Consider the following 103830-nt stretch of genomic DNA (forward strand, 5'->3'; position numbering starts at 1 on the left):
TATGCTATTAAGTGCTTCAGCGTGCCCTGGTTGGACTCCATGGTGGGTGGCCGTCCTTGCTGCCGAAAAAAAAGTACACTACTATGGGAACACCTGCAATTCCCCGTCTCCTAGATCGTCTTTTACTTAAGAGGGGACGCACCAATGAAATATCAATTTTTAGCCAACCCAGACAATGCTTTCCAAAATTCCATGTTGTGCACAGCGAAAATCCAACAAAACAAGCCAGAGCCATTACTCCATATCTTGTTGCGAAATCGCTGACTGAGGTCTTTGGCCCAGGATACAAGGTTACAAAGATGGTTAGCGGAGACCTTCTCCTTGAGCTTCCTAAAAAACATCACTATGAAAAACTTATCGCAGTCTCGTAGCCTTTGGTAATATCCCAGTATCTGTTTCGCCTCATAGATCAATGAACACCACACGTGGAGTTGTTTCAGAAACAGACGTTCTTGAATTGTCTGAACAGGAACTTCTTGAAGGGTGGAAGGAGCAAAATGTCACGGATGTGAAATGAATCGTCATCAGACGCGACAACAAAGAAATACCTACCAAACATTTAATGCTCACTTTTGCATCTGGCACACTGCCTTCATCTATAGACACAGGCTACATCAAACTCTCCGTCCATCCCTACATTCTCAATCCAAGAAGGTGTTATAAATATTAACAGTTCGGTGATGGCTCGCAGAACTGCCGGGGTCAGGAAACTTGTGCAAGATGTGGTAGGCACGGCCACCCATCTGATAACTGTGTTATTACGCCTCACTGCGTGAATTGTGACGAGAAACACGCTGCATATTCACGTTCGTGCCCTAACTGGAAGAAAGAAAAAGAAATAATCACTCTTAAAGGCAAAGAAAATATCACATTTAAAGAAGCAAGACGAAGAATGTCGCCATTTTACGGTACAACATATGCTGATGCGGTGCGTCAGGGGGCAACGCCGCACCAGCCGTCGCCACCCCTTCGGTTAGCGCAGAGCGAGCCATCGGCTGTGGCGCCTGCCCCCAAGGCGGCAGTAGTTCAGTCTACTCCACCTCCAAGCGAATTGAGGCCGGAGACTCCAGGGTCCTCTGGTCTTAAGGCCTCACCTCACCAGGCGAGGCCTGAAATCCAAACCACCAGCTCGCATGTGCGGGCTGGTGCCTCCGAGAAGGCAATAGATATAACGGTACCCTTGGTACCGAAAAAGCGGCGTGCCTCCTTCGAGTGCGCCAAGAAAAATAAAAAAACCAATGACGGGGCCGGACGACCGTCCTGCCACCTGAATTAACAAGCTCACTCTAACACAGGATACTCTGTACACACAGCAGCATCTCTTCTTTTAATATGCGGACAAAATATTACAGTGGAACATCCGAGGCCTTCTTCGAAACCTCGATGACTTACAAGAACTCCTCCATGAACACAGTCCTAGAGTGCTTTGTGTACAAGAGACACACTTAAAACGAACACAAACTTTTTACGTAACTAGGTAATCTTCCGAAAGGATAGAGATGATGCCATGTCACCATCCGGTGGTGTAGTGGTTATAGTTAGTCAAGGTACAGCATGCACACAATTACCCCTTCAAACTTCCCTCGAGGCAGTGGCTGTCCGAGCAGTCATTCTAAACAAACTTGCCACTGTCTGCTCTTTGTACATACCTCCTCACCACCGTCTTGAAAACTTCAATTCCAGTCTTTAATAGACCAACTACCTGAACCTTATCTGGTCCTTGGGGACCTGAACGCACATGATGGTCGGTGGGGTGACTCTTGCTGTGATGCACGAGGTCGTCTCATTGAACAATTCTTCATTTCATCAGGTGCTTGTCTGTTGAATAGGAAAGAGGCAACATACTGTAACCTTGCCAACAAAACTTACTCTTCCATAGACCTCAGTATCGCATCTCCTTCACTTGTACCATTACTTCAGTGGAAAGTCATGAATAATCCACACGGAAGTGACCATTTTCCTGTAGTTTTGAGTACACCAATAATATACGAATGTCCTCCACATGCTTTCAAATGGCTGGTAAACAAAGCCGACTGAGAACTATTTCAAAAGATTACTCACTTAAGTTGGACTGACATATGCGAATTAGGCATCGATGAAGCTGTGCAGTACTTCACGGCTTTGCCTACTGACGCAGCAGCCAAGTGCATTCCCCAAACATCTGGACTGGCCGGCAAACGACACGTTCCGTGGTGGAACACTGAGTGTCAGAATGCGCGAAAGGAACAGAACAGGGCATGGAGGTTGCTGCGGAATTCGCCGACAGCGGGAAACCTTGAGAGCTTTAAGAAAATAAAATCTCGAAGCAGGAGAATGCGTTGGCAGGCCAGAAAGGAAGGCTGGCACAAGTTTTTATCAGAGATAAATTCATATACACAAGAGGCTAAAGTCTAGAACATGGTTCGTAGAGTAGCAGGAAGACAAGTACACTCACTCCCACTCGTAAACGCACAGGGTGACAGCCTGCAAGATCAGGCGAACTTCCTCGGTGGACACTACGAGCAGGTGTCTAGCTCGTCACACTACCCTGAAGCTTTCCAAAGATACAAAGCAAAGATAGAAAAGCAGAACTAGAATTCAAGTGCACAAATTACGAGGCATACAACCAACCTTTCAACTTAGCTGAGCTACAAATATCATTAAACTCTTGCAGTAATTCCGCCCCAGACTACGACCATGTCATATATGAAATGTTGAAAAACCTGCTACTCAAAAGGCGAAAAACTGTACTCTCCCTATACAATGCTATCTGGCTTACAGGCAACATCTCTGCTTCTTGGAAAGAGGCTATTTTTATCCCTATTTTGAAACAAGGTAAAGACCTTCCCTCAGCTTCAAGTTACAGGCCCATTGCACTAACCAGCGGCCTTTGCAAACTTTTTGAAAAAAAGTTAAACCACCGACTTTTACATTTCCTTGAAACACAAAATCTGCTCGACCAATTTCAGTGTGGGTTTCAAGATGGTAGATCCACTACCGACCATCTGGTGCGTATCGAGGCACAGATCAGAGACACTTTCATCCACAAACAATACTTCCTGTCTGTGTTTCTCGATATCGAGAAGACTTACGACACAACATGTCGTTTTGGCATATTAAAAGACTTGTCTCACCTGAGTGTGCGCGGTAGAATGCTTTCCATAATCGAGAGTTACTTGTCCAATCGGAAATTCCGTGTGTGTGTGGGCAGTATTCTCTCCCAAACATTTGTGCAAGAAACGGGAGTACCGTTAGGTGGTGTACTTAGTTGTACACTTCTTATTATCAAAATGAATTCCTTGCACCTGTCCATCCCCCGCAACATGTTTTATCCCACATATGTCGATGACGTCCAGCTTGGCTTTAAGTCATGCAACCTAGCAATGCGTGAGTGACAGGTTCAGTTAGGTTTAAACAAGGTCTCCAAATGGGCAGAGGAAAACGTATTCCGGCTGAACCCAGAAAAAAAAAACACCTGTGTCTTGTTCTCCCGAAAGAGAGGAGTGCACTCAGAACCTGACAATGAACTGAACGGTCAACGTCTGTCTGTCAATGCGGAGCATAAATTCTTAGGCTTAACCTTGGACAACAAGTTGACCTTCGTACCGCATATCAAGTATTTAAAAACAAAATGTTTAAAAGCCATGAATGCTATAAAAGTGTTGTCACGTACTACGTGAGGTAGTGACAGGCAACGTCTCATAAACCTGTATAGAAGCCTCATTCGCACCCGCTTAGATTATGGGGCCGTTGTTTATCAGTCTGCCACTCAAAGTGCTTTGAAGATGCTTGACCATATGCACCATTTTTGCATCCGCCTTTCTACGGGTGCTTTTCGCACCAGCCCCGTAAAAAGCCTTTACGTTGAGTCAAATGAGTGGTCGCTTCATCTGCAGAAAACTTACATGTCCTTTGTTTATTTTCTTAGAGTGAAAGCAGACAAGAAGCACCCCTCATACTCTACTATTATTGATTTGTCGAGCTCCATTCTGTTTCAAAACAGGCCTTCGATGAGGCAGCCCTTCTCAGTTCACCTGAGGGGTCTAGCTGAGGACACTGGAGTGTCACTTGAACGCAGTTTAATGGCTCCTAAAGCATACCCACCACAGTGGCAGTGGCAGACTATAGATTGCGATGTGTGTTTCCTAGAAGTTACTAAACATGCGCCTATTGCCAATATCCGAACATACTTCCTGGAACTTCAACACAAATACACATTCCTGAGTTCTTTACAGATGCCTGTAAGATCAACTCCTCTGTTTCCTACGCTGCTGTTCGCCCTTCCTTTTCGGATGCTGGCCCTGTACATCCATGCTGGCCCTGTACATCCATGCACAAGTATTTTCACAGCGGAAGCTTACGCGATATTTGTGGCAGCTAAACACATCAAACAATTACAAATACAAAAAGCAGTAATTTATACAGACTCCCTCACTGTGGTAACGGCTCTGCACAGTCTTAAAAAACAAAAAGCCCTGTCCTCGTCTCACTTTACTCCATTTTGTGCACACTCTACACACTAAACCAACATGTTGTAGTGTGCTGGGTGCCAGGGCACCGTGAGATTCAAGGCAACGTGATGACGGATCAGCTTGCTACATCCGTCCACAAAAGCACCGCCACTAGACCCATATCAAAAGCACCGCCACTACACCCATATCAATTCCGGCCCTTCATGTTAAGCCGTCTCTCAAACGAAAGTTCAGGGACTACTGGCAGAGCAAGTGGGATAGACACATACAAAACAAACTACACGTTATCAAGCCACAGCTTGGCCATTGGCCACCAGTATCAAGATCACGTCATACAGAGGTAACATTAACGAGGCTCAGGATAGGACACACAGTAACGACACACTCATATCTTTTGTCCAGTGGTGATCCACCATTGTGTGACAGATGTGGTGAAGCACTAACAGTTCTTCACATTTTAATTCAGTGCTAGCAATTGGACACTCTAAAAAAACAACATTTTCCATTACCCTACCGACAACATATACCTTTAAACCCTGCAATGTTCGTTGGTAGGGAACCGCTTTTTAGTCATAAATTAATGTTAGCGTTTTTAATAGAAAATTATAGTTTTCATATCATATACCCGGGCATTCCGCAGCACAACCTCTCCAGAGAGGTTTTCGCTGCGGTGGCTACACAACAAAGCACTTGCCTCACGGCCCTTGGACGCAAGGGTATGAACGAGTGAGGCACTTGTGCTAATTCCATACATATCCACCATCGTTTTTATTATCACCAAATTTTTTCATCTATTTGCACCACACACACCTTTCATGGCATGGTCATGATTTTATTACTTGTATGTTTTTATCCGCCTTACCACGATCAATTTTCTGGCCCTTATACAGCCGCTAATCACAATCATTGTCCACATTCCTTGTCGCATTAACTGGCGCTCTTTGGCCATCAAATGGCCGTTGCGCCAAAAAACACCATATCATCATCATCATCTTCTGGGAATTTTGATTTTGATGGGCATTTATTGATGCATGATCGGGCCTTGTCAGCAGTATTGCAAATAGACCGATAAGAGCGGGACTTCTAAGGCACACAGCCGTAATGATGTAACCATATTACTTTCACAGTCTAGGAGCATATTCATAGTAAAATTCAAAGCAAGACTTCGTAAGTTCAAACCGTGGATAACTGGAGGTAGAAACTGTGCTGCTGCAATTATCCTAATGAAGGTATACGTGTGAACTTATATATACATCAGTAATCCCCATGGCACACAGTCGTGAGAATATTGCTTCAGAAAGGGCACCCGCTATGAAACACACGGCGAACTTGTTTTGCCTGCATACGACCGCAGAACGGGAGCCATGTAAAGCAGACCATGTGTTATGCTGATGTTGTTAGAATGATTGTTAGAATGTTGTTAGAATAGAAAAGAGCAGCAGCTGTCGAGGCAACGTGTGTTTTTTCAACGTTTTTGGTATTTGTTTTATACTGCATGCAACATGATGAATTAACAAAGTAAGAACACAAGCAAATGCCGAAGTTACGCAGAGCATGTGGTGTAACCTGTGCAGTAGCGCTGGAAAAATACTGAAAAAACTCAGCACACTTCATGCCATCGAAATTGCAATGGGAAACCAAAAATAACAAAGATGGGCAGATATGACATTAAAGTAGGATATTAGAGCATATAGCAATCAGTTACTTGTGATCTTCGGTCAATAAATATAATTGTCATCGCTGTCACTCAGTTGACAAAATAAAAGGGATTTTTCTTGCGGCCAAAATTGAGACACTGAAGAATATATTTCCAAAAGTGGTCATACCCCCATTACAACGAAAGTAATGGAACGCTAATTAACTCTTCCAATGTTGTCTATAGCTTCAGTAGATATTTGTTGCACTTCATGACAGTGAACTAGTAATAAAACCGAAACCATAGCCAGTACAGGCTCTCATGGCCCTGTGGCGAGATATTAGTGTGAACGTTAATGAGTTTTATTTGTCCACAATATAGTATTTGAACTTTATAGCCACTTAGCAGGCATGACTGGAGAATATTTTAGCGTCCAGCATGGATGTACGTAAAATTCCTTGTCATGTAGGCTTGTCCCTGGTGTAACAACACATTGTTATGCGCAATTATTAGAAAGCTAATTGGCGTTCTCAATGCGAATGCAAATATTAAGATATTCAACCAGGCTATTCTGAATATCCAGTATCGCTGCAGTTGAAGTATCTTATATAAAGTCCACTTATGACATGTGAGAAGATAGAAACCAAGCTCTGTTGGCCGCGTCACTGCGTGGGGTTGCTTGGAGGATGAGTTCTTCAGTGGACATTTTCGGGCGTTCCTTGCTGAGACTATGAGTTGACCAGTGGGCTAGATCAGGCGCACGGTCGAGCACTGTCATGAAGCAACTTTGGATGTGCGTAACAGAACAGCCAGTAGAGCTTTAAAAATTTAGGAGTAAAGTAGCCTAAATGACAAAGTACTTCATGGAGAGAATTGAGCATGCTGTAAAGAACGCAAGAAGCCAAAATCTGTGAAAGCGATACTGTGCACAGGTAAAACGAGAAGTATGCAATAAGGCACAAAAAAGGCAAGGTCACAACCAATTCGCATAGGATAGTGCAGGTAGTGCATGGGATTTATAAATATCTGCACAGCATCCGACACAGCCAGGATGACATCATTAAAAGCAGAACACTCTTAAGGCAAAATTACCCGAAGAAAGAGTTACGGAGCTCAATAAGCGCGCGCGATGAACGGGTAGACCGTTGAGGAGCAAGCACAGAGAGAAACGTGCCGCATTCAAACCGCTTGGTCTCCGAACACGGTGCAAAGGGATGAACCACCCGGGCATTGCAGGCAGTATGACGAGCTTTGCCAAGGTCACTAGCCGTCCTCCTCCATTCTTGGCTCAGTCTTTCCCCGCATTTTGCTGGCGACGGTTCGCGTTTCGTCACGCTCGGAGTGCTCGATCGCGGCCGCCTGGATTCGACGATCTAGGAATTACGACGTGGTACTTGTGTGTGCGCTTGGGTGAGCGTGTGCTGCTGCTTTTACGGGTCATCGCACCCATGAAGTCTAGAGCCACCACGCGGGGCTGTATATCTCTGGCTTGAATATAGTCACGACCAACACACGACAGCAACAGTTGGGAAGGCCAACATGGTAGCCGAGAAGACTGCAGGCCTATCGCATACAAGTAAGGGCAATATTGAGCGCTGGATTCTTTCGCAAACAGGTAATCATTTTTTATTCTACTATGCTTGTCGCGTGTGCGATACGGATTGTGCTTGCCGGCAACAGGCTAGGTCGTGTTGTGTATCGCACGCACGAAATGCACCACGAAGGTCAGCTTCAGCGCCTGCAGTTCGCCTGGGCTTTGCGACCACCTGGAAATTGGCCGTCATTGCCGTCGGCCTCCCAGTACGCTCGCTCAACAAGGGCTCCCCTGTCTTCGCCTCCACGATGAGCTCTGAGCTGGCGATATTGGGCTGAGATCTCGTAGCTGTGTTGGGAATTGTCAAAAACTTGTTACGGGTTCTCAAAACGAGCTTGGTTGTATGTCGCGCGTGGTAAGTTCACCAGCACAAGCTGGCGGGACTTTATCTAGCGTCGGAACTATGTGAAAAATTGGTTGCCATTACAGTTGTCTTCCCCGTCAGTCGGTCGCAAGCAGCTCGGCGCCGTCCGTTGTTCGTGGCGGCGGGCTCGCGTTTGCGCGCTGCACTCACTCGAGTTTGTGGAAAAGGGCTGCCTTACCATCGATTTTCGGCGCTAGCTCCAAACCAGCTCGGCGCTGTTCGTGGCGGTCGCCAAGCGTACGCTCGCTTAGAGTTACTGTATATGTTACCTAAAGATAGCATATACAGTAACTCTACGCTCGCTCTCCTGTAAGAAGTTCGCTGTTGGCAGACACTCCGCGTGCCGCACCGTGTTTGGTCTCGCGTTCACTTGCTTGAGCTGAACGACGTCGCTCGCTTAGAACGCGCTGACTTGTTGGCGGCATGGTGGTTCGCGGAGTTGTGGCTGCGGCCCCCGCTCCTAAGCTGGTGCACTACGGGGATCGAAATGAGTCTTTGACGATGTGCGACATCACGTTAAAATTGTTAGCATGTCATATATTACAAGTGTTTTTATTTCACCTTACTAGTATTTCTCATGTGCATTAGTATTCATTCTCTCTAACGTGTGACTCTCTATTTTGCATACTTATTGTGCAGCCGTGGGCCCACGCCGTGCTGAAGGCTGGATGCGCTTACGTCTACGATGCCTGTCATCCATCTCTTCAGTCAGAGTAGCTTCAGAAGGAATGTATGAGATTTGAAGGTAAAGTTATTTGTGCGTCATATTTTACACGCATGTTTTTTTATTAACTTGTATGTACTTGTCCTATGCGTGTATCTTCATCTTCTGTCACGTGTGTCTATCTATTTTTCCAATCTTATTGTACGTAGAGCCGTGGGAACACAACAGGCAGAAGGCTGCGTGCGCTGGCGTCTGCAACGGCTGTGATCAATCGCTTTCTTCTGAGGAGCTCCACAAGGAGTGAACAAGAATGAGACTGGACTTGTACACGTCACCATGAATTCACCTAAAAGAATCGAAAAGCTTCATCTGTATGTAGAAAAATAAAATATTTTGATATCTCACTTTTGTTTTTTGTTGTTGCCGTGACTGCGAAAGCAGTTACACCTGGGTGGCTAACTACTTTTTTGTGTAATTTTCTGTGCTACTTGTTGTTCACTGTGCAGAAAAACAGGCGAAAAAAGTATTAGGCCTGGCGGAAAATAAATTTAAAAGATGTTTCAACTGGAGATAAAAAGATCTTTATTGGAGTATTTGAGTGGACCAACCGATCGTCTTGCGAGGTGCAACTGTAAGAACTAGCGGTAGCCTGGTAAGGTGTAAATGTGAGGATTAACGGTCGCCCTATAAGGTGCAAATGTCAAAAATAATGCTAGTCCTTCGAGGTGAATTGTGGAACTAACGGTTACTCACTAAGGTGTAAATGTGAGGAATAATTATTAGTCTCTTGAGCTCGTCTATGGGAACTAACTGTTAGACATGGTGCCGTTAGTCCTGAAAGAAAATAATGGTTGTGGCAGCCCCATTAGTGCGCAAAAAGACGAACCACACACCCTTTCGGCTTAGAGTGTATTAGTGTGGAGGAATTTCACATCACACGAGTATTGTCTGAGAAAAAAAGGCCCAGGGGCAATGCAGAGGCAAAGCCACCGGTGAGAAAAAAGTAACATCAGGCTGGTTGAAAGATGGTAGAGAGAAAGGATTTGAAAAACTGGCCACCCTCTACAAGAAATGTCTCATGACGAGGAGGGTACCAGAATTTAGGAAGAATGCGAATATTATCTCAGCCCATCTGCAAAGGAACGTCAAAAACTTGAAAAGGTAGAAGCAGATTAGCTCTCAATTCATTATCTATATGACATCTAGAAAAAAATAGCTAATAGAAATAAGACGACATATCAGGTAAAACAAGGAAAGAACGAAGAACGCTTTTGTACAGGCTAGTCAGCAATATACCATAATCATATTGTATTGTTATACAACAATATGCGCCTTACAATCAACCACTATAAATAGCTGTCAAAGCTTACGGGAAGGCATTTCATTCGGTCACGAAATAAGCAATGTTGCATACGTTGGGGTATCTGGGTGTTGATGAAGCACACGTATAAGCATATTGTGAGAAATCTACAGCAGATCCGCAGGCACCATAGTCCTTCATAAGGAAGGCCGTGGAATTGTAATAAGAAAGGGTGTGACGCAGAAAGACACGATCTCTCCGATGCAATTCACCACGTGTTTGCACTAGGTTTTCGAGGCCTATAATAGGAAAGAGCGAGAATTAGGAGATAATAGTGAATATCTTAGTGACCTGTGATTTTTTGATGAAGTTGCAGTTTTTCAGGGAAGATATGATTGCAGTATAAAAGGAAAGCAGATGGAATGGTCTGAGCATTAATATGCCTAAAACTGAACTAATGTGCAGCAATCTGGGCTGCAAAAGCCCTTTGCATTGAGTGGCCAAACACTCGACGTTGCGAGAAATTATGTGTATTTCGATGGGTAGCAAGCTTGGAGCCAACCCTCAATGTTTAGTATATAGAAGATTAGCAATTGGTTGGAGCACATTTGGCAAGCATTCTCAAATCATGAATGGTAATCTACTATTATCCCTCAAGAGAAAGGTATTGAACCGCTGCATCATACCGGTGCTTACCTGTGGAGTCAAAACCTCGAAGCTTACGAATCGGGTTAAACTAAAATTTAGGACGACGCAGTTAACAAAGAAAGAGAAAGCGATTGGTGTCACTTTAAGGAACAGGAAGAGAACAGATCGCGTTAGAGAAGAAACAGTGACCCAGGATATTATAGTTTAAATCAAGAAGAAAAAATTAACTTGGGTCGGGCACGTACGCGTACGCTGGATAAGCGCTGGTCAATAAAGGTAACTGTCTGAATTCCATACGCGTGAAACGAAAAGAACGAAAATTGGCAGATGCCGCGTACAGTGGGAATTGATGGTATGTGAAGCACGAATGAGAAATGCTCATATGTCACTTTAAAATCAGCACAACACTATGAGGTCGAGGTAAATGATGTCGTACATAACTTCCGTGTCATTATTAGACAGTTATAGTATACCGGGCTTACCGGGATACCGGGTGTACCGTGAAACCGGAATCAAAGTGTGCATGGGCAGATACGTACGATCTGTACCACTTACCTTATGCGCGGTATTTTTCATATTTAGGGTTACCACAGTAGCGTAAGTGTACGTAGGGTACGTAACATGGCGGAGCTCTCAGACGCCCACCTCGAAGTGATTTTGGCGTAGTTATTGAAATATTCACATTGTTCGCAGCAAACGACTGTTTAAAACAACTTCGCTTGCCTTCAGTTAGATTCGATGACCGAGTATACCGGATAATGTGGCGTGGATACTGAGATAGCTTCCCATTTCGAACGCAACTAGGCTTAACTACAAGATCGATGGAAACAAATCGGCAACATAAATGTTTTCCCGTTTGGTGCGTAGTTCATAATTAGTTCATATTATTTACGTTCACTATTAGTTAAATAAAGTTCTAAGACTGCTTCGCGCAGTGGCATAAGCAAACATTCTTGTTTTCTTTTCCTTTTCACTGTTTTCTAACCTATTAACCATACGATAGGTGGCGCCACCGCCCCGGCTGGGGCACGTAAACCACGTAAACGTTATCTTGCTAAATTATAAGACACTGTCCACAACGAATGTTTGCTGCACGGTTACGCCGTTCCCTTAATCTCCACTATCACGCTAATGGTAAACTATAACTGTCTATTATGATGTTGGAATGTGACGTTCACGTTCGTTATCGATTCACGTCACGCGATACCGAATGTAGTAGGTGTGAAGCTATAGCGAAACGGCCGTGAGCACGCTATGAGCATGGTACGTTTTCATGTTTTTACATGACACGCGTGTCAGGATTATCATGTTTGCACTTGTCATATATTTTGTTATTCATTTACGTCACGAAACACTACAACTGGTCTATTTGGGGCTAGCAAAATGGCCGCGAGCACACCATGAAGATCCCAATATACTCTGATGTAGCGTTCACGCGCGCGTACGCTAGGCACAGCGACACTACGTTAACAAAGCACGAGCACTCTATAGTGTGACGCCAGGCGTGACCAGCGTCCATCGGCGCGGCCCGAGGGCAACCGGCGTGAAATGCGAGATGCCACATTTCACACCAATGCGTTACACAGACAACACTGCTTCTCCATTTTGTCGTGACGCAAGGACGCTAGACGCACTGAAACGCGCATGCGCCAAAGCAATGCAGCGCGGCGCACGCCTGCGAGTACGTGGCAGGACCGGTGCCTGGCGTGGCAACGCTGGCAGGACGCAACGGAATGAACGCCGGCGAGCACGCACGCCGAGTCACGTAGAAATGCATTAGCGCCTTGACTCTGGCACGTAGTCATGTTGTTACATGACACACATAATGTTTATCATGTTTGCACCAGTATCATACCTTTGTCATCCATTTACGCCCCGTAATACCAAATTTGGTATATGTGAAGCTAGCGGAACGGACGTGAGCGCATCCTTAGTGTGACATGTATTAATGTTAATACATGACAGGAATGTCGTGATTATCATGTTTGGATGTGTCATTTACCTATGTCATCAGTTCGCGTCATGTATTACCGAGTTTGGTAGATGTGAAGCTAGTCAAACGGCCGTGAGCGCATCATGAGCATGGCATGTAGTGATGTCGTTACATGACACGCATCTCATGATTATCATGTTTGCACCAGTCACATACCTTCGTCTTCCATTCACGTACTGTAATACCAAATTTGGTATATTTGACGCTAGCGAAACGGCCGCAAGCACATCATGAGTGTGGCATACTTTGTTATACATGACACGCATGTCATGACTTTCATGTTAAGGTCTGTCGCTTGTGTTCGCCATGCAATCATGTCATAACATACCAGTTTTGCAACATGCCATGTGAAGGAAACCACCGCAAGAGCTGCAGGACCATAAAATGTAAGTCATGACATTCATAACATACATGTCATGATTTTTATGTTCTGACTAGCCGACTATGTTGTTCATACAGCCATGATATGTCATACCGAGTTTGGTATCGATATCATTATCGAAACGGCAAGGAGGGCTGAAAGTCGTAGGCAGCTAGGTAGATAGATGGATAGATAGATAGATAGATAGATATATAGGTAGATAGATAGATAGACAGATAGATAGATAGATAGATAGATAGATAGATAGATAGATAGATAGATAGATAGATAGATACGCTCAATGTCACCGAAGTTCGCTAAGAAATGCTGCGCATTTAATATCGGTGGTCAGATGAGCTGAAAAGGTTTGCTCGTATAACGTAGCAGCAGAAAGATCAGGACTGGATTGATTGGCGGAACACGAAAGAGACATTTGCCCTGCAGTGGGTGTAGTCATGCTGATGACGGTGATCGCGAATATAACAAAATTTGAGGAACTGAGAATGCTGAGGCATGTTTGAAAAGCCCAACATGCAGCTTGAGGACTGTGAAGTATGTAGTATGTTTCCTCAGAGTAAATCGAGGTGCGTTTATTGGTCAAGCCAACTGCCAAGATCTCGGCCGAGTCGGTAGCAGAATGTAAGGGGAGTTCGAGGGAGCACTTACAGTCGCATGAGTGCCGCTAACTGAGAAAAAAGCGCACAATTGAAATACTCCGTATACTCAGAAGCTTTGTTCACGAGGCCGTCGTCATTCGAAAAAGAGATTCAGCATCTTTGTTTACGATTCTCGCAAGAGCTTTCTCTTTCTTGACTACTTCCTACGAAAAAGGAATACATGGCGGCGTTTATGCCAGTGTGTGCAAGAGAGTGTTTCTAAGTGCAGGGGCGTACATTGGAACACCACCACTACAAAATATTTTCATGATTTACAGGTTCATTTGGTTCTAGCGTCTAGTTTGCAAAAAAGTGCAGTGAATGCTACCCATCACAACGCTTAGTAGATGTTGCCTAACTTGACAGACAAAGGCTTAGGAGAAAGAATTATAGGTTGGTCATTTCAATATTTTTATCACGTTGAAGAAAATGATTAGAAGTCTGATATATATAAGTGACATTTGCTTTGATTGCCTGCCATGAAGCCTTCTGTATCGGCTATTGTTATCGTGTGTTCTCGTAAACAAATGTAAACATATGAAATCTGATGAATTATTGTGTTAGTTTTTAGAGCTACCAGAAAAGGTAATAATGTATAGCCTCAGTGACTTTTGAATTTGGTTTTGCCCTTTTGTAATGCAGTGACCATATGGTACAACATAGAAACGCAGGGCTTGACCGAGTCGAAACGGCGTCATATTGCCGAAGCAGCTGCTATATCGACATCGGAAAAGTAATAATATAATATTCATGTTTATAATAAACGTTTTATCCTAAGTGCTTTTAGCAAACAAAATGCTACACCACGTTAGAGTAGCAATCTCTGCCCTTCAGAGGACAAAACGTTTTTGTTCATGATGTTTTATACTAAATACTTGTGTTATAAAATGGAATACGTTCTTACGTTCAGTGCAATGCCAGTTACCAGAAAAAATTACGCACTTGTATTGACTAGTCCCTGCCTTACAGCTGTTCTTGCGGAAAGTGGTACTTCAGATGCCAATGCTTGGTAATTATCTTGAAATGAGAAGAGGACTCTATTACTGAATATTAGTAAGTATGTTTAAAGACGCCTAACAAGGCAACTATGAACGACACCTCAACAAGAAAGACTGCAGCATTGGATGTTTCAGTGCGTCGTTCCCCGGAGTATTTTTTTTATTTAGCTGAATAATAAACATATTCCATTTGGTATTTGAAATATGTTTCATTTGAGTCACTGTTAAAATGTTTCAAATACTCGTAAAAACTTTGTATAACAGAAAAATTTCGAATTGGTATATCCCACACTTCTAGAAGCACTGTAGAACTTTTCAGTTGCAAAATCCTCTCCTATTAGCTGCTAAGTTTCATAGTAATTTAGCCTGAGCTACTGAAATTGAGTAAAACTAGGCAGTGTGTCCAACTGTATGGTTTAGTCAAAAAAGTGATTTTATTGATTGCGAATATAGCGCATCAAAATAACTTTAAACCGTAGCACAAGTTGGCTTGTGCACCCTCAATATCGAGCGCTCAATTTTATTCTGAAGACTGATAAATAAAAACATTGCAAAAATATGACTGCCTCTAATGTCAGGTTTTGTAGACAAGAGAAATACTTTAGTCTGCTTTATCAATTGCGCAGGTAGCATAAATAGCCAACAACATTCTCGGCTAATGACGAAGGCAGTGGTCTCGCACAATGGCGAATTGTAGTCACAGTACCCCGCATAACCACTTTCTATGATCTTACTTCAAATTGTGCAAGTATCATATCGAAAGACCACGAAGTGTGGCCCTGTACTTAAGCAGTTATGTTTCCTGTATATGAGACTCTATTGATCAATTTGGAGGCCACATGGTATTAGAGCGTTCGATACTGAATAGGGTAAATTTATCGGCACCAAAAGACGAAGTGCTTAAGAAGAAAGACACACACACACACATACACATGCACACGTACACACAGTTCTCTAAAACTGCAGCAGCCAATATGCTCAGCGCTATACCTTCGTATACCAAAGTCGGCTTTAGCCCTCCCATGCTTTCTCTCACCCGCACAATATGTCATCACTAGTGTTCCTCATCTATTGCCTACGTAATAAAAGCTAATCCTAAAGAAACAGCCAAACTGCCTGCTTTGAGGGAACGTGGCATCAAGGTTTTGCAACAAATTCTTGCTTGTTGCTTGATATGCAATGACAAAACCTTCTTAATATATAAGTGTGTACCTTACGTATGTATGGAAAATATTCAAAAAGGATCTGTGTCCTTACTCTGTATGTTGTTTTTAAATTTCATTCGCTTAATTACTAGTTGTACGATGGCCTTAATAATTTACTGCATGATTACTATTTTGACTAAGCAATTCACGCTGCTTATAAAGTGTAGAGAGAGACCTTTTTGTTCACTTTCTTGTCTGTTCCGCAATGTGATGTTTCTCCCAAGCTTTCTTCTTTTGCTTTGATTTCATTTCTTTACGTGAGGTGCTGTATGTGTACAAGTTTTTTTTAACTGTTTTCACTGCCGTCTTGTACATAGTGCTTTGGCTTGGTCAAATAGGAGAGCTTTTACTGCAGCTTCCCTGTCGCTGCATTCGTTCATTTTGGGAGAAATGAAGAGTATTTTTCATTTCTTACGAAGTCGTCTAGTGCCCTCGGTAAAAAAATAGTTGGTGGCAAGCTTGTCCAGAATAATTTTTATATGGTCTAAGTATAAAGAAATTACGAACGTCTCTTTAATGAAGACGTACGTGTATTAACCGTTGAGATTCTCACACTTTCCTTCACTACTCTTTTGCTTTCTCTTCTTTCACAACTCACAGAAACGTTACCTGTTTATGCTGTCTACCAAGACGTATTCCCATTCCTTCATGTATGACCAATTACTCCTTCATGCACAGTACACATCCCGCAGGATCTATCATCATCAGACAGTTCGTATTGCCACTTGTAAAAAAGTACTTTCTTAAATTCATTATTACCTTGTACATCAATAGCGCGCAACAGATTTTCATGCGACATTGGTAATTAGAATCATAACAACATAGTCTGTGATATACAAGTGGGAGTTCTGCAGCAAAGTTTTTCTAATGATTACCTGAGATCGTATAGTTACCTATTTTGACGCACTGAATGTTTTAGTTCAATAGTAGTTTTTTACTGTTACATTGCTCCTCCATTTCTATTAATATTCAGCTCTGATTGTAAATACCTTATAACAACTAAAAATATTATCGTAGCAAAGCCCAAGTCATGAATATTTTTTGTTTTTATAGATAAGCTAAAAAAACAAAACATTTGAGGTCCTTTCTGTGTTCCTTTCGCTTTTTTGATCCTATGTCTAATCCATACAAATATCAAGAATACAGCATAATTTTTTATTTGCAGAGTATAAGCAACGCTATGAATCCTTGTTTCACATTACATAATTTGACAGTTTTCTTTCGCATGTGTTGCAGTAATCACACAAGGATATTCTTCTGCGTAGCATCACCATTTGCAGGCCTTATGAAGATGTGTTCCATGTACGCATTCCCAATTTCAGGGCTTCTGTTGGGTGAGCTACCACGCACACAACAATTTCATAATATCTCTATCACAGTGCCCCTCAATGCCTGTTTGGCATGTAATTTCTAAAGTAACCATCACATTCCCAAATACTTTCATTGCGAAATGTACGGAACTAGTCGTCGCCCGTGTTACGCTTCGACTATACGGTCATGCAGCTGTTACACAAAGTATAACCATGTAGCTTCAGACTTTCCTTGAATATTCATTGGTGATTCTTTTCTTCAAGCAAATTGCAGCGAAGTACAAGAAAAGAAGATGCCTGACACGAATCTTTGTGTACCTGTCGGCACGGCGATCGTAGCTAATTGCTGTGATCCTTAACGTTTTGCTTACAAACGTTAATGTTACGGGGTCATGGAGGGGGGGGGGACAAAGACAGCGGTCAGCGTCTTCAAGATGAAACTCGTTATTTGGCTGAACTTTTTCCGTGAAGCGAAAGTGGAATTACAGCAAGCAATACACGCTGTACACTGACATCTGCTGAACAGAGCATCGACCATCCATAAATGAAAGAGCATTGAAGCGCATCGGCATTTATACAAGTGTGGCCTGAAATTCCAATATTATCGCTAGAGGCCGCGTAAGTTCCAGACAAATGTGGACTGTTTACGTTTCGCGCGCAATCTCATCGGAAGGTCGAAAAATTTGTGAAACCAAAACTGACCTTTTTTGGTAGATGTTCCTGAACTAAAATTGACAACGCAAACACTGAACAAGCCCAACGTGTGCCTAGACTGCTTCTAGCCCAAAAAATTTATGCCTGATTTTTTGGGAACAAGTTTCAAGAATTACTGTGGCGAAACATCTGTTCTTTACACAGACGGTCTTGGTTTGATCCTCACTCCTCTTCAGAAGTAATTTGGTATTTTTTATTTGCAGTTGTCTCGATGTTCTGTTCACGGAAAAAGTCACCATTTTTCGCTCACAAACAATGACGCTTTTACAGCCCCTGACACCTACACCAATTCTATATATATTGCAAAACAAGCCCTAGTATTATGGGGTCAGAACGCGTACCTTTATACAGCGCTGTTGCCGAAATTGCCAGCCGGTGAGCCCCTCACCAAACGCTTTGCTCGCGTTGCAGCGTTAGGGAGCACATCAATCATGGCGCACATAGTCAGGCAAGATTTCATGTAAAGTGGCATTCTTTTATTTAATTTCGTACCAAGCATAAAAATGCTCATACCAATTTGAGTGATAAACCTTCCGTGGTTTTTTTTATATTTAAGTGGCCATATTTGCGGGAGAAGAAGAGGTCTGCTCTTTTGCCCAAGAACTCGTAAACCAAGCCTGTAATTTGATTGGGTGGGAAGGAGAAGCTGGCCTTACAGAAGAGAATTCACGAAAACCTTGGCAGTGGCAGTTTTCTGCAAGACTTTTGGCGAAATTTTCATAAAACAAAGGAGGTTTTAATTATTCTACACCCTGGTGCTCGCTTTATTAAACTGTAGGGATACGGCAGGACTTCTGGTGGTAGCCCACACTATTTCCAACCACTACAATTGAATAGAATGGTGGCACCAGTGAACATGGACACTTAATGCCGGTCAGTTCAATGGCTTCTCAATGCAAAGTGCACACAAAAGCGAGCGAATATTGTTTCAGAAAAGTATGAGATAGGTACCGTGCAACGCTTTCCGGTGTGACTGCAGCGCCATCATGCATAGCCTAGCGGACAGAATAAAGGAATACCGAGACAAAGTCGGCGAAAATAGATGATGATGATGATGCAAGCATCTCCACCCTCTTCCCCGGCATGAGTAGGCGGATCGTGGCCAGCCTGAAAAAGGGGACGGTGGACGGGCCCTTCCTTGCTTCTAGTGAGCAATGACAGCGACGCGATGGTTTACTACGAAGAACCAGTGACGAATTGTCCAGGGGTCAAAGAGTTCAACTGAACCGAGCCCTCCAGTCAGTCACGCCCTCCCAAGGACATAAATATGGCTGACGTTATTGTTTTGTTCGAAAAAATTTCAGCCCTCCTGCAGGATTTCCCTGATAAAAACGAATTATCTATTGCAATAATCAAAATATACATGCTTCTAAGAGGTTGTTTGTTCCATAACATGCATAATCTTGAAGTCCACTCACAGTTCTGCAGTCTGTAGAAAAAACCGTCTACTCGCCCAAGACCATGCATCGTGTAGAGGGAAGAAGCTGATTCATTGCATGGACACATAGAGCAGCCTTACGAGAATATCCGCAGCTACGGTCCAACACGCTATGCGAAGGCACATAGAGAGCGGTTTCTGTTTGAAACATTGTTCAATTATCTGAATGGAAAAACCTATGGACCATCTAGCCGGAGGAAACCCTACGAGGTGGGAAGCAGTGGTGGTGCGCAGGGAGTTGACCCGGTTTCAACGGGCGTCGACGCGGGTGCTGCAAAAATGGTTGGAAGCGAAACTCAGTGTAGCGTTTATTCGAATAAATATTTGCTTGAAATGCACCAAAGACACGAAAGGCGGGACGCTTGCGCTCAGCTTCCGTGATTCGCGTCTCATTGGTGTTACCCGCGCGCCGTCGGTATTCTCAAACGCGATCGGTGTTCTTGACTCACACCTCGTCGGTGTCGCTGGTCTTTCACTGCCGACGCTTTTTGTTCAGTTTTCTTGGCTCGTCTCTTGTCGCCGTTGACGTCGCCATTCGCGAACGTGTTCAGCTTCACTAACCCCTGACGCCACAGACAGACGGAAAAGGTGCGCCCACACTAGCGGGAAAAATGCCGCGGCGGCGTCCCGTCCGTCAGCGCGATCGCGCGGCAAGCAGTGGTGCCCTATCCACATAGTCGGCGCCACGAGATTCTCGAGGCGCGCGCACCCGCCGGCTCACGGCTTCTCCTCGCCGACACATGGAGAGAGGTGTCACTGGTAGAGCGGGTGAGATGATGCTCACATAAGGCGCGAGCATTGCGAGCTGTGAAGAGGGTGAAGCGAGAAACAGATGACACGTGGTGAGCGCGCAGGGGGGGGGGGGGGGGAGGAAGAGTAGTGCTAACAGAGAAACGGCGTTACACACTATAATCGAAAAGCTGCTTTGTATCTAATAACCGGCATGAGGCTGACGCATAGGTATGTTATAGTCTGCCGTCATTATAGTGTAAACAAAAAGACCCATCTGTCAACTTCGGCAGTGCTTGCACTCAGGCAACCAAAGCGTGTGCTACCGAAAGAGTGAAGCTGGAGAAGACAGAGAAAGCTTTTTTTTTTCCACAAAAGCACGCCTTGGTTTGCGATAGAAGATATCATCTCTTGAAATAAGGGTAAAAAATGATTTAGGTTATTAAGACGGATGGAAAAAAACACACACGGTGCTCGGGCTGCGCTTCTAAGTGGGAGTACGAAATCCTTCTTTTCGTCTCAACTTCTCACACAGTTTAGTCTTCTTTCAGCATAATCTAATCAACCACACAAATCTTAGTGTGTTACACGTGTTTTCGTCTCATGATATCGCTAATTATTGCGATGGAAATTGGTATATGAGCTCCGCAAGAAAGAAAACGACCAGGTGATATGAAAGATTCCGGAGAAGCTCAGAATAAATACGGCTGGTATTGTTTGCAGCTAAATTTGATCTTGAAGAAATATTACTTGTAGTATAAGTAATTTGTTTTATGAGTGTAGTAAGAGAACACACTAAAAGCATTGTGCTGACACTCATGCTACCCCCCCCCCTAGGTTTCTTTATCGCAACTAGGTTCACTTTCGTACTAGTCATTCATATGGTTTGTGGTCGGCAAGCACATAGACGGGCAAGGCAGTGTGGCATGTTTTTCTCGTGCGTGTTTTTCCCAAAATTGCCTTTCTACTTATTCCTCATAGAGTTTAGTGATTGCTGATCTTTCGAGAGCACTACCTTGTTGCGGATTTTGCTGCTGGGTGGAACAAACGCGCCGTAAGCACGTCTTCTGCTGTCTGCAAGCCAGTTGCCTTGTCGGAAAAAGAATGCGCATGCATCAGCTTGCAGATGAGTGGTGACTAACTGCGTCAAATTTCTAACTGCATTTAATGCTGATGCAACGCGTAGGTAAACACTGTCCAACTTTGCTGGTGGCGTTTTCAACTCCCAAGTTTGTCATTGTTCACGGCGTGCGCAATGTGTTCAGTTCTGGAGCAGCTGGCTGATTGTTTTATTCTCAAAACGCATTGTTGGTTGTTATTTGCGCTATAAAAGTGGCATGTTGTTGCTTATATACTGTATTCTTTTCAAATGTACGAAACTAAATCTCCGCTATTCTTAACACCTGCATCCCCTCTTGCTGCTTTTGTCTCCACTGCAGTGCCATTGTACTTTTGTTGGTAAATTCTCGTTTCCAGTACAATACCTATTTCGCAAATATAGCATTGGTCGGGTTTGTTCCAGCACTGATACTGGCACTTGTTCCTTAGTGGCCCCATGTACGTTAACGGCTGGATGTGTAAACATCAAGAGAAGAGCCTCCAATACGTTTACATATATATGGCTTGCCAAATAACGCATGAAAAAGCCCACAATTTAATTTCGCATTTTATTTTACAGTAGAATTCGTAAAACGTAAACACTGCTTCGGTGTTTGCGTGTGTGGGTGATTCATTTTTATGTATTGATTCTCGAATATAAAACCTCACACATTTATTTCTTCTTGCAGCATTGAGATACCTCACACATACTTGCGGCGGCATCCCACTGGGCTAGCGCTGAATAAAAACAACAGTCCTGCGCAAGTCGAGTCCTTCACAACTGGAGAAGATGACCTTGTTTTTGTAATGATAACATGAACGGCCGTGTGCTGGGAATTCTACATTGTTTTTCCACGCAAGACGCAAACTTTTTTTTGATGTATTATGCCGGTGAGTTAGTGTTGGCAGTGGTGTGGATGTCTACTGCGTGTGCTCGCACGTCACCTCTAGAATAAAAACCGAAAAGAAAGTAGTAAAGCAATAATTTTTGTTTGAAGTTTGTCCACTTTTTTTTTACAAGGTCACAGGAAGTTTACTGCCAAGGAGCTCTGGCGTTGTGTTCAGCGTCTGACAAAACGAAATATGCATTCCCACTAGGCGCAACTGGAAACATAAGTAGTTGCTCTTTATAGAGTAAACACGAAGAAAACACGAGAGTAATATTCAAGGCTTACCGTTGGTCTTCCGGGAGCAATGGTTAGGAGTAAACGGTTGGTTCTAGGGAACACGGGAAGGGAGTAACTGTTCATTCCCCGAAAGAGAAACTGAAAGGAGAACAACGATTCGTCCCCCTGCAGTTACTACTTCTAGGAGAGTATTAGGTGTGGCAATGCAATTGCTCCCTAAAAAGAGAAACCCCCGTTGCTGCCTATATTACTTAGAGTGTAGACCCATCGTGCTGGCGGCATAGTGTACGTGTTACGGGCTCTTCTTGCTTTGATTGCATACATTTTTAATGTGTAAAAACGACTGAAACGTATAGTCCAGACATCAATCAACCTAAATACACTGTTTTTCCTCGCGTGTGGTGCCCGAACAAGAAGCGATGACGGTGAATGCGTCGGGCTTTCAGCAACGCAGGCTGTCACCGAAGGCTGCCGGGCACAGTAGCCGGCACTTCAGTGACTCGTATGTTAAAAACGCAGTTTCAGTCGGTAATATTGTACGCCTTAGTGAACTAACACACTGGCATACTCTTTCAACATATGACATAAGAATTTTCTTGGGTGGTATTTTAGTTCTGGGCATCGATATAATGGCTAATCTGTACACTGGTACGACCGGTGTGTTGCCAGCGGAGACCAGAAAAACACCTGTCGTTCGATACCGCCACCCCGGAATTGTATGTCTGGCAATGCTTGTCCTTTTACTTACTTCAGGTACAGTTTAGGTAACATTTAGAAATTCTCGGAAGCTCAAATGCAGAAGCTTCAAGCATCGCAACTCAGCTGTATTGAGACCGTTCTTACTAGCTCGCCGCCTCAACGAGCCTTAGGCCTATCGTGTCGAAATCAAAAGTGTACGATTACCAGTGCTTCTTGCTTTAGGTACACACTATTTTTATAATGATACATATATAGTTGCACAAGGATGGGGCGTCAGGCATCTTATTTATTTTGAACACCTTCTTCCTCTTCATCTGCCTCCAACCCTGCCAAATGTCCACGTACAATGCCCCTCTTTGAAGACTCATCTATCCTGGGTTGATACATGAAGACGTCTCCAAGGGTCGCAAATTTCAGCAGTCGCTAATCGTTGGTGTAACCGGCCCTTTCGAGAACGCCATGTTGCACTGCAATCTGCAACACGCGATAATGTCCCATGTACACCTGGTTTGTACGGAGAATGCATTTTCTAACGAGCACAAGATTGTTCGTTTGTATCTGAGGTATCTAAGGCGATAACTTGGTCGTGTCCCCGATGGCGTTGGGCTAGGACGGCTTTATTCCCGTGACCACTCGCATCGGTTCAGACTTCTGTCTGAGCGGATGGATCAAAGTGGGCCAGTGTAGGTGGAGTGTGATGAGGCGAGAAAAAGCGGCAGCTTGAGCGGTACCCCAAATAAAACTCACGTCTTTCTTCAGAAGGTTGGTGAGTGGTCCAGCGATCGTTGCAAAATCTTTCACGAACCTTTTAAAATAGGAATAAAGTTTCGCAAAGCTCTGGACGTCCTTGACAGACTGGAGTACAGGAACGCTTGTGACGGCACGAATTTTTTCCGGGTCAGGCTGCACACCTGATTTGTCGACAAGGTGGCCAAACACCGTAATCTGCTGGCGGCTGAAGTGACATTTTGACGAGTTTAGTTGAAGGCCAGCAGTGCGGAAGATGTCGAGAATCGCTGACAAATGCTGGAGGTGTGTCCCAAATGTAGGCGAATGTACAAGGACATCATCCAGGTAGCACAGGCATGTTGACCACTTGTATCTGTAATAGCGAGTCCGTCATACGCTCAAACATGGCTGGGGCGTTGCATAGCCGAAACGGCATCACCTTGAATATGTATAGTCCGTCGGCAGTTACAAACGCAGTCTTTTCTTGGTCTTTTTCGTCCACCGCAATCTGCCAATAGCCATAACGTAGGTCAATCGAAGAAAAATATCTCGCGCCATGAAGACAATCGAAGGCGTCATCAATCTGGGGTAAAAGATAAATGCGCTTTTTGTGATTGAATTGAGATGGCGGTAATCGATGCGGAGTCGCCACTTGTCATCTTTCTTTTTAACGACCATAACAATAGATGCCCAAGGGCTCTAGGAGGGTTGAATAATTCCTTTGTCTAGCATCTTGTTCACTTCTTTTAATATTACTTTACGCTCTGCAGCAGACACCGAGTATGGTCGGCGGTAAATGGGAGGAGAATCAGCAGTAATAATATGGTGCTTCACAAGAAAAGTCTGACCGAGTGGACTGCTGTTGGTGTCAAATATGTCGCAGTAGGAAGCAAGAAGACCGAATAGGGCGTCGGGTTGCTTAGGTTTGAGTTTTATGTCGATCATGTGGCGCCTGGCCACATCGAGAGATGTGGCATTTTGCTGGTTACATGGAAGATTGGAGCATTCGTTTGCCGTAAAAGCGGTGACGTGGGCGTCCTAATATTAAGGGTTGAAGCGTGGCGCCTTAAATTTCGTGTGGTAGTACTTTCTGCGTGAAACCAAAATTGATAATGGGCAGACATGTTCACTTAGAGGACATTGTTACGACAGAGTGTGGCATAGTGATGTCGCGTGCCAAATTCATTAAGATGACGAGTCTAGCGTAGTTCGGTGGGATCATATAAGGGGAAAGAAACACACGGACCTATACAGCTACCGCCTCCGGCTGAAAATTGAATACGCATGTATTCAATTCTGAAGCCAACCAATAATGCTTTAAAGTGTATTCATTTGATTTCGCTAGGCACAGCTATAATAAACTCCTAAAGCATAGTCTTGAAGACTAGACAGCGCCTAAAGCTTACTCAAAGCCGGAAGAACAAAAGAAATACGTTATTTTACATGAGAAAATATATGACATCCTTGCTATGACATCTATTGCAAGCCAACGCTGTTTGACTACATGACCACTATAATGAAGAACATTTTTTTTCTTACGGCAATAACTAGATAACTAACGAATTCCTGAACTTGTAGAAAAATAATGTATGTAGCAAATTATATCTCCTAAAACCCAATTAAAATGAAGAATCTAAGAGGTTTCCTTTTCAATGGCAACAAGGTAAATTTATTCTAATTTGTGGATATTCCTTCTCACCGAAGAAGCCTGCTCTAAATACATCTGCTGTTCTTTAACGTGTTTGGTTTTTTAAATATTTCATCTACGTCACATTTTTCAGGTCTGCACACGGAAGAGTAAACGAATGTCCATTCTAATGCTCCTTTTTTATTGTTGTGACTGGCCGAGCTTGAAATAAAAGATACCTTGTGAAAGATGTGGAACAGCTGGCGCTAAACGTAGGCCGCTAATGCTCCTTCAGTATACTTATTTGAAATTGTGCCTCATTCCATTCTGGACTGATCGTCCCATTGCGTATGGTTTCAATAGACGGCACAGTAAATCTACGTAAAAAGCTTACCTTAATCTTGTGTGATCAGAAACAATCGTGATTGTTTTTCGCTAGAAGCGCAAACCACGAGGCTCACACATCTTCAAGATAAAACGACAATGACTGCGTCAAAAGATCGCAGGTGGACAGCTTCTTACGCATTGCACAACTGTTTCTGTGTAATAAATGGGTCTTTTGTGGCAGCCCAAAATTTAAAAGATGCACTTTTGTTCGAAAACAGCTCGTTTGGAGCAAGCAGAGAGCACTAGGTTAAAACTGCTTGATAGATTGCGACAGAGAAGGTATGTATATTCGTTCTGTTATCCCGTATAAACTGGAGAGCAGTCTCCTAGACGGTATGGTAAACATTGCAGATCAATAAAAACAGTGTATAAATGAGATATTATAGTGCAAGCAGATAGAAATAAAAAAATAGGAACCACTCATCTGTCTCACACTCTTATCATACTTTTTTTTCATTTTATAGATACTCATCGCTTAGCAGGAACTGGAAATTAGAGCGAATATCTGCGTGAACTGAGAATTTACTAACAAGGTAATCTACTAAAGTCGGCCGTGGAAAGTTGGTAAGACGTTTGGCTTCCTTTGAGACAATACAGATACATAAAACAAAGCAAAGAAGCAATGCACTGCAAGAAAGCCGCGTATTTTCGACCAGAAAAGCAGACATCAAAAAACACACTCCACCCCTTCGCAAACAGCAAGGATACAGCATACGTTTAAGAATCTCAGACTTCAACCCTTCTCGAATATAATAGGTACAGTCACGTTTATCAATGATGTTTCGCTGGATAGTGCAAAAACCAAGTGTCTCTTTCGTTAAAAAAGTTAGGCAAATGTAATCAATTGCTCGGCAGATAACCTCTAGAAATTTATACTAATATGGCCGTCACATACCATCACCGCATTCATCGCCACGACGTGTTCTGCACGGCTCTTGTTCTACGGAACTATATTTGTTCCCAAACGGTGCTTTAGGCGGGAAACGCGGAAAGAGAAACCATTCAACCGTGGCGAGCGCAACGCCATTGTCACTCATCCATCGGCAGTCACATGGAGGCACGCATGGAGGGGCAGTCACTACTCTAGTCACTAACCCGACTACCCTCCTCAACGACTAGGACACCCACAAGGAACGGGACACGGCTGGCGCTGCCTTTTTTATCCGATCTGCATCTTGGAGGTGAGTGCCTAACTTCACATTTATTGGCCGTTTGCCTTACAACTCGTGCCACTAATGATCTGTGTCGTGTAGTACCTACGCAATATCTCACATTTGGCCGCTTCGGGTAAAGTCGAAGCCATTAATGCAGTGTTTCTTTGTCGATGTCGGTATCGCGCTGCTTGTATCATGCAGGCTTTTTCTGAAACGGAGTGCGTACTGAGAGCCAGGCCGCTGTGATAGCTCAGTGGTTAGAGCATCGAACGCGTTATTCGAAGGCGTACTGAGAGCAGATAATACAACATTCACGGAAATCGCTGATTGTGTTGGTCGTGTTTACATTTCGAGCATTACATTTTCATTGCACTCTGATTACTTGTCCACAGCTGTTGCATCACTCTATGCAAACAGTGTTCGGGCTTGTCAACGGAGTAGTGGCCGTAGTGCAGCTGTTTAATGTGCGCTTCTCCCTTCTTGCTGGCGGCGTTCGGTCTACGTTGCCGGTACACCGCTGCGCAAAAAAAAAAAAAAAAATGAGGTCGTATCCACCGTGAAATCTTGGCGTGCTGCAGCCTAAACGCGTGTTCTCCCCGTCGGACCGAAGTTCATCTCCTCTATGTTGCCTAATCAAATGTGGCTGAAGGCGGCTCAAGGCAAATAGCACCGAGGTGCGAGCAGCCAGAGAGAACTGTAACTCAAGAAATGCACAGCGGCATGTGAATTCTTTTAGAAAGCTAGAAACCACTACCTCGTAAAACGCATTTTAAAAATTTGCCCCGGATCTGCATGCTACACTGCAAATGTCGTCGAAAAACGACAGTGTTGGGTCCGGAGAGAGTTAACAAAACATTTATTTGATGTTCTGCGCAAGAAAGTCGGTGAATGGTATTGTGGAGGCGCTCCGTTGAAGTGTCTCTAGCGTGCAGCGGAGGCGAACGAGCGCATAGAGGCACGCTAGACACGAGCGCCATCTGGCAGTTATCTTCGAAAACGAAGGAAGCCGTGCGCGTCTGCGGAGGAAGATGCACGCCATTCTCGGATGCGATAAGGTGTAGATCGCAAAGTGACGGACAGGTGCCACCACCATGTTATTTTATCAAAGCGTTGGTAACACTTGCCTTTTTGAGCATCGCGTTGCACTGTCAGCGCAGCTTGTTTGACGCTATGGTCCTTAGAATCCCTTGTGTGTGCCTTCATTAGCGCAAAGGCACACATAAAAAAACATCGACGGGTTTTATGGTACCTCAGATATGCGCATTGATTGCTTTTTATTTGACAATCGCACAAGTATGAATGCTGAACCTTGAGCATTACTGGTGGACGCTGCGGATTGGGTCGGCCGTTTGAGGTATCGCTAACAGCGGACAAAGAGACAAATGTACAGACAGACAGACAGCCAGCCAGACAGACAGACAGACAGACAGACAGACAGACAGACAGACAGACAGACCAACATTTTTTCTTTGAAGGTGCCCAAGAAAGACTACCTTTAAGATAATAAAAGAATCTGTAAGTCGTTTGCCGCAGCGGTATTGTAGGTATTGTGGTTGCCTGCTGACCGCGCGATCAATTCCGGCCGTGGTATATAGTCACGTTCTGATGGAGAGGAAATGGTAAAGGCCCGTGTATTGTGCATTGTCAGTGCACAATAAAGATGACGTAATGGTGAAAATTTCCGGAGGCCTCCACTATGGCGTCCTTCATAATTATCTTGTGGTTTGGGAACGTCAAACCACAGGAATTTCACTTGAACATTTGTTAATCCCGAATTCAGTTAGGAAGAAATTTTCTGTGTGAAACAATGGTAGGTCTTTGGTATATGAAGAATATGGTCCATATTGTGGATTGTTTTTTCATTTCATAGAGAGATAACATTTAGTGAAATGTGAATGCTTGTATTAGCTGATTATCAGGGTACTTTTTCTGTAGTGAAAAATTATTTTATATGTGTACAGTGCGAAACAATATTCACAGCTGGTGAAAAGTAGCAAAAACTTTGGTTTTTGTAAATTTTTGGTTGTAAATTTAGCATTGAAATGATCCTAGTAAAAAAAATATGGTCAATATCAAATTTATTAGTACCTTTTATTGGTTACTTTCAAAGAAAGTCATCAAATCACTCTTTATTTCAAGAGATTAAAACGTTTTTGGTGTGGTTGCTGGACTGTTTGCTTGCCCATGTGTATACCTTGAAGCATTGCGTCTTAGTAGTGAGTACTAGCTGCGCAGGCATGAGGAACATTTAGACAACATATCAGTTTCATCCGTGCTTACTTTAATAATTTACTATCTAGTATTAGCCTGCATCAGTAAACGAGAGATCCAAACCATACTAGGGTGCATTTACCCAATGCAGCTATCTTCTGATACTTCTAATAGTGTGCTTATGCAGCACTTGTAATTGACAACAATGTATGCTGTAACCCATTACCTGTACGATAAGATTTGGAAGTGGCAAGAGCACCAAAATTAGAAGGAGGATCAATTGAAGATTGAAAAAAAAGGAAATGTTTAATCATGAACCAATACAGCTGAATTGACAATACATGTCAGCAAAGTTTAGATGCACGGATGAAAAAAAGGAAATGTGAAGACACTGCTAGCTACTGGCATTTATAATGCCTCTGCACATTATATGGCTGCTTTTATCTGCAGTTAAAAACTGCTTGTCAAAGATTGGAAAAGTAAAAAAATTTTTTTAACCATATTGGTGCCCTTATCATGAAGGTTGTTGATTCTTTTAGGGTGAAGCTTGATTCAGAAGTTGTGTTCTTTTCTTCAGTTTTGTTTGACGTTATCAGGATGAGAGCTATTTATTTTCTGTGATGTCACTTCCACTTCAAAAGAGACAGAGGTGATACCTAATGGTGGTAAGGAAATAGAATCAATTCCTTTTTTCACTTGGAAACCAAGTTGGTACTTCATATTGTCAATAACATAGAATGATATTTTTTTCAATTGAAAACAAATGTCACAATTCATTTCAGCAGAAGCTTTTACATTCACAAAAGGGCTGCCTTTTTTGCACATTCTCAAGTCTATGTGCTTTGGTCATTACTAGCTTTTAAATGTAAATTGATTTACACGATGGGTTGCAAAGAGCCAACATTTGTATACTAAATTGAAAAGCTCTCATTCTTCTCAGAGAGAACTCGTACACTGCAGCGCAAGTAAGTGGCTCAGGTTAATTAGTGTCGAGATGTTTTTGAAGCCCATATATGCTTACTTCCATGCTTTGTTGCATACATTTGATTCGACGCACCTATTTTAAACATGCTGTTTTCATCTTAATTCTGCTGGTGTTATACCTGGGATATAATTACTATTTGCAGTGCAGCAGAAGACACGAAAATAACTTCAAAAAGTGTCGTTCCTACACATTCTCATGAAATAAATTCAAATACTATACAGTGAATCTCGTGATTTGTGGAGATCACCTTCACGTGAAAGAGTCAATGAGAACCTGTCTTGGCTGCAATTTTTTTGCTCATTCAGTCAATCTTTACTAAGTTGATAGATACATCCTTGTAATATTAGTAGCTGTCAGCATATCAAGGGATTAGCATGCATGTCGATCACACTGATGACTAAGGAGTAGGTGATGGTGTAATATTATGCTTGCAGTCACATTTGTGCTTTTAAGAGCACAATCTTCAGGTTTATCAAAATCAGGTGCATGCCACCGTGTGATTATGTGCATATCGTAATTTCTTCCAGGTAAAACAGCGCTTCTTTGTAGCTTGTTGAGGCATATGTAAGTACATATCTATTGTTTACAATCGTTTTAAACGAGAGTAGCAAACATTGGAAACACTCGACATTGCTCCTACACGAAGCCTGAATAATCTTTTCTGGAGGATCTACAAACCAATAGTGTGGCTATGTACAACACCTGGAATTTCAAGGTTCAAATGCAGCCACAAATATGATATCTACAGTATTTTTTCATTGAAAATTTTCACTTGTTGTGAAGCTGCTCCTATTGGCAAGAGATGATCTCTTGTACTGTCTCCTTGATGCTTACTCAGAGATTTCAAACGTGGAAGTTTGTTATTTCTGAGTTAACATAGGCAGTGAATCACATGTGAGTCATACCCACATCCGACAAGCAGTAGTGTGCAGGGATGCACACAGGTCACTGATGAAAAGCTTTGACATTGTGTTGGGCAAGCATGTCACATTATGTCATGAGGCCATAACCCAACACTTACAATGTCAGACTCACTATTTATTTTCTTCCAGGCGCTGCTTCTATTGTTCTTGGGCAGTTGTCGCCTCTCATGTCAGCGCCACTATGACTCTTTATGGCACAAGCATCTTGGTGTCCTGATGTTGCAGCAATTTGTGTCACCGCATCACCAGCAAAGTATCCAAGTGCTGCATTGTTGCTGCATCCTCCACTGCCAATTCTGGAAAGTTCAGCGTTCTCAGTCCAGTAGGCATGGAACAGTAACAAGTGATCAAGCAGCTCATAAGCACACTAATATCTTCGTTGCATGAGGCTATAGTACTACAGTCAAGATTCTATACTCATTGTTATTGTTCTTCCACGTTAGTGAGTCTGAAACAAACCTGTATCAAGTAGATGCAGTGAAGTTTGTTGTCGTTATCCAGTTTGAAATTTGCTTGGGACATCGCACATCGAAATCGCAGCCTTCGAAATGTGACCTTCGAGACCCTCATTTGTAATTTGTGTGTTAAATTTGACGCTTGTAACCCCGAGCCATAGTGAGTGCAAAGAATAAGTGCTGGCAACCTGGCAAGGGTATTGTAAACATCGCTCATCTTGTTACTGTGTATGACAGCATAATAAGTTAGTCATCTGGAGCACGAAAATTCAAAACAGCACCCACCGAGGCATCCAAGTTTTCTTTCATAGTTTTAACTTACTTCAGCGGGATAAGTGGTGGAGTTTGTATAAAAGGTCAGCAACTGTACCTTCAATTTTGAGAGCGCATGTTTAGGTTACTTTTCAATTTGTGAGATCAGACTCATTAATGCCAACTTGTAAAACAATTACAAAGTTTAATCTTTTTGAGTACCAGCTTTCCTGTGGCAGGGCAAGGCCTCTAGCTGGAAGTTCGTAACAAAATTTACAGTTATCAGTGTGGCTTTCATAAGTTTTATCATGTGACACTAGACTTGCTGGTATTTATGACTGTATACAATAGTTACTTGACATGGGCTCTCAGGTTGACGCATTGTTTCCATACTTTTCCAAAGTTTTTGATAGGGTTTCTCACTACATATTTTGTCAATACAGCAAAACATTCCTCTTCATATGCTCATTTAGATTAAAAACTTCTTTTTTGTGAAGACCTGCATTTACATCTGTTGAAAACGACCAATTTTCTCTGCTTATGTGACATCTGGAGTATTCAAAGAAGTGTGTGATTAGTAGAGACATGTAACCAGAGGGGTGCCCCAGTGGTCTGCCCCCACCGGAACTTGCATGTTGTGGGTTGTCCTACTGAGCATGACTAACAAAGAAAGTCACTTTACATGGCCATCAACAAGCCCCCCCCCCCCACCCCCGAAAAACTTCCTGACTATGGGGATGTCTCTTTTTGTTTATGAGTTCGTTATTTCTTTTGGCTTGCTCCTGGTACACTTCTTTTTTATCTCGCATTGTCTGCATGTGTACTAAATACAGGATGGTTCAAGAAATGTGTCCAATATCCTTTACGAATTAGAGAAGGGAGGTACTTGCGTGCTAGTTGCGGCGTGGTTATTCCTGTGACAGATGGAATCTTCAGATGCGTACAAACAGTAATTATGGCAGTAAATATAGCAGTTAAGACAATCACCTTTTTTACCGTTGGTAGAAGCTGGTCGTATGAAATGGGCAAATTCAAGTCCTTCCTACGAAAAGTCCTTAGCCACTTTTCAATTTTGGAGAAGCAGCCACTCGTAATCACCGTGGAGCGATGCAATGTGGCTAATTTAGCTGGCGAAAGAAAAACAGATGCACGAGACCGCACATCTACCATTCATTTCGATAACGCCCTCAATGAGGACATTGTTTCTCTCGCCGTTATCAACAGTCAATTTACACACTTCCCTTCGTGCCCGCTTATCGACGCTCGCTTATTCTTCTCCCCTAACGCAAAAAAATCAGTGTGGTCGTTAACGGCATTGTTGAAGTGAATGGTAGATGCACTGTTTGGTGTGTCAAATCAGGTTTTGCCAGCTAAAGTGGGCAAAATGCATTGCTCTGCGGTGATTACCAGAGGCTGCTTTTGCCAAACTTTAAACTAGCTATCAACTATTTGTAGGAAGGGGTTTAATTTGCCCATTCAACCTTACCAGCTTAAATATTTAAATATTTAAAAGTTAAATAGTTTGCTGTTTCAATTTCTATATTTACTGCCATAATTAAGGTGTGTGCCTATCTGAAAAAGTATTTTGCCCCAAGAAGGCAACGCGGCATGTAGCATGCAAATACCTCTTTTCTCCAATTTAAAGAAAGTATTTGACACATTCCTTAAAACACCCTAATTATCTGTTGATGTTATCTCTAATGAGTCATTTTATGTCAAATCATCCAGTGTTTTTTCCAACACCACGAATATGTCTGATAAAACTCCCACATGTTGTTCGAAGTGCAAAACTCGTCCTAGTCATTTATTTTCGTTGCCGAAACTTTTCCTACCTATTTATGAAAGTCTGTAGTTTGGCGTCAAGTGAGGTAAAATGCATCAAAGAACAATTTTTTGCAAAAGCGGTTTTTTGAATGCACTCGATAAAAGACACTTTTGGCAAGGTAATGAACTTAGCTAACTTTAATATATTGAGTTACTTATCCGTATCAATTCTTAGAGGGATTTGCTGACAGGCAATATTGAATAAATTTGTTAAATTTGGCTTTTTTTCCGGGAGCATGGCGAGTTCCGAGGACATAAATAAAATATGTGCTGGTGTCTTCTCAACATGGTACAAATTAAAAATAATTTAGGCACTTACGATATAGCAGATTGTCTAAAAAAATTGTGAATGTCATTTGTTTGGGAAAAGCTCTGCATTCAGCATCAAGAGCTTGCTTTGGTATTTAAACCTCTAAGTACAAGCTATTTATAGGTGAAGTTACTAGAAAATATTATTTTCTAATTTGGAAAAATATTTTTAATAATGTATCTGCGCCAGCCTTTCGCCTACGTAGGTCAAGCGACATGACACACTTGCAAGGGCAATCTCTAGCAGAATCCCACTGACCTGAGATAGAGAGATCAAATTTGGTGCTCTATAAGCTTATAGCATGCTAGTAACACTGATGCAATACACTGATAAACGCTATCGTAAAAGAAACGTTTCTTATTTTTCCGGCTTTCAGGAGAGCACCCTGCTTCCCGAGGCCCAAGCCTATCATAGGAATACAGAAGTTAAAAAACTTTAAGTCAAGAACTTGTAGCGAAACCGATAGTCTCGTTAATGTTCTGCGTAAGGGATTATTGTGTACTTTATACTGTTTAACGGTTTGATGACTCATCTGGGAATCATCAACAGTGATTTAGCCAGGAATGCAGGAGGAGCTGCTTGACTCCCCCCTCCCTCAGCGCCATCCAGTTTTTTTTCTTAAAGCCATGTACGTGTCCCTTTACTGTGACCGGTTAGTGACCACCTATTTTATGGATGACTCAGTAGAAGGGGCTAGTGTGAGTGACAGACAGACGGATTCCCGGTTCACCGATAAAAACCTCTGAAGCTTCGCCCTACACATAATCATTCGCTTCGTGGGTATGCTGTGATTTTCTTAGTTTTTTATGTGCATACCCACGTGCACACACACAACCACCCACGAATGTGTATAAAGTATGATCGAAGTCGCCTTCCCCTCACACACCACTCCCACGCGAAAAATATTTTTTGTGCTGCGCAACTGGTCTCCACACTCAGGCCACATTCATTGTCATTGTAGCACACCTTTGTTGGCAATCGAATGCAGATGATAGCCTCATTCAATTTCAGTTGCTCCACATCAAGCTTGCTGTCTGTACCTCTGGTCTGTGGAATTCTGCTGAAAATTGCCCTTGCGAGTGCTTCATGCCGCTGGAGTTAATTAGGCGTAAAGCTGGTGAAGATATGCAATTTCAAAAAAAAATATACGTCTTGAGGTTAAAAAAATATTACTCTTTAGCAAATTCACCTCTAAATAGCTAGCACAGAAAGCTTTACAAGGAAATGTTCTGCGTATTTTTGTCCGACTACCAAGACAAGCTTTTTGCTGCTAAATACAGAGGTTTTTTTTTAAGTGAAATTCAAAATTTTTGCAGACTATCTGCTAAACTTCAGTGCATATTTTTTTTAATTTGTAGCAAGTCAAACTGGTCGCCAGTAGATAATCTATTTGTGTCCTTAGAGTTTGCCATGTTCCAAGAAAAAATTCCAAACTTGGCAACATCATTCGATATTGCTTGTGGGAACAGCTCTCGAAAAACTTATATGCATAATAAGTCAATATTTTTAGCTAGATCACTTTATTACCTTGCCGAAAATGCCATTCATTGCGTGCATTACAAACCGTTTTTTGAAGAAATTGTTTTTTGACGAGTTTTACCTTACTTGGTGTCATACTACAGCCTCTCATTATTAGGGAGAAAAATTTTTGGCAGCGGAATCAAATGACCAATACGAGTTTTGAACTTGGATAAACATGTGAATATTTTTATTGCCATATCCGTGATGGTCGAAAAAATGCTAGGTGATTCGGCATGGCATGACCCTATTCATTGTACTGTGTAATACGTTGAATTACTGCTGCGTTTCTATTGACTGTACTAATACTGTTAGCCAATATTTTGGTGTGTTCATGAAGTTGTGTGGGCTTTCGGCCTTTTCATTCTATATGATAAGAAATATTATTTATAATATATGCGATCACTTATTTTTGTGCTGCAACTCGGTGCCAGTACTGGCACCGAGTTGCAGCACAAAAGCCAACGCCTGTTAAAAGTCTTGAAATAATAGTTTAACAATATTTGAATAATAATTGAGTCTTGAAATAATTAAATAATAGTGCTCGCACAAATTGTTTTTCTACTCATCTGTTGTGGTAGTGCTGAAAAACGTTTTTCCTCTTTTTCAGAAAAGAAGTCTGCACAAAGCTGTTACAATGGGAAAACGACAGAGGTGCTATGGGTATCTGGAAGTTATGATAATCCTTCTTTGTAATATACATTCTAGATACAAAGATGGCAAAATAAAATCAATTTTTGACAATTTTTGTTTACACAATTATCAGAATGTCTGTGTTGTATTATGTTTGATGATGATAGGAAAACAAAATTCTATTTCATTGAAGGGGAAAATTATTCTTGTTAGTTTTTTAAACATTGGAACTCTTTCGCAAGTTTTTTTAGCACGTGCAGGTGCAGTCAAATGTTCCCAGGTGACGCTGCTACAGGATTAGTTGGAATAGTGGGCTGGGAAATTCTGAATGACCTCGTACTTGCAGAAGATAAATCTGCTCAATATATATGCCTCATGTTCCAATATAATGAAAACACGTTTGTTATTTACGAACACATAGCAATAGTATTATGAATAATGTGTGAGAAATGGTCCTACGGAGCAGCTGTCATTCTATAGCAGCCATTACTTTATGTCTTTATAACGAAGCTCTCCATGAGACTTGAACAAATTGTACGTTTAATGTGCTCTACGTGGTCTTTGGTCTAATATTTTCTTTTTAGGGAAGTGGTTGGCAGCATGTTACATACGCCTTTTTAAGTAATCAAGAAAAATACTTTTTTTGCAATGTGCAGTGTTATTCTCACTTTGCAAAGCGCCATGAAAACACTGTGAAAAAGTACTCTGATCTCTTAGATATTCCAGAGGATCTTTAATTAAGCATTGCTGTAAACTCAAACCTAATACGAAAATATAAAATCTTCCTGATCGAGCATCTCAATAGGGTGCTTCAGTGGAGTTAAAGAACTACCTTGTCGTTCCATGCACTTCCGAGAACTCAGAACAGCTTTACAGCATTTATAAGCCATAAACTGGTGATTTCACTCACAGCAGCTTCATAATTCAGGAGTTGTTTTACAATAAGTTCATACAAATACAGGCAAAACCAACGTTATCACGTATTGTGAGCATGAGAATTACTTGCTCGTAGGTGCCACTGAAACTGGGCAATCACTGCTACTTATCACTGCTCCGCTCAAAATCAAATATGTGCAGGGGTAAAAAACTTTTCTGCCGCTGAAAATGGGCACGTCCCACAATAAACACTGGTCGATTAAAAAAGAATAAGTGAACATACGGAGGACAAGCACTATTGATATTTTTTGTAGAGGGAGAGAAAAAGCGTTGAATGGGTGACCAATGAGTCAATATGGGAATGTCCCTTATTCCAGGAATCCTGTGGCCTGGACCACGTGCCGCGCCTGCAAGACGAGTTCGCATTTGTTGAGCAGGTCTGGCTTGAAGATCGCAGCCTTCCACGATTCACTGAGGAGGTTTTGGTCTGCATTGAATGCTCCTGTTTGTGTGGTTAAGTTGCTGCCTTTGCACTGCAGTAGCAAGTGGCTAGGGTGTCGCCACATTGCCGTGTGGGCAGATGTAGTCGTATGATGTTGGTTTGAGGTGAGGCATTCAAATTCCATGCATGAATGTAATGCTTTGAAGGGGCCTGTAGTTCGTGCCATCGTTTCTTGAAATTTTGGGATGCGGAGAATGTTATAACCTGCCTTGTAGCCGACAGTGCTGCAACAGTTCGTGGTAGTGTAAAGGGACCGATTTGATTTATTCTGTTGATGTTCTTGTGTTGGGGGTGTCTCAAATTTCGTGTGGGAAAGTCCCGTTGATGCATTTGTGGACTGTGGCGTGTGTGGCTTCATTCCCCTCGCGGCCCCCATGATCCGGAACCAAAATAATGCAGATGGACGTGGGAGGAGCATCGATGCGTTCAAGAATTATTATTGCTCTCATAGACTTGCTTTCTTTCAGATAGTTGCGTGCCGCTGTTTGGGAGTCGGTAAAGACCACTATAGTATCCTTGCTCTTTTGGGTGGCCAGACCTATAGCGGCCTCTTCAGCTGTCCCTGTGCATTCAGCCAGAATATTTGTCGTTGATAAGACCGTCCCTTTGTCATTTTTCACGCAAATTGAGAATACGTCGCGAATATTTTGCAGCGTCACATTTTGTGCCTGCGGCTCATTGCAGTGGTTGTTACGGACGTTGTTCATTCTGACAAGTCACCTGCCTCGATGATGTTAAAGGGACGTGCTCAATGTCTACGCCGTTGTATATATTGCACTTCTGATAATCGTTGGATTCTAGGATGATTGCGTATTCTGTGCGTCAGAAGATTGCTCGGTCAGTGGCTGAGAGCCTGAGTTTCTCGGCCTGGCTGATGAGATTTGCTTTAGTGAGTTGTTCCAATGTGTTGTGAACACCCATGCGAATCAATCAGTTCGTTGAAGCATTTGGCGGCAGTCCTAGGGCAACCTTCGTGGCTTTTCGTATTAGTAAGCTCAGTTTTTGTGTTTCCGCTGTATTTTGATTCTGATAAGGAGTTACCAGACCGCAGGCATTACCCTTTGAGTATTACAGACACACACGTACCAGAACCTTGCCACGCTTCACGTTTATTATCCTCATGCATACCTTAGTGACACATGCCTATCATGTGGACACACAGCGACACTCGCACACATGCTCTGGGAGTGTAAAACAACTCCTCTCGACTCTTCGTCAAGCAAGGGGGAGAGGTCCCTCAGTAGCTCACTTCTCGCCGACCAGCAATGAGCCGTCCAGCAGGCCCACGAAGCTGCCGCCAGGTACTTCCTGTCGGTCCCTATGTGGGAGATGTCTGCTACGCGCTAAGCACGTCTTGCACGACTGAAATAAAGTTTTTTCATTCCATTCCATAAGGAGTTCCGTATGTTATGTGGCTGTGTCAAAGCGCTCATACCATTTCTAATGTGTCATGTTCCTTAAAAACACTGAGCTGGTTGGCCACCCATAGGATGAGGCGAATAAGGTGTGCAATTGGGGTCTCAAGTAATTATTATTTTAAGTGCTTGAAATAACCGCTTGTATTAGCCCTGTGGCAAACACATCTGCCACCTGTATCTTCTCTCTCTCTCTCTCTCTCTCTCTCTCTCTCTCTATATATATATATATATATATATATATATATATATATATATATATATATATATATATATATATATATATATATATATAAATATATATATACGTTCACTCTGTTACTGTTTACTCTACGTTTCGGCCGTGGCACGGCCGAAACGTAGATTACACAACTATCAAATTTTCGTTAGTGTGCTCCTTTATTTCTTATTTCTATATATATATATATATATATATATATATATATATATATATATATATATATATATATATATATATATATATATATATATATATATTTATATATATATAGTGGGAGTAATAATTCAATGGGCCAGTTAGTCTTCGTGAAGGTATGGGATATGGCACAACGGGAGCGTTGTCAACAAGGATAAATATATTTATTTCCCAACAGTTTCGGGAGGGGACCTCCCTTCATCAGGGGATGAGTTATACTCATCCCCTGATGAAGGGAGGTCCCCTCCCGAAACTGTTGGGAAATAAATATATTTATCCTTGTTGACAACGCTCCCGTTGTGCCATATCCCATATATATATATATATATATATATATATATATATATATATATATATATATATATATATATATATATATATATATATATATATATATATATACACGTCTGTCGAGTGAATGAAGAGTGGTTTCTGGATGAAGGTAATTCAGATGAGCTTTAGGACAATCAAGGTGGTGGTAGTTGCTATGGCAATAAATTGGCAAAGGTGCAGTGACGAGCTGTCGGTATTGGTTGCAAACTAAATCCAATGTTGCCGCTTTCCAGAGGGCAGTGTCTTGTCATCTGCAGTGATATCGTATTTGTATGGAATAAGAAAACTTTTTTCGGAATATCCTCAGCACTGGAGGCTCAGTGTTCTATCGAGCTTGAGAATTCTGGTTGTTCTTGGTGTTGTAGTTATCCGCGCCAAATTTTGCGTACTCAAGAGCTATATATTTTGTTTGAAAAGTTACACAGCCATGGAATTCGTGCTCATACACTAGACGTACTAAAAGTTACCTTAAGTCTCGCAAATGGGTTAATGATTCAGATATAAAATTCACAGACCTGAAGTCTATTGCTTGAATTGTGCCACATGGAAGCACCCTTGGAACCCTGTTTGTTATAGCCTTCATAATTGATTCAAGTTCCCTTTATCCAGATGCTAAAGACTTCCATTATGCCGATGATGTCAGCGTGTTTGTTTCAGCTGAAAACAGTATTACACTTGAGGACAAAAAATGAACCTTATCTCTTCTGAAACTAAAGCTCTGGTCATGCTGCAATAACTTAAACATAAAAACATGAAACAAAGGTGGCATAATTTAAAGCAACAAAATAAGTCTGTCAACGAAAGCCTGCATCGTAAGTATGGGGATACTCGTATTGAGTTATTCAACCGAATAAATTCTAGGAGTTACTGTTTCTCGCAATAGGCTTTGGAACGAACACAATGATGGTATGCTGGGTCAGTTATCGCGTGTGGTGGGTATGGTGTAACGTTGCAAAATGATGCTACCATACAGGGTAAAGCTCTTACTTTATAAACAACTTCCTATTTGCATCTTACCTAGTAGATTTTGGTATGGGGGACTACAAGTAACAAAAACATACAGAAGTATATTAGAATCATTTTAAACTTACCGTATGATGCTCACACAAACAAATGGTTTCAACAGGCATACTTACTACTCGTCCATCACCTCAACGAGTTCAAGTTAGCTTTCGCGATCAAGCGTGAAGCGAAAGAAAGTCGACAGCTTTTGCATCAGTTTTGTAAACTACAGCTAAATAATACTTTGATACAGGAAATAAAGAAACATTGCAAAACTAAACCATAAAAACAAAATACTATTAAGACAACTTATTGTACAGAGTTCCTACGTTAGTTACTAATTATGCAAAAGCTGGCATATATTTCCTACACTGTACACAGACCTAATTGCGCGAAATACACATGTTCTGTTTATGATCATTCTCTACAGTGGTTGCATCGTTGTTAGTGTTGCTAATTTGCTTTATGTGAATTTTAGATTTTTTTGTTTTGTTGCGTGTTATTGAGTTTACACTGCTCACTTTACTACTGCTATCTTGTCCAAAGTTTGCTGTGGGCCTTGTCAAGCTGCCCCTTTCTGAAAGCCGCCTTTACCTGCACCTGTGCTTCATCGAATGTATTGATGAGAAATGAAATTACTTCTTTCTTAACTTCACGAAATAATCATTGGAATCAAAGTGATGTTTGCAAAGCCACCATCACACAAGCGCACCTTCATCACTATCACACCAGCGCGCCTTCATCAGTCATTAGTTCGGATTGTGTGATCTATTATGCACACTCTATAGCGGAGGTTCAACTTTTATTACGAAACGAGTAAAAACACAGCTGTAGGTCTAGATATGCAACACAGAGATAGTTGTAATGTAGTTGAAGCCAACCCTTTTCTAAAAGCAATTTATTCGCAAGAAATAAAATGAATGTCTCGTCTAATCTATTTACTAATTTGTACGAGTTCTGCAGTAACTGGAAATAGATGTTCACCAACGTTACAGCAAGGCTGTCACCCTATATCTAACATATTGAATGCACACGTTAGTTACATCACGCGTAACTTAGAGCGTTGAAGTAAAACTGAAGGTTACTTTTTAAGCGCAGTCTTTGTAGTGTACTTTAAGGACATTCATACTATAATAGGTGTAGTGGTAACATGTTTTTTTTTCCTTGAAGGCGACGTGTGTAAGACGAACAAATGAACCTTCAATATACTCACCTGTATATATTATGCATATGGACTCTCACAAATGTGGGCTGCCACGCGAAAAGTAAGTGATTTTCTGTGCAGCTTTTGAAGTTAAGTACATAGCTGAAGTCGTTTAGAAGGCATGCCATATGATGCGGTCTGATTTCATACTTATACAGAGCACGAAAGTGAAGGAAATGTGCATTTTATATCCTTTTATTCAGCGTTTGTGTTACGGTTGATATAAATTCAATATCGGTGTCAATTGAGAACACAGACTGGTCGGTAATTAATTATCATCAGAAATTTCAAGTGCGAATTCTGACAAGCACTAGAGTGAGAGGAAGACACCAGCGCCGCTATAAACTTATAGTGCTATCTAGAAATACTATATATATATATATATATATATATATATATATATATATATATATATATATATATATATATATATATATATATATTTATATATATATATATATATATATATATATATATATATATCGCCAAACAGTGAAGGCTCAAAAGGTCTTGAGCCCCACTTATGCTGACCCTGTCTTGTCTACAACGCAGCCCCATTCCGAAAGCATGGGGTGCCACAGAGGAAGCTGAATGCTTCTCCCTAACTCGCATAGGCCTAAAGTGCGCAGATACGTGTGGATCTGCGTGTATCAGTGTTCTGTTTCTCACTACAGAGCTCCAGCAAAAAGCTCCCGCCCGTGTTCAGCGGGTTATCAAAGTTACTTCAGTTAAGAAAGTATTACGGTTTTCGTGACAGCTATGAATATTTTAGCTGCTTAGAATGACATAGTTAGGTAATGCGGTAAATACCAGCAGGCAGAAATTTCTATTTACGAAATGTATTACCAAATGACATCGAGCACCGAATGTCATGCACCCTGATATGTATTTGTCTAGTCGGATTGGTCTGATATTTCTGAATGACGTAACCTTTTTGTTGAAACATTCTATAGCAGCTTCTTCTACGGATGGTTCCTCTTGGATGCTATACACTTTCGCTATTCGCTGTGATTTGGAGTGTTCTTAATACGGTATAAGTTGGAGTCGACGACTGTACCGATAGGATATGTGGCAAGAATTGTTTTTGAAGATCAATATTTTTGGTGAAGCTTTGTGCTCTTCTTGCATAGCAGATTTTCTCATTTTTTTTTTCAGAAAATGACAATCTTGTGAAACGTAACGAGACAAAAAAAGAGAAGGATGTAAAAATGGTAAGTAAACGGGCCAGGGCTGTCCTGTTTTTTTTTTTTGATGTCGGCTCTACCACTCACAAAACTATAAGAATTCAGTGCCCGTACATATATTGCTTACTGTAAACGTGCTCACTAGGTAGCGAATGGTGGAGTGCTTTAGGCACTCGGGCGCTGACACGAAAGTAACTCGTTCGATGGCGGCAATTGTTCAAGCATTCTGATAGAAGCCAAACGCTATAGGCCAGTGTAGTGTGTGATGACAGGGCACAATAAAGGAACCCACACTAGTAAAAATTTTCAGGGCCAACCTAATGGGGCGTTCCTCAAACTGGTATCCTGGTTTTGAGACGTTAGTTTACAGATAATAATTTTCCGAATACTACGCCGAGAAAAATTGGTATCGAGAAAGATATAGGGCAACATCGATAAATAATGACGTTACTGGAATAATTTATTCGATTTCATTCCAAGCTAAAGAGCTACGGTAAAAAGGTATGATAAATTTATAACAATGTTCTAACATGAGAAGCGAAGCGCAGTATGTATCGCAGGGTGGATACCAAAATATACAAATGTACAGTGACAAAAATTTAGTGAAAGCGATAAGCATTCGAGTTATTACTTTAATACACCATCAGGTTGCAGAAGAATAAGCATGCGGGCATTTAGGAATCAGTTTGTTCTATTTTCGCTCGTGTCTTCGTTTCCGCTTTGAGCATTTCTGCGACGCTTACTTGTTGCCTCTCCGCAGCCGATGTTTGAGTTTTGGGGCGTAATGATTTTTAGATCATTTACAATTTTTTTCCAATATTCCTGACTTGATCTGCTAACTCAAGTTCAAAGTTCGCTGTGGGCACTTGTTCACCTTTGTTCAGTTATTGTTCTGTACAGCACATTATATGGCTTTGGATTTCCGACTGTTTTCTTCAAAACGCACATTATAAGCCCTTCTAAAATCTAAGCCCGTATAATACTCGGGGTTTTAATGATAATTTTGTAAGAGCTGGGATTCGCGCTGGAGCAGAGAGAAGCGGTTATTTGAAAATAAAAAAATTCTGAAACACTGCACTACAACAGTGAACAAGACATTTCCGCCAAAAATGCGCCAAAATGTAGCACATGCAGGCAGGCGGTGGCATTCGAATAATTTAGGAGACAAAAATTAAGTCCAATTTCTGTATTTACGACGGAATTTAACTGTTTTTATTGTAACAATGATTATGGGGCCAATAAAGGCGCAATTGTGTTCTCGCGGCGAGGTTCCTCATAAAATCCAAGAGAGATAAAATGCCACACTCGGCCCATGTTCTTTGTACGAGAGAATATTTGCTAGGGCAGCCGAAAATGGCGGCTCAAGCACAGAGAACACGCAAAGGCCGACTTCCATGGCGCGAAGTGCCAACAGAGAATACCTAATGGAGTGGAAGGAGGAAAAATGGAGGTCAGGTGGCACCATGTACTTTACGTACTAGGTGGGTCACCCAATTCGTTACAACACAGGAATAAACCGACACTACATGACTTTTTAGATGCAGGCATAATGTAAGTGGAACTTGCGCTAAAGGGATGGAGAGGGCAAATTACATGAAAAAAGCTGCGTGTGGCTTAGCCGATAATACACAATTATGTAAAGCTCGTAGGTTGCTTTATTCGCACCGTTGACTTTGTTTTCTAAGGTGAGTGTTTTGATGGTTTACGCAAAGTTCATCTTATTGCAGCATTAATTTCCCCATGCGATGAAATAGCGACCCTTTTTTTTTCTGCAGAGCTTTCTTGTGCTCCGGGTGGTTGCGTGTACAGGGAAGTCGTCACCACAGGTTCTTGCTCTAAACACGGGGTCCCTTCTCGAGTCTTATTTCCGAAATTGAAGGACGAAGTTCGTCACCAACAGGCGTCATGACATCGTATGCTGCACAATTGCTTACCCGATGCTATAGCATTAGTTGCGAACAGTTCCGAGGCTGTAATTGAACTTGAAGAGAGCCTAATTAAGGTGCAATTCAAATAAACTAAATATATGGAGGGAACAAAAAAGAGAGCACAAAATGTAGACAGTCCACTTATTTGGCAATTGCAAAGCAAATAAAACCCAAATTAGGCCGTGAAAGAAGAGACCAGCGCTATTTATTTGACATTGTAATTTCATCGTATTAAACTACTAACATGGTGAAGCTTCAAGAATTTATTTCCAAAGCAAATAGAGAACCGTAAATAATGCATAGTAAACAGAAAATCTTTGGTTTTTCGTTCAAATCGTTTCAATACAGTACCATTCGTCAGGAGTGCATGCGATTAGCCGATATATGTTATTTTCACCGAGCGAGTATATACAACAAATAAACGCGTCCTAATTTTTTTTTTCAAAAACAGACTGCTACAGGTGATCATTTTTGACACAAAAACTTAGACCAGTGAATTTAGATAAGCGTTTGAATGGAGACTAATAAAAACAATCGTGTTTTAAGTTTCGCAAAATTAGAATATTATCGTGCTGGATGCCGTAGTGGCAGGCTTTGGAAGATTCGAGCATCTGGGTTACCTTAAGGTGCACCTGCAGTAGACGGCTCTCGAGCACTTTTGCCTTCACTGAAATTGTTCCCATCGTCTGAATAGTCGAGCACTATCGCAACCACACCACCATGGCGGGTTTGCGAACATTAATATTACGGCGAGCATTCTAATTTCATGTTTGCAGCTAAAATACATACTTTTGAACCTCGAATTAACAGAGCACTGCAAGCGCTGCAATTGTTTTGTTGAATTGTGAATTTGAGGTCAACGTAGAATTTTTTCTCTCCTTCTAGAACACAATCTAGTCTCCAAGCAATTAGGAATGCTTATACAGAATTGCTTGATACGAAACATCCTGTTTTACAGCTTCTTTCAAACGCCAATCGCTATGTGACTAAAGTCTGCAATAGACATTCAGTACAACTGCATTTCGCTGCGGTACGTGATACGGATGCTTGCATTACTTGAAAATGCAAGTTTTTGTGGCCGCTTACAGTTCAGCTTTTTCATTTCACAAATTGTCACGAGTGCCACATAGTGTGTTGAACACAATGACTACCTAAATATAAACTCTCTCTAAACAATCACTAGGTGGAATGATCTGCAGCATGTATATGTTTAGTAAGACTTTGCAGATCATAACTCTTCATAATTGCTTTTCGCAGTATATGTTAATGTGCTAGCGTTAGACAGCTGGTTTGGCCGATATATAGTGACATACTGATGTCCTTCGCTGTGAGCGAAAAATTAGCTTTTTGTGTGAGAAAAAAATGAGATAGAACATAATCAAAAAGAAACGAAAATGGTAGTTATAATCACCATAACCTTCAGCAACATCGGCAAAGTGCGGAGCAGCGAAGAAGATCGATTTTACTCACTGAAGCGTGGTGATTACCTCAAAAGGAAGAAGGTCTGGGTGTGTCGGTTATTCATCGTTCTTCACAAGACTGAGCGCTGGTCATTGTTAGACGTGTGACGTGAAGCCACAGTTTGCTCCATTGCTTAATCAGACAGTTGTATTCTTTCGGCAGTGCAAAAAAAAAAAACCGACTAGGGAAATCATAGAAATGCTTGGAATCGCGAGGGTAGGTAACACATATGTCAGTATTCTGTTCATCCTATTATTTATTAAAGAGCATGCACTCTTGGCATGAAAACGTGTTCTTTTCGTTCAGTTTTTTTTAGTTTTTTTAGTTTTATTGCAGCTTCAATGGGCGCTCATCAACGCTCTAATTCTGCATCAATCAATCAAAATCTTTATTTCAGTTTGCACATACAAACATACAAACTAGGGATGGCGAGAAAAAAGCAGCGAATTTTACGCCGCTTGACGAGCCTGGCCATCCCCACATGTCAGCAGTAGGGCACTAAGCAGAAACAACCACTGTTCCAGGTCTTGTAAGTAAAACAACCAGGTCTTGTAGGTAGCGGAAAGACCTATGTATCATAATTGACAACAGTAATTTCACTATAAAGCAATAACATAGAATTGGTACAACATATGAAGACATGAGTACATTTGATATTACAATGATACATATTGCCGAATAATGCTCTTGCGAATGGCAGAAAGAGACATAGTATTCAGGCAGTCATAAAATGATGTGTTCAAGAAATTTGGCACAATATAACTCAACATAGAAAAACCATAATTTGTTCTACACTTTGGTAATACATAACTACTTTGGGCTCTAGTATATATGATGAGTGGCGAAACGTAAGTGGAGCAATTTTAGAAAAAAAGGGGTCATTTTTCCTTATTATTCTTTTATAAAAACATGCAAATCTGTAGTCGAATAATTTGTTGACTGGTACAATATTATATTGTAGGAAGATATGTTTAGTGGGCGAATCGTAGGAGCCATTCACAATTGCGCGGAGCATTTTCTTTTGTAGGGCTTGTAGTTTTATTATATTTGACACCGTTGTACTGCCCCAGACTAGTAGGCAATAGCTTATATGGGAATAGAAAAATGCATAGTACAAAGTAAGTTTTGTTTTGGTTGGAAAAATATATCTGTTACGAGAAGTGATTCCAATTATTCTAGAGAGTGTTGAGGAAAGATTATTAACATGTGCATCCCATGACATTGTATTGCTGAATGTTATTCCTAATGATTTAAAGGTGTCCACGCACTCGATCACAGTATCACCTAGGTATAAGCAGGGAGGTAGAAACACTTGTTTTCTTTTAGGTAGGAAAAGTACTGCTTTCGTTTTCTGTTTGTTTATTTTCAAAGAGTTAACTGAAGACCACATAGCAAGTGATGAGAGCGCATCGTTTGCAATTTTTTCTAAGTGTCCTATGTCATTAGAGGAAAAAAATAGGCTGGTGTCATCTGCATATATAATGTATTTCGCATGAGTGCTGATATTAGGAATATCATTTATATATACATTAAATAGCAGCGGCCCCAAAATGCTACCCTGAGGGACGCCATTTGAAATACTTAGAGTCTGTGAAGCGCAATTGTTAATGACTACGTATTGAGACCGTGAGCCCAGGTATGACTTCAATAGGTTAAGGGCGTGTCCACGTACACCGTAGTGCTCTAATTTTGCAAAAAGAATATCATGATTTAAGCAGTCGAAGGCTTTGCTGAAATCAACAAAAATACCAAGAGTTAAGAGCTGTGTCTCAAAATTTTTTAATATATATTCTTTTTGAACAAGTAGCGCATGTTCCGTAGATCTGTTTTGCGTAAAGCCATATTGACAGTCAGTTATTACGGAATGTTTAAGAAGAAAGCCGTTGAGTCGAACGCGGATTAGTTGTTCTAACCCCTTAGAGAAATACGGAAGAATAGACACTGGCCTGTAGTTTCCCAAAACGTTGGCGTCTCCTTTCTTATAAATCACGGTCACCCTGGCTAGTTGCATATTAGCAGGAAAATGAGCTGTTGTAAGCGCGGTGTTATAAATGTGTGTTAGACAAGGCGTAATTATATCAAGAACATACTTCACTGGCCGACTTTGAATATTGTGCGTATCAAGACTAGAGGTATCTTTTAACTTTCTGCATATAGAAAAAACTTCCGTTTCATCTGTTGGTGCAAAAAATAAGGATGGTCCTAGTTTGCCGCCTAGAAAACTAGAGATTCCAGCATTGAAATCACTGTGACCTACCTCAGAGAAAAATTTATTAAAAGTGTTAGCGAGATGCGAGCCGGACGTTTCGTTGCCTTCTATTACTAAACTTGTTATATTTCTGCCGATCGTGTTTCTATTTAAAAGCATGTTTAAGCATCTCCATTTTTCTTTTGGCTTTTTAGAAAGATTTTTGTCGAATAAGTTATTGTAATAAGCAGTTCTCGCTACTCTAATTTCTCTATTCAAGCGGTTGCGCAGTGATTTGTACTGTGCTAGTACGTCGGTGTCTCTCGTTTTAATGAACACCGCAAACATCTTGTGTTTCTTTTTAACTTGTCGTGTAAGCTGACTGGTCATCCAGGGTTTACGGGCATTCTTAGATGCATTTATAGTAACAATGGGAAAACACGCGTTGTATAACAAAAGAAACATTTCTAGGAATTTGCTGTAAGCACCGTCAGCTGTATTTTCTTTGTATACTGGAGCCCAATCCACTAAAGCAATGCGGCTCCTGAATTGTTCGAGCCTCTCTTGAGACAAAAGTTGCCGCTGAGTTTTTGTATTTGCTTTTGAATCGATTTGTTTTTGCAGAAACAAGAAAATAGGCAAGTGGTCACTTATATCGACTGCTATGCGGCCGGAAAGGAACGCACTACTGCTATTAGTAATTATAAGGTCCAGCAGTGAAGAGCAAGTAGCAGTGATTCGTGTAGGACTACTAATTACACTGTGAAAACCGGCAGCCTGGATGATTGATGACAACTGTTGCTGCGCGGGGCTGGGAGTGCTCATATCTATGTTGAAGTCTCCAGCTATACAAGAAGAGAATTTTTCTGAATTGAAAAAGAATATCTCGCGTTCAAAGTAATAAAAAAATGTGGATAAATTTCCCTGAGGGCGGCGATAAAGGACTGAGAATGTTTGACAGGCCGACTTCACAGTTAGCATTTCTATGTCCTCGTTACAAAAGCAGTGTTCAGATAGCAGTTCACAGACATAGGTGTTTTTCACTAGTAGCGCAACACCTCCCCCACGCTTCGCTGTACGGTTAACATAAAAAGAATTATAGCCAGGCATGCGCAAAACATCCGTTTCATGACGGTACCACGTTTCAGTTAAACAGATGACGTCAAACGAGTTTGTTAAGCCTGCCAAAAAATGGGTCAGTTGATCAGCTTTGTTCACAGCAGATTGCATGTTGAAATGTATTATTTTCAACTTGTTTTTGTCTGTGGCAGCATGTGTATAAAGCTGTGAAGGCGTGAAAAGAGGTGTGGTACCCGGGCAATTTTCCAGAGGCGAGAAAAGAGCAAACAGGTCATGTATGAGTAGTTATGGCATCGAACTAAGTCATTCTCGACAAATCAGCTTGGCAGTTGATCCGAATGACATCGGAGGTCTCCGTTTTGCGTGCTAGTATGCTGCCGTTCTTTGTCCACACGTATTTCCAAAACGTTTCCCTTTTCTTCGCGATAGCTGCGCCAAGAAGGCGTTTGTTGTGTGGTGTCAAATGTTCATTGACGTAGATCCGCTGTTTGGGCCCCGTGAAGTCAATATCAGAAGTTGACAGGTTTGCTTTCTTTGCTGCCTCAAGAAAATGGTTTCGTTTGGTTCGGGTCGTGAATCTGATAATAAGATTAGCATCGTTACTATTTTTGGTCTTGACGCTATGGGCAATGTCAATGTCTGCTAGGTCGAGAGGAATCTTGATAGTTTGCGCAATCTTCAAGGCCATCTCCGCGGCTCTGTCTTTAACCGTGAGTGGCAAGCCTTTTATTTCTACATTATTGAGCCTGCTGTATTGCTCTAGTTCTAGGATTTTGCTTTCAGCTTTATCTAGCCTTTCGGTTAGGTCCTTGTTTTCTTGCCTTAAAATGGCACAATCCTCTCTTGTCCTCTTGACCTCAGCAGTCAGAGTTTTCAGTTCCGCTAGAGCACTTTTGAAATCATCAGCTGTGCTAGAACAAAATGTTATGCTCTGATTCATCGTTCGGATTTCAGCGCGCATTTCGCGCTTGAAGTCTTCAATAGCCTTTACAACATCAATCGCGGGAGGCATGGTGAAACTAAATTGCAATACAAACACTCAGTCGGCAGTGGCAAAAAAAAAAAAAAAAAAAAAAAAAAAAAAAAAAGGTGGTGTACACCTATGTACTGGTGCACTCACCTATGCAGCACAAATCAATAGCATGGAACAGTTAGTCGCTTGCTCAGCGTGCCACCGCCGACTGGACGGCCGATCCGATGAAGGGGTCTTTTTGTAGTTTCGGTAGCAGGTGACGTCACGATGCTGCTGGTGCTGACCTCTCTCGTAGGCGTAGATGACACAGTGTGCTTGCGCACGCGTCCACGGCCACAGCTTCCTGGTGTGATGTCAGCAGCCCTATGCAGCACAAATCAATAGCATGGAACAGTTAGTCGCTTGCTCAGCGTGCCACCGCCGACTGGACGGCCGATCCGATGAAGGGGTCTTTTTGTAGTTTCGGTAGCAGGTGACGTCACGATGCTGCTGGTGCTGACCTCTCTCGTAGGCGTAGATGACACAGTGTGCTTGCGCACGCGTCCACGGCCACAGCTTCCTGGTGTGATGTCAGCAGCCCTATGCAGCACAAATCAATAGCATGGAACAGTTAGTCGCTTGCTCAGCGTGCCACCGCCGACTGGATTTAAACAGTTAGGAGCAAGTGCTAGTCCATCTCTTTTTCTGCCCCGCGTTCGTATGTATTACGTGTTCTTTTGTACCCTCTGTTCTTGAATGATTGCTGGTTACCTCGCCGTTTCACTAAAACAAGCATTATGTCACCGTAGTCACACCATAACTAAAGTTGCCGTAAGTATTTCATTACCTTCTAGGCCAAGATTAGCCGAACAGTCGTTCCTCTGCTTGCTTTCCTTGTAGCTTGGTTGAGGTGCCCACCTAAAAGCAATCCTTGACTCGTGATTAAGAAGGCGATACAATGGGGGCATTTTAACACTGTCACGTTGCGTTCTTGAAGGGGAAGCTAAAGTTTAATTCAAGTGTTTTGTCTGCTTATGGCGCCAAGGTGTCGTGATGGTACTTAGAATTATGGTTAGCTGAGCTAGTTGGTACGTATTCGTCTAAGAAGACAGGACATGCAAACACAGGCACAATAGGGTCAGGACACCACATACGTCAAGACACCTTCTTTAGTTGTTAGCAGGCATTTGTATTGTCCTGACGTCCTTCCCGTGGCCTTGTTTTCACGCCCTCCCTTTTTAGAATGAAGATGCCATATTGCCATATGGAAACATCGGTATCGCTTCCCCATTTGTTTAAGGTTAGATAGGACCACTAAAACAGTCGTTGAAGTTCTATCAGATGGAAATATACACTCTTTTCACCTGGTCAATGAGCTGATAACGCAAGAATAACTTCTCTTAAAACATCTTTTATCATTACAACTTGCCTCCTACTCGATTGCAACCTGGCATGTGCAGACATTGCGATATTCGTGGATAATATCATTGTGCTGTTAACAATTATATGAAATTATCCGTACATCCACCACTGTATACTTAGCCATCGTGTTTCCTAATTAGACATTTTTTTTTCCTGTGGCTAAGCTCCCTGTCCTTCCTCCTTTTGTTCCTCCTCCTTTTTCCTGTGGAAAATCGCTGTGATTAAAATACATGCTACTTTTTTGTTACCGGTATTTTCCTCATTACTTCTACTATTACTGCTTGTCCTCATATTATGACCAATGGTGTCAGAATTGCTTCTGTTTCTGCAGTTGCTGCTTAACCCACAACACCTCATTATCAGCCGGGCAATATATACCAATCATGATTATCCACTCTGCGTTCGATCCCGTCTTAAGAAATTTGTGGAAGTTGGATATAACCACAACGTAAGCTATTTTGAAAGAGGCTATCAGGTAAGAAGTACGTCTTCAAGACACAACAAGCGAGCTTCGTTTTATTTTTATTGTTTGCTCTCCGCATAGATTGCTTGCCTGGGTTCCCCATACAGCAAGGGTATTTCATCGTGGGCTGTGCATACAATCGCAAATAATTCGTTTGAATCACGCATCATTCACTTTAGAATGCTCCGTGACAAATTTATCCATAATTGCAGCCAAAGAATGTTGCATATCAAGAAATTGCAATAAAAAATTTCGCCATTCGAAAGTTCTCAGACAAAATTTTGATATTTGATGTCGCAGTGCGAAAGGTAAAAACATTTAGATCTCCAGGGCGTTTTTACGGAGAAGCTGTGGGCACTCGGAGGTTCTTGGACTGTGGTTTAGGAGAGGAAGGGGGGGGGGGGGGGGACTCTGTTTACGGTTTTCCTTTACACACCCGTAGTGCGGGCTCGGTCAATCAGACTTTGCTGATATTACAGGTTCTCAGTGGCCAGAAGCTCTTTGAATCCCTCCACTGGGGGATTATCTACTGATGCTCAGGCTCGTATCGGCTGAGATTCCCATGTGACGTGGTGTAGCGTTGCCTTTGTAGAGCACCATAGCAGTGAAGAGCGTACGGCAGGGTCAGAATTTTTTTGAGGGTTTAGCAAATCGTTCCTTCTCCGACAAGCCCCCCCCCCCCCCTGCTTACAAACACACAAGAAAAGAAACTTAATTGAGTACGCGCTACAGGAAATCGTAAGCTTTTCTACCAAGTGAAAACTAAGCCAAATTTGTTCACGAGAAAAAACTCCTTCAGTCATGTAGAGAAAAAAACGACATCATTGGCGTGGTACCTTCACCGGTAAGCACTATGTGTGTTTTCTTCTGATAGGCTCTTACAACCAGTATGCCAATTTGACCGGTGCGGGACGCAATCACTCGGATCAGCAAGAGAATGAATAAATAGACACAAAAATAGGAAAAATTGCAAAAAATAGTAGTAAATATTAGTCGATATAAATAAAAATAACAAAGAAGTGAGGTTATAAAAAGACACAGCAAGAAATAAGCAGACAAAAGCATATAAAATTAGAGAAAGAAAAATAAATAAATAAATATAGAGCAAGGAAGACCACTCAGCCATGCTCTAAGACGATTCACCGTTGTAGTGCAAGGCTGCCGTAGTTTCAATTGTACATTTGACATGAAAACTTTCATGAATATAAAGATCATTGTCAAGCACAAATGATAAAGACAAATGCCTTTACCGGCAAACTGGCGCTTGGTTTTCGCGATTCCGCCAACTACTAATCTCCTAAATGAATCGACGCTCTTTCGATGACAAACTGCTGTTTTGTAACGAAACAAAAGAGAAACAACTTACGACTTGTCAGCAATGCGCATCTCGCACTTTTAAAGGAGATGCTAATTGCATTAAAGAAAAAAAAAACATGCGCATGTGTACAACGTAGGGACAACATCCAATCAAACACAAATGTAGGTTTCTGTTTAGAGAAATACGTAAAATAAAGAAAAAACCGTCACATTATTAGAAGAAATTAAGATATTTTTATTTCATTTTTTCTATTTAGGGCGTTACCCTTCTCTGTATCACTACATCCTTTGACTTAACTCCTGACCTCACATAATGCATTTGTAGGGTTTTTTTTTTTTGCGACAAAGTTTCTCACGTCATAATCTGATCACTTATCGAGGGTACCAGAGATTTCACGCCGCCACTTTTCATCGTTAACCTGAAATGTACTAATGACCGTCATAGTTTCCCTTAGCCAGCGATCTTTTGTGCAGCTAAGCACAAAGACGATTATTAGATTACTTGCCCAGGTGTAATGAAAAAGTCAAAAGGAAGCATTACGCTGTACGGCAGAAACAAATAACGATTGAATGATTGATATGTGGGGTTTAACATCCCAAAACAGCAATATGATTATGAAAGACGCCGTAGTAGAGGGCTCCAGAAAGTTCGAATCCCTGGATTTCTTTAACGGGCACCCAAATCTCAGAACATGGGCCTACAGCATTTCTCCCTCCAATGGAGATGCAGCCGCTGCAGCCGGGATTCAATCCCGCGACCTGAGGGTCAGCAGCTGAGTACCTTAGCCACTATACTACCGTGGCGGGGCAACGAATAGCGAGGTAAAAACTGTCCCATTTCCCCAAGACGGCTAGGGATTCTGAAATGTTCATTATTGTGCCTCTATTACACGCATGTATAGGAGAGTCAGAACACTAATTGATGCGTGAATGAAAACGCTCATCGTAAAAGTTTTACGCAGAAGGGGGCTCGCAAAAGAAAAGGCTATCATCAGTCTGCTTGTAGCACGACGTTACAATAAAACAAACATGCGCATTTCTGCTAGAACAACAATGTCTACTACGTTGCCCAAAAAGTCCCTGAACCAAAATTTTTATTTTGTATATGCAGCAGTACGCACACACACACACGCACACACACACACACACACACACACACACACACACACACACACACACACACACACACACACACATATATATATATATATATATATATATATATATATATATATAGGTATGGGATATGGCACAACGGGAGCGTTGTCAACAAGGATAAATATATTTATTTCCCAACAGTTTCGGGAGGGGACCTCCCTTCATCAGGGGATGAGTTATACTGACATGAACTTCCTTGCTGCCGCGTATATATATATATATATATATATATATATATATATATATATATATATATATATATATATATATATATATATATATATATATATATATATATATATATATATATATATATATATATATAAGAAACCTTACTATATTAGTATTGAAAATCAGTGAAACGTTCTCGCATTTATATATGTGTTATAGCACCGCTCTTAGGCCCCTGTGATTTTAAGATTTTAATAGGCGGTGTCCCATTGGCCATCACATTTACCATTTGAGTCTCGACCGTGTGAACCAGAGCTTGCCGAAGGAATTGGGTAAGCCCAACTACCATGTACAGCAGGTGTGAGTGTCAAACGAAAATTAAGAATGTTGCCGCATGAGTTGGGCAAGCAAAGAACACCTAAGTACGTAGGCACTGACTTGCGTTAGACATCAACATAATATGTCTCGCCAGTGTAGATTAACACTTCACAGTCTACCACTAGAAGTCCAATACGGACAGTATGCCAGCCGCTGAGTTTCGTTTTTTGTTCCCTTATAAACTGGAATTTGTCGCTGCTAAGTGGTACACTATGACAGAGAAGCCACACTTCTTATCAGTCTCGAGCTGAAGGACCTAAATGAAGGTCCGATTTCGCGGCGCGCCTTGGTACTTTGCCTTACTGAAACATGAGTCCCAAACACCAGCTCGAAGTCGTGCCCTACCACTGCTGTTGCAATAACAGAGATCACAACAGAGTGGCCTAGGCGGCTGTCTGCTTGCGCACAAGTATGTCTGCAGAACTTATAAAAATTTTCTACTTCAGATGAAGTTGAAATGAACCGCAAAGTTGGACGATGGCTTGCTCGTAGCGAGTGCGCACTTTTGTGCCACCACGCTTAACAAACACGTCGCGCAGTTTTTGCGCCTCGAAATAACTGCACATTCATCCACATAAATGTTACTTCTGAGTGACTTTATTATTCATAAAAATACAAACACATTTTACAACTTACGAGCAAGTAATATCCTGTTCCTCTTCATTGTACCTTTTTCTACTGATAAGATTGCCTCACAGAACACTTGTATAGACATCGTCTTCAAGAATCGGCCTTTCTCACGCAAATCGAACATATTTACTTTCACTATATTGTGACCACGAAGTTTATTTTATTAGAATAAAGACTGGCAGTCTGGTGTTTCCTAAAAAAGAGCCGTGGAAAATGAATGTGGTATGCCGCTCACTATACACTTTCATTTCTTTCTCAAGCTGTTTGTCTCAACCTACAGAAAACTAAAACACCTCAACAACTACCCCCAAAGTTGCATTAGGGGGTGTCGTAATCATCGGTAGTTTCTTTTTGTATATTGCAGAACGAAACACATGGAAGGCGATATTACCGGTGAGTACATAAATGGTTGATGTAAAAAGAGTTATGATTATAAGTTATTTGTTTTTGCCGTTGGCGTTACCTGATGGAATAGGATTAGTAGTTCAGATGTTCTTCAGAAGTTTTGCCACAATTTTTTCATAATATTCAAAGTAGCGCAAACTAGAGGACAACAAGTAGCCAAAACGGTTACTCGCCGCTGAAAAGTATATTAAAAATAAGAAAAGAAAAAGATCATTCACTTATTGTTCTCTAGTTTGTGTTACTTTAATTAATGTACAAGCATGCCTACGGGCCCTGTTGTCGACCTTGCTGCATTTTGTTTTCATAACATGCTACAGTATTATTATGAGTGAAGACATAAACCGTCAATTATCATAAATATTGCGTGAATTGAACTAGCATTTGTGTTGTGGATGCGCCCTACACAGGAGAATGGCTTGCCCATGGTCCCTAAAGCAACAGCAGCGTCTTCGCTGATGTAACACTCGTGATTACAGCCATACTGATAGTCTTCGATTGGGTAGGGTACCTAATGCAACAATGAAGTGAACGTATACAAATCTTCTAAATTTAGGAGTGCGTAGATGAGCGGAATGATGAAGAACACTGGTAGCTATGTTTCTGGCAGCTATGTTTCAGGCTGCTATGACGTTACGAGAAAATAGTGGGACCATTCGCATGAAAATTTGAATGGAATATCATGCGACTGACCTTATGGCCTTATATTCATGAATGAGCATAAGGGGAGATGCGCGTCGAAAAATCGCGTTTTTCGCGGAATTTTTCAGTTTTGAGATTTTACCTGTAAAATTATCTTTGTTTATTCAGCTACAACTCCGCAAAAGATCAAGGCAAAATTCGAACGAGAAGTTAGTAAAAATTCTATTTTATTCAGCCACGGTGGCTCGAGAAAGTGCTAGTTTCGTCGCAAATCAGCAACTTTCGATCGTCTCCATCTCGAGAATGCGGCGTCTCCCGCCATTGCTGTTTGCTTGGAGAGGTTGAGTAAGCCTTCGTTTAGCCTACAGCACCTCCCTCAGTTTCGCATTTTGGCCCAAAATAATAAAAAAAGGCACGTTTCGGCGCCTGTTCAAGCGTTTCTACTGGACATTTAAATCACGTGGTGCTCTAGCGAGGCCGCCATTGGCCTACACGGAGACGTTGCTGCGGCGAAGCACCGAAGCCTGCATCCGTCCTCGACTGTGTACGGCGACTCGATCGAACTCTGTGGCCCTTTTCTTGCGTTTTTTCAGTTATTTCGTAATGAACGAACCGAAAAAGCGCGATTTCCGAGCTCGGAAGGCTCGGGCGAAGATCCCGCACCGAGTGCGGCGTCGCAAACCTCTACGGAAAGTGACAGCGGGAAGCAGCCGCCCGACGCCTCCGGCTAGCCCTAACCAGCACATCGGCCACTCGGACGAAATCGACGCCGCGCTGAACTTTGTGAGCGCTTCGGAGGTGAAGATTGGACTCTTCGAGAACGATAGAGCAGCAAGCGATCGGAACTCTGCGAGTGCTGTGATATGCGATATCAGTGCGCTTACGGTGCTGATAAGTGGATCTGCTTGCCCTGCGTGCCACACCTGTACCCTCGCGGTACGTGAACCGGTCGAAAAACGGAAGGGTCTCTCGGCGTTTCTCGAGTTGCATTGTGCGAACAGTGAGTGCCCTGAATCAGTACTTTCTTCTGTGCACACCTCGAGCCGTGTTGTGCCTGGTGAGCTTGCGAACGGTGCTAGCGGAAGCCGGGAATATCGGAGTGGGAGCTCCCGCGACAGCTTCGCCGTGAACGTCAAGGCAGTGGTAGCTGCGCGCGCGATTGGCATCGGGCACAAAAACTTATTTTGAAATTTACACTTTTCTTTTCGAGGTAGGCAAAGGTAGACTATGCCATTCCCAATGAACAGCTAATGCATCTTGAACCACATGCAGTGCGCTGTTCGTTGTCCGTCGCTAAGCTAACTGTAGGACCGCGGTAACAATTGGTATCACGGCAATTTTTGTGTGCTTTTATTTGCTTTGCGGCGTAAGCTTGGGAAGGCATGTCAGCCGCGGGCAGCCAGCGTTGCTTGAGTGACAAGCGGTTCAAGCGCGACCGACCAGTTTTGCCGCGAGCGCAGACACACGGCGCGAGCATATTACCCCGCTTTGTTCGACGCCAGAGACGGTCGAGCGTTTCGAGTTACTATTAACTCAAGGAAAAGGGAACCATCCGGGGCAACAAAAGGGGTGAGATTATAAAACGTCGTTATGACGGTCCCCTAATTGCCTCTCGGCACTGGCAGTCGGCGCATCAACCGGCCTCTTCCGAGATCCTGCGCCCCGCGGTGACTCCTCGCATCGGCTCGGCGTATGGCCCGGCTACGTACTGTTTGCGCGCCTGCAGAATCGGTGGCGCGCGTTCCGAAAACTCAGAAGGCGCCGAGGACTTTTTCTGCCAGCCCGGCTTTGGTCTAGTAACTCTCAGAAGCGGGCTCGCGACACGGGAAATGGGGACGGCCACCCGTTCGACGCCTGGGTTGCCTATTGTTGAATCGGGCATGTCTTCGACTGCGTCCCCGTTTATCCGGATAAATGAGCTCGTAAGGAGAAACATGCACGGTCAGCGAGCGGTTCCTCGTACGGCGCACAGAGGCAAGAGGATTATAGCCCCGTCGCCAAGAAATTGACGTGGTAGAGGGAAGTCGGCCTACGACCGCAATACCGAGTACGGCTAGCTCTGTCTAGATAATTGTGCGCCGCGAAGCTGGCCTTGGCCTCTATGCTTTTTCTAGTTTTGTTTTATTTACGTTTTGGTTGTTGTGTTGTTTGGGGAAAGTGCATGAGTCCCACGTGCACGAAGGCGGCATCCTCGTGGCGGGTTTTTGTGATCTACTTAAGGTACTGTCCAATCAAAGGACAAGCAGGTGATTATTTGCCGAGAGTGTTGTAAGGGCGGAGCGCCAGCAAGGGATAAGAAGAGGCCCCGGGGCTCCGCCAAGTGTTCTGAACCGAGCTTGCAGTGTTAGGCACCATCGGCTCCGCCGAACCCCGTAGGGTCGCCCTACAGAAGTCGGTTCATTTCCAAGTTGTTTTTATTTTATTTTTTTTGTAACATTGATGTCCCTTGTTTTGTGAAATCTGTAAATACAAGTTTTTCTCAGCCATCTAGAACTTCTTCAGAGTTGCTTCTGCTTCATCGTCAAGCGACCAGCAGGCCAATAGCCGCTGTTGGATTAGTGGCGTACGTTTATTCTCCCACTTTGCTACACCACCGCGGGTGGTGCGCCTCGGGCACCGAGTGGGGAGAAGTCGTTTCTTATACATCGAGAAGAGAACCTGATTTTACTCTATCTTTAAACTGTAAACGTTAATTTAGTCTTTTTACGCTGACTTGGCCCCATATTGTGTTGCAGTGAGGCAAATTCATTAGAAAGACGAAATTTCTACGGATTCAGTGACTTGACACACTGAATACTGATGAAACACCGAACGTGTGCCTCATAAATATCGCGGTATAACGTGGAGTGTTCACGAAAATCTCTCAAGTCTGTTGCTTATCAATAACCAAATGACAGCCGCGCATCCCATGGCTCTAACCTAACCTCGTCATGTATGCGCTGAGCAGCAGCCAGCGCCGAAGCACGACGACTAATGAAGACAATCCGTGCAGCTAGAGGTACGCTCTCACCAGCTTCTGGCGCGAGCGGTATAAAGTGCGGCAGTGATCCGGCATGGCGCGAGTAGAGTACGGGCTACTGTGTTTGTACCAGGGGTGCCACAGCCACGTCCACACGTGAGAAATGGCACCAGAGTTTGGAGACTTCCGCCATAGTCTGGAATTGGTTGTGGTTCTATTCTACTCGGTTTATGCGAACGAAACACCCAGCGTAAGCCAATAAGATCCCTTTAAGTCAATAACCCATTAACTGCTTTGAAAACAGACCTCGTTCTGCCAAAACTGTCACCAAACAGCTTTGGACGAGTCAAAATCAGGCTAACGAATAACTTCCTCTAGCGTTCAAGCGGAGACGCGCGCATTCAAGGGCAGATTGCGTGTCATTCACTAGATAGCAGCAGTCGCTCAAGAATTTAATTTTCTTTCGCAACCAGAGCGCGGTTTTTGTATGAAAAGACAACGTGCCGTGGTGGCGACCCCCGCATAGCTTGCGCGAGAACACGTTGAAGAAGCCATTTGTTTTCTTCATTTTTTGAGATTATAATGATAGGAGTACAATTATCGTGTGTCCCGGGGAGGAGAGGGGGTAGACAGCAATGACGGTGAATGAGTAGCTTCTCCGGGAATGGTGAAGACAGGCCAGACGCGAACATCCTGAGTGCCCGCCAGTGAAGCCGCTTTGCTTTATTCTGCGTTGTGAAAGGTTCCACGCAGCCCTAAAGCTTCCCGAGTAAAATAGACCGAAGCTGCTCAGCCTACACAAGTGAGGAAATGTCTGCAGCTGTTTTGTTTGTGATGTCTTTATTTTTATAACAGCAAGTAGCTTGTTTTCTATGCAAAGTCCTGAAATAAACTTTATTCGGATAATTTGACTAAGTATGTCGAGAACATAATTTTACCATAGACTAGATACCTTTTACTACAATAAGAACCAGTTCTGCAATAAAAATAGGCACTTTTGGACAGGACAAAATGAGCGGTTAAGGGGTTAATGGTAACTAGCTTGGCATTACATGCCTAGTGTAAACTTCTTCCATTTCACAAAGAGTTTAGGCAAAGAGAGCACAGTCACTTATCTCAAAAAATGCTGTGTATGACTAGGAGAACCAAAAATACGCCCGGAAGCGCTGTCACGAGTGGTCTCCATTGGCTGTGTTATCGGTTACGTCGTTCACAGTGTACCAGAGCACGCATGCTTTTAGCCGCGTTGTTAGTAAAGTCGTCCAACCCGTCATAGCCGTAACGCTAAACGCATGTCCATCAGTTTCTTCTGAAACCTTCCCATGTGTGTGCCACGTGCCGCTTCGAAGAGCGCTGACAGTGAAAACGTGAAAGAGCTCGCATTGGCCGGGCTGATTGTGCAGTTCTGGCACAAAAACAGGTCTGGGAGGACCAGTGCAGCCAGCAACTGTGTACCTAGAATCCGGCAGCCTTCCAAGCGACGGTAAATCACGAACAGGAATGCAAGCGCCGGTGGCGGGCGGATCTTGCAAACTACGCCGCCGTGTTAGCCCGCGATGTCAAACGCTTGCAACAGCGCCACGCCGAACAATGAATGCGTGGTCGTTAAAGAAAGAAAAAAATGTACCTTATTCTTTTCTGCCTTTAGGCGACACTGCGCAGTGCTATGCCGAACAAGTGGTGTTGCGGCGTTGACAATGATGCGGAAGCGTCTTTCGCGGGGCGGGGGGGGGGGGGGGGGGACGCCCGCTTTCGGAAGGAGTTTCTCGAGTGGCACTTTGATTGCGGCTGCGACGTCTGCCACCACCTGTGTTTGAGAACAACTTCTGTGATTACGCATTGCGAAACGCATTGATCTGCTTATTTAAAAAAACTCCATTACAGTGATCATGCGGGGCAGAGTGCGTGGCATGTGAATTGAATACTGTGGTAAACGCAAGGATTGATTGATGTGCGGGATTCAATGCCCCAAAACTACCATATGGTTATGAGAGATGCCGTAGTGGTAGACTTTAGAAATTTAGACCACCAAATAAGTTGTCTAAAGAACCATTAAAAACCTTAAGATTCTTAATGCAGCGATGGCGTAGTGGTTATAGCATCCGCCTCGCATGCAAAAGGTCCGTGGTTCAAATCCCGGTGCCGCGCAGTTCCCAACCAAATAAAAAATCTGCGTGGTGATGAAACTGCATTAAGAGGCTCGGGTGCAGCCTCACCGGCAACCACCACCGGGAACGCACTCCCTCACCAGAAAAGGATTAGCCACCCTGGTGCAGTATCTGGCCACTACCTGCCACATGCATACATTAAATAACTCGCGGCCCTCAGTCCCTAGCAGCTGCGAAGCAACTGACCACGGCGGCGGCCAGATCTGCAACGCGGCAGAAGGCGCTAAGAATCTCTGGATCCGGACAGGCCACCATTGGAACCTGAACTTGGTAACGTTTAGCGCTAGAACCTTATCTACTTAGGGAAGTCTAGCTGTACTAATCGAGGAGCTAGAGGGTGCTAAATGTGATATAATAGGGCTCAGTGAGGTTAGAAGGACAGATGAGGCTTATACGGTGCTATAGAATGGGCCCGGCCTTTGTTAGAGGGGCTTGGCTGACAAAAGAGAACTGGGAGTGGGGCTCCTAATTCACAGAAACATAGCTGCCAACATATAGGCATTATATTTGACGTATGCATGTGGGAGGTACCGTAATTAAACTGAATAAAAGATACAAGATGAAGGGGGTACAGGCTTACGCGCCTACATCCAGCCATGATGACGTTTCAGTTGAAAGCTTCTATGAAGACGTGGAATCGGCAATGAGTAAGGTGAAAACACAGTATACTATACTGATGGGAGACTTTAGTGCAAAGGTAGGGAAGAAGCAGGCTGGAGACCAGGCAGTAGGAGATTATGGCATCGGTACTAGAAAAGCCAGAGGAGAGCTACTAGTAGAATTCAGAACGCAATAATTTACAGATTTTGAATACCTTCTATCGAAAACGAGGAAACCACAAGTGAACATGGAGGAGCCCTAATGGCAAAAGTAAGAACGAAATAGACTTTATAATTAGTGCACACCAAGGCATCGTGCAGGAAGTGGAAGTGGTTGGCAAGGTACGATGCAACGACCATAGAATGGTACAGTCTCAAATTCGCCTATACTTGAAGAAGGAACCACAGAAACCGATACGCAAGAAGCCAATCAATGAGCTTGCACTGAGAGGGAAGTACAGGAATTCAGAATCTCGCTTCAGTACAGGGTCTCGGCTCTTTGTGAGAAAACCAACCTTAGCGTAGATAGAATGAATGATAATCTGACGATTATCATTGCGAAGTGTGCAGTGGAGTTGCAGGCAGGGTAGTTAGACAGGACACTGGCAAGCTTACCTAAAAACAAAGAATCTCATTATGAAGTGTTAAATAATAAATATCTCAAGTACAACAGACAACATAGAACTGGCAGAGCTTTCAAAGTTGATTAATAGGCATACGGTATGCGATGTAGGAAGGTATAACATGGAGAGAATCGAACACGCTCTGAAAAACGAAGGGAGCGTCAAAACAGTGAAGAGGGAACTTGGAATAGGCAAAAATCGGATGTTTGCACTAAGGGACAAAAAAGGCAAAACAACCACCAATATGGATAGGATAGCTAAAATAGCGGATGAGTTTTACATAGATCTGTACAATAGCCGGGACAACCACGACTTTGATACTATAGGAACTAGCAGTAACCCAGATGGCACCCCACCAGTAATGATAGAAGAAGTCAGAAAAGCTTTGGTGAACATGCAAAGAGGCAAAGCTGCTTGTGAGGATCAGGTAACATCAGATCTGCTGAAAGATGAAGGACAGATTGTGTTAGGAAAACCCGCCACTCTATTTACGAGGTGTCTCCTGAGGGGAAGAATATTAGAGTCTTGGAAGAATGCTAAAATCATCTCAATACATAAGAAAGGAGATGACAAGGACTTGAGGAATTATAGGCTGATCAGCTTGCTCTCTGTAGTATACAAGCTATTTACAAAGGTAATTGCCAACAGAGTAAAGAAAACATTAGAATTCAGTCAACCGAAGGAACAAGCAGGATTTCGAACAGGCTACTCAGCAACCGACCACATGCATACTATCAATCAGGTAAGAGAGAAACGCTCAGAATATAACCAACCACTATACATAGCCTTCTTAGATTACGAGAAGGCGTTTGATTCAGTTGAAATATCAGCCGTCATGCAGACAATGTGGAATCAGGGCGTCGATGAAGTATATATAAACATCCTGGAAGTAATCTACAGGGAATCAACTGCTACCATAGTGCTCCATAAAGAAAGCAACAGAATACCAATCAAGAAGGATGTAAGGCAGGGGGACACAGTCTCCACAATGCTATTTAGCGCGTGCTTACAGGAAGTTTTCAGAAGCCTAGGTTGGGAACAGTTAGGGATAAGAGTTAATGGAGAGTACCTTAGTAACCTGCGCTTCGCCGATGACATTGCATTGCTGAGTAACTCAGGGGACGAATTGCAACGCATGATTGTGGAGTTAGACAAGGAGAGCAGAAAGGTAGGCCTTAAAATGAATCTGCAGAAAACGAAAGTAATGTACAACAACCTCGGAAAAGAGCAGCGCTGCGAGATAGGTAATAGTGCACTTCAAGTTGTGAAAGACTATGTCTACTCAGGGCAGGTAATAACCGTGGAGCCGAACCACAAGATTGAAGTAACTAGAAGATTAAGAATGTAGTGGAGCACATTTGGCAAGCACTAGCTCTCAAATTGTGACAGGTAGATTGCCACTATTCATCAAGAGGAAGGTATAAAACAGCTGTATCTTGCCGGTACTTAGCTACGGAGCAGAAACCTGGAGACTTACAAAAAGAGTTCAGCTTAAATTGAGCACGACGCAGCGAGCAATGGAAAGAAAAATGATAGGGGTAACCTTAAGAGACAAGAAGAGAGCAGAGTAGATTAGGGAACAAACGGGGGTTAAAGATATCATAGCTGAAATAAAGAAGAGGAAAAGGACATAGGCTAGGCATGTAGCGCACAGACAGGATAACCGCTGGTCATTAAGGGTAACTAACTGGATTCCCAGAGAAGGCAAACGGGTTAGGGGGGAGACAGAAGGTTAGGTGGGCAGATGAGATTAAGAAGTTTCCGGGTATAGATTGGCAGCAGCAAGCACAGGACCGGGTTAACTAGTGGAACATGGGAGAGGCCTTTGTCCTAAAGGGGACATAGTCAGGCTGATGATGATGATGAAGGTTCTTTAACGTGTACTCAAATAAGAGAACACAATCCTACAACATTTCCGCCTCCATCGGAAATGCAGCCGCCCCAGCCAGGATATGACCCCGTGACTTGCGGGTCAGCAGCCGAGTACCTTAGCCACTAGGCGCCGCTGTGAAATGCCAACGCCCAGCCCAGAACTCTGGCATCCCACTCCCCCGTCCGCGCGCTCCTCACTATCAACCGTTCGCTGGCTGGGCGCCTCGTCAAGGCAATGGCAGAAGTTAGTTGTAGGCGATTGTCTAACGGCAACCATACCCTCACTCGGTGCGAGAAATGCCTTCGCATTTCTTCACGATTCCCTTGGGGGAGGCGGGGGTATTTCGACTCTGGTAAAGAGGATAGCCTTCCTTGAGGTACTTCGAGGCCATAGTTTCGGTGTGTCTCTCTATTCATTTGTCTGTTTGTCCACCGGAACGAAACCCGAAACGGCGAAAATCAAACACCATCCGCAGCGCCCACCAATATTGCTCAAGTTTCAGCGCTCATACTTGTACAATTGTCGGTTTAAAAAGAATTATTGCGCACAGCTGAGGCACAATAACAACACGCCAATATTTTGTGGTGTCGTTTCATACTGGAGGTTGCATACATAAGTAACTGTAAGGACCATAGCGTTTATCACGCTGCGTTGACAATGTAAACGCAAGTGTTTCCAACGCTTTGCTAAGATGACACGGTACTCGTCGCTTTGCGTTATACGTCTTATTGCCTCCGAGGTGGGCGCGCGCGCCGCGTGCTTGCTATATCAAAGGTCACCCTTCGTTTTCTAAGATAACTGCCACATAGCGCTTATGACTCACACGCTTCGATTCACTTGTTCGCCTCCGCTGCACGTATAAATGCACGCATCGAGGCATTATAACCCAGGGCCTCAAGCATACCATGCCCTGATTTTGTCGCGCAGAACATCTAATAAACGCTTTGTTCACTCGCTTCAGGCGCAAGACTATCGTCTTTCGACAAAATTGGCAGAGAAACATGCACATACGGGGCCGAGTCTGCACAAAAGTTCTTCCTCAAAACAAATTGCTAATCATTCGAAGAGCGTCCTTACATTTCTGAAGGGAATCGTGAGGTAATGCGAATGCATTGACTAGCGTCCAAAACAGCGTTTCACACGTGAGAACCGAGCGTTAAAGAATATTGTTTTATTTATTTTCTTACACCATGCAGTCATTAGCGCCGTTCGCCTCACGTGGCCGTTTTGTCACGAGAAACGTGGTATGCATTTCCAGCTCTAGTAGCCTGCATGCACGGTTAAAAATACTATGAAGGGAACAAAACGAGCAGCGTAATTGGCTAGGTCTTCGCGTTTCACGGCGGTGTCTCGAGCACACGTTCCCGGATGTTCTTGAAAGGCGCCAAGCCAGCGAACGGTCGAATGTGAGGCACGAGTGGACGGGAAAGGGGGACACAGGGAGGGCAGGAAGTGAGCATTGAGAAAATAAGCGGCGAAGCACTGCACTTACTCCCTCTTGTACTCTCTTGCACCACATGCTCTGGTTTCTAGGGGTGAGGATAAGCGCCTGCGCCCACAGCCGATGCCTTGGGAGAGGGAGAAAAGCGTAATAGCAGCATTATAAAGCTCGTGGCGTACTTCACATCTATGTAAAGGATGAAATTGTGATTTAAGCAAAACAGAAAGAATCACAGGAAGTCCTACCCGATTGCAAGGCCGGGGGAAAAATGTGGAAAACATTTTACCATGCTGTAAATGTGTACACGCACAAGATGAGAGTTTAGAATGGACTGAGAAGGCTGACGAGCCAAGAAGCATATCCTTTGGTCCTGATATATGAGCAAGAACACAGCCTGTAAGTGCGTGCGGATGCGCTTGGTGCCCAATTAAAAAGCGTTTCTAGCTCTATACACGGAGCCTACGTTAGTGTAAGACTTGCAGCTAGCTGGCTTGCTCGGATGGGAAAATCGTTATTTTGTATTGGGCGCGTTAGTGGGCTAGGCTACCACCTAGGTGTCGGCTAGCCTTCTAGCGGCTTCTTTGGCCCGCTGGATTGCCCATAGAAGATTGTCCGGGGCTGAACTGAGCAGCACGGATCGCCAACACGCGTGGAGGCGGTCGTTGGAGGCCACGTTCTCGCTTCTGTTGGCTTGAAAAAAAAAATTATCGCTACTGCGCTAAGACTATGTTTGACGAGACCGAGAGGGGCCACCCATGACAACACTTGGGACTACCTTACTACATGTGGTAGGATTATGTTCGACGAGACCCAGAGGGGCCACCCAAGACAACACTTGGGACTAGCTTAATTTATTATCAGGTATAATTTTTCTGTCTGGTTATATTCAATTACCAAAACCGCCACCTCAATAGTCCAATTGAGACGTGACCATTCTTTTTACTAAGCGTTGATAGTCGGTACACTATATTCCTGTTTGCGACACTTCATTACTTCGTAATATGTAATTGTGTTCAGTTATGTAATCACACACTTCAAAGCGCTTTACTAAAGGTTCCAGCTGATGTATATGCTAGGTATGTCAATCGTGTTCTTTTATTTAAAGCAGTCTTGAGGATTTTGAGCTACTATTACATACTTTATGCTTAGAAATGTTCACATGCTTTATTGAAAGTAGAGCCGTTGTTCTTTCCTCTCTGCTTTTTTTACTGCAAGTGTTTTTCGGTGACTGTCTACTAGACAGTAACACTCCGCAACTATTGCTCGAGTTATTTGATTCGCTTTCGAACGGACTGATGAATATATATGCATGCTGGTATAATCCACTCAGCGTATAGGATTTCACAGGCCGCTTTCGCACAGCCCCTTATGAAACCTTATAAGGTAACCAACTTTTTCACTGTGTTCTTTCGTTTCTTCGTTATTTTTTTCTCACTTTCTTCTTTTTTATCGCTCTTTCTTTTTTGCTTTTCGTGCACTGGACCATCTTTATAGCTGCACTACATTCCCAGTGAGAAGAGCTTGCGGCTGATGTTGCACATGTACGAACTGTGGGGTCACCTTTTCACCAGCACGCTAAGCTTACGAGCGGCAATCGCTGCGGCATTCCAAATTATTTTGTGGATACCTGTACAATCTAAAATTTACCCTGAACTTGAACTTTTTTTCAGCAATGCCTTCTATTATGTGCAACACGTGGGGCAGGTGTTACTATTTGTCGCGAGTGCTTTCACGGGTGAGTAAAATATATTTTGTTTACCTAGTGCTTTATGTCACACATGCTACTTAATTGTAAGACGATATTTGATGACTTCAGTTCCCCCTTGAAACATTTTTACAGTAAGCTATTTAAACACATTGGATTAATTAAGAGCATTTCAACATCGTTCATAGTCAGCCTTCATTTATGTGGAGAGTCCGTCCATGCGCTGTGTCCTGGCACAAGAGTTTCCAGGTATCAAAGACATAAATGCTGAACTCTTGAAAAAAGCACAAGCAAGCCAGACGAGCATTGTGACAGTGTAGTATAGAGTCTTTCCCCATAAAGTTCTAAACAGGTTTACAGTGTCAATTCATATTTCATAAATTACATGCATTCCGTATAAATCATAATTTACAAAGCAATCGATGAAGGCAGTAATTGGACTAGGTAAAGAAGTAATCAGAAAAGTTCAAATGATCTCTGGAAACTAGGGAGATCTGGAGATTGCTTGAAGAGGGCGTTGTCCTACATGGGACCTACTACGTCTAAACTTGACGGCCTTGAACGCATACGATAGCTGATAGTATTGCAATGCGAGATCCCAAACCATCGGGAACGACCTAAATATTACATTCACTGCTGAACGGCAATATGTTTTGAAGTCATGCCAGTTCACTGATGCAACTCCGAACACGCGTGAATAAATCTGACAAAGCTACTTCAGCCTTGAAATATCACAGACAACGTTTAGTCCGATATGGTCAATAAAAAACGGGAAATCTACCAAAATCACACTGCAAATAAAATACCCAATATTGCGCGAGGATTCGCAGCAGAAGACGACATGGAGTGAGGAACATTCTCGGTGATATACCTCAATCATTGTGTACCTCAACATTTGTAAAAAAAATTTAAAAGAATAATCGAGTATCACTTTGTAAATTTCTAAGCGTGCTTGGCGAAAGCCTGTGTTTATTAAAATGGTGTTGCTAAGAATGGAACGTGGTGCGTGCGTCTCGCTTCTCGCATGATTGGGCACGCTGGCCAAGCGATGCTACGCTATCAAAACACGAGCGCTATATAGCTCGACGGAAGACGCGAGGAGCATTTGTTGCTGCCGTGTCCCGGCAGGCATGTCATAGTTGAAAAAGTGCAAGGGTCAGAGAAGACGTGTGTGTGTGGAAGCCATTCGATTAACTCGAACGCTGCAACAAGACTGTGCCAACACGCGATCACTGAAATATAACGAAGAGTGTGGGAAGGATGGACGGATAGATGTGACCATGAGTTATTGGGTGACCACTTCCAAATTCACACTTTGCTTTGAAGGGTGAGTTATGGAATTCGATAGCGAAAATTGTATTCTTGCGAGAATTGAAGCCGGCAGCTAACCTTTTGGGATATAATCTTGCGCAACTCTACAAACCGCTGGTGTCAGTCAATACGGGCGCTCCTTGGACATTCTCCGCACCATGTTCTCGCGTTGAGAGCGCAGCCGTGTAATGATGGTTCCATAGATATGGAGAGCGCGTGCGCCAGTGATGACGGCTGCGCACAGTTGCTGCTCGAGCCACCCCCTCGTGTCTTTTCATGCTCGATAAAAGCTTCGATAGCAAGCTTCACGAGAGGCGTGATGGTATTGAAAGTGCTTACTGAGCGACGCAGAAGGGCCGGCTTTTTTGATTTTTGATTAAGTCGCGTTCGTCACTCCGGCTCACGCGCTCTTCGCCGCTGGTAGAACGTGTAATGGCAGGGAGGGAGTTGCTATCTACTATTGCGATAGCAATTATATCGACACTCTCGGCGGGATTTTGGTGAAGACCCGACGTGGGCGTCAGCGTTATATGTGGACATCGGCGTCTATGTCATGCACCGTATTTGTATACGTATCTATTTATAGGAAAACGCCAAACAAAAAAGTCAGAAAAAGAAATCCGGTGCGCTAAATCGAACGTGGGGCCTCCACTTCGTGAATGCGAGACGTTGGTTACTGAGCCACCGAGAGGTACCTCTTCAACGTTCAAATGGCAGGCTATTTATACCTACCAATTACTGCTGTTGGCGGACATCTCGGGGGCGGGCTATCATGTTTTCAGCATAATCAGCGAGATGGCGCAAAGAGCACGCGGCGGCTCTCATCTCTCACGCGTACATTGGCCCACGGAAAGGAGGGGAGTGGACAATCTCTCGAGCACCCCATTCTCCCGGTGGAGAGGATTATACGTCTTTGCTGGCGTTGAGCTTCACTGGAATCATTCTGTTGTAGTTACAGGGCGCACAAAGGTCACTGCACTCGTTGCAAAACCTCCGTTGGCGACAAGGGTGCTTTTTAAACACAGCGAAGTAACAACTGAAAAACTTATTCGCGTACTTCTGTACTTGTGTGTACGTTTCGTGCGTGATTTGCGCGAGAGGAACGCGGGGCACGGTTCGTTCTGCTTGCCATTCTGCGCATGACCTTCCAATTTGCTGCTATCGTGTTCATTGCATCACCTTTGCGGGAAAGCTGCGACTTCTTTCAGCTTCATAAGGCTCGTGACGATAACAGAAATGGCAATGGCAAAAACTCGTGGTAATCTCCTTGAATTATGACCCAAAAATCACCCTCACAATTTTCCGTGGCTTCATATCTAGACGTCACCACGTATTTATAAATGTGCACAATTTGTACACAATGCTTATTATGTACATTTTGATGGACTATATACGTGACAGTAATACGGTATACCGTAGTATCACTTGTTATCATTTTGACATCCGTCTCTCGACCAAGAGGAAACAAGTGCGCCAAAAGTTACTGATTTATATAGGTGCGCCATTCGGTGAGCAGTTTTGAATAAGAAAAACAGCTGCGCCTCGATCAGTCACTTCTGCAAGGAAGGTTAGAGCCATCAGCTTCACTCCTACATAAAAATTTGGCAAGCTAGCTCCTAAAACTACGTAACATCTAGTCATTTACTCACGTTTTACGCAGTTCTATGACTTAAATTCGCAACACTCATTTTGTTAGTACGGAACTTTACACTGGCCTATCCTACACCAGTCGCGTACAGGAAATAATCAGTGAATAGGTCAGTGGTTTTGCTGTCCACACGCACTCAAACATATACATTTTTTTCCGCCTGATTTAGCCATAGCTAATGTTTCAGCATCGGATCTCATATATAAAGTGGCCTTACCTATGATCCTGATAAGGTTGTTCATTAGGCCTTCGACGATGACGTATATAACCGTGCGATGTAGAAACGCGTGGTTTTCAGATGTCCGCGATGAGTTTACACATTTATTTCAATTTATAGCGCGTGAAAATGTCCCACCAGACTCCACATACGTTTGCTGGCCGCTGGCTTGAAAGTTAACTGTGACGATGACAGGATGCTTTGGCGCGTCACTGACAACGCATTGCGTACACTCATTCTGACTCCTTGATTAGTTTATCGCACAATCACCTGCGCGTTCTTGAGACAAAAATAACCCAAGAACACGTCTTTTAGATATATAATTACGTCTTCAGAGCTTTGGATGTGAAGGAGCTCTTTGACTCACGAGCGCAACGCCGCACGTATATACGTCCGTACGAACGTGCCGCAGGTGCTGGAACGGTGCCAAGTAGGCCACGCCGCAATTGCGCGTTGGCGCGTTACGCTTCCCTCGCATGCTTCTCTCGCAGGTGAACGCTGACGTCCCTCTCTCTCTCTCTCACCCGCAGCACGCTTGCTACAGCGCCCGTAGTTGCCGGCTCCTCCGCCTGCTCGATACAAACTTCTCTCTCACTTCACCCTCTACACCACCCGCAGCGGTCGACGGCACATCGCGTGGAAACACCGTTTGGCTCGTTTATCTAGTATGAAACGTGCACAAAGCCGAAGCCATGTTTTATTTTTTTGCGTTTCAACCGGGTCAATGCAATTCAAACCACTGCTGCTTCGCGTCTCGTGAGAGTTCGCTTCGGGGAGATGATTCATAATTTCAACAATCCGCATTTTGACCTACCTCCACGAAAGCCGTCAAAACAGCAGTCATTTTCTATTTCACTCTTATCTAAGGCACAGCCATGGTTATTGACATAAACTTCAATTCATGCCCTACCTTTCTGGGATATATGCGCTATTACGTAAATACTTCCGAATCAATAATGCCCAATGAAACACCCAGTGTACAAATAGAACAAAAGAGGGTTACGTTCTTACAGCAAGATGTGAGGGCACATTAACTACGTTTGGTTGGCACTTGTTGGTGACCTTGCTATTCAAGTTATATTTGGTGTCCGACAGTGCAGTATTTAACGTTAGGGACGAAGCTTCAGAAGCAGTGGGTCTGTTCATGCATGTCTTTTGTGACCGGTTCGTAACTACCTAGTTGTATGACTCACTCAGCAGGTGGTGCTAGTGTGAGTGACATACAGGGGGACGGACATACAGACAGGCACATGAATGGACGCACAGACGAACTGACGCACAGGAGTGCGTAAGGAAGCACGGACAAACGCGCGCACCGATAGTCAGAAGCATGGACGGACAGACAGATAGGAAGACGGGCAGATGAACAGACTCATGGACGAACAGAAGAAGGGATAGATGGACGGTCGGAAGCATACACGGACAGACAGACGTACGCACGCACGGATAGACTCACGGACAAACGGACAGAAGCATGGACGCACGAATGGACGATTGGATGAAAGCACAGACGGATGGAAAGACGGGTGAATGTACGATTGGCCACATTGACAAAAGAATGGTTAACCCCACTGATCATCACTCGCTCCGTGGGTATGCTGTGATTTTGTTCAGTTACATAGGAACGCCGAAAAAGCTCAATGATTATGCCGAACACATATAACCCAACATGCATCGGCTAAAATCCTATACAGGAAGGGAGATTATTTTCAGCCTAAAGCGTAAGAACAAATTAGTACGCCCCTGTCAATCTATACAGTACGTATGAAGAACAGCTAACGCAATTTTTATAGTGTTTAGGCAGTTTGCAAATACTGTGTGCCAAGACTGTTATGCCAGGAAAGCTTCACGTGTTCAATAAATCGTTTTATTTCGTCAAACCATTCACAACAGACCCTCCTCTTCTGTACAGTATATTTAGAGGGACATCTAATAACTCTGGAAGATTTTAAATGAAGATATCACACGCGAGCACTTGCCTATTTATCTTGCAGAGAGACATCACGTGGATCCCCTGGTATCAGGAAGCTACAAAGTACTTTATGCTAACCCAGTATGCTTTGTCGCTGCGACGAACCCACGATCAGGTAAGATCACACATATCATTGGCTCACTGCCCATTCCACTGCCCACTCCACCCCCTAGCACGTGGGTGGAAACATAAGTGGTAGACGAGGCGCAGCTTATACGCTGGCACAGTGGAAAGTTGGCACTGTGCAATGTGGCGCAGTGCAATCTGTAGGGGCTGCGGGGTTTTCGACAAATTGGCTGGTTCTCAGCAACAAATAGAATGCACATGAGAAAGAAAGTCATGGTCGCATTGAAATGAAATATGAATAAAAATAAATATATGTCACAAGTTTTTGAAAGTTTGAGCATGAGATGACGAAAATAAGAGAAAGAAATAGATATAAACGAAGTGATAGTAAAACACAAATCTAGAAACGGAGCATCGCGTATAGCCACGAAGATCATTGCGTAGGGAGGACTTGGAAAACATGGCTCATCTCTCCGTCATAGCTATCGGGGTAGCACGGAATTGAAAGTCCCGCCGCGGCGGTATAGTGGCTAAGGTACTCGGCTGCTGACCCGCAGGTCGCGGGTTCGAATCCCGGCTGCGGCGGCTGCATTTCCGATGGAGGCGGAAATGTTGTAGGCCCGTGTACTCAGATTTGGGTGCACGTTAAAGAACCCCAGGTGGTCGAAATTTCGTCAGTGGTTTTGGGACGTTAAACCCCACATATCAATCAAGCACGGAATTGAAATTTGTCTGCACAAAAGTAATGCTCACTAGGTGGCAATTTGTGTTTGGTGGCAGTAGTAACACTTAACAAGGAAGTACCACCGTTGACGACAAAGGGCGCATTTGCATCCTTAGGCTAACACCCATGATCAAGATTTAACGACTGTGGTAGCCGAAGTTGTTAGGTATAGTTTACACGAGTGAATCCCACGTAGATGGCATAAAAACGCTAATAACGAACACTAGTACTTGACATGCACTTCTTCAACGTGTAGTAAGTTAAGGAGACAAGTGACTGAGTGTGCTCTGCGGAGTAATTGGCTAACTTACGCTAGTGCTCATGTGTGCACTACCACTATGCGTTTCAGCAACACGGGTGGCAGAGGTTGGCCGCTTCAGTCACGAACGCGAACGCATAGCCCAGGTCGTCCTGGCCTTTGTCTCGCTCCTTCAAGGCACTACACTTTCCCGCTGACATAGCTGCCTTTTTGAAGCACTTGAAGAAGAAGAAGAAGGTGTTTAATGAGAAGAAGGAGGAGAGGTTGGTTTGAAAGCGGGTTTCTGGTCTGCTACTCCACACGGGGGTAAGAAAAAAAGGGAAAGAAAGAGGATGGTATGATGAGGGGTGATTGTGGTATAGCACAATGAGTCACTGCACACAATGCCTCGTTCGGTGTAGTACACGCACGAAAGTCTCTACATTATCAGATTCTCTAAAGACGGGAATCTAAACTTGTCTTGCTTAGAAATGCGAGCAGGCCCTTTAAACTGTTTTGAGCATGACTAAGAAATCTTAGCGCCACAGAACGGAAACAAAAGAAAGAAACGTAGACAACACGAGCGCTATCTACACGTTCCCAAGCACCCAAACGTTTCTCTTCTGAAAAGGGTAGGTAGTCTAGGTCATTTGTGAGGCACTTAAAAGATTGTCTTTCAACTGCGTATAGAGGGCACACACACCGAATGTGATTAATAGTTTCTGGCGTGTTACACAAGTTACAAATATGATTTTGCTCTTGTCATATCGTGCATAAGTATCGTCGCGTATATGCAACACCCAGCCGCAGTCTATGTAGTAGCGTTTCTTGGTCTCTCCTTCGTCGGAACGGAAGGCGGAAAACACGACAAGAGTCAAGCCTGCGGATGCGCTTGTGGCGATAATCCAGATCATTTCATAGTCTTTGTATAGATGTCTTCATACCTTTGACAGCAAGGCGTTGATGTCGTATCGGAAAAAGTGAATCGATATCATATCACCAATAGTGTGCACCATTTTCACTTCTGCATCAGCTTGTTCATTCCCAGCTATGCCACAAGAACTGAGAATTCATTGCAACGCAACGGTATGTCCGGATTGAAATGCCTCATCGAACATATTCATTATGTCACACACCAGAGGACTGTATGCAGTGTCTTGTTTCATGTACTTTCTAATTAGCTGAAGGGCCAGCTTGGAGTCGGAAAATAATGTTCATTTTGCTGGATTCTGGTGTCAAATGTAGCACGCAGCTTGTCGGATGCCGGTCAGCTCAGTGGCAGTAGATGATGTCGGGTGTGCTATTTTGAAGCGTTGAGTGGTTCCCATTTGAGGCACAGTGAGAGCTGCTGCTGAGGAGGTCTGCGTGACAGATCCATCTGAAAAATGTGTACTGTTTATCCGCATATATAGTTAATATACGACAAAGTGAAATGCTTAATACCAGCAGTTGGTATTTTTGACGTTTTGTTATTACTGGGATCACAAGTCGCACGATCTGCTAAGGAATTGTCCAGAGTGGTATGTCGGAGATAAAATGCGGTGCATAAGCACTTATTGCAGCAGTGGTATATGGCGCTGCTCTGAAACGGGTCTGAAACGGCACTACTCTGAAAAAGGGCCAATACACGCTAACGCGCAATGAAAGACGAAGAACGTAACTGAATTCAGGGTAACTCCAGGGTGATGGGACATCCAGTGTATTTTGTTGGTGTCACACTACTTTAACCATGGCCTCCAAGAATACAAATTTTGTAAGCTATGCTTTTACTGGTTCACCGCTGAGCCTTGCTCGAACGACGCTAATAATTTCAATACCACATTGCTTAGGTACACTGCTAAAACTGAGGGCACCGCATCACATGGCCTATTTCCTCCAGCAGAAAACATTGTTAAAGAGAGCATATACGAGAGATATAAGACGCGTTTGTGATGTATTGTGCGTCTGCTTCGGTAGCGTGGTCGGCAGTGCCACGGGCACCGTTCGTCGCTGTCCGATATATCCTATAGGTTCCATTCCTGTTGGCGGAACTTATTTCTTATGCTTATTTTCCTTTCTAATTCAATATCGTTCATTTCATCAATGTCACATCCGTGACGGAAGAACGTCACTGGAACTTGGTGGAGCCTGGCATAATACACTGTTGTTTTGAGATAGAATTGAATCTGAGATTTAGGAAGTGTCAAGAAGGGTGTGAAGTATAGCAAAAACATCTCTATAGTAGGAAAGAGCGAGGGGTGAGATAGACTATTTAGGCTGAGGAGAAGGGCGAGATGGAGAGGCAAGACTGAAAGTATCGAACATCAAGAGGCGGGAGGCGGAAGTAGCGGTCGGGAAAAGGGAAACAAGAAGGAGAATGCCACGAGCACAGTAGTTTCCTCAGTATTCGCCTCACTAGTGCGCATAGGTGCCCCAATTTCTTTAGGCGGCACTGGTAAGTTCAAGGCAAGCAGCATAATCTAGTAGTGACATTTGAACTATTTTGCGTCGACATGCATATGACGTGCTTTAGAATCATGCTTTATGATGTGCGTCCTAAAGATAAAAGAAATTGTGGATGGGGCACCACAGTCTGATACAAGAGCACCTTAGTCATAATACTATCGTGATACAACATGAGCAATACCGGAAAAATTCAAAACTGCCTCGCCGATTGCGCGACTGTGCCTAAGGCTGTGGGGTCAGCTACGTCTTGAAGTCATGAAGCTCTAAGCACACAAGGCAAATGTCTTCCTATTGTTAATGCACAGTAATGGTTCACCGTCATCCCTCGCAGTGAGAAGTGTCTACACTGCCATTCTCATCTTATAATTGTAGCCTTCTGGCCCTGAGAGAACTGTAGAGTAGGCATTGTCGAATCTACGTCTCGTTATTTCAAGTGCGAAAAGAAACTAGAAACAACAACGCCCAAGGCCAATTCGTCGCCCTGCTAAGCAATGCTAAAATTGCGGTAGCAAATCGGAACAGCCAAGTGGTGGCCCTGATGATATTCAGAGAAACTATCGCATGTTTTGAAAACAGGCACTTACGACGGCATGCTCAATGAATTAAATACTCAGCCATGAATATCGATGCTCAGTGCTGGTCTCGAAAGCTTGCGCTTTCTTTCAAGTGCAGCGAGCCCGTAAGATTGTGCATTCACGAGCACTGAAGGCTTGGTTTATAATGTGGGTATACGAATGGTTCTGCACACAGTACTATACGACGTCCTTTTACAGGAATTCCAGTAGACCGTGCAAGAACGTGACTTAGTTGCACCATAGTTTTTGTCACGCAGCATCAATATCGAGAAGCTGTCCGTTCACTTTCTGTTTTCCATGACTGCCGCTGTGGCGCACGTGGCTAGGCACCGTTTCTTTGTCACCCAGTCTAGCCTTGGCTAGCACGCCAGCTGGGTCGTTTGGGCGTGTGCTTCAGTACAAGTGACGTTCTGAAAGTGGCAACTGAGCAGACTTAGCTACATGACAAGCTGCACAGCACATGCTGTTAAACGGCAATGTGTAATTACACGAACGCGAGATCTGAAGCGGAGGCAAAGCCCCTGCTGAAACACCGAATGAAAAGCAGATGACAGATTTATGTCCAGCAATATGGACCATTTACTAGTGTGGCGCTGGGGAAGGGGAAGCGCTGGGTGTAACGCTACGAAAGCGTTCTTCAAAAAAAAAAGTTACTGAGCAATGCCTGATTTTTCGCTAATTGCAATTCAGGCGCTTAGTGCAGACAACAACCTTGGCAACAACGCAATTATCTTCAATTGAGCGGCTGAATTTTTTCGCGAGACACTGTTGTGTATCCTTTGAAAATGTATGGGGTGATTTTGAAAAGGTTATTGTAGCGTAACGGTAAGTTATTCGCTAATTGCACTCTAGAGGCATGAATGGTAAGACAAGTTGTCTTTGTGTTTGAAATATTGTGGGATTATGCTGGGTGGATTTTTTTTTTCTGAAAAGATTACCGAAATCGATAGTACAGGAAAGGAGCTATACAGGGATAAACGAATCACCTGTCGGTATATCGATGAGACAGTGGATGTTGATCATGGTGAGACATCAGCAAATGTCTGCAGAGGTGTTGTACATTATGATTCACAGCATTACGATCTGTACGTCACTTCATGTGAAAAACGGTGAACTAAAAGCGATGTTCACTATTACTGGGAATGAGTGCGTTCCAGCGAAAATTACCGAACACGTAATGCTGGGCGCTATCTAACATATTTTTGTCTGCGCTTCACCAGTAATTGTACGCTGATAAAAAGACTTTTGCACCTCGAGACGCTATCAATAATTCTTTGAATTGTGAAACCTTTGAATTAAATAATTTGATTTTGATATTTATATGCTGGCGTCTGTTTCATTGCAGGCAAAGAAGCCTGCTTACTTTGGAGGCTAGCACGCCCAAGGCAGCATGAGAGATATTCATGCAGGGCGGCATTCAACATTTACTGTAGCAGTTACACCGGACATAGGGTTTTTTACACCAGAGAACTATGTGCTACCAGAAATGCTATACGAAGGCCAAACGGTGTACTACAGTCTCTAGGAAAAGGTCCGGAGTGATTAATACACATTTTCTTCTGCAATAACGGGACCCTGCTAGTCCCCGTTAAGTGAATATAAAATACAAAAATGTAATAAATGCCACGAAATTCGGGCATTATAATATATTTCTATAGAAAACTGCATCCTGTATAAATCTCATGCTTTAGACAACACATCGTATCATGCGTAGGAGTTGTGAAATTACGTACCATGTACTCTTTCCTAGGCAACAGGCTGAATTATATTATGTTAGAGACCACCCGGAACCCATATTTAAACGAGCGAGTGAATATTCACTGGCCTCGCAACATTCATGTCGGCTGTGGTCCGATATGCTGTCCCAGACTTTAAAAAAAGATTTATGATGAGTGCGCTGGTACGAAAATATTCCTAATTTTGTCAACAACTCCTCGGCCATTACTCTATCGTTATTTTTATTTAAGTGCACACCCTGTGCTAAAATAGGAAAATTACTGAGCACTGAAGAATGTCCACCTAGTCGAACATCACGATGCGCTCATAAAAGCTACAACGTACTACACGTGCTAGAACGCCTGTTTGCCTACCTTCACCAATCTTCGCTTTCTAGACGTGACTTCAACTTTCAACGAGAGCAAATGTGACAGCAGAAGTTGCACAGGCAAGAAATGCATGACAATCGAACGTCTCGAAAGCAAGTGTTTCTACAACCAGCAGACTAGACACTAGACATTTAGTTGCAGCATGGCCGATTCTGAATACTTGTTCCATGATCTATGCCACTGAAAAGCATCTCTTTTCTACAATAAACAGTTTCACTATTTAATTGGTATGTCAATTTTTGCGAGTGGCAATATGACGCCTAACTTCGCACCTATACAGAGCAACACGCATCCGCATCGGGCGCACAAAGTTTTTTCTTTAGTAATGTAAATGTGCTACAGTAAGTATAAATTGTTCAACTAAACAGCTTAGTAGAGAGTTTTAGTACTGCGTACGCTGCGTGCGTGGCGGCGTTGCGTAAGTAAGGACGCCACGTTCTGCGTAGTGCGCATGCACAGACCACAACGCGCACGTATCGCGTTACGTACGCAGCCGCTACGTACGCACGCATGAGATGCGTGCGTGCGTACGTATGAGCTGATCGCGCCGCTCTCGAACAAGTTCGCGACAGCGCGAGACTTCGTTTTGCAAAATGGCGGCATCGAAGGCGAGCACCGACCGGCTCTGTGGCTTAAAATAGTGCCATAATCTGGCTATAACTCTTGGATTGGCTCACATTGGCTGTCAACAACACGTGCTTCTGTTTTGATATACCAGATGGCGCAACACGCTTGTTACGTACGCGGGTACTACGGCGTACTAAAAGCCGATTAGTGACAAACGACGCCACGTAACGCAAGGCCCTTGCGTGATGCGTACGTAGCACCATTCCGCAGTACTAAAACTCTCTATTAACGCACCATTGTGTCACTGCAAATTGACAGGGCACTCTAGACAGCTACGCAGAGGCAAGGAAATCAGAAGATGAAGCCTTATAAAAAAATTGTTTACGAACGTGAATGTCCCCGGTTTCATGTTAGAACTACAAGCCAGCCATTTGTTCACTCTTATGCAGTCGTAAATTTGCTGCTATTGTATTTATGTCGGCTTTATCAGTGTACTCCTATATTAAAACTTCAAAACATAAAAATACAGCCAAATCTTATTGCTTCTGCTTAGGTGTAAAGCAAGCTGCATGGACAATTAGCTTTATTCTTAGCTTTTTAAGAACGTACGTGTGTCAATCAGTTGTACGTGTACGTGTCCATAGACGTACAACTGAGAACGTACACCTGGAGAATGTACCTGCGTCAATCAGTCTTTACAGCTAAACGCAATATCTGGGCTTTTCCCAACATCGTGTAGGGGGCACTGCAGTGGGAGACTGCGCTACTGAGCTGAAAAATTCAAGACCAGCCACTAGTGATCTGTCAAGCAGAACATGCCGGTATGGCCCAAGGACCCCTAGCTGCCATCTTGGAGAAAAATATATTTACTCTGAAGCCTGTCCTTTGGAATAAAGTTGTTTCTCTCTCTCTCTCTAGTGGTTGGCACCTACTGCACCAGGGGCCCAGAAAGTGTGGCTCTGGTTTTTTTTAATAAACTCACGGAAATATTTTTCTTCATCTTTCTGACAGTAAAGCCGCTTTGAAATTTAGTAATCGTTCTCTGTCTCTGCGCATGTGGGAAAAATAGTTCTCCATTCTGAATGGTAGATACATTAAAAGGGTATAAAACCGTTTTTCTGATGCTTAATTGCAAAATCGATAATAAGAACTCGGTCTAAAATTCTTGTATGAAAACATATTGTCCTCCGTGTAGCACTACAATACTTTGCAGGAAACGGAGAACAGAAAACACAAACACAGACGGCTGAGGTTCTGGTACCGTCACTGGAATTGCAAGGGCTTCACAAATTAAATTCAACGGTATGGAGAATGAACGACTAAAAATGCAGAAATGCCACACGTTTCAAATATTATTTTGGAGTGTGTTCACCAAAAATGATGTCCCTACAATGGTACCATGTCCCAGCTAATTTTCATGCAGACGGGTTCATGGTACTGCAGAAGGCCTTTTTGAAATGAAGCGGATATTAAACGCGGCAAGATGTGTTGGCCAAGGCGGTCTTTTTCAGGCATTCTTCAAGTGCTGTGTTCCCAATCTGTTACCGAGTAAAGTTCGAATGAAGTCTGGTGCTATAGCAGATGATTCAGAACATCAAAACAACAATATACAGAAAATGTGAGCTGCTACAGAACTATCAACTGGAAAGCATGAATTAGCAGCTTTGCTTGAAAGGTCAGGACAAGTAGGTGTGCTTTTTTTTACACTTGTTAAGTTATTTCACAAAATTTCACATGAAGCATTTATTTGCAAAACGCGAGGCATTAGATTCCTTCAATACCTTCTAGAACACTGCGTACCTGCATTCTCGTCCACACTTTGCCGATTGAGGACAGACATTGCAACCATTAGAATGGCTGTATTATCTTATGTTTCACCAGATAGAATGCCTTTTTCGCCGCAGTTTCGTCTTTTTTAAATGAGAGTATTATTGCTAGATTCATTATTCATTACAGTGCTTGTGAATGACCACATTGTTCTCAAACAAGTTATTTCAGTGGAAAAACAAAATATTCCGAAAAGCACTCTGCGCAGTAAAACAGTAACGCCAATATTCTCACAGTGGAGTGAACGTCGTAACAACAGTGCTTTCGCGGGTTTCAGGCAAGCTACACGTGTTCGCTGTCAATAAGTTGAACTCCCTCTTGAACAAAACATAAATACTTGTTCCTTCTTCCTAAAACGCAAGACAAATATTGCACCGTTTATTATAATATTTCTAACCTACTGCACACTCATTACACCAAGGGTACATACACTCTAAGCCGAAAAAGACTAAAGTGGGGTATGCCATTGGTCCTTTAGGGGTCTAAATGCGCTGCCACAGATTTTGAACCAATTTTGGACTAACTGCGGGAGTGACTGCAGGGGCTCAACTGTTATCCCAAGCACTTACTCCACTTGGTTTAAATGTTGGCCCCAGTAGAATGCTCCAGTGGGACTAACAGTTGAACCATCTGGACCATTAGCAAAAAAAAAAATGGCGGCACTGCGTTTGTGCAGTATACTTTATGTTTATTCCAATTTAATCAGCACTGAAGATCATAGTATGTTATTCATGCAATACACACACACACATACATATGCACTATTATTTCAAAGTAAAACACCGTAAACACCGACTGCCCGCGCTGTACTGAATACAGAGAACAGACTCTCGGGTATATATAGCACAGTATTTTGACCTCCCATCTGGTGCCAGTGGGCGACTTTTACTCGGCTTAAGAAAACAATAAATATTGACACCGTAACGCGAAAATTTACATGGTCTTATTCGTAGCACTGATGCGCATCGATCTTTTAATATGGATCCATCTAATCTTCAACATGCCTCCAGCCCGAGAATACGAATTATCAGCTGGTATTCGATCATATCGGCCAAACCAGCGTTTTCAGTGCTGGCGCACGAGTCCGCAAACACAAACATAGCAGCGGCGCTTGTGCGAAAAAGCCGGCGAAGCAGCCAGGTGCCCCGCCGATGCCATACCGGGTCGGCCTTGCCGACGGCGTCGCTAGGCTTACGACGAGTACGGCTAAACGACCGCCGGCGATCGCAACATGCGACTCGCGTGGAATTTTCGTCGTCGTTATTTTATAGTCACAAATAAACAATAGGTAAGTGCCCCATGTTCGCTGTGTCTTACCGAGTGATGTAGATATCTGCATACTTACAGCGACGAGACCGTTCGCAGGCACGGTTCTTTCATCGTGCTGGTAAGGCACAACCTGTGTACCGCTGGCCGCACGATTAGTCTATCCGCGTTCGCCTACACGTTGGATTTTTGATAACGATTGTCGCATAGATAAAAAGACATAAGTTTGCCTGAGCTACTATTTTTGTGAACTCGTACGCGACGTTTCCTTCGCTTGTGCCGGCAATGCACTCACACCGGCAGCCCGCTTGATACCGATGACGTACGAAGCCTACTTTTCCTATATATCGCTTTGAACTTGTGGTCACTCTGTGGGTACACGACCGCTGATGAACAGCTTACCTTTATTAGCATTGTCAGTGTTCGCCGTAGTTCGAACTTATTCAGCACATTGAAGCGAGTTATCCGCATTGCCCGTGTTCGGCGATTTTCACTTGGTTTCGGCTCGCCCGTGCCGGCATGGTGGAAACGCGAGGGCGCTTGCTGTGTGCACTGACTGCGTGTTGTACTACTTGCCTCTAATGACATCTTCTGTTTGTTTTGTATTACTTCGCTTTCACAGTGGCGTATAGCCTATATAACTTGTTTTCATGATCGCCGACCACGCCGAGCATTGCAGTGCAGCATCAACAGGAGGCGATCGCGGCGCAGTTGCCCTCCCCGTTGGTCCCTTCATTGCCGGGCGTTTGCGCAAGACACGCATTGTCACACATTTAGTCCCTGTTGGACGAACCGTTCGTCCATTGGTTTAACGACTGCAGTTAGTCCAACTTTGCCGAATTTCGGCTTAGAGTGTAATGTGTTTCACATATCGCACCGCTCACAATTAGAGATATCGACCAGATCCAAAGCTTTCAAAGAGAAGCGTTTACTTCATATCCAGAAAATACAAGTGGAACGAAGATACACATTGATAGTAATAAACATAATACATTTCAGACATGCATAAAAATGGAACGTTAATCATTACTACACAAAGTTCTTGCTGTAAGACTAATAGGGCGACTGCAGTTTGGTTACTAAAAGCGTCACAAAAAACACGTCTTACCTAGGCACGCCCACAAACGTAAACTTTTCCAGAACAATGGCTCTTCAGTTTCTTGGCAAAAACAATATCACAATGCGTGAGCTTTTCCTACAGCTGCAACCTGATAAAAATACTTAGCTTTTCATTGCAGTGTTTCTTCGAATTCTTCAGTGTGTGCACAATGCATTCGTAATGTATTGTCAGCCTTGGTGACTCACCTGCCATAAGATCTTTATTGCGAATCTATCTATCTATCTATCTATCTATCTATCTATCTATCTATCTATCTATCTATCTATCTATCTATCTATCTATCTATCTATCTATCTATCTATCTATCCATCTATCTATCTATCTATCTATCTATCTATCTATCTATCTATCTATCTATCTATCTATCTATCTATCTATCTATCTATCTATCTATCTATCTATCTATCTATCTATCTATCTATCTATCTATCTATCTATCTATCTATCTATCTATCTATCTATCTATCTATCTATCTATCTATCTATCTATTCAACCACCTGCTTCTACTTGGCCTCGCCGCGGTGGTCTAGTGGCTAAGGTACTCGGCTGCTGACCCGCAGGTAGCGGGTTCGAATCCCGGCTGCGGCTGCTGCATTTCCGATGGAGGCGGAATTGTTGTATGCCCGTGTGCTCAGAATTGGGTGCACGTTAAAGAACCCCAGGTGGTCGAAATTTCCGGAGCCCTCCAGTACGGCGTCTCTCATAATCATATGGTGGTTTTGGGACGTTAAACCCCACATATCTATCTATCTGCTTCTACTTGCTATCGTCACTTCTTTAAAATGGTATGTGCATAAACTAACGCTAGAGGATGCAAACGTTCAGCCTTCATTATAGAAAGGCAATGCTTCAAAAGGCACGCAAACCTATTCGATATGCAGTGAAACCAATACTCCCAGTGACATGAATTTAAGAACTGCATGCCACGGTGCTCGATGTGCAGGTAAGCGCCACACATATATCACTGTCTAATTGAAGCTAGGAATGGCAAAAATAGATATCAAAAACATTGTAACGCGCTCTGCGTAGGTCAACCTAAAAATCAATATGTTGTTACTACTGCATGAGATAAACTGACCGAGGCGGGTAAACGACTGTCAGCCACAAACCACGAGTACAGTTAGTAAAGAGCCCTGTTACATCCACAGTGGAGGTGATCTTCGTCTTCAAATCAGATGCTCAAATGGTGCTTGTATGTTATCAATGGTGGCTGCAGTATTAAACAAATCAGGTCTTGAGGGTAAAGAACACTACATATATACCAGTATACTATGCTCGGTATGATATAATCTTCCAAGCAAGAACAGAAATGCACCCGTGAACGCAGCTTCTACTTCCTGTCTGTAACTTTTACATTTGTGCTGTAACGTGAGCGCCGACTTCACACCAGAACATTTGCTACTTTTTAGGCACGAGTATTCGACATGCCCTGTCCATGTAGCGACTTCCCACTCAAACATTCTGATCTGACTGCATCATCATCATCATCGTCATCATCATCATCAGCCTGACTACGTCCACTGCAGGACAAAGGCCTCTCCCATGTTCCGCCAGTTAACCCGGTCCTGTGCTTGCTGCTGCCAATTTATACCCGCAAACTTCCTAATCTCATCTGCCCACATAACCTTCTGTCTCCCCCTAACCCGCTTCCCTTCTCTGGAAATCCAGTTAGTTATCCTTAATGACCAGCGGTTATCCTGTCTACGCGCTACATGCCCGGCCCAGGTCCATATCCCCTTCTTTATTTCAACTATGATATTCTTAACCCCCGTTTGTCCCCTAATCCACTCTGCTCTCTTCTTGTCTCTTAAGGTTACACCTACCATTTTTCTTTCCATTGCTCGCTGCGTCGTCCTCAATTTAAGCTTAACCCTCTTTGTAAGTCTCCAGGTTTCTGCTCCGTAGCTAAGTACCGGCAAGATACAGCTGGTATATACCTTCCTCTTGAGGGATAGTGGCAGTCTAGCTGTCATAATTTGAGAGTGCTTGCCGACTGTACTCCACCCCATTCTTATTCTTCTAGTTACTTCAATTTCGTGGTTAGGCTCTGCGGTTATTACCTGCCCTAAGCAGACATAGTCTTTTACAACTTCAAGTGCACTATTATCTATCTCGAAGCGCTGCTCCTTTCCGAGGTTGTTGTACATTACTTTTGTTTTCTGTAGATTAATTTTAAGACCCACCTTTCTGCTCTCCTTGTCTAACTCCGTAATCATGAGTTGCAATTCGCCCCCTGAGTTACTGAGCAATGCAATGTCATCGGCGAAGCGCAGGTTACTAAGGTATTCTTCATTAACTCTTATTCCTAACTGTTCTCATTCTAGGCTTCTGAAAACCTTCTGTAAGCACGAGGTAAATAGCATTGGGGAGATTGTGTCTCCTGCCTTACACCCTTCTTGATTGGTATTCTGTTGCTTTCTTTATGGAGCACTACGGTAGCAGTTGATCCCCTGTAGATTTCTTCCAGAATGTTTATATATACTTCATTTACGTTCGGATTCCGCAGTGTTTGCATGACGGCTGATATTTCTACTGAATCAAACGCCTTCTCGTAATCTATGAAGGCTATGTATAGTGGTTGGTTATACTCTGAGCATTTCTCTATTACCTGATTGATAGTATGAATGTGGTCAATTGTTGAGTAGCCTGTTCGAAATCTTGCTTGTTCCTTTGGTTGATTGAATTCTAATGTTTTCTTTACTCTGTTAGCAATTACCTTTGTAAATAGCTTGTATACTACAGAGAGCAAGCTGATCGGCCTTTTATTCTTCAAGTCCTTGTCATCTCCTTTCTTATGTATTAAGATGATGTTTTACCTATCCTATTCATATTGGTAGTTATTTTTCCTTCTTTGTCCCTTAGTGCATACATCCGATTTTTGCCTATCGCAAGCTTCCTCTTCACTGCTTTGACGCTTCCTCCCTTTTTCAGAGCGTGTTCAACTCTCTCCATGTTATACCTTTTTACATCGCATGCTTTACGCCTATTAATCAACTTTGAAAGCTCTGCCAGTTCTATTTTGTCTGTTGTGCTTGACAATTTCATGCTTTGACGCTTCTTAATTAGGTTCTTCGTTTCCTGGAAAAGCTTTCCAGTGTCCTCTCTAACTACCCTGCCTCCAACTTCCACTGCACACTCCGTAATGATACTCGTTAGATTATCATTTGTTGTATCTACGCTAAGGTTGGTTTGCTCACTAAGAGCCGAGTACCTGTTCTGCAGCGACACTCTGAATTCCTGTACTTTATCTCTCAGTGATAGCTCATTGATTGGCTTCTTGCGTATCAGTTTCTGTCGTTCCTCCTTCAAGTCTAGGCGAATTCGAGACCGTACCATTTTATGGTCACTGCATCGTACCTTGCCAACCACTTCCACATCCTGCACGATTCCTGGGTGTGCAGTCATTATAAAGTCTATTTCGTTCTTATTTTCACCATTAGGGCTCCTCCATGTCCACTTGCGGTTTTCTCGTTTTCGGTAGAAAGTATCCAAAATCCGCAAATTATTGCGTTCTGCGAATTCTACTAGTAGCTCTCCTCTGGCGTTTCTAGTGCCGATGCCATAATCTCCTACTGCCTGGTCTCCAGCCTGCTTCTTCCCTACCTTTGCATTAAAGTCGCCCATCACTATAGAATACTGTGTTTTCACCTTACTCATTGCCGATTCCACGTCTTCATAGAAGCTTTCAACTGAAGCGTCATCATGGCTGGATGTAGGCGCGTAAGCCTGTACTGCCTTCATCTTGTATCTTTTATTCAGTTAATTTACAATACCTACCACCCTTTCATTAATGCTATAGTATTCCTCTATGTTGCCAGCTATGTTTCTGTGAATTAGGAACCCCACTCCCAGTTCTCTTTTGTCTGCCAAGCCCCGATAGCAAAGGACGTGCCCATTCTGTAGCACAGTATAGGCCTCATCTGTCCTCCTAACCTCACAGAGCCCTATTATATCCCATTAACACCCTCTAGCTCCTCGAATAGTACAGCTAGACTTCCCTCACTAGATAAGGTTCTAGCGTTAAACGTTGCCAAGTTCAAGTTCCAAAGGCGGCTTGTAGTCCAGAGATTCTTAGCACCCTCTGCTGCGTTGCAGATCTGACCGCCGCCATGGTCAGTTGCTTCGCAGCTGCTGGGAACTGAGGGCCGTGAGTTATTTGACGTATGCATGTGGGAGGTAGTGGCCAGATACTGCACCAGGGTGGCCAATCCTTCTCTGGTGAGGGAGTGCGTTCCCGGCGGTGGCTACCGGTGAGGCCGCACCTCAGGCCTCTTAATGCAGTTCCATCAACATAAGGATTTTTTTTCTGGTTGAGAACTGCGCATCACCTTTGCCTAAATTTTCCCAACTGGATTGTGTTTTAGGAGCGAAGATCCTTAAATAGGACGTGGGATGAGCATCTCGTCGTAATCGTATGTCGCCAGATCTCTTTAGTTATTGAACCGGCCGTAGAGGGTGGTACTTGTACATATAAGAAAATGCAGATGCGCTGAAAATGTAAATCATACAATACTAGAGGACGTTACTTGTACGATAAATAATAAAATCACAGCACCAGAAGGTGTTGTGGGCAAAAATTGAAAGAATAGAAAAATGAGCAGCCAGTTTTATATGCGATAGATACCGACGCACTCTCTCAGTCACAGCTTTGTTAAAGTCCTGTGAGCTTGAGTCTTTGGAATATCGCAGGCGGAAACATCGCCTCGAATTTCTTTTTAAGATTATAAGCGGGAAACAAAAATAAATAGGAATTTATATCTTCAGCACCCTGGAAGGCGATGTGATCGTCTTAATAATAGTAGAGCAATTCAACCTTATTTCACACGCACAAATGTTTTCCGCCACCCCTTTTTCCCCGACGCAATAGATATGTTGAATAGTTTACCCATTGCGGTTGTGTAACAAACAACATCAGTGAATTTTCAAAATGTATTAGACAGTTTTCTTCGTAGTGATGCGTGCTAAACTCTGTTGTGAGCATTCATTCGTTGATTTTTATGCGTATTGTCACTGTTGTTTGTTTCTTATTTTTCTGTTGTTGGTTATTCATTTCGAATTTATATGTACTTTCGAATTTTTCTTTTTTGTGCTAACATTATGTACTTTGCGACACCCTCTCTGTAATGACGCCGTTCACGGGGTTGACAGTGTCAAATAAATAAATAAAATAAATAAAATAAATATGCATGGAGTGAATGATGACGAGTGGGGCGAAGCGTCCTTCAGTCCGTCTGCGCTTCAGTGCGTCTGTTCATTCGTGCATCCGTCCATCCGTGCATCCATCCGTACATCCGTGCATCCACCCGTTCATTCGTGCGTCCGTCCCTTAATCCATGCGTCAGTCCATTAATGCATCTGTCCAAGCCTCCACCCGTCCTTAAGTCTATCCATGCGTCCATCTCTCCGTTCGTCCATGCATCGTTCCGTCCACCCATTGGTGCGTCCCTCCCTTTGCTCATTCATGCATCCGTCCGTCCGTTCGTCTGTGCGTCTATTCGTTCATTCATGCACCCATGCATGCGTCCACTCGTCCGTCCTTCATCTCGTGCGTCTATCTCCGCGTCCATCCGTCCATGTGTCCGTCCCTGGCTTTCTTTATGCGTCCACCTGTCCGCACGTGCATCCGTCCCTGCAAAGTCTATGCATCAATCCATCTGCCCGTTTATGCGTCAAGCAGGCAGACAGACAGAAGACGCAAGGACGCGGCGAGCAGATGATTCACGGTTTGCCTATAACAAGTGTGATACGCGCAATGCGGCGGAGGCTCGGGCTCGAAGACGGAACCCTTGTGTGCGAGTGCGTGAGGCAGAAGCGCGCCGTGAAGGTGCGCGACGGCGCGGACAAGACCCCGGCGTACGTGAACAGGAGGCCCAAGCGGTGCGGCAGCAGCGTGTGGACCCAGCTTCACCTCACTCTCTATCATTCACCCAGTGAATATGCTGTTATTTTTTAAAGATATAGTCTTTCTTGGAGGCGTTCAACGCAAAAATTTTGGTCTGTCTGTCTGTCTGTCTGTACATTTGCCTGTGTGTCCACTCTTAACTGCATTGGGTATTTGAAACGGCCGACCCCCTCCGCAGCGCTCACCTATGTTGCTCAAGATTCAGCGTTCATACTTGTGAAATTTTCGAGTAAAAAGCAATTATTGCACGTGTCTGGGGCACCATAACAAGACGCATATATTCTGCTTGTCTGCCGTTTACTAGAAAAAACATACATAAGTAATTTTAAGGACCGTAGCGCTTATCACGCTGCGCTGACCATGCAACGCTTGCACGAAAAAGAGAGTGTTTCCAACGCTTTGCTAAACCGAAAAGGTGGTGGCACCTACCCGTCGCCTTGCGTTCTACAACTTATCACCTCTGAGACGGGCACGCACACCCGTCTCAGAGACACGCGCTTTGTTTTTGAAAAAAAAAAACTGCCAGATAACGGTCAAGTCTGACGTGTGACATGACTTGATGCGCTCGTTCGCCTCCGCTGCACGCTCGAGGCACTCTAACGCAGCGCCTCCAGAACACCATACACCGATTATCTTGAGCAGGACGTCAAATAAGTGTTTTGTTCACTCTCTCCATACGCAAGACTATCGACTTTCGACGACATTTGCAGATTAAATGCAGATACGGGGCCAAATTTTTAATTGATCACAGACTTCCGCTACTACCACGTAATACGAACACTCCCCCTGAGCTAGAGAGCAATCAAAATCAAGAATGCGACATCCATCACAAGAATCACAATTATTTTGACTTGCTTAAGTGTTGTCTCCAGGAAGGTACTTATCATTATTGATCATTTCCAACGCTATTACTGAGTTTATTGTTCAATGTGAATTTGGCAATCGTAAATTTCAAGAGCCCGCCACGTTCGCATGACATCCATACATTTATGCGAGCCACTCCATAATAACTTGTATTTGGGTGGCTTACTATGATTACGAGTACAACACTTCAATTTTTCAGTACTAAAAGGAAAAGGCATTCTGCAAACGAAGTAGATCGCATACACAAAACAATTCATCTGCTCTCCATGGAATCGTCTCACCAATAATGCAAGTAAGATATACACCATTCCAGATAGTCCTCTGTTTTCATTATTTGAGTTCTTTCGGTAGACATGAAACTTAGTATCGTCAGAGCACTGGAGTATTGTCATAAAAAAATTGCGTTCTATCCCTTTTTGCAAAGCTAATAAAAATGCAGTTTTCTTGCTAAATTTTTCAGTAGGCTATTTAAATATATTCTATTTTTCTGAGACATAAAAAAACTTGAGTATAACTCTTAAAATTAAGTTTCAAATTTGGTCTGTTTTTTGAAATAGGCGCATGATAAAAGAAATATCCGTCAGTTACTATTAGAAATTGTCAGTTACTGCTCAAAAACTTCAGAACGACGATGTAATTGGTGAATGGGCAAAAAAATAGGAAAGGAAAAAAAATCGGTGCCTTTGCCGGTGCTACAATCACTGAGAGAATATTTTTCAAATGATTAATATTATTATACAGCACGAATAGTTCCTTAGCAAATACACATTGTTTCTACGAGAATTTTCATTTGCTAGCTTAAGTTCATGACTACCTCAAGTGCACTGAAACCTACAAGTTGTTTATCTGGACGAGGAGAACAATGGGAATTGTTCCGAGCGCATGAAGAATATATGCATTACCATGTCCATTTTTATGCTTTAGATCACAATATGGGAATGATAATGTATCATAAGAGTTGGTGGTAGTTCTATTACGAAATATAGTCCTGAGTCGCTGATATTTTAAGAAAAATAGGTGCCGTTGCATAAAAAAACTTCAGTTGAGAAAGGTGAGTGAGGATTACTTCTCTAGAAATGTCTTAACTACACTTGATGCTGTATCAGTGGCTGCTGACACTTTGTGGTTTCGAAGCTTGCTTCTTCAAGTGGAAAAAAAGTTCGGCACATAATTGTGCTTCACAAGAGAAATGTTTTTGCTCCTTTTCATCCTACTTATTTCACTTACTTTACCATTTTATAGTGTAATAATGCACATAGTTTTCATTAGGTTAAAACACTTTCAATTCAACTACCTGATATCTGGAATAGCAGACATGTTGTGGCAACATCGCCACATTGATTCGACGCTGTGCTAGGTAATGTATTGAGCATACACACAGTGCTACTCAGGATGCGCGTCTTTGGCGCGCGCTAAAGAAAACTGTAAACTCGTCCGCATTAGGTATTGCAACAAAAAGCTACACTGTAGCTACGCATGCACCTGTACGACAAATCAACTTTTTTAAGCAACTATCTAACCTAGGGGGCTCAAAACACTACCATTTTTGTCACTTGAGCGTTACTCTATAGAATCAATGTAGCGCAATGCGTCAAAAATTCATATAGAATAATTCGTAGCGTCAGAATGTCGGTCGGTATGCTGGTTAGAAACCCGAATGAATGCTCTGTTTTAACAGCTTTATTACGCACATTCCAATGCCGTCAGTTTCCTGATGTTATATAAGTCTTTTTCAGTGTAGATAGGTATCTTTGCAGATATATACTAATTTTCTGAACATTCAGTCTAACTATCAACCGGGGCATTAGGTTAGTTCATTTAACAACTTGGTGCTGTAACAACCACACAGGAACACCAAACACACAGCCTATCGGGTGCAAGTGAGCTTTTCTTTCCTTCTAGGAACATATGTGAAAATGCGTATAATCATACTATACATAATGACAAGTGAAGGTCTGAGAGTATTTAGGCTCGGCTAAATTGCTTATATACGCTCTTTGGCTCAGTGATTCGAGAAGCTGAGACGAGGCGTTCACGTTCACAAACTCGTAAACTAGGTGTAGCTGCTAAAATATTTTTTCCGGGTTCCACTGCAAGACATATTGTTCATGTTTATGAACTGTAATAGCTAGATGGCAGGTAAGTTAAGTTACATAGCAACAGCTTTCACAAGCTCTTGGGTTCTTAATGCATGATACGGTGGTCTGGGCAGATATATTCCAAAAGTACTCTAGAATATAGATATTAAAAAACTTGGGCTTGAGGCCTTAACTACGTATACCAAGATATATTTGTATTCGATGTGGCGGTATATTTTGGACATACAATGGGAAGGGACGAAAAAAGTATTCCAATATACAGTTACACATATATATACAGGAATACACATATCAGACTACTTTTTTATAATTTTGAAGATGATGATGCTCCACTAAAACACTGCAGGATGCCACTGTGAATGTTTTAACGCACTGAAACGTCCGTTTGAACAAAATTGCTAAATTCACTAAGGACCACCAGTGTATAAAGAAAAAGCGCCCATTTATTTCAGGTGCAAACAATTTTAGGTGCAAGGTGTCTGCGGTAATTGCTCTTAGGCAACAGTCGCTTCTCAAATAGGCTCTTATATAGACAGCGAAATTCGGCGTCAACAAAAAACTCGGGAAGTCGAGAAATGGCGCTCCAAGCAAAAAAAAAATAGGAGTGTGATACTGCTTTCCAGAGAAAGTTACTTTTGTAAGTACTGGTTAACAGTGTCATTCCCAATTGTGGTGTCAGCGGCATCAGGTGATTTTCCTACTACATGTGCATGCGATCAAGTCTTTGCATCTCACTGTGTCACCGGACAATGGCCCACCTTTTGTTGGGTTGAGACAAAAATGTCTGTGTTCCCCCAAGAAAACAGGCTAGCTCATTTCAGGAAAACATTTGCGAGATACCCACGTCCTGCAGTGCATCGCGATGCCATCGGTACATGGTACTCGTGAGAGTATTTTACAACTGAGATAGGAATACATTTTGCCAATTAAACTCAATAAGAAATAGAAAATTATCAATAAACTTTAAGATATTGTTGTGATACTCTTTGCTCATGATACTCCCCATGCTGATGACAAGTAATCATAATGGGCGCTCATCTCTTTGCTTTTAACCTATGGAATTATATATGGTCTAAAAGAATACATATTCGTGTTTTCACGCACTGATTGTAAGTTGGAATATTGTATTATGAACAAAAACTAGTCCCGCCAAGTACACTTTGTTTACCACTGCGTGGTCTCAGTGAAACTTGAAATATATTATATTAACTATTCAGAATTAGTTCGCAATGCCCACGAATGATAGGTAGCCCGCTGTACGATTTAAGACCGCACACCAGGGCCGGTCAACCCATTTCTTAGCAGAGAAACAAATAGGACGCGTGGACTCACGACCCGTGCCACTTTCACCGGTTGAAGTCATAAGCTGCACTGAAATGTATGTAAGACCACCGTACTTTCGCAAACCCATGAAGCTACGCACCTAATTATTTTCCTTGCGGTGAAAGGTGATATTTCAGCTTCATTACCGTGCGTTGACGATGTTTTGTGAAATCTTGTGCGTGCTACGAAAAGCTGCATGAACAAGTATTTATGTATCAATTGAACAGCACTCCGAGACAGTATCTACCGAGACTGCCAGATGGATTGGCTGCAGTAGTAGGCCGCTAGCGAGCAGCGCCATCGCTGCTCGACCGCTCTGAAAGTTTAACGTGGTGATGGTTTGCAAACGTAATACGCCGTCGTCCTTGTTTGGACTGTCAGGAACACAGAGTTGCTTTTTATGACGAACACAATCATTGAACGATCGATCCAGTGAAGTGTGATTCGTAGCCCGTGCTCAGACAGCCATGCGAAATTAACTGCACTCGTATGTTGCCAGTTTGATCAGCATGATCGAAACATTAATATCGGAAATAACGCAAACGTACGCTTTCACAACGTACATACTCCAGCTTTGAGTTAGCGTTGCGCATGCGTAGTACGCTCATCACTTGCGCACTTTCGCTAAAGGGATAGTAACACAAATTTTCATACTTATCGTTTTTTTTTCTTGCGTCAAATGATATGCCAAGTCCCCGAGACAGTAGGGAATTTTCCGGTAAGTGTGAGGGTGCCCTGACAAATTATTTACAGCATGCCCTTTAAAGGCTAGTTTTTGTTCGTACTGTACCTTGACGTCTCAGATGGATGGCTGATTCAGATGAATGCTATGAGCGTCCACTTTCTAACGGGTCGGTGACATGTGTGCCAACAGGCTCGCAAAAAAAAGACAAATAAATTCTTGCTCTTATGTTGGCCTAATCCTTTATGTACTTTATTAAAAATCAATCTTATTATAAGAAAGAAAAATATAAATTCGTCTTCAATCTCTCTGTTCTTTCAGGCATATTGACCTATTTTTTTCACAATACCTTTCCTACACCAATGCTCTGAGCATCTCTTATTTGATTTATCACCGACGTGGTCAGCTTTCTATATTTGTCCCTGAAACTCAAAGCCTTATGTAGCTTTGTACCCACACGTATACCTTGGTGGATATCGTCGTATTAAGTGAGGACATACTCCATCATTTCCTCAGCTACCCTTGAGCATCTACGTTGTTCTTCTTCTTTACAGAATTTTGCTTTATGACACGCGTTCTAAGGCAACCCGACCTCGCTTCGAACAGTAAAGCGCTTCCCCTTGAATTATCATTAAACCTCTCTCCCCTCATTTCGTTTTTGCTCTTTCAGTAATTACTGGTATGAGCAGTGGTAATGTATAGTTACTGTATATGCTACCTTTAGGTAGCAGAATTGCGCCACTGTTTTCCGGGCGCCACTCACTCCGCCTACAGGAGTTCAGTGCTCCTATTCGCCGAGCGCCATCACGTGGTCATGGGTGGTTCAACTGTACTGTGGAGAAGCCAACACTACGATGATTCCGGGCAGATCAAGCTTGGTTGACATCGGCTGTTGTTATTCTCGCCGCACTTCTTCGGTATTGTAGCCATGTTGGTCGAGGGAAGTGCGTTATCAAGTGGATTCTGTGGTAAATTGTACTACTTACAGCCCATGTGATTAGACGCGGGTGCACCGGATGTTGCCAAAGAAAGATTATTGTTAAATTAGGAAGGAATAAATGTTTGACTTCTTTTTATCTATCCCTGGCACTGCAAACTTGCTTAATTTGTATTACCCACAGATGCAGTAATTAGGTTATACCTGCAGAGTTGGTCAGCGGGTGTCGGCTGCATACGTCCCAATTGGTCTGACTGGTATAGCACTACAAATAAAGGGAGAATAAGTGAAAATATACTTATTCAAATTGGCAAGGTGTTGCGGCTAGCGCGTGAGTTACGTGACTTCAATGCAGCTTTCAATGCTTACGCGGAAGGAATGTTGGGCGCGACCGGGTTGTTGAACGATTCACATCAGCTGTCGTGAGCCGCGATTGTAATACGAGCCTAATAGAGAGCCGCGCGTAATGTGGGCGTCGCACGGGTACTTTCAATCGCTATCCAGCTCGATTTAGTTGAATGCAATAATACTACACCTGGCTCCCTCACACAGTTAGCGAATGAGTCAAAGACGATGCAAAAAATTCATCCCTAACTGGTTCGATAGCGATGAAAAGTGCAAAATTAATTTCATATTTGTAAATGAGAAAAACAGTGGGAAAGAACACGAAGCTAGTGTAACCAGGCGCAAATAAAAAGCTGGTATAAACCAACCATCTTACTGGTTCAACGAGCCAATGCACTTTGTTATATTATTACATACCAAGAACGTAAGCATCAAATCAAGGCTTCTAGGCGTTACCATAGCAACCGAGCTTTACTCATACCTTCGAAAAACGAAAAGAAAGTGAACAAATAAATAAAGCCACGCTAATACCGTAGTCCCTCAATATTGAGGGACAATGTTGCACTCTGAAGCGCGAGCGTTGCTCCTACGTGGGTGCGAGTGGCGTCCCAGCAAGACATTTGAACCTAAGATGGCGTACCTTGGCGCAACTCTGCAACCTGAAGGTAGCATATACAGTAACTCTATGGTAATGGTATGAGCAGCGCCACCCGGTGGTAGTATGTGGACGCGCAAGCTTTCGTGACGTATCCTCGTTCGTGTATCTGCTTCGTCTGCCGCTTCTGCTGCGCGCCGCACGTATGGGAACGATCGCGGCAGGGGGTATCACGTTTGAAGGTTCCTCCTCAGCAATCCAAAGTTGGTCTGCACTAGCAGCTGCATGTTGCGAGTGTACGCGTGTGGAGTGAAGTACACAGCAAATCCGCTTGGTTGGCGTCCAGTCTCCGCCTCGGCAGTGGCGCAGGAAGTCGACCCACACTTGCCTCAGTGCCCAATTAGTGGAACATGCGCCTAATTTTCTTCGTTTCACTGGCGCACAAGGCCTTACATGGCAAAGTATTGGCGCCATGACAACAAATTTGAAATCATGTGATTCTTTTGCACGCTAATGGGCGTATATGTTGTACTAGCGTGCACGTTCACTACTCGAGAATCTGCTAGCCCGCTTCACAAGTGTGGAATGCATGACAGTGACACCATGACCACTCAGCAGGAGCAGATGATCGAGAAGGCGACGCGCAAGCGGCCATTTTTAAGTGTTCTTGCTATTGATGTCATCACAACTACCCAGATTGCTGTGTAATATCACCAGGATTAGTGCTGTAGCTTGACGTCAAGCCATAGTCAATGTCGGTAGGTGCACTGCAAGAAAAGTAAGAAAAGTGACTTTACTATCAAAATAAAACATATTAACAGCGTTCGCTCAGTGCAGCACTTGCTCAGAGCCGTGTCTCTATACAGGAGATTTGTATGGCCGAGTAAGTTCGTTTCCGATAAAAGGTGTCAGCAACCTTTGAAGTAGCGAACGCTAATGCCACACCCGCAATGCCCGTCAGCTTTGCGTACGGTATTCCAAAACTGCCTATTACGTTAGAAGAGTGGCAGCTTGGGCTAGTTGGTATGACAGTCGTGTACTTCGTGTCCTTCTTGTCTCCGTGTCGTCGTTCTCTTCTTGCGCTATAACTATCGTCCCTATTACGGCATGGGATGCACAAGCGCAAGTCACTCCTCGTGAGCTCAGCTGAGCATTTATCGCCGCTGTCGCTCTGGGTGCTTTCACAGCCTGCTACGCCAAGAAAATAATCTTCATAGCGATGAATTTTTTAATTACACAGCTGAAAGCAGAGAGTTACTGCTCCACCCCACTGCTAAAAACAACTTCGACCACTCAGTCGACAAATATTTATGTTGGTGCGTATAGAGCATTTTACTCCCACATCAGGTCACAAGCGACTCGCTTACGGTGTGCCGCCACCTAGAAAAATTATCTGAAATAACATGAAAAAGAGGTTAAACCATCTGTCCTCTCGCACATTGCCTTTTCCGAGTTTTTTTTACAACCTACAAGTGGAAGTTAAAACTTTCTCTCGTACTAGAAGAGTTTTTGAACCGATCTAAGGGTAGTAATTATTTATCCCACTGAGGTCTATGAGCGGATATAGAGAGAGTGATATCTTGCTACCTTTACTAGGTCGTAGGTATGATTTCTGAGAGTTCTTTTAGGTAATAAGTATAAAAAAAGTGACCAGTGCAATCACCGCAATGAGTTCACAGATTTATTCAGCATCAACTGAAGCCGAATTTATGTGCACATTCACGTGTCTCTGTTCACATTAGCCCTTGAATTAGGTTTAACGGAGCGGCTCACCTGACACCCCTGCATTCTCTTCAAACATCTCAGCAGGCTCGTATGACATAAGAAGATGCGGGCTAACACACGCATTCTGAAATAAAACACCACCCTAACGCGACCTGAATGGACTACTCACGTTACCCAACCTCGCTTTAACAATCTGGTGTATATAGACACAACATTATGACCTGCTATTAGGTCCCGATTGGAGTGCTATGTGTTTTTTTTTTTGCGTTGAAGAACACATGTAAGGTGTAAGGTGAAGAACACATGTAAGGAAGGTGGGCTGCAAGTCAACGTGAGTCACACCGGCCTTATAGTATAAACTCACTCGATCTGATATATCTTTTTTGATTATTAAATACTTAGATGGCACTGTCAGCTGTTGGCCCTACCCGCGAAAGCACTGCTGATGCTCAAGTTCACGAAATATACCTATGTGCAAACAAACTGTAGCAGTTCAATAATTTTCCTTGAGCAGCGGTGCACAGACATAGCGTCAGCCCAAATTCGGAAATTTGGTAAAAGAGCAGTGCCACACCTGTACAGCCTTGTTGCCCACAATGTCACAGGCCTTTCAGCACGGCGGCACGATCAAGGAAAGCTGGCCGTCACAGAATGCATCTCCTGTGCAATATTCATCGTCATTTCAAACGCAAACATAAAATACCTATCCGCTATCTGTGGCGGCCCACGAAGTGGTGTATGAACACGTTCTTTGTGAAAGGTAACACGCGAATGCGTGGCCTGCGCTCTGCTGCGGCTGACTACAGCACCATCAACAAACAAGTGAAGAAAGCACGTTCGCTTTTCAGGTGATCTATGGCCAAGCAAGACAACGAGTTATGGCCGGTAAACAAGAGCTGCTAGATTACGTTCCCTGATTGCTCGTGCGGCGAGCGATATCGGGCGATTACTTAAGCTTGCACTATGGTCGCGAGCAACGTTTGATATGTTGCCAGTGGACTATGCACTAAAGGCTTGAGCAGAGAGTGAGAGTGCATTCGAGCAGCGCTTGTCTACCACCATAACTCATTATTTTTTCCCGGAAACAGATGACGCTGAAACCGAACGTGTTTCCTAATGCTGTCGGTTAATGGTGCTGTACGCAGCCACCGCGGAGCGCAGACCCCGTGTTCGCGAGTTCCCTTTCATGAAGTACGACAGTGTTCATACATACGTCCAACGAATGAGGCGAATCACCGTCCTGGATTTTGCAGTGTTCACCAGCGGCCGCTCATTGTTCCGTCTATCCCGTATCGGTTTTCACCTTTGCGCTAGATGTTTGACAATGGTTGGAACATAGAGCGTACAATTCGGTCTGCACTTTGTTCCAGCAAACGTTGACTTCTGTTAAACAAAATATACGCTATGCTTCTTTTATCGGACTGGGCGATGCACTCCGACTGCTGACGTCATCAGTGCCGATGGCATGTGAAGCCTTTTGCCTATCGCTTCGAAGTTGTAACTGGTAGCTCTCCAGCGAGCAACCACTGGGAACTGTTTATGTTTAGAAGAAGGACAATAAAAGTGAGCCCCGCAACTGTCTGCATCAGGGTGCGACACCTCAGCAGCAGCTCACAAGGGATGGGGTTGAGGAGGGATTAAGAGGATAGGAATAAAGGTGTAGAGAGAAAAAGAGAGATGAGGCAAGCCAGAGAGTGACGACATATCGAGGGGATAGGAGAGATAGGAAAGAAGGAAACATGGTCACGTGAGTCCGAGGACGGGGCACTACTTGCGAGAGCTCTTGTCGGCGTCAGGAGATGGCGTAGAGCAAGTCCAAGCGGTGAGAGCCACACTGTCGTCGGATGTCGGCGTCAGGAGATGACGTATAGGGTGAGCCCAGTCGGCCAGAGCTATGTTGACGTCGGAGATCGCGAGGGCACTATCCGTCGGCACGGAATCCAGTGAGCCAAGCAACCACGGACGATAACACCAGTGCATCTATTCTCGTGGTCTCTGATTCGTGGACGTGCTCGATTCGGCCTCGCCTGATTGGCTGGAGCGCGCCGCCTGTTTCCGGCCTTTCTTCCGCAACGTCATTTTAGCGCCACGCATGTTTCACTACTCAAGACGCAAATGAGGAAGACGGAATGCGTTTCGCCGCAACGAATGCTGCTCCCAGAGATCCGCTTTTAAACGCACATATCTGGGACAGTGCATAGACTCTATTTACGTTAGCTGTTGAATTTGGTTTAACGGGGCCGCCCACCTGGCACCGCTACGCATTCCCTACAGTGCTCTTCAAAGATCTCAACATGTTGATATGCAGGTGCAGACTTGTCAAGTTTGTTTTGTGAGGACTCGCAAACGTAGGCAAGGTGATGTAGAGCGAAAGCGAGTTTAATAAACACGTGATACGGTATCAATCAGGACTCATGGTACAACCGCGTGCCAAGCAATAACACCACGGAACCAGCGTATGGACCACCTTAACATGAAGCACAAGACCGCCATATCACTGACATATTGTCACATCCGGCCCCCTTTTTTTTTTCAAAATTCTAGCCGGACTTTTATCATCACACACCAATCAATTATTTTTGTCAAGTTAAAAATCATCGATATCTTCCCAGAATCCTGAAATGATGTGGTTCTTGCCAACACAATTCATATTTGTCTTAAGCTTAGTCTTTCTGCGTGTCTTTATGTTGTCTTGATGTTCGACTGTCTCGGTACATGAATCCCACTTGCGCCTCTGTTGCCGTTGCTTCTAGTACTGCTTCAGCGAAGCCTTGATCAAGGCAGGAGCACCTTCAAGCTCCATTTCTGCTGGCCTGGCCAGAGCCAGGTGACATTTTTGCTTGTCCTCAGTTCCTTTTGTAGACTCCGTTCCACATTTTTTGGTTATTAATTTTTTCGGCTTTCACGTCTAGTTGGCGGACCACTTCCTCCTTCTTTTTAACCTTGGGTAGTGCAACTGTCATCGGGAGTGAGTTGATCACTTCTAACTTATTGTAAACAATGTGGCTGTCGCGGCAGACGGCCGTTTGATTGGTTACATCCTGGTGTGCGTTTCCCGCAATAATGTTTCTCGCAATGGCATGGATGTCGTGACTGGGCTTGCGCAATGCTACCTAGATTTCAGATCTGCTTACTGCCACCATGACGTCATGCGCCTTCGCTGATGGCACGCGCATGGGAGGCTGTGAAGCCACTACCGCCATCGTCTTCCGTGAAAAGATAAATATTCTCGGCGCGTTTTACATGTATAAAAGCTTCATTCAACCCTTTGTGTCTGGATTGGCGCTGGTTTAAAGAATGTCTTGCGGTTTAATTTCTTCGGTGATTTATTGGTAAGCACTTATTATTCCATCGGGACGTAAGAAAACATTGTGGAGATGCCCACAATGTGTTCCAATATTTTCATAAGCTTCTGCAGTTTTCTCTCCCGAGTGAGTGCGTTTATTGTGCTGTGCCTATTCGTGGATAGGTGTGTTTGTGTTCGTCCTCAAGTATTGCGACTTCAAATGAAGCTCCTACACATGAAAAACGCTTAAGAAAGTGGTTTATCACAGGCTTTGTGCTCCACATGCGCCTTACTGAAAATCCAAAAAAACAGGAAAATCGTTATGTACGAGCATTCGAAATCAGTTGAAGGTCCACTGCGCGCACTGCAAAGAGAATAAAATATGCCAATTAAGGTACTAGTGACACTGGTGTATACTTATAAAAAAGCCCAAAAAATGATTGTAGCAGGGGTAAAAAATGCCACGTAGTATACATACGGCACAACGCACCAGCTCTTTTTCCCTATCTAAATAAAGGGATCGGAGGTATTAAAATAAGCCCGAGGTGCTATGTACAAATGTCGAAGTGTTTACCGACCCTTAGGAAATAGAGAGTTTTAGTACTGCGTACGCTGCGTACGTGGCGGCGTTGCGTACGTAAGGACGCCACGTTCTGCAAAGTGCGCATGCGCAGACCACAACGTGCACGTATCGCGTTACGTACGCAGCCGCTACGTACGCACGCATAAGATGCGTGCGTGCGTACATATGAGGTGATCGCGCCGCTCTCGAACAAGTTCGCGACAGCGCGAGACTTCGTTTCGCAAAATGGCGGCATCGAAGGCAAGCACCGACCGGCTCTGTGGCTTAAAATATGGCCATAATCTGGCTATAACACTTGGATTGGCTCACAACAATGGCTGTCAACAACACGTGCTTCTATTTTGATCTACCAGATGGCCCAACACGCTTCACGCTCGTTACGTACGCGGGTACTACGGCGTACTAAAAGCCGATTAGTGGCAAACAACGCCACGTAACGCAAGGCGCTTGCGTGATGCGTACGTAGCACCATTCCGCAGTACTAAAACTCTCTAATAACGCCTGTTCTCAGAACACATTGCCGCGCGCATTATTGCTTTATTTCGATCTGTCCACGGTGCGTGCCGCGACATCCAAAACGCGGCCGGTTCAGTGGAGCGTGAAGCTGCGTCTATCTAATTTTGCCGTCATTTTCAGCCAAGCAGATTACGTCTCGGCAAATGCGCTCATCAAAAACGCGAAATCTATGCAGCTCCTCCTAGCACTGTCTGGGGACGATACGTTATCACGCCGGCGAGCGCCACTGCCACTTAGCTAAAACTGTCCAAGTTTAAGGCTTGCACTAGCAGATCAGAAACATACACGGCACCATTTTAGAGAAAGAACTCAATGTCCTAGAGGTGCTGCCTTTAAAATAACTCAAAAACAAGTAGTATAGATGCACAAATATATTTGAATCACGT

The 103830-nt window shown here is 43.3% G+C and overlaps 1 protein-coding gene and 1 long non-coding RNA gene across 8 annotated transcripts; one reads left to right on the forward strand and one right to left on the reverse strand.

Moving 5' to 3' along the window:
• Positions 1–25861: 25861 nt before the first annotated feature.
• LOC119179883 (uncharacterized) lies at positions 25862–80030 on the forward strand. Of its 7 annotated transcripts, none has more exons than XM_075869498.1 (9): positions 25862–26007; positions 26193–26292; positions 41728–41822; positions 42917–42972; positions 52308–52451; positions 56458–56486; positions 68471–68535; positions 73676–73768; positions 79815–80030. In XM_075869498.1, exons 3-9 carry the CDS (start codon positions 41750–41752, stop codon positions 79931–79933), a joined length of 579 nt encoding a protein of 192 aa, XP_075725613.1. In that variant the 5' UTR covers positions 25862–26007; positions 26193–26292; positions 41728–41749; the 3' UTR covers positions 79934–80030. The 7 variants fall into 7 exon arrangements, with proteins under 7 accessions (XP_075725613.1, XP_075725608.1, XP_075725609.1 ...); XM_075869493.1 differs by lacking the exon at positions 79815–80030 and adding an exon at positions 79047–79368; XM_075869494.1 differs by lacking the exon at positions 79815–80030 and adding an exon at positions 79047–79368 and having other exon boundaries at positions 26193–26261.
• Positions 28955–46408, reverse strand: LOC142767565 (uncharacterized). Its single transcript, XR_012884996.1, has 3 exons — positions 46344–46408; positions 31100–31297; positions 28955–29749 (listed from the first exon to the last, which is right to left on the reverse strand). It is a non-coding gene; the product is annotated as an uncharacterized LOC142767565 (long non-coding RNA).
• Positions 80031–103830: the final 23800 nt, after the last annotated feature.

Source organism: Rhipicephalus microplus, chromosome 7 (assembly GCF_043290135.1).
Source record: "Rhipicephalus microplus isolate Deutch F79 chromosome 7, USDA_Rmic, whole genome shotgun sequence".
In the NCBI taxonomy this organism is placed as follows: domain Eukaryota; kingdom Metazoa; phylum Arthropoda; class Arachnida; order Ixodida; family Ixodidae; genus Rhipicephalus; species Rhipicephalus microplus.

Coding starts and splice junctions, on each gene's coding strand:
- LOC119179883 (XM_075869493.1), top strand. CDS start 41,750: ATGAACCTTCAATATACTCACCTGTATATATTATGCATATGGACTCTC. Junction 41,823..42,916: donor TGTGGGCTGCCACGCGAAAA/GTAAGTGATTTT, acceptor TTTTTTTTTCAG/AAAATGACAATCTTGTGAAA. Junction 73,769..79,046: donor TGCGACGAACCCACGATCAG/GTAAGATCACAC, acceptor GTTTCATTGCAG/GCAAAGAAGCCTGCTTACTT.